The sequence below is a fragment of the Pelodiscus sinensis genome, chromosome 4 (genome assembly GCF_049634645.1).
Source record: "Pelodiscus sinensis isolate JC-2024 chromosome 4, ASM4963464v1, whole genome shotgun sequence".
NCBI classification, from domain to species: Eukaryota; Metazoa; Chordata; order Testudines; family Trionychidae; genus Pelodiscus; species Pelodiscus sinensis.
Window position 1 is genome coordinate 108,813,641 of NC_134714.1, and position 144,179 is coordinate 108,957,819.

At 45.4% G+C, this 144,179-nt stretch overlaps 1 protein-coding gene across 1 annotated transcript; it reads right to left on the reverse strand.

Moving 5' to 3' along the window:
• Positions 1–12,204: 12,204 nt before the first annotated feature.
• On the reverse strand, positions 12,205–111,694 carry RRAS2 (RAS related 2). Its single transcript, XM_075928015.1, has 6 exons — positions 111,356–111,694; positions 35,675–35,762; positions 32,771–32,873; positions 30,834–30,942; positions 15,853–15,971; positions 12,205–13,952 (listed from the first exon to the last, which is right to left on the reverse strand). The coding sequence occupies exons 1-6, from the start codon at positions 111,458–111,460 to the stop codon at positions 13,865–13,867; spliced, it is 612 nt and encodes a 203-aa protein (XP_075784130.1). The 5' UTR covers positions 111,461–111,694; the 3' UTR covers positions 12,205–13,864.
• Between the last annotated feature and the right edge of the window lie 32,485 nt (positions 111,695–144,179).

Consider the following 144,179-nt stretch of genomic DNA (forward strand, 5'->3'; position numbering starts at 1 on the left):
GAGAAAGACTCTGCCTTGAAGGATTTTACCTGAAATAATGACAAGTTTGAGGAGCCTCTTAGAATATCTTTAGAAACAATTTATCTTAGCATATTACAGTTAAACAAGACACACCAATTAGTCTGGCTTTAGTGACTGCTTTTCATCTGTTCATTTTCACTTGCAACTTCTTAAATCCTACTTTTAATACTTAACGCACTTGTTTACCATGGATTTGTAAACAACAACAATTGTTACCTGAGGGGGAGGGGAGAGCAAGCACTATTCATCTCTCCTCCATTGATATAGGCAGCTAAACTTATGAGCTCTCTGTGTGTAAAAGTTTCAGAGTAAGACTGATTTATTTGGGCTTTTGGTCTCTGACGGGTTGTGTTCCTGGATGCCAACAACATCCCTGTAGCTCAGTGGTTCTCTAACTGTGGTTTAGCAGCCACCTTCCAGGTGGTTTGTGGCTTGAGTTCCTCCCCCATCCTTCCCTCTGCAGTGGGGAGCCTGCACTGGTGCTTCAGCCTCCTCCTCCTCCCTCCCCCCTACGAGGGAAGGGAGGAGAAGCCCCGAGCCTCGCTACTCAATCTGTCTCGTGGGAGAAAAGCACTCCCACTCCCCCAGCTGAGGGAACAGCAGTGCACAGAACCACTGCCTGGAGACTTTTCCCGCTGCTCCCATTGGCCAGAATACAGCCAACAAGAGCAGCGAGTGGCCGTGCCTGGGAGCAGTGTGGGGTGCAAAGGCAAGCAAATGCCCCTCCCATGCCCAGACCCCTCCCCCCTACCCAGATACACTTTCCTCAACCTACTCCTGCATACTCCCTCTGGCCAGACACCCTGCCCCCAGCCCACTCCTGTATCCACCCTTGCTCCTATACCCTCCCCCTGGCCAGACACCCTACCCACAGGCTGCTCCTGCACCCTACCTCCCATCTAGACCTTACCCCCTGCACCTCCATTCCTCTCACTGGCAGCCCTGTCCCACCCACTGAACCTCTCATTTTTGTCCCAACCTCAGAGCCTGGGGGGTCCACAAAATCCACTAACCCTGGAACCCCAGAAGAGTAAATCTGGCCTATGGGAAGCTCTGAACCTCAATCCTACCATGTCCCTCCCCCTCCCCCAGTGGGGCTGGAGTGCCAGCGGAGTGAGGCATCTCTGTTGGGGGCCACATCAGTGAGGGTTAGGAGTTTTTGGCAGTTCTCACTTGTGTGGTCCGCAACTGATTTTTCTGTGTGTCAGTGATCCCTGACCCAAAAAAGTTTTCCCGCTCCTGCCATAAATACAGTGTTGAAACTTTGTGTTGGACATAAATTAATATTTTACTGTATTTAAAATGAAGTTTGATAAACTATCATGAGAAAGTTAAAGCCCTTAGTTTACTTAATTTAAATTCTTCCTAGCTGCAGCGCTAGCAAAATGGTTCAGGCATAATTATGTAATTAATGCGAATTTCCATTAGCGACTGGTGGGCCACAGAAAGGTTTGCGTTGAATCGGGTATGCCATGGGCCAAAAAGTTTGAGAACCACGGGTCTAGCTGAGCCTTCCCAGAGCTGAGCTAGTTCAGTGTCCATGTTGCTCTGCTATTACCCCAACTCTGTGCCTTGGCTGGGGGAGACCAGAGGGCAGGTAGGCAGGCAGAGCGGCAGCGGGGGACGCGGGAGAGGGATCTTGGGTTGATTGGGCAGAAGCGGGACAAGCAGCTGTTGCTGCTGCTAGGTCCAGTGGTAAAAGCAGAGTGGCAGCGGGGGACATGGGAAATGTCTGAAAGGGGAGCCTGGAAGGAGCCAGAGTCTTTGCACGCCGGGCTCCTCTGTCTCTTTATGGGTGGGGGGAGGGGAGCGTTCGGGTTCTCGCGGAACCCTTACGTTCACTTCGCAGAACCCCAGGGTTCCACAGAGCACCATTTGGGAAACACTGCCTTAGACTAACTGCCAGTAACTGGCGCCCTAGGCGATCCATGCAATTGGCGCCTCCATCTCCCAAACCCCTCAATGATATTGCACCACCATTTGGTGCCCCATTTAACTTGGCGCTCTAGGCTGCTGCCTAGTTCACCTATATGGATGGGCCGCTCCTCATTAAACCAGTACTCTGGGACTCACATTGGCAGGCAGGAAATGCAGAACACAAGGTGCTGGGTTTAACGCATGAAGTTCCAAAATATGGTTTGAGACCAACTACCTGAGGCAACACTGGAGTAGACGAGGTTTTCAGAAGTGCTCACAATGGAGCTGACCTTTGTCTAAAAAGGCAAGAAAACTTCTGTAATGGCCTTCGCATGGAATCCCCAGCTTCGGTGGTCCCCTGACTTGGTCCTTCAGATTCTGTGTGCTGCCAAATTCATTTATCCTCACAGCTACTTTACCCCAAATCCAGGGCAGCGGGTAGCTTGTGATGGGAAAGATTTGATTGTGTTATTTTCCACTTGTACGTCATTCTGAGTTTTTAAATTTTAAAATCATAAGGCAAATACTAGCAGCACATTCCATTTATTTTTGCTTTAAATATAGCAGCAACTGGGATTCATTAAGGAACAGATTTAGAACTGAACTTTTATTTCTTGTTCAAAGACAGACCTTTTCACCAACAGCAGTAAGTACAAGTTGGAGATTCCCCGACCCTCCCTCTCCCCCCACACACATACCACACCCCACACACAAGAACATTATCATCTGTAGCAAAATGCAGGACAATGTAGCACTTTAAAGACTAACAAGATGGTTTATTAGATGATGAGCTTTCGTGGGCCAGACCCACTTCCTCAGATCAAATAGTGGAAGAAAATAGTCACAACCATATATACCAAAGGATACAATTAAAAAAATGAACACATATGAAAAGGACAAATCACATTTCAGAACAGGAGGGGGATGCAGCGGGGGGGAAGGAAGGAAGGTAAGTGTCTGTGAATTGATATTAGAGGTGGGGAGAGTGGGATGTCTGTGAGCTAATGGTATTAGAGGTGATAATTGGGGAAGCTATCTTGGTAATGGGTAAGATAGTTTGAGTGTTTGTTCATTCCTTCTCAGAGAGTGTTGAATTTTAACATGAATGACAGTTCAGAGGATTCCCTTTCAAGTGCAGATGTAAAAGGTCTTTGTAGCAGAATGTAGGTGGTTAAGTCATTGAGAGAGTGTCCTTTCTGGTTAAAATGGCAAGAAACTATTTTTTCTTTGTGATCTTGTCTGATATCTGTTTTGTGGGCATTAATCCTTTGGCGAAGTGTCTGAGATGTTTGTCCAATGTACATAGCAGATGGACACTTTCGGCACATGATAGCATAGATTATATTTCTGGATGCGCAGGAATACGTGTTCTTGATCTTATAACTCACTTGGTTAGGTCCAATAATGGTATCAGCAGAATGAATATGTGGACAAAGCTGGCAATGGGGTTTGTTGCAAGGGAAGGTACCAGGGTTGGTATTAGTGTGGTATGTCCTGTGGTTGTTGGTAAGAATCATCTTGAGGTTAGGTGGTTGTCTATAGGAGACTATAGACATTATCATTATCATCTGTGGCACTGAGACCAGCACCTAGGCATATGTGGTAAGTGAAAAAATCCAAACACCCTCAATAAAACTTATTTAATCTACCAATGCTAATTCACATGGGTATCTAGTGTACCTGCATTTCTATGCACCTGAGCTATTTTATACATTTATTGAGATAGAAATTTTCATCTTTGGTGTTTATAAAACATTAGTTAATTGACCATCACAGAAGTAGCTTCATTTTGGGTACCACAAACCTCCCGGCTAATTGCAGGAGGACCTCCCAGATATTTAGCAACTTGAAAAGAAAATGGACAAGTATTGCACTTACAAAAATATTAAAGAAAAGCACTTACCTTTTTGGAACATAGCTGAATTTGCAGTTTGATTGTAACCTTCCATCTAGTCTCCTGGAGTGCACAGATTACTGCTGTTCACATTATTTTGTTTAAAATAGACCTATTAGTCTATCAGATAAGTCATTTGACAGAAGTCATTGTGTTAGAAACTATATTTTTTCAGGCAAAATGGAACCATGCGAGAACAAAAGGATGCCATGTTTGCCATCTCAATGATTTTTCCAATAATACAGATGCATAAGACTAATCTCAATTTGCTGGGCAATCAGCCTTTAATGTTCAAGGAAGAAACACCTAAGCTTGAGAAGGCACTATTTAACAGAAAACTAGATTAACTGCATCAATCTCTGGCTTATATTTGCCTTGAAATAGAAAGACAGAGGCATTTGTGACTTGTTGGAATTTTAGATGAGTTTTACAAACTCTTGTCAGTTGATTACCTCGTTTTTTGCCCATCTTGAAACATCAAGATGTTGATTTTCATAAGAGCTGAATTCCCAGGACTAACTGGTGCAAGGCTTCTGTATATTCTCAAAAAGTTAGGCTTTGGAATCTCAAGCTGAGCACCCAGAAATTGAGACATTTATTACTAGCAACCTTTGAAAGGTACCGCTAAAAAGCCTCAACTTTTCAGTACAATACTGTCACTACTTGACTTGCTAATCATTTAGGGAAGTGTAGACATAACGCTATTTCGGTATACCAGAGGATCCCAAAATAGCCACGCCACATCTTCACAGCAAGCCTGTTATTTCAGGCTCGCTATTCTGATGTCCCTGTAAACCTCATTCTATGAAGAGTAAGGGACATTTCGGAATAGCACTTTATTTCAAAATTAAATGATGAAATAAGCTATTTCAAAATAGCATAGAAGTAAGGTACGCAATTCACGTAGCTCAAATTGTGTATCTTATTTTGAGTTACAGTGCTGTGTAGAGGCACCCTTCGATGCTCAGTGTTACTCAGATTTGCTAGTGACAGACCTATTCAAATCTGAGAGAACCTTTCCCAGTGCACGTATTTCAAACATCTCATCTCCACAAGGTGCTAATTGGAATTATGATCTTTACTTGGAACTGCAAGATCAGATCTGCATTCAGAAAAGGTCAACAGGAGAGTTCATTTGTTTTCTCTTCATGACTTACTAGTTTAAGGAACACCATTTTTAATCCTTGGGCAATTTTCCCTGTAATATTTTCCATCCATATGCAGAATAATTTTATGTGCATCTAGGCATGTGCAAATGTGCACCACTTATAGAAACAAAAAAAACCAACTAACTACAGGTGTTCTGCTAATCAGTTGAGTAGTATTTGAAGCTCTCCTGAGCAGCTACACAAATGCACAGCTTACAGGGAACACTGGCTCAGGGATACACCTTTCTGCTTCTGGTATCCAACATTTAGTACTTTCCAGTTCCCACATAACTGTTCTGGTTTATATAAAAGGTTGTTCTGCTTCTGCAGCATTTAATTTCTCAAACTATTTCCAGCTGTTCTTATGTAAGTGATAACATTTACATTCCTGGAATAATTCACAAACAGTAACCTATTTTGAAAAAGCAGGTTGTGATGAGATGTTCATACATGTCTGGTGCTCTGTGTGTGTAGGTGTTTCCTCTGTGTGGCATCCCAGCCTTGTGTGGTGCCCCAGCTCTGTGTACACTGCTGGCATGACAGACATTGAGTGAACTGTCCAATGACCACAAGTTCCATTAAGAGACAAAGGCACCAGGCCAGGTTTATTATTGGCAAAGCATGGTAATAGCACCTGGCAGACAAAATACCAGAACATGCATGCAGCCCAGTGAATGGTGGGAATTTGCATTTCCCCCTTGGCTGGACAAACTTACTCCCTTTGAGATACATCTTTATACACTTATGCAAACATGTTAGTACTGCCCTTCTGACATACTTGTTGCCCTTGACATTACTTTGTACAGGTTGCACCTCTATAAACCACAGCTCTCTGGTCTCGCAATAGCCGATATTACAGGCTCTGAGTCCTGGCACGCTGCAGGGAGTGGGATGTGCTGGGGGAGCCCAACGCGCGCGCGTGTGTGTGTGTGTGTGTGTACACACACACACACACACACACACACACACCAGGAGCCTAGTGCACAGCCCAGCTGGGTTGTGGCTCAGCTGGGTGGGAGGAGCTGGGAACACTGTGCAGCCCAGCTAGGCTGAGGGGGAAACCAGGGAGCCTGGTGAGCAGCTCAGCTGGGCTGCCAGGGAGACAGGAAGCCCAGTGGGGAGGCAGGGCAGGGGGTGGGACTAGAAAGGATCTCCCCTGGTTTGGCAAAAATCCCTCATCCGGGACCAGTCAGGTCCTGAGGGTACCAGACCAGGGAGGTCCAACCTGTACGTGGTCCAACACCTCTTACATATTGTCACCCTGACCTTAGCCAGGGTGTTCCTGTTATCCTTAGGGACTGGTTCTGTACCAACCTTCATACTGTGATGCTTTGATACCACTCGGTATCCTTTATGACCAGTACTTCTTAAGAATGTAATTTTGCAGTATCAACCCTCTTCTTGACGGATTCTGTGAGCAGGCCCTACCTCACCGCAGGCTTCTGCTGCAAGGGTTTTAGATCTCAGACTCTCTTCCTACTACACAGGGGTGTAAATGTATTTGAATAGTTCTGTTCAAGTCAAATGAGACAAGTGGCTAGAGTTACACCTGTATCTAAATGTTCGCAGGACTAGGGCCTTAGTGTCCAAATGCGAAACCTGAACTCATATGTAGCCCCCAGACCTATTCACTGACAAGAGGCCATTCAATCAGACCAGAAATCACTTCACACACCAGCAGCATAGCATCTCAGCAGTAGTTTAACTGCACATACATCCCAATGTACATGCTTCACACCAGCCCTCAATGTATGAAATCTGATAACAGCCCAAGATGGTAATGAAAACTACTGATACAGGTGCCTTGACAAAGACTGTAATTAGCAGCAAGATTGATTGTGTATTTCTCCACTTAAAGGGGAAGAAAACAAAGGAAAATTATTTAATTTGGTAAAAGGTTCTCAAAAATAAAGGGTAACAACAGCAAATACAAATAGAGACCTTTTAAACATTTTTGTATGTCTAGCAACAGTGACATCCAGTGGTTGTCAATGTAAGAGTTACAAGCATGTGCAGCATTTCTGGATATTTTAATGCAATACCTACTAACTACAGGAAGAGAATTACATCAGTTCTCGTGCATCATCTGAAAGAAAGTTACAAGAGTACGTTGGTCTGATAAAGAAATAGTCCTGCTAAAAGTACTACAAGAAAATTTAACCTACCATTAAAATAAGTAAATCTATTTGAATACACAGTACTGTATGTATTCAGTTATTTTTGTGCCAGATCTTTTTTTTCCTATTTATAGATGCTAACTGCAGGCTGGTCTACACTACTGTGGGAGATCATTGAGTTAATCAACTTCAGCTACATGAAAATCATAACAGGAGTTGATGTACTCAGAGCTACTTACTGTACCGTGGTGCCTTCATTGCAGCATCAACTACAAATGCTCTTCTGCTTACTCCTCCAACTCAAGAAGAAGTGCAAGAGTACAGGAGTCAACAAGAGAGCCATCAGCAGGCCATTATCACGCATATACTGGATGCAATAATTGTCCCCTGCTGTATCAATTGCTACCCCATCATTCCAGCCTGTAGCGAAGACATGCCCTGCATTTTAGCAACATAAAAGCTTCCTCTCCAATTGCCCTAGAGAGCTGTGCAAAAAGAATAGGAAACAACTTCTCTTGTATTTTGGCTCTGCCATTGATTTACTTTGTAGTGTTAGGTAAATTAAGTTCTTTGCCGTAAAAGTTCTTCATCTGAAACATGGGCATAATATCTATTTCTTAGGTGGTGTTTTGAGAATTAGGTAGTTGAAGTGCTTTGAGGGAAAGTACTTACTCCAATTACCAATGGTTATACAATTACTAGATACCTACCTTTTGGAAGATCCAATTTAAGGCTTAGAATCGGCCCGTCACTTCTGTGGCATCTTGCTAGTAACCTGCTCTCTTTGTTCTGCAGTGAGCTCTGACAGGGTCAGGAATATTGTTGATGGCAAGAATATTCAACCTCTCTCTACGCCAAGACTTTGATTGCTGCACTCCTGACAGGCTTTTCCAAACAGAACTGCACCCATGAGATCTGAAGCAAACACTGAAGTGATTGTCACACTGTGGCACCAGGCTTTCTATACATAAGCAATGTTGTGTTTACTGTTCCTCATGAACTTTATGTTCTTCCTCTTGCCTTGGTTTACACCACTGCTCCCATTTCATATCTGCCTGTTCAGTTTTAGTCTCTCCTTTTCTCCATCTAAGAGTCACTTCCTCCTCCATTTCCCTCACCTGACAGGGCCTCACTGTCACTCATCTGGGTAGTCTGAATGGATCCCAATCCCCCCACCCAGACTGCTGTTCCTTCCTCATTTTAATTCCCTTCATGATTTCTTCCAGTTTCCTTCCCAACTTACTGCTTAAGTCTTCCCTCCACTGAATTCACTTTACTTACCCCCCTCCCAAACATGCTCCTGCTTGGAGGCAATTGTTTCAAATCTGAAAATAATCAGGGGAATTGACTGGATAATTAATCTCACTGCAAGAGCTCTAATCAAAAAGTTACAAGCAGGCTCAGTATAACACTAGAAGAGACAATTATAATCTGACCTGATGAGTAGCACAGATCATAGAACTTTAACCAGAAAACCCCAAATTAAGCATGAACCTTCTAGTTAAGGTAGAAACATCAAGAAATCCACCCACTCTTGATTTAAAGAAACATCAAATGGTGGTGAATCCATGCACCTACCGAGGCTGTTCACCGGATTTAATACTCGCTTAAAAAAGTGTGCGCGCGCACGCACTAGTTTCTAGTCTGAATGTGTCTGACTTCAGCTCCCAGCTATTGGATCCAGCTTTTGTTCATGCTCAAGTAAAAAGCCTTTTTGCTGTGGGAAATTCTCCATCTAGGTGCTTACAGACTGATCAACTCACCTCTTAACCTTCTCCCCATTAAAGTAAATGCTAGATGGAATTTAGGGCAACATTCCTGCTAAAGAACAGTAAGAAATGAAGACCACTGCTGTAGTAGAGCTCGTGGACAGGAGTTAATCTAATGTGCTAATTTCAACATGGGGGGGGGGGGAACAATTTCTAAAAAGCTTTTAGTCTCCCTTTATGTGGAGCAACTATCTTGTAACAGTCCCTTGTGGTTGTCTAATGCTTAGAATGCCGTCACGTTGGAAAATGGTAGAAGATTTATTGTGAAAGTGGGCAACTTTTGGACTTTTAACCCCAGGAAGCAATTCAGCAATTCATGGATCCTTATTCCCTCCTGCAGCATATCAGCCATGTAATAGTGCTTGCATGCATTTTATGGCAACTAATCGAGGGGATACTGGGGGAGAAGGGGGTGAGTTTTAACTTACTGAAAATGCTTAGGGTGCTCCTCTCCTGAGACTGGCAATGCAATCAAGGAAAACTTAAGCAAATGCCAAGCTGCAAAGACAGTGGATTTACTTAGGCAGCAGCATGCTGAAGCCCTGGGGCCTGAAGCAAGGACTCCTATTAGCCTAACAGGGATCATCCCAGTTAAAAAGGTGATACAGGAAAAGGAATAGCCTGCCAAAGTTCTTTAGTCAGATTTATTTTGCCCTATCCTTAAAATTGACAGTCATCTGGGCTACAGGCAGTCCACCAATGCTCCAGGCAGGATAGTCAAATACCTCAGTGATGGAAATGAGTAGATTGAACAGGTAGAAGAAGATCACCCACCCACCCATTCCTTTGCACAGCTCTGCAACACTGTACAACGTGTTTGTTATTTGTAGTCTGGAACAGAAAGGTTAGCTTGCCGTAGTGCTGGGAACCAAAGCAGCACCAGCTGTCCTGTGGGAGGACATAGTACTTAAGAGCTGAAATACGAACTGCCACAGCAACTCCCACTGAAGTGAGCAAGTTGGCAGAAATCCCTAACCCAGTTGGTTCATTCACATTTTCATACAATGGCCCACTTTCTAACATGAGCACCTTGCAGAACAAGAGCTAAAGTTGGCGGCCGGTATTTCTCAGACAGGGTTTCTTCACTACATGCCCCCCCACGCTGAGGGGGTGGGGGAAACATGTATATTAGCAGCACAAACTTGTGTTTTTGTGTCGCTCTGAAAGACAGCAAGGTAATGAGTGCACTTCACATCTCTTCACAGTATACAGAGCTTTGGGGCATGTACAAGTTCCTGGAGCAGTTTTAGGCACACTTCAGAAAGCACCACCCCCTTGTGCTGCCATTATGGTAAAAATTCCTCCATGCGCCCCCTTGCACCAGCATTTCACTGTTCTGGAAATGTCATGAATTCCCACGGGTTGAGCTTCCACAAAGAGAGGCAGTGTCCTAAGAACAGGCCATTCACAGCTTTGAAAACAAGGAGCCAGGCCAAGTTTAACAAGGATGAAGAGTAGCAGCGAGTATGAAGTTGTTCAGGTGCCCAGCAACACACACATCATGGACTGTCTTGAGGATCTGTCAATGTGTCTCCTGGAATCCATGGACCCAACTAGAAGAGCAAACCTTTGGAAGTGTTTCCCTCTGTCCACTTCTAGCCTGCTGGAGTTGAATTTCAGCTCTTCCTAATTATGTGATGATCTCAGCAAAATGTTAGATTAAGTAGTTATCAGCTATGAACAGACAATGGTCTGTGTCTATATATTGACATCTGAATTCTTAGAGTCAATCAACCACAAGGAATGACAAGCATTTTTAGAAGGTCTTTCCTCAACCCCACAATCCCTAGGCTGGCAAGTGCAGCATTATTCCATTATGAACTACTACAAGATGTACTGGGTGTTACTCGGTTCCTTAACTCAAAAAATGTTCTTCTTTTCAACCATTGCTGTGGGGCAGGGCTGGGGGTTCAGGGTTCAGTATGCAGGCTACTCCAGCTCACTCATCACAGCCAATTGGAGCCAGGTGAGAAGTGCCTCTCCATGGCCACTGCAACTCCAACAGGCACAGCCAGGGAAGGAGGGTGCTTGCCCCTGGCTAAGCCTGGTCCAGGTTTGTCTGTCCCTGGGCTCCCCAGCCAGAGTGAGGAATGCAGAAAACTGCACTTCCCCTCACTCTGATTAAGGGGAACAGCCAACAATGTCCCTCTACAAATGGGGGGGGAGGAATTCGGCCCCCTCCATCCCCAAAGGGCTGGGGAAGTCCCAAAGGGGAATCTCAAAAAAGTGATTAAGACAACTTGGGGGCTATGCCCCCTGCTCACTACACTCACCAACCCCCCTCTCTCTGCAGAGGTCGGCAACCTTTTCAAACCAAAGAGCCAAACTACATCAAAATTCAGAACAAGGTCAAACCGAGCCATATAACAGTGCCCATTTGCATGACTGAAGATCTACAACTTATGATTGATAATTGACATGATTAATCTCTCTACATAAAAAAGTGTCTTCTGGACAGAACACGACACCATGCCCTGCCCACACTCCACCCGTACAACGCCTGATGCAGGTGTCTGGGGGTGGAATATTGCTATCCTCAGGGCCCACTCACCCTGTGCTCTGGGAGCCAGGGGGTGAGAGCTGAGTGGCCTCCTCTTTCTGCCAGTGAATGGAATAGAGATGGGGGTGCCAGGCCTGGGTGGGAGGTAAGGAACAGGAGGAGGTAAGGGTGTCTGGCCAGGAGGTAGGGGGCAGGAGCAGGCTGGAGGTGCAGCATCTGGGCATGGAGGGGGTGGGGGGGCACACAACTGTTCTCACACTGCACCCCCACTGCCAGGCAACGAATGGAGCAGTGGTAGGGTTGCCAGATGATCGAAACAAAAATACCAACCCCCCCCCCAAAAAAACCCACCAGGAAAAAATTCTGTTACGGGCGGGGGGGAAGGGGAGGAGAGGGGGACACGACACAAAGTTGTTGAGGGAAAAAAGAAAGGACTCTAAGACTTAAGCCCAAAAAAAAAAAAAAAAAAAAAAAAAAAGGCTATCAATTTTCGACTGAGAATGGAAAAACTGCCAATCATTCCATAGGACCTTTATTTCAAAAATTCTAGATGTTACTGAAATAATGACCCATTGCCAGCTGATAGCATTTTAGATGTCTGTAAAACATGAAGTTGTTTCTCAGAAAAATAGCCATGGGATGTATGCAATGTCAATGAGAAAACCCAAGTTTCCTAAAGCAACTTATTTCTTCTACTATGAGTCTCCCAGGGTCACTCCTAGTATCAACTTGGCTTGTTAGACAGAATCTAGTTGTCTTCAAGATAACTAGTTTTTTTTCCCTTTATTTGCAGAGCAATCAACAATTACCATATCAAAACATAGCCAAGAACAAGACATTGATTTTGAATGGTTTATTTTGGGAACTACCATTCCATATTTCTCTAATGTCAGCCACTGGTCACAGCATAAGTTGAATCAGGAAGCCATTTCTACTTAGTTGCTTTTAAGTCAATTCATAGAATATCACTGTGGATCAAATGTCAAGCTCCTGTCAGGCTGAACATATGTAAGGACAATACAGGCAAACTTATTATCTCCCCTTCCAGTTATTGTTAACCCTTCTTCCCAACAAGAGCGTCAGTTGTTAAAAGAAACAAAGGTGCAATGTGCTCACCTCTTGGTAATGGTTAGATCATCTTTAATTCTAGCACCTGAAGTTGTACAAAGGTATGCTTAATAACCACACTTCATAGAACTGTTGGACACATTCAATTAAGGTGACAACTGTGCAATACCACTGCGTATTTCAGAATTAGGGAACATACTCTTGAATTGTTTAAACACAATCCACAGAACTCAAAATTTTCAAAAGCCACCCACAGTTAAACTAAACAGTCATTTAAAAGCCTTACAGTTTAATATAGTTCACATAATAGTCAGTCTTTCATAAGGGACACTGAACATTACTTGAAAGCATGCCAAACGTTACTCTCTAGAGGTAAGTTGGGCAGGCACATGATTGGCCATTGCTGGGTATAACCAGGACAATAAGGAGAAGTTCCACTACAGTTCAGCATATCCTGTATTATTTTGTCAGTTAAATGTGAACCGTGAGAATTAAATATTCATCTTTACATATACACAAGTTATGCTGTGAAAGCATATTTGCTTACAAACATATAAAAATACTTGTTAACTAGTTTGATAAGAAAATAATGTATAAAAGTATATAGCAAAAACATTTAATCATCTCTGACATTGGAAAGATCAAATCCATCTTTTTATATTACATGAAACAAAAACAGCTACATTTTAGTTTTCTTGAATCCCTTACCCAGAAATACGTCAAAGGAAGACACATTAATTTTTTTCCCTAACAATGATGTGAAATTTTGTAAAAGTGAAATGGCTAGTCCAGAATGAGCCCAGGTATTTGGCCACATTATAATAGCAGTAATAATAATCATCCTGTAGCTCTTCTGGATACATAAAATAAATACAAGAAGTAGACTTTTGGCCACTGGAAAAGAAGCTGCAGCATAAACAAAAGCTGAAACATTTTTTGCTGACAATGAAATTCAGTGTTGGTTTCTTAAGGCTAGCTGAACTCTGAAATCTAATTTAGCTGAAGGGCAGAAAGCCAATACTATTATTAAATACACTTTGATTAAAGGTCTCCCTCGTAATAGTAGCTAATGAAATGTCAGAAGTGAAAATAAATTAAAGTAAGACAACTTTTATGCTTCATTTGAACACCTTGTCCTCTAAGGTTTTGTTTCATCTCCTTTATGAATAAAATTCCACAAGGTTCGAGCTCTTAAAGGGAGAAAAATAGGAACTGTGATTTTAAAGAAGCAGCCTTAGTGTTTTGCTTTGAAGTTTGCCCTGAGATGACTGAGTGGTCTTCTAGGACTATATTCAGCCAGCTTCTTAGACTAAGGCTATTTTGGTGACCATTTATAGGACATGGCACAAAAGGCTAGACATACCCAAAGTGATGCAAAATGGTGGAAAGAAAAATTAATCTGGCAGTTGATAGCTTGATTCATGGGATTCTTAGACAATGACACAATGACAGCCTTTCTTGTCTTTTTCTTTCCGTGTTGGTTCTGGTGAAGGAGGGCACTCTTGTTCTTGAAATTTTCTTTAAAAAAAAATGTAAAAAAGAAAGTTCAGGTCATCTATAAGTTTAACTCAAATCCTCCATTTTAGAAACTGTATTTATGATACTCTTGCTCTAGCAAAACTGGTCTCAACTACCATTACCTGGGTCAACTAGACACGTTCCATGATTTTTATTTGTATTGAAGCAGCACCTAGAGACTGTGAGCTAGCTACCTTACAAACATAAAGAGTCCCTGTCCAGACATACCACAAACACTACTGGTGAATACTTAATAGGCATACATCAGTTCATGTCAGACCTAGCAAGTTTTCCAGGTAACAGACTGCTACCCTCATGGGCTTGCACAAAGGTAAAAAAGGTATTGTGCCTGTAACCAAATACTGGACAATGGGCCTGTATCTGTACCTCAATGATAATAGCTTACATAACCTTAAGTAGCCATTTTTTAGAATAAATCTAAGATGTTGTGTGTCTCAATATTATTGCTTATAACCCCTGGGAAGAATAGGATTTAGGGAATCTCAGTATCAATGGTTAATTAACCATCATCATTCCTGCCTGGTTCTAGAAACTACATCAAGTATTTGAATCAAAACACCTGGGCTTCCCCTTAACTAAAAAGGAAATTCCATGAGACAGTAGTTGTTCTGATGCAATTTAAATGAATGAATACAGGCAACAAGTAGAGTTCCAAGATACTACTCTGAAGTTACTCAGCATCCAAGTGAGAGCATAACTCATCCTCTTTGGAGAATGAAAGACATGTTTGTTTTCGAGTACCATTTAAATTAAAAATCAAGTCTGAATTATAGTTCTGAATAAAAGTCAAATCCATGAGGTAGAGGATGAAAGAAAGCTCTGTCTTACTCCTCTGCCTCTAGCCAAAAAAAGCATAATCTTTGCCAACTCTTGAAAATATAGTTGTCATCTCTGGCCCTATGACCACACTATAGACCAGATTACAAACACAAAAAACAGTGTTTATGCTACCTGGATAACCAATGATCAATAAACCAGGAAGAGTATGTCTGCAGGAAAAGAAGATTTGAAAATCTACAAAGTGGAAGCAAAAGTGTGCTCAAAGCACCTCATTTTGGTCTAACAGACTCTGTTCAAGGCTTATCTAATTTGACTATCCTTTCAGCCTTCTGACTGGGAGAAAAAGGAAAATATTTTACATGCATTTACTTCCAGGAGGCATTGAGTTTTGTCATTGATTAAACAGTATTTTTGGTACACGAGATTGGAACTTGGATAAATGTACACCCAATTTCTGGGAAGTATCTTTTTGGCTTTCTTGTGGGTTAAAGAGGGCCTAACATTATGGGATTCACCTGCCAGACAGGAGCAGCAAATGGGAGTTTTACACAATGCAGTTTTCATTGTGACAGAGGACCAATTCTTGGTCCGTCTAGTTTGTTTTCTGCTTGCCTGCTGTGCCTGTAGTGTTTTGGGGGCTGTGCGCTAAACCAAGCAGCCTGCTAGCCTAGGCTGAGAGCTTAGTAACAAGGTTCTAGCCTGCTTTCTTTTGATTGATCTACATAAGGTCCCTTAAGGGGGATAATAAAAGGAGTATCATGCCTTTTACACCAAGCCAGTATTCAACTGCTGAATGCCAGCTATATTCACTGAAGCTTCAGCAGATTTCATGGACTATGTTCAATACCTAGGCACCAGAAATCTTGAAGGTTTAAGGGAAAAGATTCTATCAAATCCCCATGGCTGAAACAGATGCAAATATTCACATCTAACACACACATTTGCCACATGGTCAGCAGACAGTCAGTTAACATTTGAGGTAGAGATGTGCAAACAGAATTTGCCCTGGTTATCCCGCATTGCATTCTCTCTCCAAGACAACACTTTGTTATTAAAGTTCACGCATTCTTTATGTTCCCTCAGAGCACAAGTGACGTACCTTATAACTCTGACAAGTTCATGAAAGGCTTGGTCTACATTCAATCGCATTTTTGCTGAGGCTTCCATATATTTTACTTTAAGCTGTCGTGCTAGCTGCTGGCCTTCCTCTTGTGTTACCTGAAACACAAAGCAGTTATTAAAAATAAGCTCCAAGTAGTCCATTGACATATCCTGATTTGTGTACACATTACATGGTGAACACTGTTTCATATGAAAACAGTAAGTAGCTGTTTCCCTAAATTTGCATTTGAATTACCTTAATTGGTAGGTAACCAACTACTGAATCCTTCAGGAATAAAATTCAAAAAGTGTTGAGTACAAGTTCAAGCATGGTATTTAAAAAGTAAAGCTATCCACCAAAATCACAATTGTAAATTTAAAATATAAAAGTTAAAATTTTTAGTGTGAAGAGCATAAAAACCAAAGCTCTGTCCATAGATAGTCTTTAAACAATTTCCACGCTTTCCATTTTATTAAATACTTTTCAAATTCTGTGCAACAGCATGTATGACCAGGTATTCCTCCTTAAATAGGAAAGCCTGAGTACACAAACCCTACTCAAATACTAATTACAATCATCTAGATAACCCAGCAGTATCTACTGTGCTGTCAATCCTGTTAAAACCTATTTTTAACCAGCCCAACCACACATGAACAGTACACAGCATCACTTAGGTTTTGCAATAATAAAGCAAAGTAATGACGTTTTCTATGAATCAAAACTATCAAGACTCAAACGTCAAATAGCTGCTGCTAGATAAGAACTAAGTGTGCACGATATTAATGCACAGCTGTTTCAAAACATACCTCTCATTTCTTCGAATTTCAGTTAAGTACACAGGTTACAGAAATGTCCATAAGAAAATTGAGCAGCTTTGCCTTGATAGGATACGTTTCAGTGAAAAAAAATATTCTAATGGCAATACACTATGCAGCCCAAAATGTTCATCTGTGACAAGCAGATCCCGAATAGTAAGCTGGGTGACATGTCTTCTATGTTGGAAACATCCAATGCTAAACAAGCTGCCACCCACCACAGAATCACAATTAATACACAAGATCGTTTTCAAAGGCACACATAAGAACAGAGGAGATGACAAAGTCAGTGGGAGCTATGATGGAGCATTGCTTCATATCACTATGATGCTGCTTCATTTCAATTCTTTCCCTCACAGAACTGCTTAAATAGGGAAAGCATCTTTTGTGGACAGCCAATTTTTAATAGATCTTAGAGATACCATTCCTGCTAGCAGCATCAGAGGGTCTGGACAACATGGATTGCGTCTGCTATCTTAGCTCAATTTTACTAGCTCACTTAATCTTGATAGGGAACTTGATGCAAGAATCAACAATGCTGTTGTTGCCTCTGGCCAAATTACCTTACACATTTTCTAACCCTGAACACAAACATGTCTGTTAAATCAGCCTTGCTCCCACGTACCCTCCCCTGCAGTTATGAAAACTGGGTCAGACATTCCAAGCATGAGTGGAGACTGAACAGTTTCCATCATGGATACCTTCGAAAAATCCTTGTCATTACTTGGGACCAATGGATCACCTGTAATAGATCCTTGAGAAAACTGATCTACAGACCATCCTGTCTACGCTGCACATTTGCAGGCTTTGCTGGTTGGGTTATGTGGCACGACTGTGTTTAAGGCTGTGTTCTATGCACATGACTCAAAGAAAGGCCAAAGGTCTGATATAGCAACAAGTTGAAGCAAAGACTCAAGATGTCAGTGGAAATGCTGAATAACTGGGAAAATCCTGCTCCAAAATCATTCAGTCTCGAGAAGTCGTGTTCAGACTACAGTCCCCAAAAAGAGCCATCAGACAGCTCAGCAGGCAAGCTGGAAAGCAGTGTGCGCTTTAAATTCTGGACCTATATCCACTGTGGAAAGATATGCCTCTTGTATTAGTCTCTTTTCCTAGAGCATTGCTAAGTACTATTGACGGCCCAACTTTGTTGCATCTCCTTTTACCTGTCAAGATATTAGACAGCCACAAAGGGAGGAAGAGCAGATTTTTAGTGGTAAAGAAGAAACAGATCTTGGCAAAACACTGGCTACAAAGGAAGGCCACCAAAGATTACATTTTGGCCTGATAAAGAATAGATATCAATGGCAAGAGGGTGCAGAAACACAGAAGTCAAGGAGAAAAAAAATAAAATGTTATTTAGGAGAGATTTAACTAGATGTCTAGCTTCAGTCTCAAAGAAATATCAGAAGCTGGACAAAGGAGAAGGGCAGGGATAAAGAGGAAAACTTATGAGTGATCAGCAGATAGTATGAGAAATTAAAAATAATAATGCTTCTTAGATAAATTACATCAGTTAACATGAAGAGTACAGAAGCTGAAAGAGTGAACATGCTTTTCACAGATATTTTTAAGGCCTGACCTGCTGTATACGAGGCCTTCAGTTTCCATCAGTAATTCTTGCATTGAACCTATACTTCTGATTGGGCTACAATACATCTTTGAGAAAGATTTAAAGTGATGATGTCACGTTCCCTGGTTAATTATCAGGGTTAAAATGTGTGCCTTATTTCTAGCATGAATGTGCCTAGCTTCAGCCATCAGATCTTGTTATGCCTTTGTCTGCTGAAGTAAAACAGACCCTTCTCAACCGATCCTTTCCCTACGCAGGCATTTATAGACAATCAAGCCAACCTTCAACCTTTCATTGGATATGTGCAAGTTTGAGAGTCAAGTCTTTGAGGCAGTTTTTCTGGATCAATTATTCCTGTAGATAATTTCCAGTTTTTCCACATCCTTTTTGAAGTGCTGACAATAGGACGGAACACTATCTCAGCCAGTCTTGCTATTAACACAGCACGTGGCACAACCTCTCTACTTCTACTCAGTAGGCCCATTTACATAGCCAAAGCTCACGAGCTCTGTCACATCATCACAGTGGGAGCTCATGTTTAGTGGGCTATTCACCATGACCGCCAAGTCCTTTTCAGAGCCACTGCTTTCCAGGAAATAGTCCCTCCCTGCACAACCTGTAAATGGGCCCACATTCTTTTTTCATGAATATAAATACAGCCAAACACATGGGTCCTTTCAAATGTTCAAGAACAGTTTATCCAGCAATTTAGACTATTCTAACTGACCCTCTTTTACCACTTTATCAATTTAGGTCCTCTTCATTATTTTTTTTCTTTTTAATATCAGCAGTGATTTTATACTTTGTTCCAAACATTCTAACCGATGCCTCAGTGGACACTGAAAAGTTCACTGGTTTCCTGGTTAGCTGCTGTAATCAAGTTGCTAACAATACAATATTGGCCCAAACCATGTGTAGCAGCTTCACAACAGAGCTTAGCTGGTACGCTCTTGTGTGCAATTCCCTGACCTGTACGTCTAAAAGGTAGGGCACACTAGAGTAAGAAGACAGGGTGTCCACCATTTGGCAATTTCCCCCCTTTGATCCTGCAAGGGCCCTCACTCTCAAGCTTCCAGCTCCCCACCTGATGCCTTTTGGGTAGAGACCTGCATCTCACGGCCTTCAGACCAGAATACATGTCCAGGCTGCACAGTTCCCTGCCTTGGCTATGTATTTCCCAACAAAGATGGTCTGCCACACTAAATGGATCTGCTTGCTTTCTTTTCATAGGCTGATAATGGAGAGATTGCTGCAGATGCAAGTTACCACACGGTTCTTTCTAGGCACACCTCTTTATTCCGAAATGGAAACATGTCTCAGAAAAAACATTTATTGAAAATAAAAGCACCTTACAAGCATGCTAATACACCTACTATGCATCACCTCACCAGGGATGTAAGCAAGAGAGTCGTCTACTCATTCCCCCCCACCCACCCCGCGGCCTCTGCGTCAGAGGCAGCAAAGGGGAGGGTGAAGCAGGAGCTGGTACTGGGGGAGTCAGCTTAAAAGCTAGTCTCCTCCCCTCCCCCCAGCCACATCTCCATGGGGCAGGTCAGAGCTGCAGCATCCTAGAGCCAGGCACTTAAGAGCCACAGTGGGGTTTAGCTGCGGGGGGCAGTGTGAACTGGGACTCCTAACCCCACTGCAGCTCTGCAGTTTAAATGTAGTAAGAGCCGGGCTACTGTGCACCAGGCTCCTACTATGTTTAAACGGCATAGTAGCAGCAGGGGGGAGGTGTAGCAAGGGCCCTCCTTATCAACTAATCGAGTAGTATCTTGAAATTCCATCCACTAATCATCTAATTGAATAACTGCAATTTAACATCCCTACACCCACCCTAAGAGGGGGTTGGCTTTTTTAGCATGGTTACAAGATCAAAGTTCCAGCACAGGATAAACACACAGGTGTATGAGACTTCAGTAGGTTCAGTCCTTCCGTAAGGACTGGGTCCCACCATGGACCGTCTTGGCCATCGGCTGAATCAGAAAGATGACCTCTAGTCGGAGTGAAGGGATAGCTCAGTGGTTTGAGCATTGGCCTGCTAAACCCAGGGTTGTGAATTCAATCCTTGAGGGGGCCATTTAGTGGCCATCTGGGGCAAATCTGTCAGGGATGGTACTTGGTCCTGCCATGAGGGCAGGGGACTGGACTCGACCTCTCAAGGTCCCTTCCAGTTCTTGGAGATAAGTATAACACCATATATTAAACTCCAGGCTTTCATCTGAAGCTATGTCTACACTACACACCTTACAACACTGCAGCTACACCAGTGTAAGGGAAGTGCTAGAGCCTTCTTTGCTTCCAGGAGAAGGTTTTATTTTGTCACAGAAAAAGCTCTCCCCCCAACAAGGGTCTATGTTGGCTCTTTTTGTGGTTAAACTTTTGTTGTTTGGGGTGTTTTCACACCCGAGTGACAAAAGATTAATGACAAATATGCAACAGACAAAACCCAAGTCTATTATAGTTGTTCGTAGAGCATTCAGTTTGAACTAGTGTATGCACATACAACACTACAGCACAAACAATTTCATTTTTATTGTAATGTACTGTAAACCGAAAGGTATTAAGTTTAAATCAATTCAATCAAAAAATATCAATTAAGCCTCAATTCAATAGTTTTTTCATTCCATAAAGTTTGTTCAGAGTACTATAGGATGTTGTAAATCTGTCAACATCCTTAAAGGCACAAGGCTTAGTTAGCTATTTATTCAGATTTTTACCTGAAGGGAGTATTATGAAGATACCTGTTGTGATTGGAGTACACAATGCATATCTGATGCTGAGCATCTCAATGGCAGATATAACAAGTTGAAGGAATAAAGGGATAATGCTTCAGTTACCATACAAAAGTGCTCTGAACATGAACACGGCTAACTTGTTCAAACATTTCATATGAGATTCTGTGCATGATGCAGAGCACAGGACTAAGCACAGGAGAAAGAATGGGCTAAAGTGTATTAAAGCCCTAATCTAAACTTACAAAGCCCTAGGAGCTTGCCTACATTATGGCAGTTTGTTTTTTTACTAAAATCTTCACAGCACTGCATGTTGCCACCCCACCCTAGCATTCATTTAGCCCCAACCAACATGACCTCCACGCTAGGGCCTGTGAAGCTGCTTTACGGAATCTTCTACAATGCTTTTACCAGAGGAATCCTTCCATAGTGCAAATCTGAGCTTTGAAGTACCTTTTATAACACTTCTCAGTCTTTTTACTAGATATAAAGAGAATGACACAGTGAGAGTTTCCCATCCTGAGCTTTTACAGCTATACCAACAATACTCTATTTTCCTCCAGTGTGATTCAAATTGCTGATAATCTTGGTAATTAAGATGTTAATACTTCTTTAAGTCTACAATAAATGAGTGACCTGATGGGGTGAATGTATGCAAAAAACTATGTCAAAAAGCAGAAAAGCTTATAAAACATTAAGAAGTGAAGTCTAAAGGAAAAAAAGGATAGTACACCAAAGAGGTGACTAATTTACTCTGAGGGATTTAATGAACTGACATGTTTTTAGAAATATTCTGCATTGTGTTAAATTTAGTTAAAAGACTATAATTTACAAAAAACACTGAAAACATCTTGTACCTCAGTAAGACTATACGAAAATGAGAAATTAGTAGCATGGACTACGGCATACCAAAAAGCATATGTCTAAAATTATGCTAATACAATAACGTGCTTTTACTTCTTAAATTTAAAAATTGCATGTTTAAGTCAAATAAAGCAATAATGGAGTATTTATTATTATATTTGTTTATTATTTATTATTTTTCTGTAGCAAATGAATGTACAGCAATTGCTTAATATGCAAATAACTTGTAGAGCTTCTCTTCTAGACTAATGTAGAAAAGCACTGTCAAGTGGCTTAATATTTCTTAAATTGTGAGATTTTTAATAAAGTAGAACCTGTTTGGCAGTTTATAAATGCTGCAAAAAGTGTGCCAATGTAGGACCACCTGAAAATGAAGCTAACCAATAGATTTTCCTTCCCTAAAATAAATAAAATGCAAGAAGCACACTGACAGCAGAATGTTAGTAGTGAGGTAAATTAGGATTGTGGTTTTTTTTTTTTAATTAACATTATTTCTGTACAGGTGGAATCCCTCTGTCACTTTCTGGACCTGACCTGTGTTGAACCAGAGCATTTGCTAAAGAATAGAAAGTGAATATTGCAGCATTGCCACCATTTCCACTTCTTACTGGGCTCTTAGAAGACATTTGGGGGTAAATTAGAGCTAAACAACAGCACTGAACACAGAGCCAGGACCACTGGTTGTAAACAAACGTTATAGGACAGTAGGAAACTTGACCAAATCCATGATGAGTGGACTTCCAGCTAACTAATATCTTGCTGGATCACAGATGTTGCCAGACCAGAAAGTGCTGGACTAGAGCAGTTCAACCTGTACTAGCAACATGGAAAAGCAGATTTTGCTCTCAAAACATATTTCAGCAGACTATGGATAATTTAAGACCACTGTTTTCAGGAAAAGCTGCTCTTAACCACAAACCCATAACACTGACAAGCTTGCCAGAAGTAAACTGCAAGTGTTAATATTTCTTCTAACAGAAAATGCAGCTATATTCAGAAGGAGGCCAGGAGAAGGAGGAGAGATCTGTTTCTCCTCTTTTTACTACAATTTTGAAAGACACAAAAGTTAATAGTATCTGGGGCTCTGTTTCCTTTATTCTAAAAAAAATAAAAAATCCTTGTTTGATATTAGATGCCATTGGTACATAATACTGAATAGTTAGCGAGGTAATTTTTCAGATAAAATTCAAAATAACTTCCCAAAAAGGAAAATACTAATGGGAAGGAAAAAAGGTAAAAATCTGAAGCATGGAAATAAAATCTGTTAAACCGTTAAAAGCTGGATTGGTGTGAGCTACTGTCCTTTGCATGCAGACACCATTTTTCTCCAAGTGTGAGGGAACATTAATAGTACAGGTTGGACCTCCCTGGTCTGGCACCCTCAGAACCTAAACAAGGGTGTTTGCCAGACCAGGTGAAGTCAGGGGTCTCCTGCGAGTGCTGGCCCCCCAGCTGGCTCTTCTAGCTGCCTGCCCCACTCCCGACTAGGGATGTGAAGGACTAGTCAACTATCTGATAAGCATTTGGTTATTGGATAGTCGACAAGCTTGTCAACTAGTCACTCTCTCCTGCCTCTCTTCCCCATCACCTCCCCCCTGCCCTTTGCTGCGGCTATCAGAAAGAGGCAGCAAAGATAGGGGAAGGAAGAGGGTACTTCAAAGCAGTAGCACTGATGTGACGCTGCCTCTTTGAAACAGCGCCATGGGAGCCCAGCTTGACTCCCGGCATTTCAAAGCAGCAGTGCCATGTGGAGCCCAGGGTCAGCTAGGGACTCCCTAGGGCTGTTTCTACACTTCAAATGCAGAGACGCCCTATCAACTAGTCAAATAGCCATTCGATTAGTCAATTACCTGCAATTTAACATCCCTAGTCCCAACCACCAGGGGCTGCTAGCTGGGCTCTGCTGTTGGCTCCCAGGAGCTGCCAAACTCTCAGCAGACAGCCACTGGAACTCTCTGGTCCAGCAACATCTGGGGTCCGTCTGGACCACAGCATCCTGAACCAGAGGGGTTCAATCAGTAGCCTTAGCTCTCTTAATACAAACATAACTGGGCTGCTATGTGCATTCTCTGAATGTATAGTCTTGTTATAAAGGACTCTTGATAGAATGACACTCCACCATCATCACAATATTTGATCCAAGTTCAGGCAGTGAAGTGCCAGTAGTGCCAGAAGGGGTCATTGTGATCACCTAGTCTTGGGGGGGGGGGGGGGGGGGGGGGGGGGTCTTGGGAGAGGGGCCACTACAAGAATTTGTAAAGTGGTGAGTGACCACACTTTAGAATATTAATGGAGGGGGTGCAGGTTCTGGGATGGAAGTTGGGTATAGGAGGAAGCTCAGGGTAGGAGACTGGAGTACAGGAGGGACTGTAGGGTCTATCAGGATGTTTGGGTGAAGGAGGGGATGGAGAGCTGGGGTAGGTGACTGGGGTGCAGAATCTGGGAAAAGAGAATTCTGACCTTGGGTGTAGGAGGGTGGTGCAGAGGGTCTGGGTTGTGATCTGGAGCAGGGGATTAAGGTGCCAAGTGTAGTTTCTAGTTGAGAGGTGCTTTCCTTAGGCAGCTCCTGGCCAGCAGCACCCTTGGGCAAGCTCCCTGACTGCCATGGCTCCACAAGCCACTCAGAGTGGGTGGCAGCTGGAGCCAGCATGTTTGTCTGCTCTGTGTGGTGCGCCCCTTGGGGGAGGGGGGAAGAGGAGAAGCATCGAAGCAGGTCTCCATATGCTGCACACGCCTGTAAGCTTGATCAATGGGAGCTGCCTGGGCCAGTTTCCTACCCACGAGAACTGCAAGCATTGTACTGGGGGTAGGGACAGAATGTAGACATCTCTCCCCTCCACGGAGCATGCACCATGCAGAGATGCACACACTGGCCCCAGCAGGCAGCCGCTTTGAGCATCTTGTGGGGCCACAATAGCCAGGAAGCCTCCCCTAGGATCCCAATGAGCTGTAGGTCATTGGTAGCCCAGGATATTCTGGCAGGCTGGACCAGGATGTTCAGCAGGCCTGATTTTGCCCACCCTGATCAAGACTGTCATGTGCAGATCTTTTTCTTTCTTCCCATCCTCACAGTAAGTTGTGCTGGGCTCTTTTTCCAATAGCGTAATAAACTCTGCATGCATGATACTAAGTATTTTTTAGCAAAAGCAAGGCCAGAGTAGTTCCTCTTATTTGGGGCAGCAGGACATGAGGTTTGGGGAACTGAATTCCTGTGGAAACAAGACTAGTAACAAGAAACACTCTCCATAGAAAATGGAATTTTACCTTTGCTGTGAAGAGCGCCACCATGCCGGGGAACACAGCTGCTATCTGCATACCAAGCCCTGGATCTTTAGCCAATCTTTCACATCAAGATCCCTGGGGACTTCATGTCTACCATTAGCTCTGGATTAGGTCATTATAGGGAGAAGATTTCTTTTGCAGTAATTTATTCATGTATTGTGTCTGGTGTTCGTTCTCTATCAGAGCTCTATATCCAAACAGAAGGTGACAAATGCTTGGCATGCTGCATTGAGATAAGCACTCAAACCAAGTTTGGTCCTACAACAGTCAAACATTACAGAATGGCCTCACAAGAACATCTGCTCCTCTGCTTTGTATATAACCCAAATCATAGTCTTGCATGATTTGAAGAGCACACAGTCAACAGAACATCTAACTCCCTGCCCCCACAAACTAGGGATAATCTTCCCTTCTTTACGAGACACTCTGGACTAGAGTGCATTCATAACTCCCAGTACCTCTAATGCTACATAAACTCTTTTAAAATACACATGAAAAGAATGGAGCTCTGCTATAGTGTGGAGGTCTATTTTGCTCTATCAACTGAAAAACAAATCTGAAAGGACTGTATTGCCAAGCTATTCTGGATTCCCTAATTAATCCATAGAAGTCAAAATTCACACAGTGTAACTACAGTCACTTTGTCCCCTAATAAGCTACAGCTACATTTGTTGGTGGAATGTGGCAGCTGTTTAACACACTAATACACAAAAGTTCATAAACAGCGACCAGTAATGTTCAAATGGAGTGTGAATTTAGACAGGAAAAATTTGGTTCCCTAAAAAGAGGTCAATTTTGTGCAGTTTAAGTCTCACCTCAAAAAACAGCACCTCTGGCAGCACAGTGCTGTGCTAATGAATTACTTAAGTACTGACTCAGAGGAAAACTATCACCCTACTAAACCACAAACCACTTCCCCGCAGCACCCTGGATTTTCCTTGAAAGCGTTCCATCCAGAGGCTCATGAAGGCCTGACCCCATTTTGTTTGTGATTAGCAGCCCATAAGGCTGCCCCTAACATGTTACTGGGAAAAGCTGCTAAGTTAGGTACCTGATGTTTTCTTTCAACTCCTTTGAAAGGGAATCAATGTTCTTAAAGTGACATTAATACAGTACTTTGAGAAATTACTGTACAGCATACATTTATGATAAACAAGCAGCTGAGAATAGAATGTTCACCAAGTCATGTGCCAAACTGGAGGTATTTTTACCAAGCTGTGACTGGCTGTACTAGCAATCTGAAGACTTGTTTTGCAGCCTATATTAACTCCAACCTCTTAAATCCATATTCCTAGAAATATGGACCAGAGGACCAGGAATCTAATTAAGTGCATATATATGGCTCTCTTGGAACTCCCAAAACTACAGAAGGATCCAGTAACACTGCTGAAACCTCATTACTTACCTCACATGGGTGTTTTGTAGTTTTGTATTTATGTATTCTTTTGCAACTCAAAAGTATTTTTTCTTCCTTCATCAGGCAGCCATAGTGGACATATTTGTGTACCCTACCCACAGGTCTAACTCCATTAGTGCTGCCCAAAAAGTCCTTCAAACAGCTCAGTGTTATAGGGTTGGTCTTTCCTCATACCCACTCCATCAATGCCCTATAGCAGGCATGTCCAAAGTCCGGCCCGCGGGCCAATTGCGGCCCGTGTTCCGGTTTAATACGGCCCCACAGGTAATTTGGCAATATCTATCTTTTATGGCCCCCAACGAATCCATATGTATTGAGATGAATACATTGTAAAATCTCAGTTAATGTCAGTTGGTCTAAATCAGTTATAAATATATTTGGACACAACATGTATACTTGGTGTTATGTTCCTGTTCATATTTTTTGAACTTAAAAGTTGACAGACAACCTTTTTACCAATAATATGTAATGTACTTTACAATGTTCCTGACATATATTTCAGCTTCCTCGATTTTTTTTTTCATCTGGCCTTCAGATGAAAGGCAGAGTGATTTAACACCTGTTTAGATTTGTCATCCATGTGACGAAATGAAAAGTATGCCGTTTGCAATAAACTTTGCATAAAATAGTTAATTTGCATTTAATTTTAATGGTTCAAAGAATGTCAGGCAAAATGGTCGGCCCTCACGCATGTTCACTTCATCAAATCTGGCCCTCTTTGAAAAAAGTTTGGGCACCCCTGCCCTATAGCAACAACCCACTGAGCTAGTGGTGTTTTATCAAGGTTACATTAGACCTCCTTGAATCTCATAGCCATTTACCTGTGCAATAGTCTGAAAAACACTTGCTGAAAGCCAGATGCCACAAAACTCAGATTATTAATTGCTTGTATTTTATGGCACTGAAACACTTTCCTGTGTACATCCCAAAGTACAAAATGGGTTTTTATTAATGTAAAAACACAGAGGTGCACCTATGTTTACATACACAAAACAATTGCATGATACAGCTAGATCAACTGAACATTAGCTAGGAAGCTACAGAAAATTAAGGATACAGTCTTATAAGTACCACATGTTAATAAACAGCTGCCACTGATCAAAAGTAAGTTACTTTCTTACTTTTACAGTTTACTTTCTCTGATATGGATATCAACTGTTCTATGATCCATTATAAAAAGGCTCTTCCTCACATTACAACGAAAGCTCCCCCAATGCTTCTCTGTAAGGAATATGGTCTGTCCAAAGCATTAATTACATGCAAGATACCACAGAAACTACTGCAAGCTATAAATTCTGACATAACCAAAGGTTCTTGCCTGGAGAGCATGTTTCATAAAAATACAAGCAAACTACTGTAGAGTTTAGGTGGCATAGGAAAGTCAGGACATGCTTCTTTGTAGGACAATGAAAATCCTGAGGATCATTCTTTTGATCAGATGATCATGAAACATCCACAGAAGCGTCTCAGTACTTTGGCTGAATAAGCCTGGGCAGATGCAGTATTAATCTAAACTTAACTTGTTGCCTCTCTTCCAATGAAGTCCCTATGCTCAAGGGGGAAAGGGGCATGCTCTTAACCTGAGACAGCTAATTTAAGATGATAAATCCCAGTGAAAACAAGGCAGTTCATAATTTTGATAAAATTAGCAAGTAGCATTAAAGATTCTCTTTAAGAACACTGCTCAAAATTCTTGGGCTATGATCCAAGAATCTGCCATAGTCTAGAACCAGAGTAATTTCTTCTAGTAAAACAAGGACTGACATACTGTTTTCCAACACCTGGTGAAGAGAAAGTTAATCTTCCTCACTAATTCTCTCTCTCTCATATCTGTTAACCATTTTATGGCCTCTCAGAATGATGTTGATATTTAACAACAACAAACAACAACAACAACGGAAGCATCTACTGATAAGGGCATTTCACACACTGTAGAAGTACTATCCCATCCTCTGTACATTCAGGCAGATATCTGTATCTTTACATATCCAAAGTAGTCTTTGCCATCTTATCTGCTAAATATGTCTAAAGATATCAAAAAAACATAACTGGTGAACTTGGGAGAGGTGCCAAGATATTCTACCAGATATCAGAGCTTGAATTGGGTAGTTAAGACCCTCTCAGTCTACTTCAGGAGCCAATCTGTTTGAAGTGTGTAATGTATTTTATTGGGGATTGAGCTCAATTTTGGAGTTATTTCTTTTTGGAAAATTAAGTGAAAATGTACGTGCTTCATTTACTGCTCTTGGGTGGGGCTGCAGATGAAAGGTTCAGTAGCAGGCTGCTCCTGGGAAAGAACTACCCCAGCTCTCTCACTACAGCAGTTCAGGACCAGGTGAGAATCACTTGTCCATGGCCACTGCAGCTCCAGAAGGCACAGCACATCCCACAGCTGAGGCAGATACAAGTTTGCCTTCCACCTGTACTCCCCAACCAGAGTGAGGAATGCAGCAAACTGTGCACTCTCCACCCACTCACTCCCTGATGGAGGTGAACAGTCAGCAATGTTCTTGAATTAATCAGGGACTGGGGGGAAGCAGCAATCCTGCTTCCTAAACTCCACAAAGCAAGGCTACTCCCCATGGGCTGCATGCGGCCTGTTCATTGGGGCCCACAGTGTGGTTTGGGTTTATGCTGGGCTCAACATGTGGCCCGCAGATGGGAGCAGCCCGCAGATGGGAGCCAAAACAAAAAAGTAGTCAATATCATGGTCTTCTATTAATATGCGTTTTAGTACAGGCAGTCCCCGGGTTACGTACAAGATAGGGACTGTAGGTTTGTACTTAAGTACAAATTCAACTTAAGTCAGAACTGGCGTCCAGATTCGGCCGCTGCTGAAACTGACCAGTGGCTGACTACAGGAAGCCCGAGGCAGAGTTTCTCTGCCCCAGGCTTCCTGGAATCAGCCGCTGGTCAGTTTCAGCAGCGGCTGACTTGGACGCCTGGGGCAGAGCAGCTGGGGTGCTGCCGGGTTGGTCCAGTAGCGCCGAGGAGCAGCCCTGCGGGACCAACCGGCAGCACCCCAGCTGCTCTACCACAGGCGTCTGCGAGAAAAGCCTGGTCTGCCGGGGGGAGGGGGGGGCGCGCACTAGCTGCATCCCCGTCCCCCCAGCAGACCATGGAGATGCAGGCGATGGGACCGAGACACGCCGCGGTGCCGCCGCCCGGGTCTTCCGCAGCTTTGCTCTGCATCTCTCTGGTCTGCTGGGGGGAGGGGAACCCAGCAGACCAGGGAGACGCGGAGCAGCTTCTCTCATCCCGGGGGACATGGGCGGCGGGACCGCGGCGCATCTGGGCGGTCCCGCCGCCCGTGTCCTCCGGGGCGAGAAAAGCCCCGTTCGTAAGTACGGAGCTGACATAAGTTGGATCCGCGTAACTCGGGGACTGCCTGTAGTTAAATTCCTAGACTGTCATTGCTCATTAAAGGTGCTGTCACATGGTTGGAAATCAGGTAAATATTGCATTTTATTAATATCCGCAGAACTAACTTAAATGAGGCCTGCGTGTTGTGTGGTCTTGCCTTAATCTTTGTATTCATACCCATCAGTGTGAAAGAAGCTATTTGCATGTATATGCAACCACGCTTAAGTTGTGACCCTTGACATGAACTGTGAGTATCATTGCAGCCCCCAGGCTTCCAAAGTTGAGTAGCCCTGCCCTAATGGGTACCTGGGGAGTGCGAGGCTTGGCGTTGCGGTTGTGCTGGACAGAGGGTGGGGTGGCTCCAGCCATCCCCTATTACCTGCTTAGTGTCTCTTTCCTGGATAGTTTTCTGAGAACCACTCCAGGCACATCCCATTGTCCTGGCACAATCAAACCCTGACCTTGCTTTACGTTATGACGAGGAAGCTGTATACTGAATTTGGTGATCCTAGATCTTTAATGTTTATGGGGCGTTCTTGGACGGAAACACAAACTCTCTCAAATCTACAGCAGATGGAAAATTTAATGAAGATCAGACAAGCTCACACCTGAAATTGTTCAACCCAATATATGAATAAATTTAGCCTGCACCTGAGTTCCAGAAGCCGATAAGAGAAGTAGCTGTAGCAAGAACTTAATATTTTGATCCAGAAAGTTGTCCCCAAAAATTAAGAACATCAACTATAGCAGCTGTTGAATTGCCTTTATTTCTCTTCCATTGTGATTAATTATAAATATCGCATGAAGAAAGTCATTTGTTCCAACTACTCGTTTTAAAAATTTGAAATCAATCATCTTGACAACTCCTATAAAAGCCATGTACAAAGAAATTAAGATTCTCAATATACAATATTGCCAACCATTTTTACCTGTCTTTGATGATCCAGGTCTGCTTTGTTACCAACTAGAATCATAGGAAATTCATCACGGTCTTTAACTCTAAGAATCTGCCTTTGAAACTTGTAAATTTCTTCAAAACTGAAAAAGAAAAGTAAGGAAGATTTATATGTACAAGTTCATAACCTATGGTGTCACAAAAAATTGAAGTGGAATTACACCCATCCTACGTGGGCAGGGTGCTCCGCGCATGTGCAGATTGCTCCGTGCTAGCTCTTCCGGGGTGTAATCAACTCGCCACAGGCAAGTAGATTACACTATTTGTCGAGCCCTGTACATGGGTATGATTAAATGAAGAGATGGGGTTGCAAGTGTCCTAAAATAAGATACTGTATCATGTATGGGACAATTAGGTAACCGCTAAGCTAGCTCACCCAATTAAAATGAAGCTTAACACATCTCAGTACCGTGTAATTTATAGGACCTATTTTGATCCTTTAGAGCAGTGTTTCTGAAAGTGTTCCACAAAGTAACTTCCAGAAACATTAACTGGCCACCCCAGTTTATTTCCTGGCACCGCGGCCACGGAGCATCATGACTCCCATTGGCTCCGTTCATCCTTTGCAGCCAAGGGGAACCGGGAGAAACGGCATGGGCTGGTCCACCACTTGCCACAACTGCCCTTGGCTGCAAAGGATGAAACAGAGCCAATGGGAGCCACAAGGCTCCATAGCTGCAGCGCCAGTAAATAAACTGGGGTGGCCAGTTAATGTGTTTCTAAAAGTGATTTCGCTGATTTAACAGAGCACTTTCAGAAACACTGCTTTAGAGAACGGAAATGTAACGTGTCCCAATTAACCTAAGACTAGGGTTGATACAACTTTACAGATATCTGTTTTTCCTTGAATGGCAGGAACAGTAAAACTCCAGTGGTCCGGTATCCAATGGTCTGGCACCATCTGGAACCCGGAAGTGCTCCAAGCAGCCGGATAATTGGAGCTGCTCTGCCCCAGGCTTCCCCGAGTCAGCTGCTGGTCAGTTTCAGCAGTGGCTAACTTGGGGAAGTCTGGGGCAGAGCAGCTGGGGTGCTGCCGGGTTGGTCCCGCAGCACCGAGGGGCACACCCTCCCCCCCCCACTCCACCCCTGGCCCCTCATAGCCTCCCGCCTCCCGATAGTCCAGCATATCTGATAATCCAGCACCCCCTGGGTCCTAAAGGTGCTGGATTATCGAAAGTTTACTGTATTAGTATCAGCTATGTGTATACATGTGTTTGAAAAGGTATTCCTACTTAACACAACAGAAGATTGTGTTATGGCAGTACGAGCCTTTTGCTAGTTTTCAAATATTTATGAAGGATACAAATTTTATTCTTACGCTCAAAGCACATAGGACAATTTAAATTTTTTTTTTTCAAATACCATTTAGGATTTTAATTCTAGGAACCCAGGTTTTAAATTGCTAGCCAAAACACTCACTGTGTGCAAACAGGACTACAGAGTCCAAAATTTCAGCTAGCATTCACAAAGCCAAATTGGTCTTCCCAACAAAGTCTACATGGGCACTCCCGATGTTTTAAACCTTTGCTTTTAATTATAAAACACCATCAATTTGAAGAAAATCCTCTTGCCTGGAAACACAAGTAATGTGAAAGGGCTATCCAAGTACAACAAAAGCTTTATCTGACATTTTGGTGAAATGAGGAATGCCAGTAAGTGAAAAAACTTAACTAAAAGGGAGGGAATATGGATACAGGAGAGGGCACGGGTAGGAAGTTAAGACATGGGAAGGGTTCAAGGTGCTGGATTCAGGAAGTGCTCACTTCAGGCACCTTCCCCACTAGTAGCAACCTGCCCCTGGCTGGTTCCAGCAGAGATGTACCTAGGCAGCTCAATTTCTACTAAAAACCTCACAGAAGAGTTATCAGATGGAGTATTGGCTCAGGCTTTCATGGTTGCTTTCGGACTTACCTCCCTCTGTCAGTGACCGAGAAGACAAGGAGAAAGCCCTCTCCAGTTCTCATATACTGTTCTCGCATAGCTCCAAATTCTTCTTGTCCTGCTGTATCCAGAACTGCACAAAAGTAGAAAGACTAATTACTAAATTTATGCTCCTAGTTTGTAAAACTTTACCTCCTTAACCAGTTGAAACATGATCACTTCTTTAAGAAAAATCTCTAAATGTCCCCAGCATATGAAAAATTACTTCTGTAGTTTTAGAATCAGAATCCTGGGGCTGGAAAAGACTTCAGGAGGTCATCAAGTCCATTCCCCTGCCCAAAGCAGGACCAACCCCAAGTCAATCGTCCCAGCCATAGCTTTGTCAAACCAAGACTTAAAAACCTCAAAGGTTGGAGATTCCACCACTTCCCCAGGAAACCCATTCCAGTGCTTCACCTCCCTCCTAATGAAATAGTTTTTCCTCATATCCAACCTAGACCTCCCCCACTGTAATTTGACATCATTGCACTTTGTTCTGCCATCTGTCACCACAGACAGCACCCTCTCTCCATCCTCTTTGGAACCCCCCCCCCCCCCCATCAGGAAGTTGAAGGCTGCTATCAAATCCCCCCTCAGTCTTCTCTTCTGAAGACTAAATAAGCCCAAAACCCTCAGCCTCTCCTCATAGGTCATATGCTCCAGCCCCCTAATCATTCTGACTGCCCTCTGCTGGACCCTCTCCAATGCATCCACATCCTTTCTATTATGAGAGCCCTAGAGCTGGACTCAATACCCCAGATGTGGCCTGACTAGAGCCAAATAAAGGGGAATAACGACATCTCTGGATCTGCTGGCAATGCTCCTCCTGATGCAACCTAATATGTCATTAGCCTTCTTAGCTACAAGGACACACTGTTGACTTTCATCCAGCTTCTCATCAACTGTCATCCCCAGGTCCTTTTCTGCTGAATGGCTACTTAGCCCGTTGGGCCCCAGCCTGTAATAATGCTTGGGATTCTTTCATCCCAAGTGTAGGATTCTGCACTTTTCCTTGTTGAACCTCATCAGATTTCTTTTAGCACAATTTCTCCAATTTGTCTAGATCACTCTGGACCCTATCCTTACCCTCCAGCGTATCTACCTCTCCTCTAGCTTAGTGCCATCCACAAACTTAAGAGTGCAATCCACCCCCTCATCCAGGTCATTAATAAAAATGTTGAAGTTTTATTTCCAATGAAGCTATAGATAGCTGTCTATATTCACTGGAATCTTGCTAAGTAAAGGACTCTTTATGGCAGTGGCTCAAATCACAAGCATTAAGTCTGCATAAGCCAGACCTGAAAACACATTTGTCGCCCTTTTTGACCAGTTCATGCCAGGCTAAAATAGCTGTTGAAGAGTGCCTGGATGGGTGTCCTAAAATAGTAGGTTAACAAGAGTCTCAATGGACTAGTTTACATACCGCCTGGGTAGCACTCACAACAGTACATCGTACCAGAGCCACTGCTCAGAAAGGTCAAGAGCTGAGGAAGTTCTGTCTATACAGGTTAGACCTCCCTGGTCCAGCACCCTTTAAACCCAACTGGTCCCAGATAAGGACCTTTTTCAGACTGGGGAGGTCATTTAAAGCCCCCTGCCCCCGCTGCCCTCCCCCCAAAATCATTCCCCATGGGATTTCTGGCTCCCAACACAGCCCAGATGAGCCACTTGCCAGTTCCCTGCCCCACCTCCCGCAGCCCAGCTGAGGTGCACACCAGCTCAAATACCTTCCGCCCCATTCCCTGCCAGATCCTGATTCCCCCTCGCAGCCTGACAGCTGTGCACTGGCTCCCAGGCCCCCCACACCCTGCAGCATGCCAGGACCTTTCTGATCCTGGAACATCCATGGTCTCTACTGGACCAGAAAATCCCAGATTTTAGAGATGCAACATGTTCTAAGAAATCAAGGCCCAAAAATAAGATTTTGATTCCTTTAGGGAACAGAAACTGCAAGTGCTGAGTATCTCTAAAGAAAGAAGCTCTTGATTTACTTGCAGAGCCATAACTTCTGTTAGGCATTTAAATTGGCACTAAACCTATATAAAGTTTTAAGTTTGATCAGGTCTTTGCTAGTCAGTGAATGCCATTAAGACTGGAGCATAAGTTTTTAAATGGATAATCATGAAAGCATAAATCAAAATACATAGCACAATACAGGCAGTCCCCAAGTTACGCGGATCCGACTTACGTCGGATCCGCAGTTACAAACGGGGCCCTTCCTCTCCCTAGTCTCCAGCAGACCAGGGAGAGGAAGCAAAGCAGCGGAACACGCGGCCAGCTGACAGCCCAGACCAGGGGGAGGGGGAGCAGAGCGGAGCAAAGCCGCGGAGCCCGAGGGCAGCAGGATAGCCACGGCGCGTCTGGGCTGTCCCGCTGCCCGCATGCTCCGCGGCTTTGCTCCGGACGCCTGTGGTACAGCAGCTGGGGCGCTGCCGGTTGGTCCCGTAGCGCCGCTCTGGGCGCCACTGGACCAACCCAGCAGCACCCCAGCTGCTCTGCCCCAGGTGTCCCCAAGTCAGCAGCTGCTGAAAATGACCAGTGGCTGACTACAGGAAGCCCCTGCCCCGGGCTTCCTGGAATCAGCCGCTGATCAGTTTCAGCAGCAGCTGACTTGGGGATGCCTGGGGTTCTTAAGTTGAATCTGTATGTAAGTCAGAACTGGCGTCCAGATTCAGCCACTGTTGAAACTGATCAGTTTCAGCAGCGGCTGAATCTGGACGCCAGTTCCGACTTCCATACAGATTCAACTTAAGAACAAACCTACAGTCCCTATCTTGTACGTAACCCGGGGACTGCCTGTACTGTTTGATCTAGTACAAGCCTTTTATAATTCAAGTTCAAATAATCATTAGACTGTTTAAATACCAATATTTGATGATGCTTTAAAACACTTACTGTCCAACCGGGCAGCTCTCTCATCTATCACACACTGTTTGGTGTAGGAATCTTCAATTGTTGGATCATAATCTGTGACGAAGTAGGACTGCGGAAAAAAACAGAATGTATGTATGCGCACAGGACACACACACACACACACACACACACACACACACACACACACACAAAACGCACTGTTTAATGAAGTTATTAATTACTTGTGGTCTATCAAACTTAAAACTAGGGAAAGTTCGTGGCCTATTGAAGGTCAGTTATTTTCTGCACTGAACCAAAAAAAAACAAAAAAAACAAAAATCATCCAAATCAGACTAAACAATAAATCTAAAAAGGATTAGTCATATGGCAACCTCTGGCAATGGCATGACATGGGCAAACATCTGAGGGGGCAAGTGTTATTAATCCTGGATACATTTTGTCATTTACATGGTAACGTTCTTTAAGGACATAAAATCCTGCGTTCTCAGTGAACCATTAAGTTAACCTAACGTTTAACCGGCTAAACCAAGTTTAGGCAGGGCCACTGCAGGCCTAGAGCAGGTAGCTGGGAAATTGCTCCAACCTTACCCATTAGCGGAATTGATAAGCATCCCCACTTAAGGGTAACAATCACTGGCTAAATCTTCCACGTCCCGAATATTAACTCCCTTTGAGGTTAATAACTAATCTAAACATTCACTGGAATAACTACCATTTGCACTAATAGTCTTATCTCAAAGCACATGAGTTTTAGCTGGTTTTCTTGCATAATTTTGGAATATTTCTCAAGTGTTTGAGACAGTTTAATTGATCAACTCTCCTTCCAATGACACTTGTTTTTATAATTTTGCTATGCCAGTCCTACTTCCTTCACCCTATTCCACTAACATTTATTTTTAAACTCTGCATCACTTTCACCCCTTTCCATTTGAGAAACACTAAACCAAGTTCACCCCGATGTTGTTAACGCCAACAATAGTTTGGCTCTTTATTTGGCCTTCCGCCTCACTAGTCCCATTAACCATTACAACAGTGATAAAAGTATCAAATTCATTATTATAGTGATAAAAACCTCAGGGTGAAACAGAGCAGCTCGGACAAAACTGTATGTTGAACAACAATACTATACAAGACACGGTATTGTGAACCCCAAAATCTAGTCTCAATGGAGCAGCCATCACAATTTGCACACGTTCTTAGAATATTTAGAAATATCAAGTATGATATTTAAATGGTTTGGCAGAAGTCTTTCAAATGGACTAGGGAATTTAAAGAGACAGATGGCTTTTGGGCCCATTGGCCTATTTGAACATGCATATCAATTTTATTAAGTGAAAAGTAAAATCTTTAAGCGTTCCACAGCCCACATATTAGCTTTTACTTAATTAAAATCCTCTTGCTGCCAATAAGCTGAATGAACCTGTAGATCACTTAAAAACAGTAATTTAGAATAATGGTGGGGAATATGCATGTAATAGGATAGTTGATTAACTGATAAGCAAAAGCTTATAGGTTAATGCTATAGACTACATGCATTTCCACTTCCCCACCAATAAATTTTTTAACAACAGGCTGGCCATCAGCCCAGCTCAGTCATGGCTTGTGATAGGTCCAACACCTACCGCTGCTGCAGCTCTGCATTTAAAGTGCATTAAGAGCTATGTGTCAGGCAGCACAGATCAACTCCGGCTTGCAACCCCCCGGACAGGAGCACGGGGCAACAGTCAGCCCATCTGTGCGACGAGCTGGTTTTTAAACTGGCTCCCCCCGCATACCAGCTCCTGCCTGGCACCCTGCACTGCTGCCTCTGATACAGAGACAGAGGCAGCAATGCGGATTGGCCAGGGGCTCCCCGGGAGAGGTGCCGGAGTGCACGGCTGGCCCTATCCCTGGGTACTATAGAAGAGTTGACTAACTGATAAGAATGTATGAGGTTACGCGACTATTCAATTAACTGATATTTAACATCCCTAGTGGGGAATAGTCCCTTGTTTACTTCCAGATTCACAGTCACCACACACTGTATCCTTTTAAGCCCATATTTAAAACAAAAATCAACCTAAAAAGTGTATTCAATCAGCCCTCGAATCAGCCTTGTCAGCATGAACGCTTCAATACCTCAACGTAATATTTTAAATAGAATGTGAGCCATCTAAAAGCTGAAGAGTCAGCAATTTAGAAAACCCACTAACTTTCTCTACAACATGTCTTCCCCACAAATCTTGCACACACATTGCTTGTCTAATTTCACTATGGGTTTGTGTGTCTACTTTGCAAAAACCCTGCAGCAGCAGGGCACAGGGCCTCAAACAATTGGGTTGTGCTCTGCCCTCCCCCCCCACAAAACAGGCAGCTGGTGAGAGTCCCCCCACATTCCTAGAGGGGGTGGGGCTCAGACTTCCAGCTTTAGCCATGGAGTAGGAGATGGCAAGCTCTAGCTCTGCAGCCAGGGGAAGTAACCCAGCTGCATGGCTTCAAGCTCCTGCTCCAGGCTCACCAACCCCTATCACCTATGCCCCTCCAGATCCAGGGCTTACTTGAACTCCCAGCTTTCCAGGGCTGGGTAAGGCATTATCTATAGTGGTAATTGAGCGACAACGCTCGTATTGTTCATGGGCATGCGTACACACACACACACTCACCTTGCTGCAGCAAGTACTAGTGTAAACGCCACTCAAGAGTAGGGGGTGGAAGTTTTCTGTTGCCAAATGTACTAACAAATAGTGTTTACACTGCCTGGTACAGCTGTGTTGACACAACCCTGTGGCTAGCAGCTTTGTAATGTAGGCATACCCTATGTCTGCTGTGAAAAGCAGTATTTGTTTGTTACTGTCCCTTCTCATTGCCTCCTTGCAGCAGCAGATTGCTAGCTAGGGGGAAGCAATATGGAACAAAGTATTACTTTTCACAGGAGACTTAGCTAGCAAGTGTAAAAACGGGAGCAGGTAAAAAAACCTGAGACAACGTGCAAAGCATTGTGTGTGTTTCTATTCTGTGTAGGTCCAAAGAATAGACAACAGAACTGAAGTGCTAATTCAGTGGGTACTTAGCACCCACCCACAGGCAGCTGCCCTCCACTCTCCCAGAGCCTCCTGCCCATCAACAGCCCTCACAAACTTCTCTCACTCCCTCCCAGCCACTCACAGATGCTGCCATAAGCTGTTCCAACATATACAGGAGGGGCTCAGGGGGCAGAAAGAGGCAGAGTGGGGGCAGCCTGGGGATCAAGCACTAGGGATGTAAAATCCCAGAATATTTAACCAGTTAACCCATATCCCACAGCAGGGTGGGCCCAGCCAGGTAGGAGCAGAGGAGGATAAGGGGCACTCCGGCCTGCCCCCCATTTAATCGGTTAAACGTAACATTTAATTGGTTCACTAACTGACCAGAATTTTCATAGCATCATAGAACATTAGAACAGGAAGGGACTGGACTGTGAGGTCATCAAGTCCAGTCCCCTGCCCTCATGGTAGGACCAACCACCTTCCACTCTTAAATATCTCCAGAGGTGGGGATTCCACAACCTCCCTGGGCAATTTATTCCAGTGTTTAACCATCCTGACAGGAAGTTTTTCCTAATGTCCAACCTAACCCTCCTTTGCTGCAATTCTTTCTGATCATGATTCTTTCTGATCATGAGGGGGCAAGAACAATTTTTCCTCCCTCCTCTATGTGACACCCTTTTAGATACCTGAAAACTGCTATCATGTCCCCTCTCAGTCTTCTCCTTTCCAAACTAAAACAAGCCCAATTCGTTCAGTCTTCCCTCATAGCTCATGTTCTCCAGACCTTTAATCATGCTTGTTGCTCTTCTCTGAACCTTCTCCAAGTTCTCCACATCTTTCTTGAAATGTGGTGCCCAGAACTGGACACAATACTCCAACTCAGGCCTAATCAGTGCAAAGTGGAGCAGAATAATGACATCTCATGTCTTGCTCACAACACTCCTGTTCATGCATTCCAGAATCATGTACGTTTGGTTTTTTTGCAACACTGTCACACTCCTGATTCACATTTAGATTTTGGTCCACTATGACCTCTAGATCACTTTCTGCTGTACTCCTTCCTAGACAGTCGCTTCTCATTCTGTGTGTGAGAAACAGATTGTTCCTTCTAAAATGGAGTACTTTGCATTTGTCCTATTTAACTTCATCCTATTACCTCAGACCATTACCTATTACCTATTACCTCAGACCTATCACCTCTGGTTTGTCCAGATCATTTTGAATTATGACCCTATCCTCCAAAGCACTTACCACCATGCTGGGAGGGGTTGCATCTACAAACTAAATAAGTGTACTCTCTAGGCCATCATCTAAATTGATTAAGATATTGAACAGAACTGGTCCCAAAACAGACTCCTGCAGAACCCTACTTCTTATGCCCTTCCAGCAGGATTGTGAACCATTAGTAGCTACACTCTGAGAAAGGTTATCCAGCCAGTTATGCACATGCCTTACAGTAGCCCTGTCTAGGTTGTATTTCCCCAGTTTATTACTAAGGTGGTTGTGCAAGACTGTATCAAATGCCTTATTAATATCTAAGTATACAAAATGCACCGCTTCTCCCTTATCCACAAGGCTTGATATCCTATCAAAGGAAGCTATCAGATTGGTTTGACATGATTTGTTCTTTACAAATCCATGCTGGCTGTTCCCTATCACCTTCTAGATCAGCAGTTCCCAACCTTTTCCAGATGGGGACCTGATTTTGACAATCAGAAAGACTTGGTGACCCAAGGCAATTCAAAAACAGAGGGAGAAGGGAGGACAGAGCCACCTGGGGAGACACTTGGCGACCCTTTTGAAATGTAATGGTGATCCATATTTGGGTCCCGACCCATAGATTGGGAAACCCTGTTCTAGATAATTGCAGATGAATTCCTCAATTGCCTGCTCCATTATCTTCCCTGGCACAGAAGTTAAAACTGACTGGTCTGTAGTTTCCTGAGTTGTTCTTATTTCCCTTTTTATAGATAGGCACTATATTTGCCCTTTTCCAGTATCTCACCTGACTTCAATGACTTTCCAAAGATGTAGCTAAAGACACAGATACCTCCTCTATCAGCTTCTTGAGTATTCTAGGATGCATTTTATCAGGCCCTGGAGACTTGCAGATATCTAATTTTTCTAAGTAAGTTTTAACAAGTAAACCTACCCCATTTCCACTAGCATTCACTATGTTAGGTATCTAGTCACCATCTAACTTCTTGGTGAAAACGAAAACAAAGTAGTCATTAAGCACCTCTGCCATTTCCAAGTTTCCTGTTGTTTCTTCCTCTTCATTGAGCAATAGGCCTACCCTGTCTTTGGTCTTCCACTTGCTTCTACAGGCAGTCCCCGACTTACGAATGGGGCTTTTCTCACCCCGGAGCTCGCGGGCGGCAAGACTGCCCAGAGCGCAGTGGTCCCGCCACCGCGTCCTCCGGGGCGAGAAAAGCTGCTCCGGGTCTCCCTGGTGTGCTGGGGTGGGAATCCCCAGCACAGCAGGGAGACCCGAGCAAAGCCGCCACAGGCGGCAGGGTCCCCTGCCTCTGTGGCTTTGCTCCTGTCTCCATGCTGTGCTGGGGGGGGGGGGGCGGGACTCCCCCAGCACAGTAGGGAGACAGGAGCAAAGCCCCAGAGGCGGCGGGACCTCTGCATCTCCGTGGCTTTGTTCAGGTCTCCCTGGTCTGCTGGGGGGGGGGGAGGGGCACAGCTAGTGCTCTCCCCGCCCCCCCCCCCCCCCCCCAGCAGACCAGGCTTTTGTTGCAGGACGCTTGGGGTAGAGCAGCTGGGGTGCTGCCGGGTGGGTTCTGCGGGGACCTACCTGGCAGCACCCCAGGTGTTCTGTCCCAGGAGTCCAGATTCAGCCGCTGTTGAAACTGATCAGCGGCTGATTCCAGGAAGCCAGGGGCAGAGCAACTCTGCCTCGGGCTTCCTGTAGTCAGCCGCTGATCAGTTTCAGCAGCGGCTGAATCTGGAGCCAGTTCCGACTTACATACAAATTCAACTTAAGAACAAACCTATAGTCCCTATCTTGTACGTAACCCGGGGACTGCCTGTAATATATTTGTAGAATGTCTTATTACCCTTTATGTCTCTAGCTAGATTGAGCTAATTTTGTGTCTTTGCCTTTTTAATCTTGTCCCTGCATACTTGTGTTATTTGCTTATATTTGTCCTTTGCAATTTGACCTAGTTTCCACTTTTTATAGGATTCCTTTTTTATTTTTAGATCATGCAAGATCTCCGGTTGAGCCAAGGTGGTCTCTTACCATACTTGGTCTTTGCTTTTGGGCCCTTATTAAAGTCCCTTTGAAAAAAAATGCCAACTCTCTTCAGTTATTTTTCCCCTTAATCTTGCTTCCCATGGGTTCTTACCTACCAGCTCTGAGTTTTCTAAAATCTGCCTTCCTGAAATCCAGTGTCTGTATTTTGGCGTTCTCCCTTCCACTATTTCTTAAAATCTTGACTATGATTTCATGATTACTTTCATCCAAGCTGCCTTCCACTTTGAAATTTTCAACCAGTTCCTCCATATGTTTGATCTGGAGTAGACCCCTGCACGACATCACTTTTTTTTTTTTTAAACCCCTTTTAACCCAACCCAGAGACTCTCAACAAGTCTGTCTCCTATGTACCGCTCCACCTCAGTCCTTAATATACAAGGCAACACCACCTCCTTTTTTTCCTTCCTTAGCAAGCTGTATTCTTTTATACCAATATGCCAATCATGCGTATTATCCCACCAAGTCTCTATGAAACCAATCATAGTTGTGTATTTTACATCCCTAGTAACCTGTTAACCTATACACCCTATTGAGCATCCCTGGAGTGTAAAAGAAGCCAATGACTCTACGTCTGTAAAACACCCACATATATTACATATCCAAATCGTAATGTATATGAAAATTTACTTTTGAAAAACATGAAATATTTAAGGAAAAATTATGAGCTGACACACATTGAGGCTACCAAAAAAATTGTGAGAACCTCCGCTTCCATTGATACGACTATTCAAGCAAGCAATGGGCCAGTTTGAGATGCATCTGACAGATGTAAGTCCAGTCATCCCTTGTTATCATTGCGAATACTAAAAAGAATAAAAAAAGAATAAAAAAGCCCAAGCACTAGAATTACAAGTATCAGTAAGTAACAAAGATCACAGAATCTGCAAAAAAACAAAGAGGATTATACCATGGAAGGACAGCTATTGTAAGAACTCCACTATAATTATGCCTTGGCATCTGCCCAACCAATTATAACATTTAAACTGCAGTTAGAAACCAGAATTGCACTTCTGGAGTGCTGTATACTCTAGTCCAATTATCCCATATTCACATAAATCCCTAAAGAATATATTTTTTTCTTTGCAGTAGTGGAAAGCCATTCTTTCTATGTTTCTGAAGCTCTACATAGAAGGCAGTTGGTGTTGCTATGCAATCACTGCCACTTCCTCAGTTTACAGTACTCCCCACTGTTGTATAAAAGCAAAATTATCATGATCTCTAGAGAAAAATCAGATATTTCATTTGCAACTACAGCTACAACCGGCTGCTACTTCGTCATAGGAGTAAAGAAAAATCAGAAATCTACAAGAAAATAGTTTTAACTGCCTAAAGAATAGAATAGGCTTACAATTTCATCATTTTTCACTGTGGATAATGAACTATCCATCGAAATGTATCTCAGTACTGTCCCCTCCACATTGTGAAAAGGGCAATAAAGTAATTCCAAGTGAAATTGCATCTTAATGAGCATGGTAAGACTATTGAAATCCCATCCAGGTGGATATATCCTTTTTTTTTTTTTTAATCTTAAATTTCAGAGCATCATCAAATTTATTCTGCTCTACATTATGGTCCTCTTCCCCCCCTCCCTCCCCTTCCCCATCTACCTCTGAGACAGTGGTGGGAGGGGAGAATGAGAGCTGGCACTTGCAGGGAGCCAGCTTTCAAGCTGACTCCCCACAAGCACTGGTTCCTGCCTCTTCCCCCTGCCCTCCAGAGTGTAAACTTGTATCTGCTGAAATTTTCAGCAGATACATGTTTACACAAATAAACACATTTTAACATCCCTAGTCTATGGAACTTACAGCACTTGGAGTCTGGAATAAAGCTTTCCCTTTATCCAGCAACAAATCCTCCTCTCCCTTCTTCCTCCAACACCAAATTTCAAGACCTTTCCTTTCCTGAACTATTGGGCTGTTTGGATTTCATAACCTAAAAATAATGTGGTCTCTTCAGGGCAGGAAACATATCTTACTAAACGTGGAATTACAAGTTATGTTTAAGGTGTTCATGGAGTGATGAACATAAACTTCCAAAACATGACAATGCACACTAACACTGCAGCCCCATATTTTATGGAAACATTTTAATATGAATAAGTCTAATTCAAATACGCTTTAGGCAAAATGTGGCATGTAACTGGTCACTGGAGAGCTTGCAATCCCCAAATGTGTGCATTTTACTTGTGTGTACATATTAGAAATATGAACCAACCTGTTTATATATCTAGATGCACTAGTGAAACCTATTAGTAGCACTCAAGGTACTTAATAGCCCGATGCTCAAGATAATGATATATGAATAGCCTTGTTTCTCCTGTAAGGTGACATTCTGTGTGCCAGCTTTGGGAGCGAAAGGGAGAGTGTGAACAGACAATGAATCATGCAATTTGTGTGCTCCAAAAGTGCTAGGAGAGCTGAAAGGCATAAGACATCTATACCAGAACCCTACTCTTCCGATTTCATCACTCAAGCTCTGGGGTGGGGTCAAAATGAAGGGTTCAGTGTGTGGGGTGGGATGCAGGGTCTGGGCATGAGGAGACAGTGGGCACTTACCTGCCTTCATGCTCCTTGCCACTGCCAGGCATTGTGTAATGCTGCCTCCTGCTGCTCCCATTGGCCACTGCAGAGGAAGCCTCCAGACAGCACATCTGTGCCCTGCTGTTCCCCCAGTCGGGGGAGGGTTAGGGGAGCAGCAGCATGCAGAGCTGCTTCTTCCCTTCGAGCCAGACTGCTCAGGGCTCTCCCCCTTCCCCATCCTACTCCGGAAAATGGCACTGGCACTCCAAGCTTGTTGGGGTGGGCAAGGGTAGAGCACCAACACGGGCTCCCCACTGGACCCCACTCTGAAGACCACTGTGCTAGAGCTTGTCAACAAAATGGCAACAGAAGCCAACTGATATTAATTTTCTCCTAACCTCAATTTTAACCAGAACGTTTAAAGCCAGTCAAATCTCAGGCAGACCTCCAGCAAATGGAATTTCAGACATATTTGTTAAAAATTTGATGCAGCTACAAGCCAATTGAAAACTATTAGGCAACCTTAACTGTAGATACCATCTTGGGCTCCACCTATAATTATAATGTTGTAACATGTAATCAACTGTTTTCAGGGTGATATAATCTTTCGTATATCTGGAGTTATTTCTATCCCTAAAGTCAACTGACTCAGTTACAATCAATGTTTAGCATATGATCCATCATTTAAGTACCAGTTTCCTTAGAAACCAGAAGCCTGGAAAAAGTATCTTGTGCAATATTTTTAGTAAGTATTACTCTCCTATCAAGCCATTTGTGAACTATTATTTTCCATAGTGATAGAGATGTAGCCGTGTTAGTCTGGGGTAGCTGAAGCAAAATGCAGGACAATGTAGCACTTTAAAGACTAACAAGATGGTTTATTAGATGATGAGCTTTCGTGGGCCAGACCCACTTCCTCAGATATTTGATCACTATTTGATCCGAGGAAGTGGGTCTGGCCCACGAAAGCTCATCATCTAATAAACCATCTTGTTAGTCTTTAAAGTGCTACATTGTCCTGCATTTTGCTATTATTTTCCACGTATCTGATTATATGAATTTTGAGGTCCTTTGAAACTAACTGATCAATATACAGCTAAGCCCATTCTGCATGTAAAGTCATGAATATTAGTTCTCATTAACACTAAAAAACTCTGGAGCTCTTGTAAAAAAAAAACCCTCACCACTTATGCAATCTTGAGTCTAAACTGTTCATTAAATGAAGCATAAAGCAGCGTTTCTCAAACTGTGGGTTGCGATGCCTGGGGGGGGGGTCACGAGCAACTTATGGGGGGTCGCAGCTGGATCAGGTTTTTTTTAAATGCAAAAATTTGTCTCCCCTGGCATCTCAGTTGCCAGATATCCAGTTTTCACCCGGAACCCTGCTGCGTCTGATAGGGGCGGGGGAGCGAGGAGTGCCACAGAGTCTAGCGAGGGGGGGCCAGTTGCCAGGCACCACGCTAGGGGGGGCGCTGGGCTGGGTGGGAGCGAAGCACGCGCTGCTCTGGCCCACGTGACCAGCAGAGACTGGCAGCTGGCCATGTGATTCCTCCCCTATAAGCTGCGAGCTGAGGCAGCCGGTCTGGGCGGCAGGAGCAACCACTTTAAAAGTAAGATAGTTCCTCCATGCTTGGCTCTGCGGGGGGAGGGGAGAGATGATTGGAGCAGGGCTCCCAACACAGAGGATGCCTGCCTCATGGGGAGGCAAAGTGCACTGAGATGTGGGGGCGCTAGGGGGGCCTGCCTCTGAGGCAGGGGTGAGTGCATTGGGATGGGGAGACTGGAGGGGCATGACTCAGGGGAGGGATGAGTGCAGTCAGTCCCAAAGTGGACAAAGTGGTTCAACTTTGGCTCCCCCCCCTTTTTTTGGCTTAACTTTGGAGCAGTGGGGGGGGGGGGCGGGGGAGATCACAAATTCATTTAGCATTTTAGGGGGTCATGGTATCACAAAGTTTGAGAATGCCTGGCATAAAGTATGTTATATCTTAGCGGCACAAATTAAATAAATGCATTTCTAACAACAGATGTACGGGTACTTTCAAAATGAAGTCACAAGATCATTTCATCAAAAGTCTGCAAGAACAGAAGGATTCGACATTTTTCACATTGTGTACATCAACATTTTCCTGGTTTTTAGCACAGTCATGAATATCAACATTTAGAGCATTTTACAGAAATGCCACCTATATAATCAAGTCTGCCACATCTATAGTTTCCAGACCACAAATTCATGCAAGCCTATAAAAATAAGATGGTACTAAAATGGTCTCAGCTTTGTACTTTGCAACACTCAGGAAAGTTTTAAGAAGTGGATATACAATTTTAGAACTATGAGTGAGAAAAGCCTAGCTACACTATATACTGGAGAATAAGTTTTAAGAGAAAAGAGAAAGGGAGATTATTTTTAATGCATATTTTTAGATGCAACTTTACTGTGTGAAAACCAAATTACCAGGTTGTCATTTAGTCATATATGAGAATAAAGAAAGCAAATGTGTCCAACATACTTTTTATATCCATAAATTATGCTGTAATATCTGCCTTAAAGAGGGCAAAAGAAAATATTGGACTCATTTTCTTTTCTGTTTAACTCAGAGTAAGAGTCAAGTCTGAAAAGAGCTTTCAAGAGCGTTTCTAAGACAGAAAAGATTAATATTTAGAAGATTTGGTATTACATATATACTTCCCTCTTTCAGCAGATAGCTTATTTCTCGCCATATACTGCTCAAAAAAGATGAGAGCTTGTAATTAACGTTACACCCTCAGATGCCTGTCATTTTGAAATATGAGGTTTCACACAAGTGTCAGCCTTTAAGAGTTTGTAATTCAAGTCAGCGTTATAATACCATATCATTCAGTACTGAGCTCAAATTGGCAAGATGGAGCACATGCAAATACTAAGTTAGCTTACCTGTAACCTGGATGTCTCCAAACTATGTTTTGTCTAGACCCGTGATCACCAACCCGTCGATAGCCATCGACTGGTCGATAGCGAGGCCTCAACCAGTCAATCGCGAGGCGTTCGGGCACCCTCACCCCTTATTTTCCCCCCACCCCCGAGAAGCCCCACTACCTACCTCTAGTGTAGTGCCAGCTTCCCGCAGGGTGGACGGAAGTCCTGGGTGAAGCCCGCATCACTTCCAGGGGCTCTGGAAGTGCGCAGGCTGCTCCCCTCCCGCAGCTCTGTCACGTGCTGGGGGAGGGGGCGTCGGCTCCAGAAGAGGAGTCCCGTGGCTTTCCTGGGAGGGCTGAGTTGAGCGCAGGGATTTCCCTGCGCCGCGGAAGCAGGGGTCAGCCCGCAATTTGGCCTGGGGAGGCTCCCGTGGGGGTTTGTCTGCATGGCAGGAGAGGCGTTTGGCCCCGGGGAAGGCGCCCACGGCAGTTAGCCATGCCGCAGGAAGGGGGGTTGGCCCCTGCGCCACGGGGAGGTGGGAGTGGGGGGAGTCAGGCCCAGAGGAGGCACACGCTGGCTTCCCTCTTGGGGGGGGGGAATCCTGGGAGAAGGCAGATGGAGGGTACTCAGGGTGCCAGTGGCAACAAAGTCTCCTGTCCGCACTCCCCAGACCCTACTCCCGTCCCCAGCTACAGAACACTGTCCCCACTGGCATCCCATCCCCAGCTGCAGAAACCTGTCCCCTGCCCTCCCATCACCCTGTTCCCTCTCCCCTACCCCCACCCACAGAACTGTCCCCACAAAATGTATAATTATAAATGCTTCATTTTAGATTTAAATAGCATGAATTAAAAAAAAGAGAGACCATTTATTTCATAACTATAAACATGTGATTTTAATTTTATCTATCGCATAATTTAAAAATAAATTGTTTATCAGAGTATGTAAGTAAGGGCTGGGGATAGCAAGTGAAGGACAGGAGGAGAATAGAGAGGGTGGGGCTTCTAGGAAGGGGCGGGGCAGTAGCTCTTTGCCTGTTCTGAGATTTAAAAAGTGATTTTGGGTGTAAAAAGGTTGGAGACCACTGGTCTAGACTATGGAAATTCCCACCTATATAACAATATAGATGTACATTTCACAATCTAGGCACGTCCTTCCTTCCTGCTACTTAAGGGTCACTCTTCAGCAGTAAAATTTAAAATAGGAGCTGCTCGTTATCTGAAAAAAGTATTAAAGCACTAATGTTCAGCAAGTCTGGTTCACAAGTTACTGAACTGAATTATTTTGGGAACTTGAAAGCAAACAGTAGATAACTGGTTGGGCAAAATGGATCTCCTCAGACTGGTTACTTAAGTAGCTAAAAATCTCTCCCTCTTATCACATTCAAGTTTACAGAATACCTATTGGAATTTAAAACATGGTGTGATATCAAGATTAACATTTATAAAAGAGATTGTGATCCATCATTAAAGCAGAAATACTGAGGCATACAAGAGCGTGAGGCAAAAACATCTTTGAAGTAGAGAACATAAGATGCCAATGCTTAGGAGGCACATAAGTCCTGAAATCAAATTGCCACTGTTTAAAGAGTAGGGAAAGCATTTTGAAGGTGAAGGAAAAAATTTAAAGCATCATGTTTGAAGGAAAGCAGTGAGGACCTGGGGGAGGAAATACCTAATTCAGAACTGTACCTGAAAGAGATTGAAGTCTCAGGTCTTGTCTACATCTAAAACTTAGGTTAGCTAAGACACAAGGAAAAACTATGTAGCACTTTAAAGACTAACAAGATGGTTTAATAGGTGATGAGCTTTCATGGGCCAGACCCACTTCCTCAGATCATATTCTGGAAGCAATGTGAAAAATTCCACATTGTGCCATATCGTGAGGTTGATTTAACCTACTCTGCTAGGTCCATGGAAGAACTCTTATCAACATAGTGTGTGTCTCTTGAAGAGGTGGATTATCTACACAGATGGGGTGGCGGGGACCTTAGACAACATCCAAAGCATTTACACAATAGCAACATAGTTGCAGCCTGTAGTGTTACAATACAGACCATTATATTGCAGATATGCCCTAAGATTTTTTATTTGCCTTCACTAAAAAAATATATATTTTGTTAGCTTTGTGTTGAATAGCCCATGTTCTATGCTCCAAGAGATAAATCAATGCAAAGAGGTTTTAATCCCCGACGGAGAAAAAGTAGCTTGAAGAGACTTTCCAATTAAAAGAAAAGTAACTTAACCCATTGCTTGTATTCATTCTTCACATTTGTACTTGTACTACTGGTTGTTCAAGGGTTTCTTTCACTATAGCCCCTCATCTCTTTCTTCATCTCACACTTAAGCCACAGGGAGGTATTTATAATAACTTGTTACCTTGGAACGTGTTTATCAGATAACTTAAGTGTAAAAATCAAAACAGAATGAGAAAGCCAGGTAGAGAAGACAATAGGCCTCATTAAACAATTACTATATTAGACAAAGCTAAGGATAGGAGCACATGGCTGTGAAAACAGGCTCTTTTCTGGCCAGGCCTCGTGCGCATAGCCTTCCTAGCCCAAGTTTACCTTCCCCTCAAACCAAAAATCCTGCACTATGTGACTTAAAAATCAGTAAAAACCAGGAGTAAGACTCCAGGCAGGTAAAGGTCATACAAAGTTTGCGCCACTCAAGGGCCATCTCACCCCCTCCCCTTCCCCCTCAGCCTGTCACTAGGCAGACTGAATCTGTTAAGCCTATCACAACTAGGCGCGGGAAAGCTCTTGCTCTCTCTATAAAGCAGTTACCCCTCCTGCATGCAGTTGAGGGTTCCCGAAAACTTGGAAGGCAGAACACGAGCCAGGTTCTGAGGGCTGATCACCCGAGGACCCCCTCCCGCTCACCGAATCTACTGAATCTTTTGCAGAGCGTGACGAATAACGAATATGCTATTGTCTCTTGTATGTCTGATAAATGTGAGTATTGCTGTGTAAAGTTAGTTAAAGGTTTGATAAATAATAGTGTTAAGAGTAAGTTAGTTAGAAGTTTGTTAAATAGTATAGTTAGGAGTTTAAATAGATGTTAAACCTCATGAGTGAATTTAATGTAAATATAACTGATAAAAATCCCTGGGTTGTTATTGACAATTACTTAGACTTAGAGAAACCCCAGGGCATTTTCCTCTATTGTATTGCAGTTTGTTTGTTGTTACTGTTAATAGTTATCTGGCGCCCACGCATGTACAAAGTTGATAAATAAAAAGTTATAGTTAAAAGCATTTTAATAAAAGTTAAAAATATTCAATACAAGGCTGCCTGTTTCTGCACCTCTCTGGGGCTGGCCACATTCTCGAACCTTCCATTTTACTTTCCACAATGGCTAAGGACAGGAGCACAGCATTTCAAGTCTCAGTGGGAGATTCCCTAAGTCAATTTTTCTTTAAGAATCTTCAGTACAGATGCCTGTAATCAGTATTACAAAGCAGATGAATCTGAATGTTCAGGAAATAACCATGACAGCCAACACTGAAGTTCAGTTGCTAAAATGCATACCAACTTCAGAAAGGCAATTTTAGATTTTAATCAGGAAAAAGAATGGTTTTAAATCGTTAATTAGAAAAACGATATCTATTAAATTAAAAGTAAGTTCAAAACATAATTAAAGGTCAAGAGTATGGTTTTAAAACCCCCACAAAACTAGGACCAGTAATTATTTAATCAAGCTTCTGTTTCTAACTATTTCCACAACTAATTAATTCAGGACTACCAGTTTGCACTTCACACTTATTGTGCAACAAACAATTCTGCAACTACTTTACACTGTTTATCCTTCAAGTCTTCCATTGTTCACTTGGAGTTTGTAAAGAAATAGAAAGGAATACAAGCTACAGAAGAAACCATAAGTTGCTCTGCCATAAACTCAATTAACTTTATTAAAATCCCTCCCAACATGTTGGAAGAACAAAAATGTATGGGAAATTCAGAGTTTGTGCAACAGATGCAGGGATACTAGACAAGAGGGTTTTCTTCTGCACCCCAGGCCCACCAATACATAATCTCACAAGCCATAAATGCCACCTTTTTATTTAAGTGGAATTCAGGGACTACTGAATTCTAATTCAAATAGGAATTATTTCAAGGACATTCCACGGTTTATGTTATGTACAAGGCTGGATTATCACAGTGGTCCTTTGGGGGTTAGATAGAAGGATGAAGCATCTGGCAATTGCAGCTCCAGGGCCCCACGTTTCTATCTTTACATTTTGAAAGGTGACAACTTTCTCAGCTCTTTACTCAAGACCTATCAGCAGTAAGCCAAACTGGAGCACATACTAGAGAATGTGACTTCTTTGAATTTATACATTTCAGGAATACAATGTAGAAACAAGTCAACAACAAAAATCAAACGTGGCTGGTTTCTATTTTTTCTGCATTCTCTAACGCACACGTGCACTAACACAAGAAGTCTTTCCCTCCTTTTTACAGAAACCTTGAGTATCTTCTCAGCATCTAGGTCAGGGCTACTCAACTTTCGAAGCCCGGGGGCCACAATGATACTCAAAGTACATGCCAAAAGCCGCAACTTAAGTGTGGTTGCATATACATGCAAATATATGCCAACAGCTTCTTTCACAGTGATGAGCACAAATACAAAGATTACAACTCAAGTTTAAGCGCCAGACCCCAAATGTGGCCAGTGAGAGCCAGTCAGCACCTTTCAGGCTCTGCCCACAAGGCTAAGCAGCCAGCACTTACCAAAATGCCTTGGCACTCCCGGCATCTCCTCTCTGGGGGCTAGAAATGCCGACACCCTGTATCCATCTGTTCCAGCCAGCCAACCCGCCCACTTGCATCTTTCAGTGCTCACCCCACCTGGGAAACACCTCACCATTGTGGAGCGTGTTCCCAGTAGAGGCCACATTCAAAGGATCCCACCCACGGGCCATGTGTTGAGCCCCATATAAACCCAAACCACACTGCAGCAGGCTACAAACAAACAGGCCGCAAGCCACATGTTGAGTAGCCCTAATCTAGGAACTACCACAAACTCATTCTCACAAGATGTTGAAATCCTTTCCCCAGAACAAGATCCTCTGGCTTAATGGTATCAAGATGACCCCTAAAACAAAAACTTTATAAAGTGCTTTTAACTTTTGCAAAAGACTGATGGAGAAAGGCACAAGTGCCTGTAACCCACAGAGACCTCATATCAACTGGAAGACAGAAGAAGGGGGTTTACAGGGATCCTGCAAAATGCATGTTCAGCTATTAAGCAGTTGTGTCCATATTCAAAATTACTGTATATTCTTTAGGCAGATAACCAGATGCCAATGTTTCTTGGACAGATTTGTTTTAGGCAGAAGACGCTGGTCTCTCTTTCTGGTCATTGTGTCTGTCACAATGCATGTCTATTTGTAGAGTGAGTCAAATGCTGATTAAGACATTGTGAAGCTTACAAAAAGGAATATACAGGAAACTAGGGGGCTTGCTATGTGTACCAACCCCCCCCCCCCTCAGCTGGAGGGATCCCAGCTCCTTTCCTCCTTTCTCACCACCTATGAGGAGGGTCTGAGGCCACCCCAATCCCAGCTCTTCCTCCCTTCCCCCAGGGCGGATTCAGGCTTGAGGCCACCCAGCCCCAAGGCTGCCCTGGCCAGCCCCAACTCTTGGGAAACCCTCCACATGGCCCTGGCTCTTTGACCCCCCCACCCCCAAGCTGCCAGAAGAGACCAGATCCAAGTTGCACCAAGCCAGGCTTTGCCCCATCCATGAATGCCAGGAGGGGCAGGGCCCAAGCTGGGCTAGCTTTCCCCCCCAAGCACAGGGGAGGGATGAGGCTATATAGCTCACAGCTCCCCTGGAGCACCAGGGAGGTGGGAAGCCACATGGCTGAGGGCAAGGCAAGGGGCTGTGGGATGCATAATGTCACTGTCATCCCACAGGAAAAGTTTTGAGCACAAGAGTGAACAGCTAGCAAGGGACAAAGACAAAGAATTGTTCTGATACAACTGGGGATGCAGACACTCAAGAAGATTTACTAAGAAGGCAAGTGGACAGTGTGACTTCCATGAACAAAAAATCACAATCAAGTTAGGCTGTATAACAATGTATGCACCTTAGGTAAGCACTGCTCTAGAGACAGGAAATATCTAGGTACAGATATTCCCACTTGTAAGAGATTAGTATACCACAGGAAAATGGTCTTCTAGTGAATAAGGATTCATTTTGGTGGTGTTGCAACATCTATAGATTGCAGGCCAAGAACATATTGGAAGCAACCATAATATCCTCCCACATCTGACTCCCAATATACACAAAGCTGGAAGCAACAACTTTGCAAGTTACATGAAAAACAAATAGCCACCAATGGATGTAGTCTTCAAATTAGTTGAATATTTGTAATATCCAGGTGAACCAGCATCTGGTAAATCTTAAGGGTGTACAAGATACTGGAGAAAACACAAGCAGGTTAAGAGGCCTCTTTGAAATGGTAACAGATGAGCTGAAAGTGACCCAGCCAGATTTCCCATGTGAAATGTAGTTGAGAGAGGACTACACATTTGATCTGTAGCTCACCACTCCATGGCTCTAGCTATTGCTATGAGAAATATCCTCCTCTCAGGTATCTGGTAGAGATGACAATAAGATGTCAAGAGCCTTGGCAAACAAGGTTCCAAATTTGAAAGTAATGATTCTGTATCTGCTAAGTAACCCAAATCTTCCAGTTTGATGCATACCGTAGTTTGTTCCAGAGAATAAACGTCCTTAAAGTTTGTAATTATGCAACTGCACCTTACTGCAATACATCAGTATGCATATATAACCCACAAGCTCGCTGGTGGCAAGGGTAAGAAGTTCACAGATTCTGGCCAACTTCTAGTGCTCTTGCATCTGAACTGAAGTTAAGAGGTTGTAAACATGACAGTCTTGATGACAATAAACCCATATACCTTTGTTATTAAAAGTTACAGGCAAAACTAACCGGAATAAAGAATTTGAACAAGGCATAGTATAGTCTAAATTTGTAGCACAAATAAATTGACTTGGAGTGTGCATGGTCATGGGAAACCCATCTAGGATAGTGATATAAAAATCCTGTTTAATCAGGCAACTGCTTAAACGAGGCAGGGTCAGAGCAGCCCCCGACCGTTAATCATAACCAGTAAGCATCACCCTTACTGGTTAACCACAAAAACGCTATTTTTTTTTTTTTATTAAGATACAGACTAACACGGCTACCTCAGGAATTCAAATTCCTGTCTAGCACTATGGGAGTTCTGTAACAGAGGCAGTCTTAAAGCCTGGAAACGAACAGAAGTACCAATAGGTTAAGCAACATTTTTGCCCACTACCATTCTAGGTAACGTTAGCCAATTTAACTTCAGTACAATGTGACACTTTCTATTTGCTTTGAAGGGAAAGGAGGATACAATTGTTTTACTTACCTGAAGTAGCAGAGGTCATTACAAGGACAGACTGCCATAAAAAAACTGAGTTAGTGAACCGCATTATGATTACATCAAAACACTAACAAATCTATTTTATACAATGAGAAACATAAAAGGGCTATGTAACTATAGCTAAGACAAAAGCAAATTCAGAAAGTGCTGTAATTCAGATTTTATGTGCAGCATTAATAAGACACCACTGCACATCTTGTAATGCCAAAAGTGGCTAAGGCAAGTAAAATATTTCATTGTAATGACAGAAGAAAAAACAAGCAGCCGCAAAAGATGAGCTGTATGGCACCTGTCCAAATTACAAGCAAAAGTTAAGATTCCCTACTGCAGCAATGTAACTCTGCCATTTTAAAGTTTTGTCAGTACAATACTGTTTTAAATTCCCAACATTTCCCTCACTTCCACAGGGAGAAGTCTGATGCATGCTCTGATGCTGCTTCATGTGCTGTAAGTTTCGTGAACCAGCTTGTCTGCATTAAATTTATTGTACATCTGTGATTAAGTGTGTATGTGACCTCTTGGTACACTTTCTCTGGACAATGCTTGAATTGCTAAACCAGTCATTCCATATCTTTTCCAAGCACTGAGTTCATTTTGTATATTTATTCTAAAATAGACTGAGGGGCAGTAACCATTCCCCAGAGGAGCCCAAAACTTGCTTTGTATATTAAACTTGTGTGTCTCTCTAAACCCCTAATCCAAAGTAAGTCAGTTCCACAAACATGCCAGAGGTTTGGAGTGAATTCTCTCTCAAATCTCAGGATTTATAACATCTGTTTTGGAAAGATGGATTTCAAAATTACTACCTATTTTGAAAGTTCTGAATGACTTGCTACACCTGGTTTCAAAAAAGGGCTTTAGGTAACATCAGGTGATAATTAACTGAAAGATTTTACAAATCTAATCCACAAGACCAATTATGAGAATTGAGAAGGCTTACTTGGGACCTCAGTCACTGTTATTCAGTTATTCATCAAAATGGTCCGCAAACTTCAGAAAAGTACTTAAATATTGGAGATAAACTTCTCAAAAAAATCCTGCCCCTTTTTCCCTTGCAAAAGGCTTCTATGGAACAGTGACGCTAGAGAGATTCCATGTGTCATTTATCTGGATATCCTCATCATGCATTCTGTTGCCTGATACCAGCTATATCAACTATATGACCAGGGAAAATGGTCAATATTCTTCCCACCTCTTTGTGGAAGTTGAGTTGTCTCCTTAGTGCTAAGGAGAGTTATCATAAAAATGGAGGGTGTTGAAAACGATAACAGGATGTTTCCTGATTGCTAGGGCTAAAACAACTTTGGGAAATGACTCACCACCACATGTGAGAGAAAGCAGCAGGAATGAAAACTATTTCCCACCTCGATCCATGCCCAATCAGGTCTTGCAGTACCAGATCTGGTTATCTTAGGCCAGGTATACACTGGTGGAGAAAAATCAACCTAACACATGCAATTCCAGCTACAACAATTGCATAACTGAACTCTATGTACCTCACACCTTGATTTTCTGGGGCAGCCCCACAGGGAGAGGTCAACAATAGAAACTCTCCTGTTGACTTTCTTTACTCCTCGTGACTGCAAATACTACCCCAGTCAATGGGGGTGCTCTCAGTTGTCAATTTAGTGAGTGTTTACTAGACCCCACCAAGTTTAACCCCAGACGATCGATTGCCAGTCAATCTTCTGGTAAGTGGAAACATCATGTTGGCAACAGTTTTATCTTAGTCAAAGTCCTTATACAGGCATCAGGGTATAGATATTACTATTTCAGTGAATCATTGAAACACCAAATAAAAAGGCGTGTAGTGACTTCAATACCCTGCATGGTAGAGGCTATCAGACTGGAATCTTCATATGTTCCCACATGTTCAGGGGAACGATGGTGGCAGAATTGGCATACAGAACAGACATTTGATTGCATATGCCCCATGGCAATAGCATCTCTCTAATGTGACCAAGCAAAAGTAAAAAACAATTCTGTCAGGTTTAAAAAGGCACACTGAAGAGGGAAAGGTCACTATTTGGGCATCCTGAAAATGAGAGAACACACTCCACTGGGGTGTTGGTTAGGATGATAATCCTTTAGGTAATACACATATGCAGCTGGCTTCACCCTTTTACCTCAAACTTTATTCCCACTGGTAAAACAAACAATACTCTGATTTTAAGAGCACCCTTTGATCATTGTTTGCCACTGCCCACAGTGCAAACTGGCACAGGTGTCTGAATTCAAATAGACCAAAGGGCAAGATCAGCTGACAATGGGACCTGAGAAAACAATGGGACCTTGGAAGAACTGAGAAACGCCACTCAGGATAAGCAAGCAGTAAGCACGTAAGATCTAAGGGGGGCATACACAGAGGCCAGAAGGGGATGGGAAATACAGCTAGCCCTGTAACTGACAAGATGTATGGAATTGGCAGATTAGCAGAACAGATTTTCAGAGTGCCTACTGAGGGAGAGTGCATATGGATGCCCTATGTCAATGAGCATTTCAAGCTGAAGCCCCAGTCATATACAATTTTATATGAGAGTTTGGGTAATACAGTCGTCTTCATCAAAACACAAACAGTAAAAATACAAGAAACTCAGAATTAAAGTAACCCAGATATTCAAATGGCATAGAAATGCACAATGAAGGTGCCCAAATCTTAACTGAACTCCGGCAGTTCCCTATAGAACCATCAAATCTTAGCTCAGTTGCTATAAAAAAAGGAATGTCTTGTTCTTTAGCATACAATGGCTGTAATGACATGAAACCCCTCCCTCTTTCCCAATGCCTTCGTACGCTTAATGTATTCTATAGCAACAGATACACAGATCAAGATAGGACTTCTTCATAATTGACAGTATGTTTAGCATAATTATTCAATTGGGTTTCCTGAACTAAGATCAAATACATGTGAATGATAAAATTACAGGAGTGGATCCTATACTCTGTTAACAACAAGAGATAGTTGAATACTTGAGATGCTATTTTCCTTTCACAACTAAAGTGGCAGCTATTTGAATCTTATCAGTTACATAGAGCTATTAAAGCTTCAATCAGCAAAATATATCAGGTTTCATCTAAGAAATGACAACTGAATACAATAGAAATGGCATTAAGAAAACCCTAGAAAATTCACTCTGAACAGGAAAAAAGTAATATGAGTGTCTAGAGACAGACAGAAAATGAGCACCACACACACTGAACTTTGAAAGCAATTAATCTGTTCTACTTTCACTGTGACATGAGAATCCGGGTGTTTTCATGAATGTTAAAATACAAGGGTACTGATTCTGTGTTAAATTCAGTGATGAATACCTAGCTGTTGAACTAAATGAATAACAGGACAAAGTCTTATCCTAGCTCTTCAACTGCGGCCTGATTTAAATTGATAGCCATCAGGCAGGGATAGCTTTTGGACGCTATTTTGCATGAAGTAACTTGGCAGTCACTGTCCAGTTCCTAGTGTGCAAGCGTCCACTTACAAAGCCACTTCATTCAGCACTCACTGGTGGCCTCAGCTGAGATGCCATGGAACCAACAGGAAAACTTACTACAGGTGGAACCTCTGAAACACAGGATTCTCTGAATCAGCACCCTGACCACAAATGTTGCAGGATCCGAGAGCCCCAGTGCCTGGGAAGCCCCAGTCAAGTGGGGCACTAGCGGGAGAGGCGAGCCCCATCCCTGGCAGGGATCCCCGGTCAGGCAGGGGAGAAGTGGGGCTGTGGAGCCCCAGCAGACTGGAGCCCAAGTACAATCCCTGGGGCCGGAAAGGAGCCAACTGCAGGAGGGGGAGCGTCCTGGGATGCCACTGACACAGGACTTCTCCATATCCAGCAAATTCCCTCATTTGGGACGGGTCAGGTGCCGAGGGTGCCAGACAAGGGAGGTCCAACTTGTACTAAAGAAACTGCAGGACTGGCCTGATGTGCTTTGAAAGACAACATGCAATCGTAATTATCTCATCTGGAGATGGACACAGGGCTTCAGTACTTTTCACAAGTAAGAATATTATACAAATAATAAACCAGCTTTTAGATCAGCTTGTCAGAGCCATCTAACCTGAAGAAAGTCAGTTATGAGAAGCACTACTAATAATCAAAATTTGAGTCAGTTTCCCTGTATAGTGCATAAAATTATGATTCTTACTATCCTTGAGCACTGGATTTTTTAAAAGCAATATTTTGAATATATGGTGTGTTGGCACGAGCAGTGGAAAATCCCAACCTAGCTGTTACAGTAACATCTCAAGTGGAACCACACGTTAGACAGATGCAGGGTTTTGCTGGGTGTTAAGAAAAGCTAAGGTTATTGATCCTACAAGCATGGTGAATAAAAATGATTTTTAAATCAGATTTTTTTGATTAAATGTTTTGAAGAAAAAGCCTATGGAAAAAGTTTTTAATTAAGATACCTCATCTCAAAGATACATCATGGAATAGGAATTATAAATTCTAATTCATGTAAAGTTTAAAAAAAAATTGTAAATGAGTTCCGATGGTCCATGGATTAGGGACCCAATATTAGGGAGCTCCAGAACCTTCTGTATAGATCAAGGTTAAGCTTTCTATCTACCCAATGGGACTCGGTGCTCAGTTTAGAAGGTACCATCAGACATGCAGTTCTCAAACTGTGGATTTGCTTCCCCAGAAGTAACATTTTTATTATTTATTTTTAAACGTTTTTGCTGTTGAGGTGAGAAAAAGCAGACCTCAATCCTCTTGTACCTCTGCAAATTTGTATACCCAGAGTCAATCCCTTTCCTCTAAAGGTGCAAAGTTTCAAAAAGTTCAGTGAACAGAAGGCTAATATTTTAAGTTTCTCATGTTGACCCGGCTTACAGTCAATTTAATTTTTGTTTTAATAAAAATTCAATTAACTATTTTAGAAAAAACAATTTTTAAAAAATCTTGAATGTTTAACTAAATTTGAAAAACGTGCCTTTGGTTAAAATATTGTTTGTTGAAGAAAAAATCCAGAATACATAATGTTAGTTTAGTAAAATAAAACAGTTTAAATATCTGTCTGGTGATGTTCTTCTCCTAATACAGCATGGCAAGAAAATCTTTCAAATATTAATGATTCACCTGTTAAACTGGAGATCATTCACTTCCCAATGATTTCATAAATATCTGCCTTGCTAAATGAAATAATCCTTCGTTTCTGATTAGCTGTAAAACTAACCTGAAAAGTTTTCAAACTAAATCAGTTTAAAAATGTATAGCGTGTACCTTCTAAAAATGAAACCTATATCTGAATTGTGAAGAATATGTAGTAAGGCTTTTACCACCAACAGGAATGCACTTATGTAGAAAACCATGATTAAATCAAGTTTTCTTGACTAGGGATTTAAATAAACCTGATTTAAATCAATTCCCCTCTTGCCCACAAGACCGCTATAAAAAACATCCAATTTAGCAGCACTAAGAGTGACAATTCAGCTACTGGACAATGAAATTCCTCCCCATTTACCAAATCTATTTCTTTTATGCCTCTGTATTAAAAGCAACTTTTAGTCTCCAGTAAAGCATAGGGGATGATCATGAACGTTTGGGGGTCATCTTCCCTCTCCCCAATAGATGTATGCCTCCCAACTTAATTTGGGTTTTGACAAGTGTGCAAGTGTTATCTTCTAGACAATGTCTTTAGGAGAGGAATTAAGTCTGCTTGTGAAATCTAGGATTCTCAGCTAAAACCAGAAAGCTACCAATTTCAATAATGAATGCCTTCCATATCTTAGTAGTCTGTTGAGCAAATAACCCCTAAACCTAAAAAAGGTAATAGATCTTTGCACATAGCTTTCTTATAAAAAGTGGGGACAATAGGACCAATGGACAATCTGGATAATTTTTTATTTTTAAAATAAAAATTGTTTGAAAAACCTGAACTGACCCCACTAACACTGTAGCCATACAAATATGTTCTTTGGATATATTTTGTAAAAGCCAATATAAGAGGCTTTAAAAAAAACACAACACTACATATGCTTCTGAAACTAATTCAAACTCTTCAGTCACATTTGCCAATCAAGCTGGAGAAGAACATTTCAAAGATATGGGGAAGCCTTGACTAAAAATATCCTGCACTAGTCCTGGAGACTTCAGCTGCCAAAAGTCACCAACCTTGCACTAGGGCTCTCTCCATTGCAGCCATCAGCAGCAACATCAATAGGAGATTTTAGGAAAACCCTAGGGTTGTTTAAAATCTCTCTCTCACACACACACACACACCCACCCACCCCAGAGGGCCTGTACAAGGCTTTATGCCATACTTACATCCTAGTGTTTAAGCAGCATTTGTGGGACCCTCTGCTGGGAATGAATTTTAACCACCTAGTATTTTTATGACTTTCTAGATAACTTAGTATTGCATAAAAGTTTGCATTTGAGGTTGAAATTAGTATTTTAAACTATTATGAACAGGTCCCTATCAAATTCAGACATTAAAAAAAATCTCAGAAATCTGGTCTCTGCTCATTAAGTATGGTCTTATGTGCTTTTACACCTTATACTACACAGATTTCACAGGGGAGACCAGCATTTCTCAAATCGGGGGTTCCAACTAAAAAGGCATTTGCAGGGGGGGAAACTGCAAAGTTTTGAGGTGGGGTGGCAGGTTCAGAATAGCCAACCTTCTTCCTGAACTGCCTTCAGACCTGAGCAGCCATAGAGCAGCTGCTGTTGGTCGGGCAACCAGCTCTGAAGACAGTGCCCCAGTAACAGACAGAAGAAAGAGTGGCAATACAATACACTGCTACCCTTACTTCTACTTTGCTGCCTTTGGAGTTGGGCGGCATGAAACTGGTGGCTGCTGACAGAGGCCAGCACTGCAGCCAGCAGCACAAACGTAAGGGTGACAATATCCTTACTTCTGCACTACTGGCGGTGGCAGGGCTGCCTTCAGAGTTCGGATCCCACCCAGAAGCCACTGCTCTCCAGCTGCCCAGCTCTGAAGACAGGACCACTGCCAGTGGCAGCAAAGAAGCATAGCAATACCACAATTCCACCCCCTCCCTCCCAACAATAAACTTATAGCACTCTTTTTGGGTCAAGGACCCTACACAATTACAGCCCCATGAAATTTCAGATTTAAATAGCTAAAGCGGTGACATTTATCTTTTTAAATCCTATAGCCGTGAAATTGACCAAAGTCGATTGTGAATTTGGCAGTGCCCGATTTATGAAGTACCTACATATCCTTATCAATGCATTCTTTTCACATGCTTACATTTAACTGAGCAACTGTCAAACTGAACATTGCCCATTATCGAACTTTAAAAAGTAGGTGAAACCCAACGCTAGTGCCTGAAATGTCCCTGGCCAGAACTACCTACCTCAGGTTTCTAACAAGGGCAGAACAACACTCCCTGCTCAAAAGTGGTTCCATAAGCCACTTTCATGTGCACCTTCTAGCAATGACTGTCACTGGTCAATACCAGTACTACTCTCAGCAGAGTCTGGCACAGCTCATAAAAAGGAGATGGTCTCTTCTTGCAACATTAAGAAAAGGAGCTAGATTAGCTTCTAGATTGAAGGTGGGGACCAAGAAGGGGCTATCACACCTATCAAAACACTCTTGCCCCACCCTAAGCCCTGCCCTTATTTGTTCTCTCCCACCCTCACTCACTTTCCCTCCCACATCCCAAACCCAGTCCCAGTCCCAGCGCAGTGAGGGGGAGGATTTGGCTATGGGTGCAGGACTGTGTTGGGTCCAGAAATGAAGGGATCATAGTGTAGAAGGGTGCTATGGGAAGGAGTTAGGTGCGGGATGGGATGCCAACCCAGGACAGAGGGTTGGGATGATGGGGATTAGGCTCCAGCCAGGTGGTGCTTATCACAGATGTCTCCCTGTCAGTGATGCAGTAGAGCTAGGTGCAGCTTCTGGAAGCAACCAGCATGTCTGACTCAGGCACAGAGGTGGCCAGGCAGCTCTATGCAGTGCACCAATGGGCCATGATTCCTGGCCAATGGGAGCTGCAGGGGTAGTGCTCTGAGTGGGGCAACATGCAGTGCTTTTCTGATCATCCCTAAACCGCAGGGACTTGCTGGCCACTTCTGGGAGCCACACAGAGCCAGGAATGACAGGGAATCTGTTTTATCCCACTGCACCACCATCCAGACTAATGCAGTGCTGACCAAAGATACCAGAGTCCCAGGTGTCTGGCAACACTATACAAACTCAACTGGGATGGCAACTAACATCCCAATCTTTGTGCACTAACAGGATTTCCTAGCATAGGAGCTTGGGCCTACTTTGGCAACTCAAAAACTGTTCTATAAATAATAGGAATGAGAAAGGAAGAAGGCTACCGTGGTTACTACTGTTACCTCATCTCCCTAGCAGCTACCACCTGTAACCATTAGCCACAGAAGTTATGTCTAGTTTAATTAAATAAAACTGAACCTTATGTTCACTTTCTAAATGGTGTCTCACTGGGTAATTAATTATGGTCTTGGGTTTCAACTGGTCTACACACTTAAATAAGCTCCACTTTCCACTTGAAAAAAAAAAGCTTACCAGCAAAACATTTGTTTATACTAAAGTCAACCGACAATGTTTCTTCCCCTTCATTTTTGCACCTGCAGGTAGTTTAGTACTGCTCTTAGTCACCATCACTCCAGATTACAAGGACCCACCAACCATGGGGAATTGGGTGAAGGAAGAGGGAGTATGCATGGGTACAGGAAGCACAAAAGCCACATTTTCTGCTGTTATTAAAGCAAGGGTTGAGTGTGTTTTCGGGAGGAGGGGTTGTCTGTGGTTACTGGGGAGTGCCTAGATATTAGTGATAGAAATGTAGCCGTGTTAGTCTGGGGTAGCTGAAGCAAAATGCAGGACAATGTAGCACTTTAAAGACTAACAAGATGGTTTATTAGATGATGAGCTTTCGTGGGCCAGACCCACTTCCTCAGATCAAATAGTGATCAAATATCTGAGGAAGTGGGTCTGGCCCACGAAAGATCATCTAATAAACCATCTTGTTAGATATTAGTGTCATTCAATCAGCTAATGAAGCAACAGTTTTAATTAAAACTTGGACATTTTAAATCAGTGTTGTCTCTAATTCTCTTCCATTAGTGGACGTAACCAGTTAATAACTAGCAATGCTGTCTTGTCACCTTTAGCTGTCCAACTCCATTCACCTAACCAACAATCTAATTCTGACCTCCTGTATTAGTTTCCCGTAATTATCCTGACTTCCAGATACTGTTACAGTTGAGACAGAAAAATAACTTAGTGGGTATGAATTTGAGACAGTTCACAAGCGACACTGTCACTTTACGTGCAAATGCCTACTTTCCTACTACAGAAAGCCACATCTATAGTGAACCACATGAAAAAACTGCAAGTAAACATCCAACTACAGCTCTATATAGTCACACACCAGAAGTGCTTAACCAATGTTTTTACAGTATTGCCATTTATGGTAGAAGAAAAGATATCAGAAGGAAAATTGAAGTTTTAGTTTTATCAAATTTAGTTTCATTTACAGTGGCACATCAGTCCACAGTACAACAGGACTTTTAATCAACAGCAGCTCATTGCAAATAGGAACTGAAAAGAAACAAATTGCCTTAAAATGCTATATTCATCATAGGCAATTTTCTCTCATTACAATCTAGAATTCCCACATTTTCTGATCAGTCCTAGGTTTTATTTTCATCAGGAACCATCATGTAGGTTACACAATTTTTTATAAAAGAGCAAAGTGAATTGAGTTTACTTTCTCTCAGCGTATTGATGTAAAACAATTCCATAAATGAAAAATCAGTTACAATAACTTAAATTACAAACTAAGGGGGACAGTAAGAGTCAAGATAGGATAAAATAATTTATGTACTGTATTGTTCAAAAGCTACATATTTCACATGCAAATTTAATATTTTGCTAAATAAATAATTATAAGCTCAAGTGCAATCAATTCTCTCCGCCTAAGAAAGCAAAGTTTGGCTAATGAACGATGTTTGAGTTCATAACTAATTATGCGTTCCAGAAGATAAAAAGTGCCCCCTAACATGGCACAGTAAATAAAACTTTGTGATGAGAGTTGTACTGTGGACTGATGTGCCACTAAATGCATCTCTTGCCATTCCCCACAGTCAACAGGTGAAGTTTAACTAGAGGAGATTTGCAGTTGAGCTGTAAGACCAAACAAACACGAGACGTATAGTTAGGGTCCATTTCAAGAATGCCCTTGCGCCAAGCATCATGCCTTAGACTCAAAGGAATTCAGAAAAAAGTCTCCAACTAGCTTCAAGATCATGACTCCACCTAAGTAAGGTAGTATGATCATCTCAAGTTCTAAACTACACCTGAAGGAAACATTAGTGATGGCAAAAAGCCATCTCCTTAAATAATCTAAGCAATTCAAGTGTTATAACTGGTTCTACAGAGCCCACTTTATAGAGGCCCTTGTGATACATAAATAAAACTAACAGTTTTATCCTCGACTTTTGCATTCCTTCCAACTTTTTACATAAGCTTGATGATAAAATGTTTAACTGGTACTTTAAAGATAAGGGGCATTTTAAAAAGGCATCCTAGGCAGTGTCAGTCTATATGCCAATGACCTTTGGAGATGTTTCAAAGAGGTTTCTCCTAGGGATATAAGATAGCATGTAACTGAATAGTTATGTAACCACATCAAACTTTAGCTGGCAGCCAGCGCATTCCCAGCCATACTCCCAGGGAGCCCCATCAACCTGAGGCAGCAGGTGCGGGGAGGGGGGAAGCAAGTCTGTGGAGCCAGCTCCTCACATGTATCTGCTTCCGCCTGCCTAGTCATTCTCTGCATTGATGCCCAAGGATGCTGGCTCCTGCCTTCCCCTCCCACTTGCTGCCTCTGATACAGAGGCAGAAGGGGGGGGGGAAGAAGGAAATGCACGTAGTTGACAGGATTAACAGATAAACCTAGGTTAATTGTATAGTCTATACATTGGCATCCCAAGTTTTGCCATCATTAATTTTTGTGTGTGTGTCTCACCCATCCCCCTGCCAATGGAGAAGTGTTCCCTCCAGTGTATTTTCTAGGGCATCATTCAGTCTAATTTTAAATCTCAGAGATGCCCCCATTAAGAACTATTCTATAATCAAATGGATCTCAGAAGCAAGATTTATCTTAATTAGGAAAGATTTATTCTCCACAGTTCTTCCTTTACACCCCGCAATATTTCCTTAACCTACCCCCTAATTTGCACACCTTCAAGTTGGTAATTCTCTGTCTCACTCCTAGTGAAATTAAATCTCCACGAGACAGTACAGATATCAGAATAATATCTCAATCTTTCACCATTAGTACTTTCCAAGTTTCTCCTCTTCCCAACCCGGACACTTGGAATTACTGTTTTTCCCCCCTCCCTCCCTATCCAACCCTTTGATGAAGGCACACTAATATATCAGCTGATTACTACTTTGTGAAGTTCTGCTCATAAAGATTAACCTCCCTGGGCTGCTATGTATTTCTGCTCTGTCAAACCTCTCATTCCAAATTCAGTAGCTTTGTTTACCTGCCTTCAATGTGGATAAACACTAATAAAACAAGGAACTAAGCACATGCCTAAACACAGTATAGCAACTCCTATCTGGACCTGATGCTTTGAAGCATTGACAGATCCACAAGACAGTCTCATCTTCTATTAGTGCAGATAAGTTTACTATGACAACTTCTCCTAACTGCAGTAAAAACATTTTCAGACTTCAGTAAAAATTCCAGGTGTGCATCACCCACATGACAAACTAACTACTTTCAAAACTTCAAGAGATAAAAACATACATCTAGAAGTTAAGCAAAAAACCCACCAAGCCATTAAAAAGCCAGGAAACATTGTGCTACTAGAATGGAAGTTGGCTGAACAGTTCCATCTCCTTCCAAAGATTTGTTCAAAACCCATACCAGGCTCTGTACAAACTTAAGATTCTGAACTCTAGCTAAAAACTCCAAATTCAAATCCCTGAGTACAGTGCTGTAAGTATCTTTCAAACAACTAAAGCTGGGGGTTTCCAGTAAGGTGCTTTCCCCCTTGTTCATTTCTGTTCCTAATCTGTTCTCATTTCTTATCATAATTTACATAAAGTAAATTCTGAAATAAACCTGTTTTCTAAACTTGCAAGCAGTGATCAGTCTGCATAAAACTCGCTTACAACAGGAACTCTTATTGAATGTGTGTTTAAGCCACATGATTATGACCTCTTCGTGTAAAATTATTTTTAGCAGGAAGACAATTGGAGAAAGCCATAAATATCTGAAAACCCCACTGGGTCAAGAGTATCATGAGCAGTTTTAAGATGCATAATCTTTGCTTAAACAACCCACCCACCTGCAAATACTCACCATACAAATTAGCTGTGCCATAAAAGCGTACCAAGCATTTGAAGCATTGACAGAGCCACAAGTTAAGCTTACTACTGACAACTCAACAGTGAAGGATCAGAGCTTAAGTGATCAAAAAGCCATGCAGGGCTTTTTTTTTTATTTTAAATTTTAAAAGTGAAAAGCATATGGCTAACACAACGAAAACCTTGCAGGGATCAGATCTGGTGTTTTAAGTCTTTTATTGGTCCTGTGATGGGAGAGATAACCTTCTCACATTGCCAGCATTCTCTAAGGAGAAAGCCTGTTGACAGCTTATTCTCCTCCTCTATATCTGGCTGTGTCTAGACTACACCTCTGTCGACAGATATAGATTAGGCACGTTGAAATTGCTAATGAAGCAGGTATTTAAATATCCTGTGCTTCATTAGCATAAACACGGATGCCGCTTTTTTCCCCCAAAACAGAGCTTTCGAAAAAAGGCAGTCTAGATGGGGATCTGTCAAAAAAATAAACTCTTCTTCAAAAGATCTTTGTATTCCTCAAAAAATGAGGTTTATAGGATCTTCCAAAAAAGGATTTATTTTGACAGATCCCCGTCTCGACTGCCTTTTTTTCCCCGAAAAAGCGCCGTTTCGAAAAAAGTGGCAGCAATGTTTATGGTAATGAAGTGTGGGATATTTAAATCCCTGCTTCATTAGCAATTTCTAAGTGCCTAATCTACATCACTATCAACATAGAGGTGTAGACTAGACGTCGCCCCAGTGTCTAATGGCAGATGTGGAGAGGGGAGTTAAAGGAGCAGATCTAGCCAATCTTCAAAGTGATTCAGAAAAGAGCAGAACTTCTACTTCCTTCAAAAAGGACAGTGTGGTTCCAGCCAATAGTCTAAGGCAACTCACCACCTGCCATTTGGTGAATGGGATAACTAAGCCCACAAAGATAATGGACTAACCACATGGCAAGAAGCCCAGGACAGAGGCATCGTCCTGCCAACAAATCCTCAAAACATCCCTGATTTTTGAGCTCTCTCTCTCTCTCTCTCTCTCTTTTGGACATTAATACCCTAGAAAGGGTAGGATTCCAGAGGGTTTTAGCCAAAGAGCTAAGCCACCAGGCAACACCTGACCATGAGGAACCAGAGATGGGGATGGCTAACCAGTAAGCATCACCCTTAACGGATGATGCTTATCGGTTACAATTAAATGGCAGTCTGTGCCCTGAGCAGCCCCCTACCTGTGGTGGGGATGGGGAAGCCAGGCCCACTATTTCACAGCGAGAGCCAGCCTGGAGCAGCCTCACCCTGCTCCCTTTCTCCCCACTCCCCCGCTGTTTGAACAGCTAACTAGCTCAATATAACGTTTAACCCTTTAACTGATTAAACAGGATTTTACATCCCTATCAGGAACAGCCATAAGTCATGCCCTTTCTAGTCATGTTAAAAAACCTGTAATTATTGTAACCATGTAGCCGCTAAACATTTTAGCGGTTACATGCTGGCTCCTCGCGCTGCAGACTCGCATCCACAAGGATCAGTGTGGGGCAGCAGTTGGCTCCCCAGTAGCTGGCATGTAACTGATAAGCTCATAACCTGATTACTGACTCCATTTCTTGAAGCTTCACATTAACTTTAACAATACAGTACTTTAAAAATCGCATTTATAAAAGTAGATTTTGTAGACAGCTACTGTATGAAGGAGGAATTTAGTCTTTTTTGCTCAAAGACATTAATGAAAAAAGTTACATTTCAAGATATGTCAGTTACTTGTCAAGCTTGTACTGACTAGTCTCTAACACAAACCAGATGATCAGGAAGAGGACAGGGAAATTAGCATATGTCCAACATAAATACAATACCAAGCCTTCTGCATTTCACAGATATTTCTTTCTACATGAAATAACCCAGCTAGCCTTTAAAAGGCAAGGAGACTAGGATTTTTTTATTTCTACATGAGAAAGCACTAATCTCTTTTACCCAGGACTACCTACCACCCAAATAGTACCCAACTGAAGCAGAGTGACACAGCAAGAACCGGAGAGCCTAATAAGTAATGCTCTCACCTAACAGTGCCATTGGGTTTCAAAATGCAAGAAAGATTACAAGTATGACCAGATGCTGTTGCACAGGGTAATGAGACAGAAATGGGAGCAGAATATAGAGTAAACAGTTGTCACCCAGTAAAGAAAAGGAACCTTCAAAGAACTGGTAGTAGAGACATTTATTGCCTCCAGTGTTCAGCATGAGATCTTACTCATCACAAGGATGGATTTTCATATATGTAACAGAGGCAAGAAAAAAAAACATGCAAAAGATATTGAAAGATGGAAGGGATAAATGCAGGAACAAGGGAGGGGAACAAATGTACTGAAACGAGGTGTGCACGGTGAGGGGATTAAAGTGAAATAGAAAACAACAGCTTAATGAGGGCCAAGGAGGAAACTGCATTTCAGGTCCCCGTTCCCCTCATTAATGTAAACAAAGAATGGAAAGGAGCTACCCAAAACACCATTTTTAAGGGACAGGAAAACTGACAAAAGTATCTTGTATAACATCTCCCTTAAATGTAATTAATCCATTAAAGCAACCAACTACTACTTTGTTTAAATATAGTATTATTTGACCAATTCCTCTAGAAGATAAACCCCATACGTATTCTATTTGAAGGCATAACCAAGCAGCAAATATTCGGTATGTGAACTCGTCCCCTAAATGTGTGAAATTTAGAAGTGTGCAAAGTATGAAACTTCTTGGTTTGTTTACTTCTGTAGTACGAGCTGTTTAAAATATACAGCTGAGGGTTTTTTTGCCTATTGCTATTTCCGCTCACATATGCCTGTGAAGTTCTGTGGTAAAGGCATTTAGTGAACAGAAGACAGAGCATGGAATATACCAGCAACCAACTTGAGGTGCTTAAAACCACAGCAGAGCAAGTTAAATTCTCATATTTTTAGAGATTAGCAACATGTTCCAGAATAGTCATCTATTCAGTATTATGCTCATTACCTTCAAGCAGAGGTCAAGTACTTTCAGCATGGATCTGGAAGACAGTGATGTAAGTGTCTGACCCCTGAGGCAACCCCCCAATATTGCTACCATTGTAGAACTGGAATGTCTGGTCTGTCATTGTGCAAAATTTCTCAAAAAGATGACCACACTGACTGTTGACTTAGCTGAGTGTTAGGTACAGAAGCTTATTTATGCTAAAGTGATAAATTTTCAATGTCTTAGGTACCCAACCGCCATTTGTACTTTCGAAAAATCCATCCCATGGACTCCAAATAAAATGTGTTTTATTCACTCAAATTATGTGATCACTCTTAAAAGTGCATTGCACCAAGCAACTAACTGAAAACAGGAGTTGTGAAATGCTGAATACTTTTGAAAGTCTGGATTTTGTCATGTTGAATACAATTACAGAGGGCTTGAAAAAAGGTATTGTCTAGGACAAGTAACATTCTTCAGTTATAACTTTTGCAGAATATAAATTTTCATTTAAAGTAAAAATAAATTTCTAGCACTTACAGTTGAATAAAACATTTAAAAAATGCAAGCATGTAGTACTCTCTTACCTCTTCCAACAGATGGCTCTAACTTAGGAGGCCCCAAACTATGGCCCACAAGGCACATCCAGATCCATGGATTCTTCTGTCTGGCCCCTGAGCTCCTGCTTGGAGAAGCAGAGTCAGGGAGCAGCATGATCCAGGCAGGGCAAGAAGCAGAAGGGATTATGGGGTCCTCAAGGGAAGAGGAGTAGGGGAATTAGATAGGAGGCAGGAGTCCTGCAAGACGTAGAATCTGGCAGGGTGGAAGCCCTACCCAGCCCTCCACACAATTTCTGACTCCTAATGTGGCCCTCAGACTAAAGTTTGGTCACTCCTGCTCTAAATCCTCTGCTCTCACAGCTTTGTCCAACTGTAAAAGCAAAAAAATTGACCAAAGTCTTGTCAATTTTTACTGCTGCTATTCTGTGAAACTGACAATTAAGAATGTTAAGTATTGATTAGCTGACTAATTGAATAGTCAAAGCACTTTTGCATTGACTATTCAATTAGTTATTAAGGCAGCTCTGCCTTTGAAGTGTAGCAACAGCCCTAGAAGGGGGCAAAGTGACCAGTCGACTGTCCAATAAGCATTTGCTTATCAGAGAGATGACTAGTCCTTCACATCCTTAGCAAGAAGAGGCAAGGACCACATTGGCTAAAGCAGTGGTAGGTCTAGGTCCCTGCTGTAGAGTGTAATGCTGTGTAAAGGGGAGATGGGAAGACCATGTCACTGCTCTACTTACATCTGTGAGGGGTACAGGATAGCAGTTCATGTGGCCAGCACGTGGGTGAAGTGAGCTAGGATTATCTATGGTGGTTCCCTCCTACGAAGCTGGCAGAAAGCATATAGGCAATGAGCGATCCACTTGGAGACATACTGCATGAGACGGCTGTTCCTTTGTAGGGACTGGACAACGAAAAGAAGAGTCTGACCTCCTGACTTCCTTGGTCCTGTCTATGTAAAATGCAAGGGCTCATCTACTGTCTAGAGTATGTAACATCGACTCCCTTGGGGAGCTAGGAGGTTTTGGAAAATAGGCAGGCAGGTAGATGGGCTCATTAAGGAGGAAGTCTGATAACTTTAGGAGGAAACTTGGTGAGGTCTGAGGATAATTTTATCATCAGTGAAGGTAGTATACTGTGGATGAGCCATGAGATCTGCAATCTCCCCCACCCTTCTTACAGAAGTTATTGTCACTATGAAGGCCACTTTCATATTTCGATCTTGTGGGGAGGCAGTAGCTAGGGGCTCAAAGAGTGTTCTCATGAGTTTCAAGGACAAGGTTTAAGTCCCAAAACAGTACCAGTGGGCGTACACTTGCACACTTCTTTTGCAAACCCACTAAGAAACGTCTTGCTATAGGATGTGTGAAGCGCGAAAGGTTGTCAACTGGTTGTGGAAGGCTGTGATAGACAGGTGAACACAAATAGAGCTGATGGATCTCAGTGACACTGACCTTTTTAATCAGGTATTCCAGCATGGTAGATATCTGAACTGTGTTTGGTTGTCATTGACGATGGTGGCACCACTCTTGAAAACTTTTCCATTTGTTTTGGTATGTATACCTCGTGGAGGAGCAACAACTATTTGGGAGACTCTGCTTCACTGTCTCTGAATAGTTACGTTTTTCATTTTGGAACCATGAAGAAGCCATGCTGTGAGTTTGAGGGCTGAGGTTCAGAGGGAGAGTTTTGCCCTGGTGCTGGGTCAGTAGATGGTGACAGACGGGGAGGGGAATTGGGTGAGCAACTGAGAGTCAGTGTAGTTAGAGGAACCACGGTTATCTTGGCCAGTAGGGAGCTATTAGAATTCCTGTGGCTCAGTCAGCGCAAATATTGATCACCCTGGAGAGCAAGGGAATCATCGGAAAGACATACAGTAGGGGAGAGGTCAAGGGCATGGTGAAGGCTTCTCCCTCTGATCTCTTGCCCCGACCCGCTCGGGAGCGGAAGCAGTGGCATTTGCAGTTGGCTACTGTCTCAAATCTATAACAGGGAACCCCGACTGTCGGAATATTGTGAGGATATTGAGGCGGAGCTCCCACGTGGGGTGTTCCGAGAAGTGCCTGCTCGGTCTGTCTGCCTGGTATGTACAGGTACATGCAGTTGAAGTTGTCATTCTTCAGGCACCAGATCCAGAACCTGATTGCTTTTGCACATAGTGAGTGTGATTGGGCACCCCCTGCCCGTTTACTGACATAAGACAGAGGTGGTGTTGTCTGTGAGGACACGTGTGGTTCTGCCCCATATAAGAGAAAGGAAGTGTGCACATGCTTTGAGGATGGCCCTGAGTTCCAGGATATTTATATGAAGCCACATCTTGGATTGGGACTATCCACCCTGGACTGTCTATCGCAATAGGCACCCCAACCTAGTAGTGGTTGTCATCACAACTGATGGATCTGGGTGATGGAAAGGTACGCCCGCAAGGAGACTGTGTGGGGAGGTACACCATTGGAAAGATTGGAGGCTTAGTGATGGAAGTGTAAGACGTCTTGCAAGGCTGTGTCATTTGGGAACAAACAGTTGCAAACTAAGTCTATAGGCATTGCATATGTAGTCTGGAGAGGGAGACCATGAAGACAATAGCCGTCACGTGTCCCAAAATCTGAAGATATATGCATGCGGTCATGAAAGGGGTATGTATGATCCCCCTGAAAAGGTCACAACATCTGGAACCACTATATTGGAAGGTAGGCTCTGGCAGTCATGCCATCCAGGAATGCCCCAATAAACTACCTTCTGGGTTGGCTCTAAGGTAGATTTCTGGATGTTTATAAGTAGACCCAAGCAAGAGAAGCAGTTTTTGGTGGTATGTGTCATGGTTAGTGTTTGCTGATGTGAGGGGCAAGGACAATCAAGGTAGGAGAATATGATACCCTGCATCCTGAGGAATGCCATGACCACAGCCAGAGTCTTGGAAAATTTTACTACCCACGGAAAGTCTGAAGGGGAGGACTCGATATTGGTAGTGGTCTTCGCCCACCACAAATCTGAGAAGCCTCCTGCATGCAGGGTGTATTGTTATATGGAAATATGCATCCTGAAGATCAAGGGCTGAGAGTTAGTTGTCCTTGTCCAATGCAGGTATAAATTGCATGAGTCATTGTTCTGAACTGATTGTTGTGTACAAACTTCTTGAGCTTCCTGTGATCTAAAATGGGTCTCCAGCAGCCTGTTTTCTTGGTGGTTAAGAAATAGTTGGAATAAAACCTTCCTTGAAATGCTGGAAAGACCGGCTCTACTGCCCCTAAGTGGAGTAGGTTTTGTACCTCTGCACGTAGAAGGGGCTCATGAGAGTGGTCCCTGAAGAGAGATGGGGAAGGGGGCATAGACATAAAGGAGATGGTATTGCCCAGTGTGTCTTAAACTATGTTCCGTGGAATACTGGTGTTCCGTGAACAACTCACAGGTGTGCCTTCTTTGTCTTAATTTTTTTTTGAAGAAAGTTCATAGGTGTTCCACATAAAATATTGTTTCGTGTTCCATCGTCTCAAAAAGTTTAAGAAACACTGGTGTAAGCCAGCATTGATGATCACGAAAACCCACTTGCCTGTAGTGATGAAGGCCCAGTAGTGACCAAAGGGCCCCAAACATCAATGGAAAATATGAGTGGTATGTACTGGATCAGTAGGGTGGTCGCTCAGACCCTCAACCACATTCAAATTTGTAGTAGATTGGTTGTTGGAGGACTGATTGCGTTGTGCCCCGCTTTTGTTGGAGTGCTATTTGGGTCTGTTGTCATATGGCCTCTGTATCGATGGTAGTTAAGAATGCCTCAGTCTCTGTTATGGAGTATATCTGCTCCTTCTATTAGGTGGAGCGTACATAGGTTCTCAGTGTGATGCGGAAGTCCTTCATAAATTGTGGCCAAGATGGACGAAGTCCTACATAAGATGGTTCCTATCAAAGGGGAGGTCTTCTAACTTGTTTTGTAACTCGAGACTCTGAAAGATAGTCATATGTAGGGCATTGTGGTGGCAATCACAGTTGCTGTAGCCCTGGCTGCTGTGTCAGCCGTGTCCAGAGATGCCTGAAGGGCTATTCATGCTATTGATTGGCCCTCATTACGGATTGGAGCTGGGGCCTTTTTTGCTCAGGGAGGTCCTGGAGCAGCTCCTGTCATCTAGTGCAGTTGGTGTGGTCATAGTTAGCCAGGAAAGTGGTGTAAAATTTGATACTGGGAACTGGAGAGTGGCAGAAGAATAGACTTTCCTGCCAAAGATATCCAACTGTTTGTGCCCCTTCTCCCGAGGTATGGCCTTGTACTGAGACACTCTGGATCTATGATGGATGGAATCCACAAGCAGTGAATTTGGATGCTGATGTGAGAAGAGAAAATCCATCCTCTTGACTGGGATGAAATGTTTTCTATCTGCTCTTTGGTTAGTAGGAGGGGTAGAGGCTGGTGTTGACAGAGCGTCTTTTGATGGCTCCATTATAGCCTCTTTCATCAGCAATGCTATCTTAGAGTATGTCACTGGTTAAAGTAGCTTGTGTTGTTTTTCCTGCACTTCTTGCAGTGAATGGTCTGCGATTGATCCACTCCCTTGAATAAATCCTGAAATTGTTTCAGGTTGTCAGCAAGTAGAGAGGAAGAAGATTAGAAAACTTCTTCATCCAGAGAAGTTGACAACTGGGGAACCAGTGAGGAGCTGTCCAACTCAGTGATGTAAGTCATCATCCTCATCAGCTGGCTCAGCTTGGGTCATTACAGAAAGCAAGTGTTGAAGACAGGATGGTGAGGAATGAGTAGTTATACACAGAGAATATGTTGCTGTATGTGCTGTTGTGGAAACCAGTGTGTTGCATGGACGATGTCAGTGGGAAGAATGGGGTGGCATTGTTTCCATGGTTCCCAAGAAACAAAAGGCACATCCCAAATGACTCCAAAGCAGAGGCACTAGATTTTTTTCCATAGAAAAAGATGCCAGAGTTTCTGGTTTTGCTTTGTTTTTTAATTAAATGCCAAGATCAATTCCCCCCCCCCTTTTGACCCAGAAAATGATGGGACTAAAGCTTCCTCTGTTTGCCTCCGCACCCCCTCCCCAAAAAATCAGCTGGAGAGAGAGTGAGAGAGACATTAAAAATGTCAGGCCAAATGGTTAAAGCTTTTCAAAGTTATTCAACTGAAAACTTAAGGAGCACTTAAGGAGCCCTGCTTATTCTACACACTCAGAGCTCAGAAGATTATCACTTAGTCCCTACAGGAGTAGAAAAAGATTTAATCCTTTTATGTGGATGAGCCCAATATATGCTTTTAGTAACTAACTATTTTACCATTGCCAAATGTTTTTCCTACAGTTGTTTTCTTTCCTTTGCAGATTAATTAATGTGCTCAACATGTGTCTCCAAAGACACAAGCACAACTGCAAGGAGAACAATGAATACACTTGTATCTTCCATTAGCTAAGTCTACTCATTACACAGGCTGACAACAGGTGTTAGATACTCATTTGAGTTACAAGATCACACATGGAAAGCACACTCAAGACCAAAGTAAACACATTCTGTTAGTCCTTTATCTCTTATTTGTCCAGACTGCAGAGACATTTTTATTGGACTACAGTGGTCATGTGCCAAATGATCCTCAAAGCTGCAATCTCTCTTCTTTCCCTTTGAAATATCTGGATAGTTAGTGCTAGCAAGACTAATATTCATCCACACACGTAATTAAGGCGAGAGCCCATGTATTAAGAGTGCTACAGACTTAGTAACTCAGGGAATGTGAACAAATGACCTGTAACTGCAGACATTTTTTTAACACTGGCTTAATGAGACTGTCACATCTTCTGAGCAAGAGTCCCCATTTACTTGGGATGTCCTAGGCTTTCTGTTGTGCAAGTTCTAGACCTGGACTACTCAATATGCCTGATGTGGACAATCTGGAGGGGGGGGAGAGGGGAGGGACACACCAATATTTGTAGCATCCCTATCTGGCTCTAGGGACCACTGTCCCTTCTCCTTCCCTCCCCCTCCCACGTGACAGCATCTCAGCTCGAGACAAGGAAGCAGTCTCATTGGACCCACCACCACCTTTCAGTGCTTGGAGCAGCTACAGCCATCTTCCTCCAGACAGGCAAGGAGACAAACCCAAAGAGCATAGGGGCTAGAGAGGTGTGGGGAAGCAAGTCATTGCATTTCCCTTTCCATTGACTAGCGGAAACAGATCCATCAGCTGCCTCTTCCATACTCAAAATACATCAAATGACGAGACAGGAAAATAGGTTATAGGATCATTTTTTTCCCCCTGCAGTCCCTACTAGGGATGTTAAATTGCAGATAATCAGCTAATCAAGTAGCCCATGGAATTTCCATCTACTACTCAATGAGTTGATAAGGGGGCACTCGCTATCCCTGCTGCAGCACTGCAGTTTAAACATGGAGGAGACGGGCTAACCATTCTGTGGCACTGCCTTTTAAATATTGTAAGAGCTACCTGGCTCTTACTACATTTAAGAAGGCAGAGCCACATTGCCGCTGCATCTCTGCTCCCGAGGCTGCTCCCGCCTCTCCCCCCCCCCCCCCCCCATCACCAAGCCGGTACTGGGGAGAATCAGCTTTTAAGCTGGCTCCCCTCAGCACTGGCTCCTGCTTCCCAACACACATGTTCTGAGAGGCAGCAAGGGATGAGAAAGAATGCAAGTAGTCAACTCAACTACCCAATAAGCCTAGGCTTGTTGGGTAGTCAACTCTTACATCCCTAGTCCCTTCCCTTCTGAAAAGGTATAGGGAGCTAGTACTCAATTGGCAGGAGACCACAGTTTCTTCTCAACAACTGGAGGCTTGTCCATCTCAACATTATACATGGCAGAGAAATTTAGTTAAAACTGTGTCCCATTCAATTCTAGCCAAAGAACCTAAGGACCCTGTTATGGGCCATATAAAAAAACCTAACATCCATCATAATACATACAATCCTATCTACTATGAATCAAGCAGAGGGGCACTGACTCAGCGCGGCAGACTCCATATTAACCTGTATCCCCTCTCCAGGCTGGAAAAAACATGAACTGCAAAACTCGTTCTTCATATACAAATGCTCTTTAAACAACTTTTTTAAAAAGGCTTTAAGTCCAGAAATGCTATGCAGATTAATTGCTTTCATTACTGGTGTTTTTTTTCAGACCACTCTTAAATTACATTCAGAGCTAGCCTTACTTTTGCAGGTTTAGATTGCTCATATTCACCTCCCTACCATATTTACCTCCTCAGCTATAACCTGCACACAAAAAACGTATTGTATAGTATAGCAAATAAGAGTTCATTTGTCTTTGTATCACATTTATCAGGAAGGGAAACTGGTAACTAATTCCATGTCAAAATGTCAGTCTTCAAACACTCCCCCCACCCACTACTCAAAGCAGCAGAGAAGGGGCAGCTGCTAGTAAATCTAAGGCATGCAACCTGTTGAGGAGGTGGCAGATCAGACAGCCCACTCTAGTATCCTGTATTATGTCAGCTGTCAGGATGGAAAGTCAGAGCTCTCCACAGACACTGAAAAGCTGAAGCTATCATTAGCATTTCTTTACTAATATTAGCTAGAAGCTTGAATGTCAAATATTTGTGAAAAAGTAAGACCCTTTCAACCTCTATGAAAAAGACTTCGCCCAACAAAAAATTTGCTAGGTCAGGTACATTTAAATTGAATTTATTTGTAGATCAAACACTAAATTTCTGCCATTTAAAAAATAAGTTACAATTAAAACTCATTGCAAACATGTGAAACCTACACTTACTGTCTCAAAAATCAATTAATAGCTCTAGTCTAGCCTAACTGCCAGCTCTCACTTCTTGAAAGTTGAGCTTTCAGTTTCTGTTTCTCAGCCAACTAAAGTCACGTGCACCAAGACAGACACAGCCAGGATAGGATTACTGTTATGGGCTTATGTCATGGTGTAACTGGGCCAAGCAAGGCAGAAGTATTTGTTAAGACAGACATATAATATACAGAAAAGGACAGAGGCATAATAGAAAGTAACAGTGGAGTGAACTGGAAAGAACAAAGGCAGACATTCAACACATACACAGCTTCCTATATTCCCCACACTTATGCCATGGAAAAACTGTCCTGGCTTCTGAGCATAAGACACCCATTCTGGGTATATTTTGAAAAAATTCCTTCCCTGGGTAAAAAAGGAAAACTTGCTAAGTGTAAGCTGGGCCTACTTGCAAGAACAAAACATAAGGAAACTGCTTATTAGAAGGAAATGATATGAATGAACATGTGGATGTGTCACAAGAACATTGTGGATCAATCGATTAGCAACTTAAATAATTCACTTTTGCAATGCATCATTCTTCAAGACGTTCTTTCCCTTTTAGTATAAGTGTGATTTAACAAGTAAATTCCCAAGCTGTTTGGATGTTGCTGGAAAACATAGGACTACTTAACTGGACTCAGATTCCATTACCCAAGTAGTACAATATAGATTTCTCTTATTGTAGCTTTCTGAAGTTGCCTATTTCCACAGTCATTTTCTTCTTTTATGTTACATAATACATGCCCCTTATTTTGCAACATGGCCACAGACCAATGCTCTAAGTCTATTCCCTATTTTCCTTCAGCATAACCCGGCTTTCCCAAGGGAACCATATCCTATACTCGCTTTCTCAAAAAAAACAAGTGCCAGTGAGTTCAACAGGGCTTATCCCAAAATTAAGCACACTCAGTGTTAGCTTTTTTGGTAATTCAGAATCAGATCTGCATCTTTGCTGGAAAAAAATGTGAATGATTCACTGAACTACAGTCAGAAGACTAGCCATTCAAAATTATTTTTTAATTTGGTTTCAAGATACCATTTAGGTGTGAGATTTTGATGGTCATTTTCTACAACAATTTCAGAGTTATCAGTTGGTACTTCGTGCTGCAACCACATTTATTTCAGAAAAAGTATCATTAGCAAGTAAAACCCAGTTAAAGCCATCACCATGGATGGGTTTTTGTTCTATGGATGTTCAAATCTGTTTAACAACATGAACATGTAACTGCATAATTTTTCAGTGGTTACCCATTTACATGGGGGTGATGGGAGGCTCCCCAGGAGCTGATGTGCACCATGGGCCTGCTTTTAAGCTGGCTGACCACAAAGTGGCTCCTGGGGAGCTGCCTGCCCCCCAACCCATGCTGCTGCCTCTGTTCCATACCAACTCCCACCTATCTCACTCCCCGCCATGTTGCTGCCTCTGATACAGACGCAGCACCACAGGGGGTAACCGTGAAGGTTAACAGATGAGCCCAGGCCATTAAACTGGTTACATAAGGCCTACAGGTGGGCACTGTAAAGGCCATGTCATGGAAAAAATTAATACTTTCTTTCCTGAAGCGAGAGAAGGGTGGAGGGGTGTCATTTATCCGACATTTAATCGCTAGAGTCCAATACAAAAAGATGGAACTCCTTCCCCTGTGCAATTTCCAGAGTCCACACTCTTGGAGAAATTCCAGCTTCTCACATATGCATTTCCTCCACTTTCTGCAACAATCCTCAGCTAGTTATATTTAGTGTCTAGCTATATTTCTAAGACCAGTATCTGAGGAGAGATTGATATTCAGAAAAATCTGAGGAAGTCAAGGGAGGACAAAAGATATTGGGGAAGAGCTTGACAGAAGTGTAAGCAAAGAGACAAAAATGATGAATGACAAAAGATCCTGAAGCCAGTAACAGAACAATTATAACAAAGGCAAGAGACATGGTAAGGCACATTTGGGGGGGGAGGGTGGGAAGGAGAGAAATCTCTCAGCCAATTTAGATGTAGCAAACAGCAGTTCTATGTATTTAGAATTAAAAAGGAGTCTTTGGGGCACAACAGCACAATTCTTTTGTACACTGACTCCCAAGATTAGTCCATAGGCTTTGATAAGTTGGGTAAGTTTTATAGACTGTCATTAAGATCATACAAATTCTCTCAGACAGGCCTGTTATTCGTAACCAACAGGCAAAGCTCTGATTATCCTGTCAGAACCAAAAATGGTAGGTAGATGAGTAAATAGAAAGAGAGGCATTTGTGTATTCAATGCTAAGGAAAACTAAAGGAGGGTTGTGTAATAGCAAATCCCTGAGCATTTGAACCAGACTGTTTACAAACTCAGCAGCAGTTGTACTAAAGGTGCCATACACTTCAAATAGGTCAGATAATGGTAAAGCTGCTTTTAAACAACTGTCTACTGATGCAATCTTCTGCTTCAGAGGGCTCTTCAGTGAGATACTACTCTCTCCTTCAATAATTTCAAATAAGTAATAAAGTTTAAAGGTTTACATTTAGAAGAGATGTGATATTGCACTGATCTGGAAAGGTCAGCGGTGAAATACATCAAACAGCAGGACAAAAAACTTGATAGCTTTGTAAGTGTGACATTTTTTAGCCCCTTCCAGTTATGTTTGATTACAATTCAATTGTCAGCTGCACAGATACTCCCCCAGAACAGCTTTATTTAAAGCTCACCATTGATACAAAACACAGGAAGACACACTGGTAACTTCACTGTGACCAAAGCTTTTGACAGTTTAATAGTGTAGCTCACAGAACCTGAAATACTGTAATGATATGGATAGTTAGTATACAAGATGAGAACTAAAAGAAAACAAACCTTAGGCTATGTCTACACTGGCAGGTTCTTGCACAAGAACTCTTTTGCGGAAGAGTTCTTCTGCAAAAACTCTTCCAGAAGAGACCATCTACACTGGCATGTTCTTTTGCACACGAGCACCCGTGCCAGTGTAAACGCTCTCTTGGGCAAGAAAGCTCTGATGGCCATTTTAACCATTGGGCTTTCTTGCACAAGAAATTCATGTTGCCTGTCTACACTGGCCTCTTGCGCAAGAACAGTTGCGCAAGAGGGCTTATTCCTGAGTGGGAGCATCAGAGCTCTTGCGCAAGAAGCTCTGATTTCATACATTAGAATGTCAGTGTACTTGCGCAAGAACTCATGACCAGTGTAGACAGGCAGCAAGTTTTTGCGCAAAAGCGCCTGCTTGTGCACAAGATCGCGCCAATGTAGACACAGCCTTAGAGTATTTGCTACTGTTAGCCTGTACTAAGCCTTGTCAGTGTATTACTAAATTTGTGATTTAAAAAAATTCACCCGGGGAGGGGAGAAATAAAATAGTTCCTGAAAGAGAGAGAAAGTTCAAGGTGACAACCATCTGAAGAATGCTATGGAATCTCAGGCAGTCAGACCACGGTGGGATAATATATATATTACTGTTACATTGCCCCAATTTATCTTGCAGGTCAATCTGTCAAGAAGAAAACTAAGTCAGAACACCTAAAAAAGCACATCCACTCTCTCTGCCAGGGTAACCAAGAAAAGAAAGGTTCTCTTCAATACCCAACATACCAACAGAGGAGAGGTCTACCCTGAAAGGAGAAGAGAGAGAAACCAACAGTATTAAAGAGCATTTGATTTCATTCACTCCCTTGCCTCCAAAAAGGACTGAAAATTGTCAGTCAGCAAGTTGGTTCTTTTTGTCATGGATATATGCAGCCTTGATTGACAGAGCCCCGTGTTCCAAGACTAGAAAAGGATCTTATCTCATTCAGGTCTCTAGTTGTGTTTTCTACCTGGACAATCTAGACCAGTGGTTTTCAGGCTATGGATCATCACCAAGTACTGAGTCATGGAATGTCAGGCACTGTGTCTTGTTGCTGCAGGCAGCAGCGGATATAGGGCAGAGCGAGCGGGGCAGCGGCCCCGTCCCTGCGCTTTAATAGGTCCCACACCAGCGGGGTCACTTTCTAGCTTTTGCCACTAGAGGGTGCCGCTGCCCACACCTCACAGGGAAGCCAAGAGATCCTAGGAGCGGGTAGGACCCAGGCAGAGAGATGCCGGAGCATGTGGGCAGCGCTCTCAGGGCCCTGTCCCAACAAGTGTCCCCCCAGCGTCTGCAGTTCTGTCTCTAAAGCAGTCCGGCCAGCCCACAGGCGCCCTGGGGAGGTCTCTGCTGGCAGGTGGGTACCATGACGCGCCTTTCCCCAGCTTCACAGACCCAGACACAAGACCAACTACTTGAAAGAGTAAAAAATAATAAAGCGGCAGCTTCTGTAGCCTGGCCCTGGGAGCGACTCTCCTAAGAGGCGCAGGAGCCTGCAATGCAGCGCTGTGCCTGGCCCCCACTCCACCCCACATCTCCTGCCCCCCCCCCCCACCAGCTGCCAGAGTCCTCTGCCCCAGCATGGGAAGGAGTGGTCTCGGTGTGGGGGAACCCCGTGAGCCCCACACTAGCTGGTCTGTGGCTGGGCGGGGGCTGGGCATCAGGGGCTGTTCCATTCCTGCCCCTGGCACCCAGTCATAGAGCAATGCACCGGAGCAGCCGGGCACCGGGGGCCCACACAGCTGCCTTGATGCAGATACAGGGTGACTGAGCCACGCGGTTGCCCCCAACCAGAAGGGAGCCAGTCCACAAGCTGAGCAGCATCAGGCTGGCAGAGCAGTCTGCTCTGGCCACTCCTGGGGGTGGGGGCTACAGTGGCAGGTTCGTTTGCTGTGTCCAAGTTCCCTTTCTTGGCAGGGGGCAGTCGGGGCAGCCTCTATGGCCCCTCCTCTGACCCTGCATGGAGCCTGAGGTGCCGTTTTCTTTCCCTCCAGCTGCTCTGCAGGCTCCTGAGAGGCTGCTGGCTCAGACACAGCAGCCAGCCCCTTCTAAACCATGTCAGGATTTCCCTGCTCCCCGGGCGCCTCGCTGCTCCAGTGCCTGGGGCTGGAGAAGGTGGGCAGAAGCCTTTTCCCACCGGCTGTTAGAGACCCAGCTGCCAAAAGAGCTAGACAGCTATAACAGACTTAAATACGAATGAAAATGTTTAATTATTAATGCAGAATTTTGTTAATGAATTACAATATAATTTAAAAAATCCGACTGAATTACGTTCCTATCAAATTTACCCAATTCACATGTAATATGAAAATAGCCTTCAATCTGCGCATTTGATGCCTTTTTTTATTTTTTCTCCAAAGGGGGGCCCTGCGAAATTGTGCTACCCTGGGCCCCGCAAAACTCTTATCCACCCCTGGCTGCAGGGTGATCAGGTGACCAGTGGGGGTGCTAAGGCAGCTGCCTGTCTTGACACTGCAGACTGCACTGTGTCCTAGAAGCAGCGGCAGCAGGCCTGGCTCCTAGGTAGGGGTGAGGGAGAGCGCACAGGGCACCACGCACTGTCCCTGACCTGAGCACTAGCTCCACACTCCCATTGGCTGGAAACCTGCTGCTGGCTGCTTCTAAGGTGCAGTATGGTCTGCAGTGTCAGGAGAGGCAGGAAGCTTGCCTTAACTCCCCTGCTGCACCACTGACCTGGAGCAGCTCAAAGTCAGTCCCTTCTGCCACAGTCCTGACCTTCCCACCCCAAAAGCTGGAACCCCATCCTACATTCCAAAGTTCTCATCCTCAGTCCCACCCCAGAGCCCCCACACTAGTGAAATTATGCTGGGTCATGGGCATCAACAATTTTCTTCAACTGAGTCATGAGAAAAAAAAGTTTGAAAACCAGACACCTAGATATTGCTTTGTGTGTGTGAAACTGAGCAATCCATAGCTCAGACTGCTAAGCTTCAGGGCAGGCCAGAAAAGTGTGATGTACACTTATTTTGTATTGTGTACTACATATTTTAGCTTATTCAGATTTATAAAAGTCATTAGGCACCTATTCTATAAATACAAAAATTAACAAAATATGCAGTGAACTACAATTGTAGTATCTACTTTGGAAAAGCCTAGGGTTTTGTGGCTAACTGACAGCTGCTATCATCACTGACAAATAATTGTATGAGCCTGGACATTGCCCTCAAGTGATAATCCTACTAAACAATAGTCAGGACTGTATGGTAACAACAAATACTGGAATAAATCTTTTGCTCACACATAGGCCTCATCAGTCAGTGTCTTGGGAAACAAAACTGAATTCACTCAACACTTCAGTAATTTGGACATTGTGTTTACTTGACAAATGACAGAACTGACATTTCAAGGATCCTATTCTCACGTTAAGGCTTCCACAGGATGGCTGTATCCATAGTACACAATACCCAGTGTTAATCCATTGGTTAAAATGCTCTATAATAGCATGCCTTGAAAAAAAGCATATACCAAACAGGGTTTACCACTAGTCATTTCTAATACTTGGAAAGTTCATGATCAAATTAAAAATGAATGAGGATTTCCATGAATGGAACCATGGGAAGACTTTTCCACTCAAAGCTACTCTTTATGCAAGAAACTAGTCTAGACTAGGCGTTCTCAGCTTTTTCCCTTTTTGAGTCTCCCCCTCAACATCCTAAAAAACTTCAGGATGCAGTGAGGTCACAAGGCTGTCTCTCTGGGCCAGGGGTAGCCCCTTGTGCATAGCTGTAATTTCTATTAAGGGTATAGGAAGGGGCAAAGTCCAGTAAGGGTCAGGCCAGCTCTACACAATTTTGTTCAGGGAGGGAGTGCCACCTTCACACTGACTCACCTCAGCAGGTGGGTAACCCATCTATCTGAGGCTGTGCAACAGTGACTGCTTCCCACAGACTCAACTGATCCCAGAGTTGCCCAGGCAGCAGCTCTGACAAGCGGCATGAGTAGTCAAAGGGAGCTGGCAGCTGAGGAACAGCTGCAGCCCCAGGCACCAGCAGCAGGTAGGTGGATACCACAGTGGCCCTGTAATGGTTTCCCTCCTCTCTCATGCTTTATTAAATTGACTTAAGGACACAAATAAGCACAACTCTAAGATGCTTTGGACAGAATACCTCATGTAAGCTATCAATTTTAATATCAGTCTGCTGGGTGTGTAAGTCTTATTTTGGAGTATGTATCACTCTTGCATGTAAAGTTAGAGATATGGAGTATGAAATGGTTTACGGTTTGAAATGTGCAAATGGAAGCCATCAAGGGTGCTTCCTTCAATGTCTGGTTGATCACTTATAAACAGCCTCCTTTGACCTTTAAGTCTAAGCCAGGTGTGGACAATAATATTTTATCAGGGCACACTTCAGAAATTTTGGAAGTGGTCCAGGGCTGCTCTGTAAGGGGCAGGGCCTCAGACAGAAGAGGCAGGACCAGGACACTTCCTTGCTTCCCCACCCACAGACCATGATTTTCTCTCCCCACTCGCCCCCAGAGATTCCCCCTAGGCCAGTGGTCTCCAACCTTTTTACACCCAAGATCACTTTTGAAAATCTCAGAACAGGAGAGGATCTACCACCCCGCCCCTTAATTGAAGCCCCACCCCTTAATTGAAGCCCCACCCTGTCTATTCTCCTCCTGTCCATCACTTGCTATCACCAGCCCTTATTTACACACACTGATAAACAGTTTATTTTTAAATTATGCAATATATAAAATTAAAATCACATGTTTATAGTTATGAAATAAATGGTCTGTTTTTTATTCATGCTATTTAAATCTAAAATTAAGCATTTATAATTATACATTTTGTGAGGACAGTTCTGCGGCTGGGGGCAGGGGAGAGGGAACAGGGTGCTGGGAGGGCAGAGGACAGGTATCTGCAGCTAGGGACAGGGTGCCAGTGGGGACAGAGTTCGGGGAATGGGGACAGAGTTCTGTAGCTGGGGACAGGGGAGTAGGGTCTGGGGAGCAGGGAGTGCGGACAGGGGTGGGGTGCCAGTGGAGTCGGAGAGTCCTCTGCATCTGCCTCCTCCCAGGATTCTCCCTCCGCCCCCTAGAGGGAAGCCAGCACGTGCCTCCTCTGGGCCCGAATCCCCCTCTCTTCCCCCCCTCCCGCGGTGCAGGAAAACCCCCATGCGTGCCTGCCCCGGGGCCAACCCCTCCTCCCGCAGCAAGGCCAACCCCGACAGGCGCCTGCCCCAGGTCCAAACTCCCCTCCTGCGCCGTGGCGCAGCCAAATGCTCCCCTGCCCCCCCCCCCCCCCCGCCCATCTCCTCCCACAACGCGGCCAACCCCCACAGGTGCCTGGACCCAGGGCCAAGCCCCGCTCCTGCGGCGCGGCCCAGCCAACCCCCTCCCCTCCTGCAGTATGGCCAAACCCCGGGGCCAAATCCTGCTCCCACGGCGCAGGGAAACCCCTGTGCTCGACTCACCCCTCCAGCACCAGCAAGCCACCGCACTCCTCTAAGGTCAATGCCCCCTCCCCCAGCACACAACAGAGCTGTGGGAGAGGAGCAGTGCACACACTTCCAGAACCCCCGGAAGTGACACAGGCTTCAGACAGAACTTCCGTCCACCCCGCAGGAAGCCAGCACTACACTAGAGGTAGCTTCTCGGGGTGGGGGGGAATGGGATATGGGGTTGTCCGAACGCCTCGCGATCGACCAGTCGATTGTGATTGATGGGTTGGTGACCACAGCCCTAGGCACTCATGCCACTGGTGTTGGAGGAGACTGCATGCTCCCCATTCTGCCCCCAAGCCTTGATTGGCCTGTGGGCAGGGGAGCGGCAGGGCCTCCATAGGCCAGATCAACCCGCTTGGCAGGCTGGATCCGGTCCATGAAGGCTCTTTTGCTCACCCCTGGTCTAAGCAGTGGTTGGTCTTAGAAAGTCATGTGACACTTCCCCACCCCCCACCCCAGACTGGTAGGGTCTGGGCAGGTAATTTTCCATGGAAGTGAAGAATGTGAGAAAGAATTCCCTGGCCAAAAATAAGGTTATTTCAAATGCAGTTTTTCAGTTCTTTGTCTTTGGCTGGCATATCTCTCCCAAGGGAATGAAGTAGAGACCTCAGGGGGAAAAAGCTTCCCTGGCTTGGAGGTTTAGCTGGAATAAGAACAGTATTAGGGTAAGTTTGTGATGAGTGTTAGAACTAGCTATGCATTTTGTTATTTTAAATTTATCTACTCCCCTCTACCTGATTTTTGCAACCAATGTTCCCCTCTAAACTGTGCCCAGTCAGCTCCTTGGACAAAGGCCTAAGCCTTTGACTGGGCAGGACTGATGAATCACCTGTGATGCTAGGCTGCCCTGAAGCTTAGAGGGGACACTGCTTGCAATCACAGAAGTCCTACAGTTGGTACTTAATACAACCACTTAATTACTTACACTGGGCTTGATAGTAAGTGTTACCTAGAGGAGCAATCAGGGTGTACATCTTCCTTTCATTATTAAAGGGGGCTTACACCTATATAATTTGGCGTTTTGATCCCGAGGGGGAGAGGGTTCCCTGGAAACCGGGCCCAAAACTGCATTTTCCTTGGATCTGAAGAGTCTCTGTCTATTGTTCCTGGGGAGAGGGGGGCTCTGTGCCTTCCCTGAGGGAGACAGGAGGGATCTGGCCCAGCAGAACAGGGTGGTGAGAAGCCCCAGAGAGCAAAGAGGCGAGTGTCAATGGCTCTCAGCATTCTGGGAAGCACCCCAAGGGGTTTTCTGTGACCAAGGATCAGAGAGAGGCAGCAAGGGGTGAGGGTGAGAGCAGGAGCCGGTGTTGGGGCAGTCTGCTTAAAAGCCAGTTCCCCCCCAACACTGTCTTCGCGAATGGGTGGGCGGAGGAGGGGAAGCAGAAGTGCAGAAGGGGGACCAGGCACAAGCTGGGAATCAGTTGTCCCAGCTTGCACCCAAGTCCCAGATGCTGCACCTCTGCAGTTTCCCTCCTCAACTAATTTAGTCAATGGCAATTCAATTGACTCCTCCGTTAGCTGATAAATGCAATTTAACATACCTATCTGACTGCACCCTGTCACAGGCCCACCAACCAGAGAAGCAACAGCCCCACACTGCCTGTCTGTCAACCCACCTAGGACCTGCCCAGACAGCAGGGCCTAAGCAGAAATAGGGAAGAGTCTTTGAAGTGCCCCACTCTGTGTAAGTAACTGCTGTTTAGGAGGGCAACACCCTCATGCCCCCTCAACTCTGCCCAAAGTTCAAAGTTTCTGCCCCATTCTGCACCCAGTTTCAACTCTGTGGGGAGGGTGCCAGGACCCCATGGACCACCCCCCCCCCAAAGGGTGGCAGACCCCTGTTTGAGACCCTGGTCTATACCGCTGTACTAAAAGAGTTTAAGTGCAAATGTACATCCCATTGTCAGTGTTTCACTAAACAACTGTTCAGTCAGTATTCTCCAGCATGCACTAGTTCACTAAATCATACATCACTTTCTGTAAAAAAGTATCAATTCCTGCCATCTCCTTATGGCACCCAAAGAAAATAGCTGCAAGTGCGAACTACTGAATGAAAGCCCTCCTACATAGACTTAATTAATTCTGACAAAAACTCTATCTGCAGCTTACCATAAAGAATATTTCAGGTTTACAAGATCAATAAAGGGAGTCTTCTAAAAAAGTAACAGAAATGACTGCTCATGGCATTAAACCATATTATCACCTCCAACCACATATCTTGTTGCAATCTATTTATTTTCCCTATATTGTGACAACAATTATTTTAGCAGAAGATATTTAATAATCACTGCCGCCTCCATCTGCATATGGAGGGTTTCATATACCAGCAGTTATCGCTGCTCTACTTTTTCACCTTTTTATTCTGACAGATTAAATTAAGACCACAGTAGCCAGATTTAACAGCAGTCTAACTAGGGTTGCCAGATACTTTCACAAAAAATCCCACACATGGAGGAGAAAAAAGTTGTTGTGCCTTTAAATTCCACCGCGCCAATCACTACCACCACCAGACACGGCAAGGGGAAAATATCCCCACTGGCCTACCATCCAAGAAAAACAGAAAAAATTTATTTTATTTTTCACCTGACAGAAGACGCAATTACCGGACTGTCCAGGCAAAAACCACAGAGAGTTAAGTTTACTAGAAAGAACTGAAGTTAACCTTAGATCTTAGTATTCTGAGAAATTGCAAGATAACAGAAGTTTTCCACACTATACCATGCAGCATTGCAAGGATTTCTTTACATCTAAAAGAAGCTCCTGAATGAACTATCATTTTACCAGCTATGATTACAGTGTTTTCAGTAATAAATGTGAACTCAAGAGAGCTTCATGGGACAATTAGAACCATTAATACCAGAGCTTTGATTCTCAACTGAAACTGCCTCAACTGTCTCCCGTGTAGGGCTTGTCACAAGAACTACAGCGTTTATATATTTGGCTCACAGAAGAGTCCTTCCCAGTTGCTATGGTCAAAGGAGATGCCACCATTGGTATGCCTCTGGCATCCAGGTAGCTTTTACTAATTATCGACTACTGAAATTTTATTAAAAGGAGATCATAAAATCTTCCTAACAATAGTAAGGCATAGTTTTTCCTGTCCATCTAACTCTTGTCCAGACTCATGTCTCAGTTACTGAGAGGTTATTTTTGGCTCTTAAGAAATGAAAACTTGTTCTGCTCATGCCAAGTCAGAATGCTGCTGCAAAGATTATTGTCCCATCCCATGGCTTTAAGCATATCACCACCCTCTTTACAATCCGCATCTCCCTCTTCTCTATCACAGAAAATATAAGTTACCAATCCAAGGTTTTTCATGGCCTAGCCCCACCTATCATCTCTCATCCATTACTGAAATGTCAACTCTTGCCTCTGATTGGTCCATAACACCAACCTTCATCAAACAAGTTCCTCTCATGCTTTTCCAAAACATATCCTTCATGCCTAGAAAGAGCTCTCTAGAAACATCTGCAAAGCTATGCCAGAAGGATTTCTTGAGTAACTCTCCTTTGTTAGGATGCCTACAAAAAAATTGACAACTATGTTTAGGCAACCATATTGCCACTGAAACAAGAGCAGGAGATGACCCCAGGGGGGCTACTACGCTAACCAAGTTTGCCTCACTGTTTTAAGATTGTAGGCTCTTGGGAGAAAGGATTGTATTTCTCTCCATACGGTACACAGTGAGGTCCTGGCCCAGAACTAGCACTGTGGAGCACTACCGTGACAAGAATTGAACCACATACACAAGCTCTTGTGTGTATATATATATATACACATATTCTTTTTATCAGTGCTGAGATCTACAGCTTGCTCGCCTTGCACATTGTTAGGGAAGATTAAAGGCATTAAAATCTGTTTCCTCTTCACCTCTTAACTCATCTCCACACAAGGATGTTAGCGTATAGCAGAGTAAACAATTAACCGATAAGGCTAGGCTCCAGCTCCCCGTGCCTATCAGGTCCCACATACCTGCCTGCCCCCATACTGCCTCCTATAAAGGGCAGTCAGGAGCCAGGTTCCCACAGCACCAGCTCTGCTGTATCGCGCCTCCCCCATCACCCCACTGCAAAGGGGCGAGGGGAAGGAAAAAGGAAGGCTGCCAAAAAGCAGCCTCTCTCCATGGGGAGCTTGGACCCCCCCAGGGACAGGGGATGCTGCCATACCACGCTGCTGCCTCTATTGGAGGCAGCAGTGCAGGGCGTTCCCAGGAATGGGGTCAGAGCACACTGGCTGCCATCCCCATCTCCAGGGACTAGCAAATAGTTGTGTAACTGATAATAGTTCATGAGGTTACACAACTACTCAATTACATGATAGCTAACATCCCTACTGCACCCTGCTCCCATGCCATCTGAGGCTTTAGAAGCTTCACTGAGCTGTCCTGAGAGGTGCAAGGGCTTTTCCACTGAAGTTCTTCCACTGGATATAACCCAGCCTGAGCACGCCACAGGCCAAAGGTTCATCATAGCTGCTTCATGAGAGGGGACAGCACAACGTGCTGCGACATCAGCACTTAGCTCCTCCTTTTAAGATATATCTTACGTTAGAAAGGTTTAAACATGTTCACAGTCTAAACAGAGTTTTTTCAGGCAGTCTGTGTAGCCCGCAGCACAAAACATGAGCTATATTAGTCACTCAAGAAGTGAACTAGTAGAGGAAACACTAAAGTATTTTTTCATGAAAGTATTTTCAAGTTAGCTAAAGACTAATGCAGAGACCTTGCTTGTTCACAAGTTTAAAGACTTTCTGAAATGCATAAAGGCATTTTATTTCTGCACGTGATTACATGATTAATACAAAGTATGACATTCAAGCGTAGAGAATAGATAAAGTCAAGGGAACCAGCGCAGCTTAAGTAAACCTATTTTTGTTTTCTATTGCAAGTTTTTAAATGATAGAAAGATCAAATCAATGCTTTCACAGTTACGCTATCTGCCATCTCAGAACATTTTACAACTAGCCCAGCACTAAACTGAAACCACAGAGATGGCAGGAAGAACATGAGAAGAATACTGAGAGTGCACAACAGTGGTTGGGGAAAGGAGATTTTGTTAGACAATTGAAATAAAAAGCAGCCCGCAAGCAGAACAGGTAGGACTTCAGCTTTCAAGGTCAAATAATTTCACAGCCTCAGACTTTTAAACGGCTGACAAATAAAAACAAGCAGCCTCTGCATCTTATTTTCAATATTCTAAACAAAAAGAACCAAAAACACCTTTAAGCAGCATACCTACCTAGACAAAAACCACAGGTTCTTACTGTATAATGTTTGTCCTCTCCTCCTGTGCCATACCCTTTTTAATACTTGGCTCTCCTGGTGTTAGATGTGAAATCATTTTGGACTGTCATCTGTAAAGCAGTAGGATAGTGTCTCAAGTTATGCAACTGTTGGATAAGAGAATTAGGAATGTAACTTTAAAAGGTAGTTACTTTTACTTTACATGCTCCATTAATCAAGGCAAAATATGTAAAATCCAGCAAAACAAATGCTGCCCTTCTATACCTAAATTGCTCTTAAACCTAAAGCTGTTGAAGTATGACAGCAGGCAGCGTGACTATTATAGCCAAAAAAAATCAAGCTGAATTGTAGAGATAGAAGAAATGCTACCATTTGACTTTTCTGAGCAAGTTTAGTCCGTAAGCAAAGAAAATGGTTTGTCTTATCTGAATGCAAAGCTGCTTTAACAAGCAGGCATCACCATTAAAATTAATTTAATGACAGAGATATTGTTTATTCAAACAGTACGAGTGCTTCAGTAAATAAAATTGTCTTTTTGAGTAAGTATCACTAAGAAAGCTCAGGGAAAAGTGACATTAGATTCATTCAGACTTGAACTGCCTTTCTTTCTACACGAAAGCCAGGCCGGATACAGCTATCCTCAGATATTGTAAGCTAAACAATGTACTTAAAGTTCTGTACTTGATTTTTTTAACCACAAATACAGTGTCAAAAGAACTTTCTAGCACAGCTAGCTCGTTAGTTCTCAGAGTATTGTTTGTTGAGGCATAGGATCGTGGAAGCTCTTTACACAGGGCCAAATTCCACTTGAGGGCCTTAATAGATGTGTTTGTTCAACATCAATTGTAACAATCTCTCTGTAGTAATCTGATAAACTCCACACTTGCACTAAAGAGCCTAATTTATACAGGCCAGTGCAACTGCACAGAGCAGAACATCCACAGTCACTGCTTACGCTCTGCACCCTTCCCCCAATATTCCCAGCTGGTGAGCAGGGTCACAGTGCCAGCATTTAACTTGCTCAGCCCTGCCCTCCCCTATGGTGTTCCCAACTACATAGTGTCAGGGACTTGCCCCACTACTCCGCCCAGCCAACACTCCAGCCAGGGAGCAGGGTCAGGGCACAGAGGCTTCCAAGTCTCTGTACCCTAACTCCACTGCCTGTCAATGGCACTGGAGCAGAGCAACCCCCCGAGACCACTCCTCTGCCTGCCTCAGCTAGAGCACGGGGCAAAGATGGGCAAGCCCTTGCCCCCTAATGGGAGCAGAAAAGAGGAAGGGCTGGGGCAGGTGGACCTGGGTGCTGAGTGGGCTGCGCTGTAGCCCACCCATGGTTACATCCCTGGTTTGAAGTCCCAGTGTCCCTCCCTGCATGCAGTTACTCTGGAGAGTCCTGAGGGTAAAGAACTGTGTCCTCAAATGCAAGTATACAAGCTGTGGACCTACATACAGCTAGTTTGAACAAACCATCACTACTTTCAGCTGGCAATGCTCCAAGTTGCTAAAGGCTACACAAAAGTTGAAGTTTACACCCTGTATTCCAGATGACTGTAATAACACTCAGTACTGAAGCTATGAATGGGACACATCCAGCCCACTTAATTAGCTTCATTAACAGGTCCTACAATTGACAGGTACTTCTTTTGCGGTTACATCTTGGATTCTGTTATTTCCATTCTAACTCATCTGTTGAAGTGGGTGTTACCCATGAAAGCTAAGGATCCTATACATTTGTGTCAGTCTACAAGGTGTCACAGGACTACTCTCCGTTTTTGTTCAGTATTAATGATTATTGTGGGGTCTTTATTATAAAGGCACAACATGATCAGCCTACAATGCCAGTTTCTTAAGAATTGCAATTTCTGGTTGCCTGGGTTGTAACTCTGCTATTGTACAAAAGAAAAAAAAATGTTCATTCTGTGAATTCAAGTGTCAGGAATATGCCAGAACTGGCATGCCGCGCACATAGTCATAGCCTGAGAATCTGTGGCATCTCAGCCATCTGGATTTTGATGACTTATTTGAAGGACATGTTCCTAGTGGTTAGTGAAGCTGACTCAGAGGCTAGAAATTGCATGAAAGCCTCTGTAAAACTACTGAGTATACCATACTGAAGTTGCACAAAGCATTAGCCATCCAGAACCACCAAAACATTTAGTAAGTTACTCTAGTCAACTTGACTTTAAACTGAAAAATAACTGCCTCCCCTTCTCAATTTCAGCATAGGACCTCACCACAGATTCTATATTTTTTGTGTGCACACGTCCAACAGTCAACTCAGATCCAATCAGTTCTTGAATAACTTATTAAAGTAAGTGTTAGTTTGGTTGCAGTCACTAAGAATTGTACATTCTTCAAGTACACTTATCCTCAGAAAAGTGGTAACATAAGTAGTGACACCTTAACACCTGTTCACCATGTGTATGCAAGTCATATTCTTGTTTCACTGACAAATGTTTTAGTACCTCAGAACCAACAAAGCTATGGATGACAATACCCAATTCATTCTACTCACATAATGCATCAACAAAATGGTAAATTCAGTTCTAATTTCAAATCTGTATTTTTGGTGGTTATGGAAGCAAAAGAAAGAACACAGCTTGATTTGTATCTCTAGTGATTAGAATAATCTCACGTGTAAACAAGAAAATTAGAAGACAAGAAAATTATGTAGGACCCAAAGTCATTTTTGCTTTTACTTCTCTATACTCATTTTACTAAATTAAATTCATTTTGAAGTATTTTTACACATTCAGCATCCTTAATAATAGTTGCATTAACATGTTTTAAAATGTTAGTAGTATTGAATCAACCTGACCTGCATTAAGTTATCCAAACAATGCCATCTCAAAGTTTAAGTGACATTTACAAATGAGTGAATTCTTGTAAATCACCACAGTACACTCGATGCCAGATTACGTTCTTTTTGTGACAGAAAAGATTGTGAGAAAAACTGTGCCACTAACATTGTTACAATTGCTAGTATCGTAGAGGTGTTTTCTAAACTTGTAATATTTCAGACTAAATACTTTGTTTTGTAGAGTAGTTTGAAGTGTGCCTAGTAAAGCTTTAGTAGCACCGACAGAACATCAATACATTGGTTTATAATTAATGACTACAAATTGCTCAGTTTAAGCCAACTATAAAACTACAGAATTAAAACAAGTGGAAAGAATGGTTAAGTATTCACTAGGATCTATTTCTTTGAGCAAGGAAACATGGAATGTTACAGTGGGTTGAGTAAGAAGGGAATGTGGGGTATTTTGTGGAATTTGTGACAGGCCAGTGCATGACAGCTGGAGAAAAGCTATTGTGGCAACAGCTGTGTATGCTGAACAGCACCTCCTTCCCCCCGCCCCCCCCAAAAAAATCAAGTCACTAATTTCCAGCTATTTTAGTCAACCAAACTGCAACCTGTTAAGCTGCCCTCTTTGTTTCAATGAATCTGCCTGCTTACTTTTGGATCTCAGTGTCATCAGCTATGTACTGTATTTCTGAGGGGGAAAAAAGTCAGAAGAGCCATACAACTTCACTTGAGCACACTACCATTGAATGCTAGGGCACAAGTTCTCAACCAGGGTCTGCAAGCCCCTGAAGGTCTGTTTCTCAGAAGTTCCATGAGCCCCAGCACCCTCAGGATAGAAGGCCTGAGTCCATGGGCAGAGTTGGAGGGGCACACCAGGGACACTGCTCCAATAGAGCAGGGCAGTCCAAGGGCAGATCCACACCACCACACTCACTGAAGTCCTGCCCTCTGGTCAGATCAGAGATGAGGGGTCAAATCTGGGCAGTGTGGGGTATCTGCTGCTCCGACTGGTGCTACCAAGTGGGCAGCTACCCCTTAACTGCACCATGAATTACACCCATCACTATATACAATCTCGATCTACCTCGTTGCCATACCATAAGGGGCTTTCTTTTTTTTTTTTTTTTTTTTTTTTTTGAAGTGAGCTCTCCCCTTCATTTACAATTTTGGGCTGCAGGCCCTCCTCCCCAACCCAGACAGGCTGAGGCTACATCTACACTGCACCGTAGGTCAAAATAAGATATGCAATTTGTGCTATGCAAATTGCGTATCTTATTGTGATTGTATTTCAAAATAGCTTATTTTGTATCTTGGCAGTCTACACAGCTCCGAATTCCGAAATAACCCGCTATTCCAATGTCCTTTACTCCTCAGGGGTGTATGGGGTGTTCAGGGAGGGGTAGCACCTCTGATGTACGGGCATGTCGTGTCCTTTTAGGGCAGCTCGTCCACCTTTGGTCCCCACTTGTCACTCAACTCTCACCTGTGGCTCCTAGTAGCTGTAGCATGTGCAGCGGCCACACCCCGGGCAACAGCTTCGACAGGCTGGCTAAACCAGGTTGAGAGTAGCCGTCGGGTCATCGACCTTCGGTGAGATAGGGACTTGTCTATCCCGAGCATGTGAAGACAGACTCCGGCGGATCGAGCGGATGAGACCTACTAGAATAGGACCAACGGTCATGAAGGTGGTTTCTGCAAGCGATGTGGTACGCTAAGAGCACGGCAAGACATGAAAGATGCCCTGGTCAACCACTGCGCCCAGCCCATCTCCAACCGTCTCGACTTTAGTCCTGCCATTGGAGTAAGATGGAATCTGGGAAGAGAGAGTGAGGCTGACTATGCGCACCTCTCCCTCACTTTAATCCAATTCACGCGCAAGTCTTGACATCTCGACATCTCCTAAGTCCTGTGGCGACGGGCGAGCGACGAAGCAGCAGGTGTGGATACACTGGGAGCTGTAGCCGCGGACCTGCACACAGGCGGCTCAGGTCTAATGGTCGTCTTCTTGCTGGTGGAAGCAACAGCTGGATTCGGCGTCTACCTGAGTGACTGAGCAGCCCTCTTTAGGATTGCACTGCTCACCTCCGTAGTAAGAGGAAGGGGCTAGAAAAGGTGCCCTAAACATTGTTTGCTTCACAGAACCCTGGCCAGCTTACCGCGGCTGGAGGGGATCCCATCTCATGCGGTCGAACAATAAAATTTCGAACAAAATGCAAGGTGACACCACTCACTATTGGCACATGGAACGTACGCACGCTTCAGGACAACCCTTTAGCAGACCGCCCAGAAAGAAGAACAGCCCTGGTCGCCAGAGAGCTCACAAGATTTAACATCGATATTGCGGCACTGTGTGAAACTCGTCTAGCAAATGAAGGTCAGCTCATGGAAACAGGAGGTGGTTACACATTCTTCTGGCGTGGATGCAGCAGTGACGAACGTCGTGAATCTGGAGTTGGCTTTGCGGTTAAGAATCATCTTGTCCGCAAACTTGCCAGTCTTCCCAAGGGCGTGAATGACCGACTCATGACACTGCATCTTCCACTACCGAGAGGAAAGCAAGCCACACTGATCAGCGCTTACGCGCCCACAATGACGAATCCGGATGAAGTAAAGGACAAGTTTTATGAAGATCTCGATGCCCTACTCTCATCCGTGAAGCGCACTGACAGGCTGATTCTACTTGGCGATTTCAACGCGAGAGTAGGATCTGATCACACTGCCTGGGATGGCGTCATTGGAAAAAATGGAATCGGTAAATGTAACAGCAATGGCCTACTATTACTGAAGACATGTGCGGCTCATGATTTGATCATCACCAATACCATCTTCCGCCTGCCCACTCGCAAAAAGACGTCCTGGATGCACCCACGCTCTAAGCACTGGCATCTCATTGATTATGTCATTGTGCGGAGGAAAGACAGACAGGATGTAAGGGTGACCAAGGCCATGCCGAGTGCTGACTGTTGGACTGACCACAGACTTATCTCCAAATTAAGCTTTCGCATCAAGCCAAAGAGACGTCCGCAGGGAAACAAAGCTGTGATGAAAAAGATCAATGTCAGTAGACTGAGGAACCCCAACACAGCAACTTTACTAGCAGAAGATCTTGGCAACCAACTTTTAGAGCTGCAATTAGAGGAAAATGCTGAGAAGGACTGGGAACGTTTCCGGGATATTGTGCACTCTTCTGCACTAAAGGTTCTTGGACCCTCACACAGGAAACAGCAGGACTGGTTTGATGAAAACGATGAAGAGATCAAGGCCATACTTGCTGAAAAGCATCGCCTTCACCGTGCTCACCAGAATGACCCATCGTCAACAGCTAAGAAAAATGCCTTCAACAACATTCGCAGGATCGTACAGAACAAGCTTCGTAAGATGCAGGACTCCTGGTTGAGTGCCAAAGCAGATGAAATCCAGAAGTTTTCTGATAGAAACGATGCCAAACGGTTCTACGAAGCCCTTAGATCCTTGTATGGACCTCAGCCCTCAGGGAGTTCCCCTCTACTGGACTCAGATGGTGCAACTCTCATTACTGAGAAGGCTCTGATTTTACAGCGTTGGGCTGAGCACTTCCAATCCGTACTGAACCGCCCATCTTCCATCAATAACGAGGCGATTGATAGAATGCCCCAGGCGGATATCAACCACAGCCTGGATGTCTCACCATCAGAGACTGAAACCTTACAGGCCATCAGCCAGCTGTCCAGTGGCAAGGCCCCAGGATCTGATGCGATTCCAGCGGAAGTCTATAAGGGTGGTGGTGCAGTGCTTGTCAACAAACTCACTCAGCTGTTCCAGTCCTTCTGGAATCAAGGATCTATTCCTCAGGAACTGAAAGACGCGTCTATCGTACACCTCTACAAGAGGAAAGGAAATCGACAAGTTTGCGATAATCATAGAGGAATATCACTGCTTTCCATCGCAGGTAAGATCCTTGCACGAGTGTTGCTGAATCGTCTGATTAACCACCTGGAACAGGGTTTATTACCCGAGACACAGTGCGGCTTCCGCAAAGAGCGTGGCACGGTGGATATGATCTTCGCAGCCCGACAGCTTCAAGAGAAGTGTCAAGAGCAGAATCGTGAACTGTACACCACCTTCGTGGATCTCACCAAGGCTTTTGACACTGTCAGTCGCGAAGGTCTGTGGCGCATCATGTCGAAGTTTGGGTGCCCTGACAGATTCATCTTGATGGTACGTCAGTTCCACGACGGCATGACGGCTCGTGTTTTGGATGATGGAGAAGCTTCAGAGGCCTTTCCCGTCACAAACGGCGTCAAGCAAGGGTGTGTGCTGGCACCGACCCTGTTCAGCATAATGTTTTCAGCCATGCTGTCAGACGCCTTTCAGAACAGTTCCTTGGGAATCAGACTGAGATACAGGACCGATGGGAAATTGTTTAACCTGCGAAGACTCCAGGCTGTCACCAAGATAAAAGAGACTGTGTTACGAGATCTCCTTTTTGCTGATGACTGCACCCTGAATGCTGGATCAGAGCAGGAAATGCAAGCCAGCATGGACAAATTTGCAGCAGCATACGACAACTTCGGCCTTCTCATCAACACAAAGAAAACCGAAGTGATGCACCAGCCAGCTCCAAAAGCTCAGCATCAAGTGCCCACCATCACAGTGAAGGGACAAAAGCTGCAAGCAGTGGACCAATTTACATATCTTGGCAGCACCCTCTCCCGCTCAGTGACAATTGACATCGAGGTCAACTGCAGAGTCGCCAAGGCAAGCTCTGCGTTCGGCAGACTGTTGACCAAAGTGTGGGACCGCCGTGGAATAAGTCTTGCTACAAAGCTTAAAGTCTATCGAGCAGTAGTGTTAACTACCCTGATGTACGCCAGTGAGACTTGGACTGTATACAGGAGGCACGCTAGGCAACTGAACCACTTCCACACGATTTGCCTCCGCAGACTTCTGAGGATCCGGTGGCAGGATAAGGTGCCAGACACAGAAGTCCTTTCTAGAGCAGGTCTGCCGTCAGTTTACACCCTGCTGATGAAAGCTCAGACACGCTGGGCAGGCCATGTTGCAAGGATGCCAGATCATCGCATCCCTAAACAGCTCTTCTATGGTGAGCTGTTTCAAGGGAAGCGATCGCACGGGGGACAAAAGAAGCGATACAAAGATACGCTTAAAGCCTCTCTCAAGTCCCTGGATATTGACACCACCTGCTGGGAGACCCTGGCACAAGACCGATCAACATGGCACACGCTGATCTACCAAGGCTGTCAAACATCTGAAGCCAGAAGGACAACCATAGCACAAGAGAAGCGAGCACTCCGTAAAGCCAGAGTTGCAAAAGCTGCAACAGTGGTGCCCACACATGTCTGCCCGACCTGTGGTAGAACATTCCGTGCCCGTATCGGCCTTATCAGCCATTTGCGGACACACCATGAACAGTCCATAACCTGTTAGATGTCAAGGTCCTCTTCGAATACGATGGACGAACAACAACAACTCCTCAGGAATGAGGTTTACAGGGACATCGGAATAGTGAGCCTATTATATTTTGAAATAACGGGCTTGCTGTGAAGACATGGGATATCCCCGGTATCCAGAAATAGAACTGCAGTCTAGATGTAGCCTGAGCGGGCTGCTGCAGAGGTGAGCAAAGGTGGCATTCCATCTCCAGAACCCCACTATGCAGAGCTGGAGCCTGAGCACTGCCTCACCCACAAAACAGAGAAGTCAGACTTCATCTATGCCCGAGGGCCCCCACAATCCACAGAGCTATAGCCCTGGGCCGTCTCACCGCCTGGCAGCTGAAACCCAGAACCCCAGGGTCCCTTGGTTGACCTGGAATTTGTACAGACTCAAAGGAAAAGCCTGAGGAAATGTATAATTTTATTAAAAGTATGAGATCTGAGAGGGAGAAGTAATGGGGCTTTAACATGAACTGTAAGTTACTAGCTGTGATGTAGTGGGGGTGCTGTCTGCTCTGTGGCCTGCTGCACTGTGAGATTCCCACTGACTCACCCACATGTTTATTTGTCCAGGACACCTAGGCCTGACCTGACCAGATAACAAGGCGCTTCCCAGGGGAAGAGACAAAGGGAGGGAGATGCAGACAAACACCTGGTTTCGGGGAAGGGTCATTTTCTGGCTGGAATCATGAAGGAGACGGACTAAGGAGTAGGGCTGGTAATCTAAGGGTCTGAGGCATCCTGGTCCAGACTCCTATAGCCACATCATGTCTAGGCTGTGCTGTATCCTGGAAAAGCAATAAACCCTCTCTATTCTACTGGTTGGCGGAGTCTGTTTTTGCTGCTATGGGGCTGCATGATCGGAGGAACCCCAAGCTTGCCATCACACTAGCTTAGCTCCCAATGACTTCCATGGAGCCAGGATTTCATCTCAAGAATTCCTAGGGATGGCATATTAGTTATCTCCTGCTTAAAAGATTCCTATCAGATCTATAAAACTCAGATTCTGCACAGATTGTGTAATTTTATGTCAATCTACTTTTTTAAAAAGTTAAATAGAGAAACTGTTCTAGCTTAGACTGAATTTTGATGCTTTTCCTTAATTTTGTACTATTGTGAAAATACAATAAATTTTTAAGCTTGCTATAGACTTGAGATCCTTATGCCTGTACTCCAACTAGCTGAATAAATGTCATTTCTTTAGGGGAGAATGACCTATCATATCTTTGGTATAGATCTGATTGTAAGGTCTTTGGGGCACAAACAGTATTTTGGCAGGGACAGTCTTTTTGTTCTGTATGTGGTGCCTAGGACAATGGTTGACCCAAACCCTGATGGGGACATTTTGGCACTAACAAAAAAATTAAGAACGGGTGGGCCAAAAGAAAACCAGCCACCGAGATCCATAGGCAGACATCAAAGCAGCTTTAGAATGCTCAAGTTAACTAATACCAACCCTGGTACCTTCCCTTGCAACAAACCCCGTTGCCAGCTTTGTCCACATATTCATTCTGCTGATACCATTATTGGACCTAACCAAGTGAGTTATAAGATCAAGAACACATATTCCTGCGCATCCTGAAATATAATCTATGCTATCATGTGCCGAAAGTGTCCGTCTGCTATGTACATTGGACAAACATCTCAGACACTTTGCCAAAGGATTAATGCCCACAAAACAGATATCAGACAAGATCACAAAGAGAAAACAGTTTCTTGCCACTTTAACCAGAAAGGACACTCTCTAAATGACTTAGCCACCTGCATTCTGCTACAAAGACCTTTTACATCTGCACTTGAAAGGGAATCCTCTGAACTGTCATTCATGTTAAAATTCGACACTTGCCAACAAGGACTTAACAAGAATTTGAACTCTCACCCATTACCAAGACAGTTTCCCCAATTATCACCTGTAATACCATTAACTCACAAACATCCCACTCTCCCTACCTTTAATATCATCAATTCACAGACACTTACCTTCCTTCCTCCCCCTCCCCCCCCCCCCGCATCCCCCTTCTGTTCTGCAATGTGATTTGTCCTTTTCATATTTGTTCACTCTTTTTTAATTGTATCCTTTGGTATATATGGTTGTGACTACTTTCTTCCACTATTTGATCTGAGGAAGTGGGTCTGGCCCACGAAAGCTCATCATCTAATAAACCATCTTGTTAGTCTTTAAAGTGCTACATTGTCCTGCATTTTGCTTCAACTACCCCAGACTAACACGGCTACATTTCTATCACTATTCAAGTTAACTAGGCCGTCTGACACTGAGCTAATTAACAGTACATTTATATTTCAGTTAACTGCAATTAATTAGTGAGTGGGACCAACTATTGGCCAACAGAATATTGTTCTGAACACTAATGAAGCTTCACAATAAAAACATATTGTGTTCTTTCTGCTAGAGATAAGCCAGTAGCTTAACTTTTTTCCTCCACTACCAATCCCCATACTTGTTGCTGCATCAGAAAGACTGGAATTAATGTATTTAGCAATTCTAATATAATAAATAGCACATCCAGATCTTCATGGAGGAACAGTGATTTAGTTCTCAAGTAAAAGATGTATTGTGTGTGCATTTTAGAATCACTTGCAAAAGCCTTTTTATTGAAGAATAAGTCTCCAGTGAGCTTAGAGGCTATAGTAGTTAAGTGACAACATTTATGCTTTCTCCATACTACAACTTTCAACCAAGATTTTGTAATCAATAAAAAAGCCCACATTGTTTTAGGGATCTTAAAAATCATGTAACTGGGTAACCATGTAACTGCTGACAGTCTCAGCAGTTACACGGTTACCCACACTGTGGTCTCTGCAGTATAAAGCTTAACTTAGCAGGCTGCACAGTATAGAGCAGGGAAGATTCCACAGGAGTGGGGCCACCAGCCCCTGCTGGCTGGCTTCTTGGAGAGGAGGCTTCACTGTGGCAGCAAAGTGTCCCCTAGGGAGGAGAAAGGCCAGCCCTTGACTACCCGGGTCCCAGAGAGGTGGCTTCGCTGTCCTGCCACAGTGAAGCTGCCTCCCCAGGAGCTGACCTAGTGTAACCAAGACCATTAGCTGACAAGCATCAGCTTATTGGTTAAAACCGTTATACTCTAATAGCCCTACTTTGTTTACAGCAGTTTGTCTGCTCATAATAGCCTTTGTGGCCACTGGTGACAGAGAAGGAGGGGAGAACACTGGCCACAATTCACCAGCCCTTGCTCTGCCACTGTCCCACCCTTACTCCACCCCTACCCAGAGTTGCACAGCCAGGGAGGAGCTCTATACAGGCAGGAGCCTGCCAGCTGCTGGCTTGCCCCTCCCGTTTTGGGGGTGTGTGCATGCAGCCCTGCATGCATCCCCTATGCATCACCCCCCCAAGATATTCATACACTCTGGGAAATTTGGGCAGATTCTGTCCTAACAATGTACACAAAGAATCACATTAAGTAACATGCTTTGAACATTCTACCACACAGTGCTGGGAAGAAGCTCAACCAGCCAGACTAGTTACACAACATGGTTAACAGTCCCGACTGGACTGCAAGTACAACACACAAACCCGGGTATGAGAGCAGTGCCAAATAGCCTGGTGATAGAGGTGAAATACTATTGGCTGCCAGGGTTACTAAGAGATTAACCCCATGCCATACAAACAAAAGCCATGTTTAGATCCAGCCACATTAATTGCTGGTTATAACCCAAGTAACAAATGTAGAGAGGACAGAACCTCTGTATTTGGTACTAGGTAGTGCAATCCTCAACTGAGTTTACTCCTTAATCCGATGAAGTTCTGAAGTGAGCTGTGCAAGTTGTCTGAAGCAACTGATTCTAAAAAAAGACATATGATTATTGTTAATACAGTAAAGAGATTTATTTCGTAACCATTTCTCTCTCTCACACTTGGTTTGCCACAGGAAGGCAGCAAAATGCAGCAAAATAATGAAGCCTTCTGCTACAAAACAACAGCCTTCCTGGTTTCTAGTGCCTGGTCCTGTGACTAAGGATGTTAAAGAGCAGTTATTTGGCTAATTGTGTAGTCGAGACAATTTCTATCATCTACACGATTAGTCAATAAGGACAGCTCTGCAAAGCCACAGTGGGGGTAGCGCCCAGAGCCAGCACAAGCTGGGACTGCTCAATCCTGGCTTACGCTAGGTCTGTTTCAGCAGCCCGGGATGGCCACCGACAGGAGTCCTGTCCTTGGGGGAGGGGCCCCCCCCCATCTTCCCCACTGGGACCCCTTTGGACAGGGGCTGCTGCCAGAGCAGCATCAGCCCACCATGGGCAGAGGCTGTGCCTCACCCTGCCCCTACTGCCTCTGATAAAGGCAGTGGGAGGGGAGAGTGAGCAGCATCATGGAGATAGCCGGTTCCCCCAGCACTTTTAAGCCAGCCAGTCCCCTGTGTCCTCCCCCGCTCCCCGCTTGCTGCCTCATGCCGAGGTGGCGGCAGCAGGGGGGTGGTGAGAGTACGCCACTTGACTACCTGATAAGTTTAAGTTTATCGGGTAGTCGGGTAGTTGACTACTTGCTTACAGCCCTACCTGTGACATAAGAGATCCATTAAACTGCATCTTTTGCTGTTCCTAGAACCATACAGCAAGTATGAAGAACCAACTTTAAAAAATGTTTTAATTCTAAGGATATGTACACTTGGAGCAGCAAGCATAATTCCCAGCTTGAGGGGAGAGACTCTTGCTGGCTCTCATGGAGTTACCGTACTAAAACTAGAACACAGCTGCTCCATCCCAGGTCCTGCCTCCACCCCAGGCCTTGCCCATACTCCACCCCACCCCTTAATTTGGCCCAGGGGCCAGGATGTAGCAGGGGGCCTGACCCCCTACTCATCAGCTGCAGCAGGAAGAGGAGCAACACAGCCTCAGCCCACTCCTCTCCCTGTAGCAACTGCTGTGAAAAGCAATGCTTGTATGTTAACATCACTTGTCACAGTCTCCCAACTAGCTACTAAGTCTGCTAAGAAAAGAGATATTAACATACTTTTCAGAGCAGACTTACTCAGCCTTGGCAAGCCAGGGTACAAATGAAACCCTGGACATGGATAGGGAGGCAGCAGGGCCAGGGAACAGAGGGTGAGCCTTGGCTGGAACCCACTGCACCCTACAACTCATGGACCAGAGCTGGAGCCTGCTGCCGCATGGCTGAGGGACAGAGCCCAAAAATCCAGAGCCTAGAGATGGAGCCTGAAGCCAAGCGGCTGGAGACTCATCACCCAAAAGTGGGGAACTCACTTCACTGGCTTCCTGTTCCTCAAACATGTCTCTTTCTAGAAGGCAAGGCACAATCCCTGCTAGCAGTCCTGTGGGAAGAGCTGCTGCTTTGTATCCCCTGTTCCACCCACTCGACCCAAATTCCTCACCCAGGAAGCTGCAGCTGCAAGAAAAACACCTGGTGGCCCCATCTGAGAAACATAGGGCTACCTGCTCCAGGTACTCACTGCTTACCAGAGATCAGGCCACCTTCCTTGGAGGCTATATTTTTAGCACAGTAGAAAGAAAGCTAGGCCAAGTACATAGCTTTGTGCTCAGAATCACACCCCCAAATCCAATAACAGATACACCTTAAGAGTCAAAATGCTCCTCTAAGGAATCCTACAAAGATGATAATCCTCCTCCTCATCCTCTCCAGGCCACAAGTGCACCTGCTATACCTTTAGTATTAATGCCCCCACACTGTAGTCAGGTCCAAGAAACCAAACAAAGAAAAAAGAAAAAAAAACAATAGATCGATATCATCACATGCTGATATCCCAAGAGCCACACTTGCAATTAAGCCTGGTTCAACAGTAGTACCACTATGCCCATGGCTGACATGCACTGCCTCTATGTAATTTGTGTGTGCAGGCAATGCGGAACAGGCAATACTATCTACGGCAACTGTATCAAATTTGAATCTGAACAGTAATCCAAATTTTAGCTTCACTCACCCAGGGATAAGTTAATTATCTGCATTTACAAGCAAGGAAGAATGGAGCAAAAGGTTTACAATTAATTTTCATCTTCCCACCTCTGATTGGATTACTCTCCTGCAAAATTTGCATAGAAACTTGCAGCATTCCATACTAACAGCCAAAAATAAAATTTGACAGCTAGCCAAAAATAATATGTTCATAAAATGAAGTAGCTACATCATAACACAGATACTTACAGCTCATTTAATGGCTGCATTTCACTTTCTATTGCTGAGTTTATCCATTCTGGCTTAAAAGGCCTCACCCCAATAGTCCCAAATACACAACTACCTAACAAGGATATCAATTACTATTATAAGTAGCTTTTAATATACTAATTTTAATGTAGATCACAGGCAACACCCCTTTCCAGCTTTAGAAAACAATTGTACAGAAAACTCCATTTGGCCTGCACTGCATAGTCTACTATCCCACCAGAACATTACTTAACATGGCTAAATAAGCCTGTGAAAGGAAGATATATATGCACATTAGTATAGAAAGTACTTGGAATCCTAATGTCAGACTCCCACCTAAAGGAGGAAACTAATGCACTGAAAAATCCACCCCATACTCCTTTCCCTCCTACAACATGTTACTTCGCTGTCATCCATACCAGTAGAACAGATAATTAAAAGAATCCAGGCATGATGTGAACAGATTCAGAGAGCTTTTTGTAAAAAAAAAAAAAAAAAAGCACCTTCAAATCAGTATTACAAACATCAAAAACCATAAAACAGAGAAGAGGAATAGGAGAAAAATGACATGATATGGGTGGGGAAAAAAAAGGCAAAAAACAGGAAAGGGAACATTTCTAATAAAACTGAGATACATAACCCAATTACCTGTTGTTGCCTTTCCTGAAGCACAACAGTGACAGAATAGTGGTTCTAATGACGCAGAGTTTAAGCACTCAGCAATAGCAATGCAAAACCAAACAATTTAAATGTGCTTCAAGCTAAGTATACTCTAAAAGCTAGTTCAACACCAGCTATATCCCTCAGCAGTGTGAAAAATGCACACCCATGAGCAGTATAGTTAGGACAACCTATGCCAGGGGTTCTCACAACAACACTGACTTTTTCTAAATGCTTTCATTTTTTCTAAAGTTAAGTAATATGTACTTAGAGACAGCTCAATCAGAATTTACATAACTTTTTGGGAGTGGGAAGGTTCAGACACTAATAAAAATACACATCCACTCTGTGCAAATCCTTTGCGTTTCTATTTTGCTAGATCCACTGAAGAACACTTTTGCCTATGTATTGGGTTTTTTGCTTTTTTGGTAAAAATGGTTGTACAACAGTTCTGAAATAAATTAAAAAATGCTTTGACTGGACTCCAGTAGGGATGTGAAAGGTCAACCAGCAAGCAAGCTGCAGCAAGCTTACCAGGTCTGGTTAACCATAGGGGCTGGAGCAGCTCCCCACCAGCCCCAGGCAGAGAGCTGTTCCAGCCCCACAGGGCCCACCACAGGCAGGGACTGCTCCAGCCAGCTGACTAGAACATCCTCTGTCCATGGTGGGCGTGGCCCAGCCCCCTGCACGTTACACACTGGCTCGGTGGTTGTAGGGTCCACAGCAAAGTCTCCTCTCCAAGACAGAAGCCAGCTGGGGCAGGCGGCCCTGCTCCTCGGGAGGTTTTGCTGAAGACTGTGGTATGAAGCTTATTTAAGCTTCATACTGAAGAGTCCGCAGCATGTGTAACCACTAAGATCTTCAGCAGTTACACGATTATCTAGTTAACTGACAGAGGAAGTCAAGTAGCAGATATTTCTGCTTCAGCAGCTCCACAATCTGCCTAGGGCATAGCAAAAGTATCTTGCAAGAAGCTTTTCCCTGGGGGCAGCTTTCCTCTGGGAAGGGAGGAGGAGGCATGGCTGCAGCTAACCAGGGATTCCTCCAGGCAAGTAGGACAGAGCTCTTGTGGCTGGCGGGGAGAGAAGGGGGGCATGGTGCAGGGGTAGAGAATTGCTCCAGGCTTCGGCCACCAGAGACTCCTCCAGGCAGATGCACATGGAGGTCTCAGGGCTCTGACCAGCCTGGGACTCCTCCAGCCGAGGGGGGCGGGGGGGGGGAAAAGGTTGGTGTTTCTTCAGGTTTCTTCTTCACCTTTTTCTTTAAGCTCTCAGAGAGGCAGCGGGAGGGGGGGGGGAGAGAAAATGAGAGGGTATTTAAAAGCAGCAGCGCTGCACAGAGCCCAGGATCAGCTAGGGACTCCCTAGTTGACCTGCACACTGGCATGCCAGCTTTGAAGTGTACAGGAGTCCCCAGCAGGGGCTCCTGTGCTTTCAAAGAGGAAGCACAGCATTTAGCCTAGGGCCAGTGCAAGACTCTGAGTTCCCACAATCCCTAGGGGGACTCCACTTCCATGCAATCCATGTGGGAGCTTTCGCTTTGAAATGTATAAGAGCCCTCCCTGGGGGCTCTTGTACATTTCAAAGAGATAGTGCCAATGTGGAACCCTGAGTCAGCTGCCCTGGCAGCAAGGAAAACCCCTGGTGGATGCTTTTGAGAAATGGTGACCTATGCTCTGGTGTAGACAGCTTTAGACTGACTGAAGCATCTGTTTATCACCTCTGAGAGATGGACTATTAACTTTAGGCATGGGAGAATTCTCCCCATCACCACAGTGAATGTCTACAGCAAAAGGCTACTGCAGCCCAGGTGCAGCATTTCTCGTGAAGACATAACCTCAATTGGGCTTGGGCTAGAAAACAGTACTGCATGCCAGTATTTCTCCATCAAGTTGATCAGTTTTTACAGAATCCTCTTTTAAAAGGCTTCTAACTTTTGTTGGTACAGAAAACGTCTTCCTAATTTGATCCTGATATTATGCTTAGTGTTTTTAAATATAGACGATAAGAAGCAACAACTGAAGGGCAGAAACCACCCCTATTTGAGCTGAATAATTTATTATGTCAACACCATTAGCTAAATCGCTAATTACTTTAATACAAACATTTGGCTGGATAGAGACCAGAATACCAACATTCTCCTTTACTTTGCTATGCATATCCCCCAGCCACCCCCCCCACACACACACACACTTTTTCTTTAAGCTTTCATTGTCCTCATAAAACCAGCCTTCTTATTTTCTTGTTGCTCATTTCCAAGTATATAAATTTCCTGTTAACAAGTTTTAAACAGGTTTCTTCATTTTCCACAACCAGTTATATTTCGTGATTATGGCCTACCAGGTAGCAGCTTCTGACATACAACTGACATCCTTCAATATCTCCTCCCCACCCCTCAGTAAAGCATTAATTCACTGTTGTAACCTTTTTAGCTGGGGAAAACCATTAGATGAGATGGCCAATGAAATGTTGACAATGCTACAAGAAGCAAATTCTAATGAGAAAGCATTTTAAAATATTGCAATTGTTAGGAAAGGGAGAACCCCCCTCTGGTTCTAGGCAAACATGAATGGGGACACCTCTGCCCCCCAAAAACCAGCTGGACATGTGTAGTATTCTATCCTATCTAGAATGCAATATTCTAGATACAACAGAATAGGACACATGTCCAACCAGTGGTCTTGGAAAAGAAACCAAGCTTTCAAATGAAGCTCTATGAAAACATCAACTAGGGCAGTGGTCTCCAATCTTTTTACACCCAAGATCACTTTCTAAATCTCAGAACAGACAAAGATCTACCGCCACGTCCCTTCCTTGAAGCCCAGCCCCTTCCTTGAAGCCCCGCCCTCTCTATTCTCCTCCTGTCCATCACTTGCTATCCCCAGCCCTTACTTACACACTCTGATAAACAGTTTATTTTTAAATTATGCGATTCATAAAATTAAAATCAGGTGTTTAGAGTTATGAAATAAATGGTCCATTTTTTAATCATGCTATTTAAATCTAAAATGAAGCATTTATAATTATACATTTTGTGGGGACAGATCTGCAGCTAGGGGCAGGGGAGAGGGAACAGGGTGCTGGGAGGGCAGAGGACAGGGTTCTACAGCAGGGGACAGGGTGCCAGTGGGGACAGGGTTCTGCAGCTGGGGACAGGGTGCCAGTGGGGACAGGAATGGGGACAGAGCTCGGGGAGTGGGGACGGGAATAGGAACAGAGTTCTGTAGCTGGGGCCAGGGGAGTGGGGACAGAGTTCTGTGGCTGGGGAGTGGGGTGCCAGTGGAGGCGGCAAGTCCCCTGCATCTCCCTCCTCCCAGGATTCTCCCCTCCCTCCAGGGAAACCAGCCCTTGCCTGCCCCAGGGCCGACCCCACACAGCGCAGGGAAGCCCTGAACGAACGCGCCTGCCCCGGGGTCGACCATTCCTCCTCCCGCATAGGGAAACCCCACGCACGTGCGCCTGCCCAGGGGGCCAACCATCCCCCGGCGCAGGGAAGCCCCGCGCGCACACCTGCCCCGGGCGGCCAACCCCCCCCCTCCCACGCACGTGCATGTCGGGAAACCCCCTGCAAGCCTCCCGCTGGGCTGACCCAGCCCTCCTTTAGGTAAGTAGCGGGGCTTCTCAGGGGTGGGTGGGAAATGGGGGCAGGACAGACAGGACGCCTCGCGAGCAACTGGTTGAGGCCTCGCGATCGACCAATAGCTCACGATCGACCTGTTGGTGACCACAGAACTAGAGTGACACACATGGGGTAGCCCTCACTCCCAAAGCTTTCTACAAGGTTTGCTTCTCACCTAGATCTAAACTTGGCAATGCATCTTCAAAGGACCTTGGAAAAGCAGCTTTCACATTGTGTCACTAAGGTCAACTAAGGCAAGAAGCAGACAAGGTACTTGCTAAAGGTCACACTGAAAGTCATTGGTCTAACACCTGGTTCTTACAACACTGCACACTTCAAAGCACAAGCTTAAACTGCCTCACCAGCATTCCCACCCTTGAACTCTGCTAAGAGGGGAGTGTCCAGCCCCTCGCCCTCAGAGCACGGGAACGGGGCAGGCACAACTCTCCCAGAGAAAGCCACCCCACCGCCCAGAAAACAGGCCATCTCACTCCCACTCACCAGCACCCAGGGACCAGCGCTAGGGGAGAGACCTGCCCCCCACACCAGGAAAAGCCGTCACCAGTGCCCGGGGAGCAGAGCCCCACTCCCAGTAGAGCCACCGCCCCACGCCAGCGCCCGGGCAGCTAGACGGAGCCTCTGAGGCGAAGCCAGGCAGCGCCCGGGGAACCGGGGACGGCAGCGCGGCCTCCCCTCGGCGCGGCTCCCGGAGGCAGACAGGCAGACAGACAGGCGGGCGGGCGGGCGCCGCTCACCTGGATGAACTGGATGGTGAGCGCGGACTTGCCCACGCCGCCGCCGCCCACCACCACCAGCCGGTACTTCTCCTGCCCCGGCCCGTCCCTGCAGCCCGCGGCCATCGGGGAGACGCGCCGGCAGCGCCGCCGGGCCGGGTCCGGGAGCCTCCCTGCGCCGCCGCCTCCGGCCGGGCCGGGCTGGGAGCCGCAGGCCCCGCTGCTGCTGCTCCTCGGGGCGGGGGCCGCGCCAGCGGCAGCGCCTGAAGCTCCGCGGGGCGGGGGAGCAGATCCCGCGCCCTGCCGGCTCCTCTCCGCGGCGGCTCCGGGCCAAGTGAGCGCGGCGGCCCCAGCGCGGCTACAAATGGCCGTCAGCGGGGCGGGGCCGCCTTCTCATTATGCTAATGACGAGGAATATTCATGAGGGGCTGCCGAAGGGGGGAGCCGGGGCAGGACGATGCAAGGGCGGTGCCGGCGGCCAGGGAGCCGCTCCAGGTGGCGGGCGAGCTGGGGGCGGTGTCTGCCCTGGGGTGCGGGCCGGGAGGCCAGAACCGTCCCCTCCCAGCAAGCAAAGGCCGGCCGGCCCCCCCGCGGCGGGCTGGCTCTGATGCGCCACAAGCCAGCCGGGCTCCCCGCAGCCACAGCGTGGAAACGGACCGCGTGTGCCCCCGAGAGCAGCCCTCGCGCCTCCCCTTTATGCTGCCCGCTTGCGTGGGCTCTCCCCGCGCGGCTCCTGCCACGGGCCCGGGCCCCCGCTATGCAGCGGCCGCGCAATAGTCCCCGTGTAAATGGAAACCCCTCCCAGCCTGGGGCATGGAGCGCAGCCCCGCGGCTGTGGAGCCTGCTGCTTTCACTAGCCAGCATGCTGGGTGCGCGGGGGTTAGTTTTATACACCTGGCCTGGGTGGCCGCGGGTGCCATGTGTACCGGACGGCATTCAGCCGGTGCTTAACAGCGGATGCATTCCCGCCTGGGCCTTTCGGTAGTACTCCGCACCTGCCAGCGGAACGCCTCACTGTCTTGAATTCATTCATCTTCACCAGACCTTCTTATGCGCAGCGCCGCTCCTTATGTCTGTACTACAGACGGGGAATAGAGGAACAAAGAGAGTGAAGCCACAGTTATCATTGCTGATTTGCTGTCCACTAATTTCATGAATCCAAATGGAGGCACCTAAAATCCAATTTCTAGAATACTTAGCACTTTTACCAGACTGTATGTTCAAAATGGGGGCATCAGTAGACATGGAGCCTTTGCATTAATAGCAAAACCCTATCACTGAGGCTAATGGAGTGATGGCTAACAGTAGTAGGCTGTTACCCGCTGGACAAATCCTAGATTCTATTCCTGTGTTTAGTAATCATTTCAGACTCTTCTTTCACTATCCCTCCACAGATCCCCTCTGCTGCCAGACCTATCTTGTACCCTGCCAGCCTGATTCTACTCTCCCTTTGCCCTTGTATGCCCCCCCCCTCCCGCTCTCTCTGCACCATGTCCTCTCCCCCCATCCCATTGCCACAGCTTGCCTCTGCCCACTTCTATCACCTCTTGGCATTCCAGTCATTTACCTTTGACATACTCCCAGAGCACTGCAGTTGGAGCAGTAGCAACACAGGAGTTTCCCTGCTCTCAGTTTCTAGCAGCATAAAGCCCCAGGCTGTTTGGCTGCTAGGAGGAGCAATTGCAGAAAAACGTTCTATTAAGCCCCTTGAATCATCTACTGCAGCATCCCCAGTATAAAGGCAATTTTCAGAAAATTTAGTACAACATGCTTGTTGATTTTATTCAGAAGCTTAAAACCAGGAGAATGCCAAAAAGCACAACACTAACATCCCTATATCCAAGTTTGACAAACTTAGCAATAACTGAAAACAGTGTCTTACAATGGAAACACTATAGGAATTGCTAGGAGCTCTCTAAAATGGGACAGGATCTCACCAGTGGCTCACCTTTCTCAAATTACTTCATTTGAACTCTAGCATGAGTCCTTTTCACTGAAAAAGAAAACATTGTTTACATTTTCTTTTTCATACTAAAAAGATTATATCACGTGACAGATCAAGCATTGTCTGAAATGTGTCACTATATAGATAAGGCTATTCCCCAGCAGCATAAAAGCCACAATAAAGAGCTATTAAATATAGAAACATCCCAACATTTGTAATACCAGAGTTGCGTATTGTGACCAGTCAAAATATGTCTACTATCTGAAAGATACCCCTAAAAGAACAGTCAGATCAGAGTTCTACATTTAGGTGTTTCTTCATCCAGCTGATGGAACATTGCTAGTAATTTCATTATGTGTGCCATGTCCCTCTCATAATCATTGACCTAGAACTATAGAGAACATAGTAAAACAATGTATTTCAAATGTCTGGACTCTGGAGCATGAATCACTGAGAAAAGAACACACAGCAATGACTGTTCAGCTGAAGTATTCTTCAGGTATTCATTCCAATGTTTTGAAACCGTGCTTGAATTTTAGGAGATCTGTGATAATCATACTAAAACATTTATTTTCATATGGGGAATGGATGAAATTTTAGTTCCCTCAAAATCAGAGAGTTTTGCCCTGGGAGTTGTCCACTACAAAAATCGCCACTACAAAGGCAATTTTCAGAACATTTAGCACATGCATGCTGATTTTATTCAGAAGCTTACAACTGGGGGAATGTGAAAAAGCACAACACTAACACCCTATCCTCTGTAGGGGCAGGATTTCACCCAACACAGCCCATAGAGCTCTGCTAAGCTCCTTGGCCAAAGTTCTAGGGAAAGAGGGGGCAAATGGCAATACTCCCCCAAGCCCACTCACAGCTAATGCCAAAGTAAGTGTCATGCTGCATAATTTACCTCATTAGTTTAAAGTTATTCAGAAAGCAAACATCTCTATATTTCCCTTACTTTTTTAGCTTTCCTATTTAACTTTCCATCCTTTCATTTGTTTTTCTTGCTGTTATACTAGTGAAACCTTATCATCATTCCACAAAAAGAGTCTTGATTTTTTTCAAGACTGATCATCAGAGTTAAAAGGTGATAACATTTAAAGTAAGTTGTACTCCATATTTTTTTAAATTTTCAAAAAAAGAAACTCCAAGCAGAGACTGAAACACATCCCGGTAGAAGTTGAACCGCCAAAATCCGGGATTCTCTGGTCCGGCAACATCCGTGGTCCAGATGTTGCTGGATCAGAGAGCTCTGGTGTACGGAAGTGTGAACCCCATACCAGGGGAGCCCCGGGCAGGCAAGGGAGAAGCAGGGCCATGGAGGCCGGGGCGCTCCAGTTATGTCTACACTGCAGAGTTTTTGCACAAAAACTTGTGGCACATCCACAACTCAAGCGCAATTTTGCGCAAGAAAATGTACAGTGAATCGACAGAACAGAGGGGTTTTTGCGGTATAGGTATTACTCTTTCTACGAGGAATAACTCCTTTTTGCAGAAGAGTTATTGTGCAAAAAGGTGTATGTGGACAGGAAATGGGGGTTTTTTGCACAAAAACAGCCTATCAAAGGAAGCACAGGTGTCCTGGTGGCCATTCTGTGACTGGCAATCAGAGCTTTCTTGCGAGACAGCATCCTGGACGCTCTCTTGCACAAAAGCGCATTGCTCTTCCGATGCGCTTTTGCATTGTGGATGCGCTTTTGTGCAAGAACTTTTTGTGGAAGTTCTCTTCATTGCACAAGAAGCCTGCAGTGTAGACGTAGCATCCGCCCCCCAGGGGTCCCTGGCCAGGCAGAGCAGCAGCGGGACCAGTGAGCAGCAGAAGCCAGCAAGCCCCGTCCCTGGGGGCAGTGGCAGCTGGGGAGTTCCATCCTGGGGAGCCACAGCAGACCTGAGCCCAAGTCTAATCCCTGCAGGCTGGAGCCCAGTGGCAGTGGGGCTGGAGTGAAGCCAACTGCAGGGAGGGGGGAGCATCCTGGGAGGCCAATGGCAGGGGACCTCCCCATATCTGACAAATTCCCTCATTTGGGAGGGGTCAGTTCCCAAGGATACCGGACAAGGGAGGTTCAACCTGTACTTATGATCTGTCTGTTCTGGCAGTCAAATCAAACTTCAGAAACAAAGCAGTATTTTGCCAAACATAAGATACCAAAAATTAATATATAAACAAATATGGAAAATGCCAGATAGCTTGTTTTAAATAATGTTTACAGTCAGACACAAAGCCCCCCTCCCCCCCCCCCCCCAGTAACAAATGAGGGTGTGTTGTGCCATAGAAGCTCTGGAGGGTTTACAGTTTATTATTCTGATCGGTAACTTCACACATGGAAGTAACCGAATGAAATCAACACTCCACCCCCCTACATAAAATTGTTCCTGGGCATTACTGTTTGCAAAATCAGAGCCCAAGACACATGGATGAAAAGCTGAGAACAGGAATATAAACACACAAGTATATGCACATGTTGATGACTAGCAGCTATGTTAATCAATCATAAAATTACCTTCTTTCTTTGTATTGGGTGGAGAGGCAGGTAGGATGATGATGGAATAGCAGATTTTTGGGGGAAACTGATGTGGGAAGCAGTGTTGTCTTCAAGTCATCATTGTCAAGTCCAAGTCGAGTCTCAAGTCACTACAGTTCAAGTCTCAAGTCGAGTCTTGAGTTCCTAAAGTCACTTTCGAGACAAGTCCCAAGTCGAGTCTCAAGTCTTAATTTTAAAAATGTCAAGTCACTTTTGTACAAGCCATCAATATTGGCATTTTTGAACAATTTTTTCACCAAGTCGATTTAACAAAATTAGCAAGTCTCAAGTCGAGTCTCAAGTCACAAACAATGAACCTGAGTTGAGTCTCAAGTCGAGTCACCTAGGCGACTTAAGTCGGACTCGAGTTCAAGTCGTGGGACTCGAGTCAACAACTCTGGTAGGAAGTGAGGGAAAGAAGGGTAGGAGGAGTCAGAGTTTATCACCCACTGTGGAACAGACAGACATTGGGCCAGAGAGAATGATAGAGAGGATTACTTTATAAACGAAGGCTAGGGCACCCATGGGAGATCCCAAGTCTAGCTCCCCTATACCAGTGAGTCAGTCACCATTTATCCACAGAGAGACAACCTAAAAAGGAGAAACTAAGGGAGGCCCACAGCAAAATATCCTAAAGTTCGGGTTAGCAGAGTCTAAGAGGTGGGGTATCCCTGTTCAAATCCTTTCTACCCCTCTGGCAGAGAAGGAGCAACTACACCTGTGTCTCCTACATCCCAGCAAGTACTCTAAACACCGAGTAAAGGTTCCAAGACGAGCACCCCCACCTCCAGACATTTTGTGTAAATTGAGGCAGGCACCTGACTCAAGACAGTTTAAGGCACCTAAGCCCCCCGACTCCAGGCAGCTTGTTCTGGTTTGTGGAGCACTCAGCAGAGACAGACACTTCCTTGCAGCCTAGACTTAGGTGCCTGTCTCTGAGAATGGGACAGGGCTTAGAATATGTCCCTTTGATCAACATCTACCATAAACTAGCTTAAGCTACTTGCTAGTATACTGGCTTTTGTCAATCAAATTCTTAGGTGCCTGTCTGTCCCAAGGCATTTTTTAGTAAGCTTAGGCACCAAACCCAGATTTGGGGAATGCCAAGTTCTGCTTGTGATTTTCTAGGCACTTACATTTTAAGTGCTGTGATGCTCAGCATATCAACACTTACGTCCCTTCATAGATCACTGATTTTGGACTACTTATGTGCTTATAGCTAGGCACATGCTTCCTTATCTTGATGAATCAGGGCCTTATGGAACACCCCCAGAATTGACTGTTGTGACCTTATAAAGAATTCTGTTGAGCTTCCTATCCAGGATTCTGCTGATCATAAGATGATGGAATGCAGCCAGGCTAAACTCAGAGTTATAAAACAAGCCCTTTAAAAGTTGTATAATACAGAGAAAGATTTTTTTACATGTTGAGTTGCCTTAGAAATCGCAAAGTAAATTCTAAAATAAAATGAAAAGGACAGTTGGTTTTGCTATGCATCAGAACTCTGAATTATTTGCTACATTCATAGTATCCACAAGGTTCAAAAAGGAAAGGCAGGCCGTTATTCCCCAGATGCACTTGTCAGTTTGTATCCAAGTTAAGAGTGTAGCCTAGTTACATTTGCTTTTGGATAGAAGCAGCAATGCTATTTTGATGCTCCCAGCTAGCACTGTTTATAAACATTGTTACTGATCACTTTTCTGTACTCTAGTGTCCATCTACCTGTTCTAGTAACTAAAGAAAAATCAACATTGCTCTTATCAACGCTGTTCCCCACTCTGGCACTCCAAGTGCAGAAGGTGGAAGCCCACAAGAGACCTTAAAATACCTTGCCTCTATAGGCTTCTGCTTAAAAGCTTCCCAAAATTACAGATTCCCTGGCCTTGAGAGGTATCACCAAGTAAAAAAAAACAAAAACCCTTCTTCTTGAACCCAGAAAGAAGTACTTGGAACATCTTCCAGAAAGGTACCCCAAGTTCTTTTACCATAAAACAGTTTAAAAAAAAGAGAGAGAGAGATAAAATAAACTGCAATCTCTGGTAGCTGACCTCTCAGTCTTAGGTGTGCATTCACAGACCTCCTATTACTGCTCTAAATCACACAAAAAATCTTTTTTTCTTAAAGATGACATGCTAAGGTAAAAATGAACTTGCCCCTTTTTTGCTTTCCTTATAAAATATAAATGGAGCTTGAGGGTTATTTTTTGGTTTTAAATTTCTGAAATGGCAACTAAAAAACTAGTGAAATGATATCATAAGAGAAAAAGAGTGAGCACTTAGCTGAGCAGTTGAACAAGGAAGGGTTTTTAGACAAGACTGTTAAAACTCTATAACACGGCTACATTTCTATCACTATTCTATGGCTGTGGGGTTGGTTTGTTTACACCTATGTAACATTAATAACAAATGAAAATCTGGAGAAAAAGACTTCTTTGTTTAGAATTTAAAATCTGACCCATTCAGCTACTACGGTGAGAGATCCTGCATGTGCTCCTAGACATTCAAGCAATCCTCCAGCAAGCCACACTTGAATTCCTAATATTTCTCAAGTTAAAAAAATACTGCTCTATTGTGGTCCATTTTCAGCAAGCACTGGTTAAAGTAGCCCTGAGACTGGTCTGAATAGATTGTGAAGGACCATGTTGGGGTGGGAATGGAGACCCAAAGGACCAAGGTCATTCTGCCCATATTTATCTCCATATCACTCATGGTCAAAAAGGCCCTCCTTTAAAAAAAAGATGGTAAATTAAACCTAAGGCCATTAAAGATCATTACATTATATAGACAGGGCTAATCAGGTGTTGTGCAGAGAAGGAGGCTTGTATGTTTGACCCCTGCTTTGTTTGATGCCAAAATGGGAAGGTGCATTGTGAAAAGCAGGATTGTCTTGTGATTACAGCAGTTGAAATAAGGATGTTAAAATGCAATAATTTGGCTAATTGTACAGGCAATACAATTTGTATTAACTATATGATTAGTTGATCAGCACCTCTGCAGAGCCACAGCCAGGGTAGCTCCTGAGGAGCTGACTCAAGCCAGGACTGAGCAGTCCTGTCTCGTGCCGACTCCAGAGCTACCCACGCTCTTGCTCTGCATTTTAAATGTAGGAAGAACCCCTGGGCTCTTCGTACATTTAAAATGCAGACACACAGCAATCAGTGTGAGCCAGGATTGCTCAGTCCTGGCTTCCGCTGAGTCCAGCAGCACCTGTTTGCAGCAGACAGCCCTATCTGCTGCGAACTGGGGCTGGTGCCAGAGCAGCCTCTGCCCATATTTCTTGACAATGGCAGCCCCTCTCCATGGGGGGCTCAGCTCCCCGCTGCGACCCCTACAAACAGGGGCTGCTTCACAGCAGCATCCCCTATCCCCTCTGCTGCCTCTGATAGGCAGCACCCCAGAGTTAAGCCAACCCTCCTCCCAGCATTGGCTCCTATCCCTCCCCCCCACTTGCTGCCTCTATGACAGGCAGCAAGGGGGGGGGGCACTGCAGAGAACACGGGGTGAGCGGGGACTGCTTGAGTCCCTGCTTGCCCTGTACTCCCTGCGGCACTTCTGCTTCTGAAATGTACAGGGCTCTTGTACATTTCAAAAGCAGAAGTGCCTGCAGTGGGAACTGGCACCAGCTGGGACTGAAGCAGTCCCCGCTCACACCATTTCCTGCTGTCCCTCTGCCTTACCTGCCCCCTGCAGAGATGGTGCCAGTTCCCCCCAGCACCGGCTCCTAATCCCCTGACCCTTGCTGCCTCTCTCTGATAGAGGCAGCAAGTGGGGGGAAGCGATTAGTCAAGTCAACTATCTGATAAGCATTTGCTTATTGAATAGTTGACTAGTCCCTTACATCCCTAAGTTGAATGCAACCCTAAAGCAGTAGTTCCCAACCTGTGGTCCCCTGGGGGTCCATGAGGGCACAGCAGGGAGTCTGCAGAAAGTTTTTAAAAGTAAGGATTGGGTTCTCTGAAGTGGACTCAATCCTTATTTTCTTTTCCTTTTCTTCTCCCTTACTCCCCAGATCATGGTAGGGGGGCAGCAGCCATGTGCACTGAGATGCGGCTGGCCTTTGATCCCATTCTCTGGACGCTAAAAAACAATAAATAGTCTGGTAGCACTTTATAGACTAACGAAATATAGATAGTATCATGAGCTTTCGTGGGCACAGCCCACTTCTTCAGATGACCGGAGTTATGAGTTGGGGATATGAAAACTTAAAATAAATAGGAGATGGGGAGGGGAAGGAGGAGAGAAAGAAAAAAGGAGGGGGGTGGGAGACAGAGCATCATCAAGTATCTGGAGAATGGGTACTTAAACCTAAGTAGATAAAAATCAAAGTCAATAGATAGATTCCTAAAACAGGAAGGATACCACTCAGGGAGCTGTCAGCACCTTCAGTGGTTATTAAGTGGGTAGAGTCCCTACCAGCCCATATCACGATTGAGTCCATTAGCATGTGAATTGAATTTGTGGATGAACTGGGATTCCAGGGCTTCTCTGTGTATTAGAGCTGGTTTGTGACAAGACTGCTATTGGCAGGTCTGTCAGACTTTTCTATCTGATTAGGTTTAAATACCCATTCCCCAGATACTTAATGATGCTCTGTTTCTCTCCTCCCTCCTCTTCCCCTCTTCTATTTATTTCAAGTTTTCATATCCCCAACTCATTACTCCGGTCATCTGAAGAAGTGGGCTGTGCCCACAAAAGCTCATGATACTATCTACATGATTCGTTAGTCTATAAAGTGCTACCAGACCATTTGTTGTTTTTTTCTGTAACAGACTAACTCAGCTACCCCCTGAAGCTCTGGAAGCTAAGGGAGAGTAGGGAAAGTGATTGCACGCAATGCATGTCTTTCATGCCTGGCTTGTGTGTTGGAGGCATGCATGGGATGCAAGCACTTTACTTTCCCCTTGCTCCCTTAGCATCCAAGGAAAGGGGTCAAAGCCAGCCGTGACCCAGAGCGCACAGCTGCTGCCCCCTGTTCACCCTGTGCTCCCGAAGTTCTGCCCTTGCCCCCTACCCTCCTGAAATTCCACCCTGGAGAAGCTGCCAGCTCCAGAGCTCCCTTTGGCCATGAGAATCCCCTTGCTCCATGGCTGGGCAGGGGACAGAGGGGAAAGGAACTGAGGAAGCAACATGGGTGAACAGCAGCCAATGGGGCCTGAGAAGCTCTGTGCCCTGCAGTCAGCACATCCCTCAGCCCACGCTGCAGCTGACAAGCTGCGACTGTCCTCTGGAGTCAGCTTATTAACGGGTCAGTCGCTTTTTACCATTTTTTTCTCTTTCTTGAATACATCACCCTGCTCTAGCCATTCCAAAACTAGTAGAGCAGTGGGAAGGGTTTAGCTGGGCTGCTAGCAAAAATGGATGGGTGGATCCAATAACATTTTATTCAATAGAAATATATGGCACCTCAAAGTTGTTACATTTCAATGTGGACACACTGGTTATCTGATATATTTGTTCAGATAACATGAGCTATTATACATTTCAAATGGTGATCAAGTAATAGAATGTTTGAAAACCACTATATTGTTTGGGAGTCTGTAAATATTAATAGCTTGAAAAGGGGTCTCTGTGTTCGAAAAGGCCGGGAACCACTGCCCTAAAGAATTGGTTTCTATCTCTGCCTCTGCTTCCGACATCCTGAGTACAGGCAGTCCTCAACTTACGCGGATCCGACTTATGTCGGATCCGCACTTACGAACGGGGCTTTTCTTGCCCCGGAGCTCGCGGGCGGCGGGACCGCCCAGAGCGCAGCGGTCCCGCCACCGCATCCTCCGGGGTGAGAAAAGCTGCTCCGGGTCTCCCTGGTGTGCTGGGGGGGACCCTGCTGCCCGTGCGGCTTTGCTCCTTTGCCCCGGAGCAAAGCCGCACAGGCGGTGGGGTCCCCCGTCTCTGCGGCTTTGCTCCGGGTCTCCCTGGTCTGCTGGGGGGGGCACAGCTAGTGCGCCCCCCCCCCCCAGCAGACTAGGCTTTTGTTGTGGACGCCTGGGGTAGAGCAGCTGGGGTGCTGCCGGGATGGTCCTGGGGGGACCTACTCGGCAGCGCCCCAGGTGTTCTGTCCCAGGCTCCATATTCAGCCACTGTTGAAACTGATCAGTGGCTGATTCCAGGAAGCTGGGGGCAGAGCAACTCTGCCTCGGGCTTCCTGTAGTCAGCCCCTGGTCAGTTTCAGCAGCAGCGGCTGAATCTGGAGCCAGTTCCGAGTTACGTACAAATTCAACTTAAGAACAAACCTATAGTCCCTATCTTGTACGTAACCCGGGGACTGCCTGTAATGCTAGTCAAGTCACTTATACTCAATGCAAGTGGTCACTAATTGTGCATTCCTCATTTTCTCATGTCCTGACTTGAGACCCTGGGGTCTGATCTATAGAAGTGTTGAAATTAATGGTCTCATAGAAGTGCAGGACTGGAAGGGGTCTGAAAAGGCCATGTAGGGACTCATGGCAGGACTAAGCAAATCTGCCCCATCACACACAGGAGTTTCTCCAACCTTCTCTGAAAAACCTCCCATGATGGAGACTGGAGAACTTCCTTAGGTAGGGCCATCCACCCAGCACTGGCACCCCACCTCCCATGGGGAGAGCAACCACTCCACAAGGTTGGAGGTGCGGGTGCAAAAGCTGGGGGGGGGGGGCAGGAACTCAGTTGGCCTGGATGCCATTTGCTGCAATGGTGTCTGGTCTAGCAGTGTTGGGACCCATGGACCAGAGGCAGGGAGGCAGGCTCAATTTGAATAGCTTATTTCAAGGTAAGCCCTGCAATGTAGACTCACCCCCTGAGTCCTCCAGCCTGTGCTCATGCCATTCACTGCCACCTCATGAGCACAGGCTGCACCAGCCTCTGGAGAGCAGGGGGCAGCCAGGGATGGGGGCTGATGAGCCAGTGCAGAGTCCTCGGGTGGAGGGACTGCAGGGGGTTGAGGATGGGGTCTGCTGCATAGAACACCATGACATTTAATTTCATGGCACCCTACATAGCTGTGTGTTTTACGTATGGGAAGGGACAGCATGTTCCTAGGCAATTTGTTCCAGTGCTTAACCACCCTGATAGGAAGTTTTTCCTAATGTCTAATATAAACCTCCCTTGCTGCATTTTAAGTCCATTGATTTTTGTCCTAGCCTCAGAGGTTAACAAGAACAATTTTTCTCCCTCCTTCTAACAGCTATCAAGTACATAAAAGGGTCTTATGTCCCCTCTCCATCTTCTCTTCTCCAGACTAAAACCCATTTTTTTCAATTTGCCCTCACAGGTCATGTTTTCTAAACCTTTAACCATTTTTGTTACTTTTCTCTGAACTGTCTCCAGTTTTTCCACCTCAGTTCTAGGTGCCATGTTTCAGGAAAGGAAATAAATACTCAAGCTGAGGCCTTATCAACACAAAGAATAGTGGAAAAATTACTTCTTGGCTGTGTCTACACTGGGCCACTTATTCTGGAAAAGCAGCCGCTTTTCCAGAATAAGCTGCAAGCTGTCTACACTAGCTGCTTGCTTTTCCGGAAAAGCAATGATGATCTAATGTAAAATCGTCATTGTTTTTCCGGAAAAACTATGCTGCTCCCGTTCGGGCAAAAGTCTTTTTCCGGAAAAACTGTTCTGGAAAAGGACCAGTGTAGACAGCACAGTAGTCTTTTCCGCAAAAAAGCCCCGATCGCGAAAATGACGATCAGGGCTTTTTTGCGGAAAAGCGCGTCTACATTGGCATCCTGAAAAGCATCCTGCCAATGTAGATGCGCTTTTCCGGAAATACTTATAATGGAAAAACTGTTCCGTTTTAAGCATTTCTGGAAATGGGTGCCAGTTTAGACATAGCACTTGTATGTCTACACTACAAAGTTAATTCGAACTAACGGATGTTAGTTCGAATTAACTTTGATAGGCGCTATACTAGCGCTCCGCTAGTTCGAACTTAATTCGAACTAGCGGAGCGCTTAGTTTGAACTAGGTAAACCTCATTTCATGAGGACTAACACCTAGTTTGAACTTACTAGTTCGAACTAAAGGGCTGTGTAGCCCTTTAGTTCGAACTAGTGGGAGGCTAGCCCTTCCCAGCTTGCCCTGGTGGCCACTCTGGCCAACACCAGGCAAACTCTACTGCCCCCCTCCCGGTCCCGGAGCCCTTAAAGGGCCACGGGCTGGCTACAGTGTTTGTGCCAGTTGCAAGGCTGCCAGCATCGTGCCAGCAGACCCTGCACCTGACACCCCATGAACCAGCCACCCGATGCCCCCCAGCCCTCCCCCTCTTCCCGGGACCAGCCTGGCGGCTTCCAGGAGCCTGCCCGGGGCCGCAAGAGGAGGGCGCCCGCATGGTCTAGTGCAGAGATCGTGGACCTCATCCAGGTTTGGGGGGAAGCCTCCAATGTCCACGATCTCTGCACTAGCCACAGGAACGCGGCCGTCTACAGCCGCATGGCGGCCAGCCTGGCCGCCAGAGGCCACCACCTTAGCAGGGAGCAGGTCCGCTGCAAGATAAAGGACCTGCGGCAGTCCTACTCCCGGGCCTGCCTGCCAGGGGCCGACCTGGAGGCCTGCCCCAACTTTCTGGCTCTGGACCGCATCCTGGGGGCTCATGCTGTCCCTGCCCCCCGGGTGGTGATTGACCCCGGGGCAGAGGGACCACTCCCTGACACCAAGGAGGAGGACACCGAGAGCCAGGAGCAGCAGCCTCCCCAGGCCAAGGACCCCCGAGGCACCCCACTGAGCCGCTCACCTGTGTTGTCCGAGGCTGGGGAGGCCTCCACATGTGAGTACGTACCATCATGCTCCCCTTATGTGTACGGGGGGCTGGGGGGAGAGGGAGCCCAGGGACTGTGCGCCTGGGCCTTGCCCACCACAGAGCAGCAGCTGTGTGTCATGCAGGGGCCCTGGCCTTGCAGAGGGGGGCTGGGTTTCACCCACCTGGACCCCAGGGAGAATTGACCGCTGCTCTTGTTTCACCACAGCCGCACCACAGGCGCACCACCCCGCCTGCAACAGCCACCCACGCCCGGGCCAGCAGGAGAGCCAGGAACCAGGAGGAGTACCAGCGGCGGCACCTCCGCTTCCTGGATCACCAGCTCCGCACCCAGGACCACTGGGTCCAGGAGGACCTTCAGCTGCGCCAGCGGAGTTTGGAGGCGCTGGAGGAGCAGGGCCGTGCCCTCAGAGGCCACCTCCAGAGCCTCCTCGACCGGTTCCCGCTTCCTCCTGCTCCTGCTCCTGCTCCCTCTGCTCCCGCTTCCTCCGCAGCCCCGACCCTCCTGCCCCAACCTCCACACCCATTCCCCCCCGACACCTCCTCACCCGCAGTGTTGCAAGACGGGAGAGGCAGCCGGACCCCCCACCCCTGAGCTTTCCTTTCCCAAACTCCCTTCCACCACCTTCCAGCTCCCTCATCCCAGGTTTCCCCCTCCCCTCTCCCACCCTCACTCCTCCGTCCCCCCACCCCACTTATGTTAAATAAAAAGAGATGTTGTTTGCCAAAACAGGTGTCTTTATTTGACATTAGGAAGGGTGGTTAGGAAGGGGAAAGGGGAAGGGGGGGAGGGTGGAAGAAGGCCCCAGTGGGGCATGCAGGGAGAGTTCAGTCCTCCTCCTCCTCCACCAGGAAGCTCTCCCGCAGGGCTTTCCGGATCCAGACAGCCCCCCGGTGGGCTTTCCGGACAGCGGCGATATGGGGCTGAGCGTAGTGGCCAGCCATGTGGTCAGCCTCAGCCATCCAGGCTGGCAGGAAAGCCTCCACCTTTCTCTCACACAAATTGTGCAGCACAGAACATGCTGCCACTACAGGAGGTATATTGTGCTCGGCGAGGTCCAGGCGGGTGAGGAGGCATCGAAAGCGGGCTTTCAGTCGCCTGAAGGCCCCCTCCACCACGATGCGGGCCCTGGTGAGCCTGGCATTGAAGGCCTGGTGGGAGGGATTGAGGTGCCCCGTGTAGGGCTTCATCAGCCACGGCTGTAGGGGGTAGGCGGCATCCCCCACCAGGCATACGGGCATGTACACGTCCCGACCCTGATGTGGCGGTCGAGGAAGAAGGTCCCGGCCTGCAGCCTCTAGCACACGGAGGTGTTGCGGTACACCCATGCGTCATGTGCCTTGCCGGACCAGCCCACATTAATGTCCGTGAACTGTCCCTGGTGGTCACACACGGCCTGCAGGATCACGGAGAAGTACCCCTTGCGGTTGACATACCGGGAGACCTGGTGTTCCGGGGCACGGATGGGGATGTGCATCCAGTCGATGGCCCCACCGCAGTTGGGGAAGCCCTGGGCGCCGAAGCTCCGGATGACGGCGTCCGAGTCGGCGAGGCAGACCACCCTGCGGAGCAGCACCCGGTTGATGGCCCTGACCACCTGCGGAGAGACACAGCAAAGCGCGAATCAGTGGGGCGCCCAGGTGGCTGGGAGTGTTCGTGCCCTAGCAGTACCCCGTGCCCCACTCCCGGAAGCAACCCCCACGGGCGGCGTGTAGTATGGCCGGGAGAGACCGGTGCGGGGCACTTTCGCCTCCTCTCTCCCCCCCCCTTTTTCCCTGGGGCGGCCCATCCCCTCCTTGTAACTCCCCTCCCCCTCCGATCCAGTGACCAATGAGTGCCGTACCTGCATGAGCACTGCTCCGACGGTGGATCTCCCCACGCCGAACTGGTTCTCGACAGATCGGTAGCTGTCCGGCGTGGAGAGCTTCCAGAGGGGGATGGCCACCCGCTTCTGGAGGGGGATGGTGGGCCTCATGCGCGTGTCCCTTCTGCGCAGGGCAGGGGCACCCCACTCGCAGAGCTCCAGGGTGTCCCTCCTCATCCTGAAATTCTGGGTCCACTGTCGGTCTTCCCAGCGCTCCAGGACGATGCGGTCCCACCAGTCACTGCTGGTGTCCAGACGCCAGATGCGGCGGGGCACGTCGGTGTCCGGGTGCCGCCGCGGCTCCTCCATGGCCCCCAGGGCGGCCAGGCAGAGAGGCAGGGGGCTGACGTGCACCAGGTGGTGCCAGGCAGCCTCCAGCCATTGCTGGCAGGCTTGCAGCAGCAAGTCCAGAAAGTGCAGGTGCAGGGCGAGCTCTGGCTCCATGTTGCCACCTGCGGCGGCCCCCCCCCCCCGAAGGGAAGCACCGACACAGACGGGCACAGAGACCAACGCTTTGATGTCCCTTGGCGAGGTTGGCAAGCAAGTGGAAAAGCTGAGAACCGACTGTCCAGGGGGGTCCCTTTAAGCACGAGCCTCAGATAGCCTCAGACAGCAGCCACACAACGCAACTACTGACCTGATGCCCTGCCTATGCGACAGGTATTCAATGCCAACAGCTTCACAAGTTTCCTCTAATTTTGGGTGCCCACTTTGAGTCACCTATGATCTGATTTTCAAATATGCTATGCACCCACACCTCTCCATACCTTCAGTTATGGGTGCTGAGAACTTCTGATAATCACACTGGAGGAGTTTCAAGTTTAATCCCCCCACCGAAAGAAGAAACCTCCAACGTATCCAAAATCATAGCATCATAGAACACTGGAATGGGAAGGAACCTCGAGAGGTCAAGTCCTGTCCCCTGTTGCCACAGCAGGACCAAGCACCATCTATATCATCCCTGACAGGTGTCTACCTAACCTGCTCTTACATATCTCCAGTGATGGAGAATCCACAACCTCCCTAGGCAACTTATTCCAGTGTTTAACCATCCTGACAGTTAAAAAGTTTCTCCAAATGTCCAACCTAAACCTCCCTTGCTGCAGTTTAAGCCCATTGATTCTTGACCTATCCTCAGAGGCTAAGAAGAACAATTTGTTTCCCTCCTCCTAGTGACACTCTTTTAGGTACCTGAAAACCACTATCATGTCCCCTCTCAGTCTTCTCCTTTTCCAAACTAAACAATTCCTTCAGTCTTCCTTCATAGGTCATGTTCTCTAGACCTTTAATCATTCTTGTTGCTCTTCTCTGGACCTTTTCCAGTTTCTCCACATCTTTCTTGAAATATGGTGCTCAGAACTGGACCGAATACTTCAACTGAGGCCTAATCAGCTCAGAGTAGAGCAGAAGAATGACTTCTTGGCTACGTCTACATTGGCCCCTTTTCCGAAAGGGGCATGCTAATTTGACAGGTCATAATAGGGAAATCCGCAGGGGATTTAAATATCCCCCGCGGCATTTAAATAAAAATGTCCGCCGCTTTTTTCTGGCTTTTAGAAAAGCCGGAAAAGAGCGTCTACACTGGCCCCGCTCCTCCAGAAAAAAGCCCTTTTCCGGAGATCTCTTATTCCTACTTCAAAGTCCACTGCTTTTCCCTTGTGTACAAGATTTGTTATCCTATCAAAGAAAGCTCTCAGATTGGTTTGATATGATTTGTTCTTTACAAATCCATGCTGGCTGTTACCCATCACCTTCAAAGTAGGAATAAGAGATCTCCGGAAAAGGGATCGGAGGATCGGGGCCAGTGTAGACGCTCTATTCCGGCTTTTCTAAAAGCCGGAAAAAAGCGGCGGACATTTTTATTTAAATGCCGCGGAGGATATTTAAATCCCCTGCGGATTTCCCTATTACGACCTGTCAAATTAGCATGCCCCTTTCGGAAAAGGAGCCAATATAGACGTAGCCCTTGTGTCTTGTTCACAACACACCTGTTAATGCATCCCAGAATCATGTTTGCTTTTTTTGAAGCAGTGTCACACTGATGACACATATTTAGCTTGTCATCCACTATGACCCTTAAATCGCTTTCTGCAGTACAGGCATTCCCTGGGTTACGTACAAGATAGGGACTGTAGGTTTGTTCTTAAGTTGAATTTGTATGTGAGTTGGAACTGGTACATATTGTAGGGGAAACTCTAGCCAAACATTTCTCCAGAGCTCAGTTTTATTCTCCCACACCTCACTTCTCTCAGTCCTTTATTCTCAAGCTGAGGTGTCTGCTGAGAAAAGCCACTCCGAGTCTCCCTAGTCTGCTGGGGGAGGGGGCGGCGCTAGCTTCGCGTCTCCCTGGTCTGCTGGGGGGAAGCAGCTAGTGCGGGGTTGCCTCACCCCATTTGTAAGTAGGGATCCGATGTAAGTCGGATCCATGTAACCCGGGGACTGCCTGTACTCCTTCCTAGACAGTCGCTTCCCATTCTGTATGTGTGAAACTGATTGTTCCTTCCTAAATGGAGTACTTTGCATTTGACCATATTAAACTTCATCCTGTTTACCTCAGAAACATTTCTCCAGTTTGTCTAGATCATTTTGAATTCTGACCCTACCCCCCCAAAGCAGTTGCAACTCCGCCTAGCTTCGTATCATCTGCAGACTTAATAAGCATACTCTCTATGCCAATATCTAAATCGTGATTAAGATATTGAACAGAACCGGTCCCAAAACAGACCCCTGTGGAACCCCACTTGTTATGCCCTTCCAGCAGGATTGTAAACTGTTAACTATATTCTGAGAATGGTTATCCAGCCAGTTAAGTACTCATCTTATAGTAGCCCTATCAAAGTTGTATTTGCCTAGCTTATTGATAAGAAGATCATGCAAGACCGTATACAATGCCTTACTAATATCTAAATATACCGAGTCCACTGCTTTTCCCTTGTGTACAAGATTTGTTATCCTATCAAAGAAAGCTCTCAGATTGGTTTGACATGATTTGTTCTTTACAAATCCATGCTGGCTGTTACCCATCACCTTATTTTTTTCCAGATATATGCAGATGATTTCCTTAACTACTTGCTCCATTATCTTTCCTGGCACAGAAGTTAAACTGACTGGTCTGTAGTTTCCTGGGTTGTTCTTATTTCCCTTTTTATAGATGGGTACTATATTTGCCCTTTTTCGGTCTTCTGGAGTCTCTCCTGTCTTCCATGATTTTTCAAAGATGATAGCTAAAGGCTTAGATACCTGTCTATCAGCTCCTTGTGTATTCTAGAATGCATTTCATCAGGCCCTGGTGACTTGCAGACATCTACCTTTTCTGATTAATTTTTAACTTGTTCTTGTTTTATTTTATCTTCTAAACCTATCCCCTTCCCACTAGCATTCACTATGTTAGGCATTCCTTCATCATCAGACTTCTTGGTGAAGACAGAAGCAAAGAAGTAATTAAGCACCTCTGCCATTTATAAGTTTCCTGTTTTTGTTTCTCCCTCCTCACGGAACAGTGGGCCTACCTTGTCCTTGGTCTTCCTCTTGCTTCTAATATATTTATAGAAAGTCTTCTTGTTACCCTTTATGTCTCTAGCTAATTTGAGCTTCTTTTGTGCCTTTGCCTTTCCAATTCTTGCCCCTACATACTTGTATTGTTTGATTAGATTCATCCTTTGTAATTTGTCCTAGTTTCCACTTTTTATACAACTCCTTTTTGATTTTGAGATCATGCAAGATCTTCTAGTTAAGCCAAAGCAGCTTTTGCCATACTTTCTATCTTTCCTATCCAGCAGAATAGCTTGCTTTTAGCCCCTTAATAATGTCCCTTTGAAAAACTGCCAACTGTCTTCAGTTGTTTTTCCCCTTAGTCTTCCTCTCCATGGGACATGACCTATCAGCTCTCTTTCTGAGTTTACCAAAATCTGCCTTCCTGAAATCCATTCTCTCTGGGTATGTCTACACTACAGCGTTAATTCGAGTTAACTTAATTCAAAATAAGCTCATTTGAATTAACGCATCTACACAGAAAATGCATTTTGAAATAGCATTTTGCTAATTCGAAATAGTGCGTCCACACTGAGTGGACTCTGAATCAGAGTTAAGGCTGGCCGGAACCAGTTCCGGCAGGGCACCAGGTCAGGACCTCCTGTGTGGGGCTGCTGTCTGCGGCTATCTGAGGTCCGTGCTTAAAGGGACCCTACCCCCTACCCCGGACAGACAGTTCTCAGGTGTCTCTGTTAGCTTGTCTACCTCGATGAGGGACAGCAAAGCATTTGTGTCTCGGGGTGTTCTGGTTGCCCTCACTCAGGACACCCTACCACTCTGCAACATGGAGACAGAGCTGCCTCTGGGCACTCTGGTGCATCTTGTGGATGCGTTGCCATCAGCCTGGCTGCACTTGCTGCAGGCTGCCATCCGGGAGGTCCATTGGGGGGGCTGTCAGTATCCAATGGGCCCTGCGAGAGAGCTTCCACCCCACGGAGCACTAACAGTCTCTGTGGTCTGCCCCACTGGGGACTTGTGCCTCATTCCTCCCTCATGTCCTTCCACTTACCCCTCCCTAACCCCCCTTCCTAATGTCAAATAAAATACACTTATTTTCAAAAACAGAAACTCTTTATTTAACACAACTGGAGGGGGGGGGGAGAACCTCTGGGGAGACTGGGGAAAGGAGGCAGGAGAGAGCAGGAGAGAGGGTGGGAGGGGGAAGGGGAAAACTGGGAGGAGGGAGCTGGAAAGGGGAAGCAAGGGGAAGAAGGGGGAGGGGAAGCTCAGGGCTCAGGGGTGGAGGGTCTCGCCAGGCCACATGTCTCCCAGCACTGTGGGTGCGGGGGCCTCGGCATCCCCAGGGGGATGGGGAGGAGGGTGTGGAGGTTGAGGCAGGAGAAGCGGGAGGGGGAGAAAGAGTGAGAGGAGGAACGGGAGCTGGGGGGGCACCAGGCGCAGGAGCAGTATGAGGCAGCATGCTCTGCACCAGGGACTGCAGATGGGCACAGATGGCACGACCCTGGGCAAGCAGCTCCCACCGGAACTCCCGTTCTTCCTGCTCCTGCTGCTCCATGATGTGGGTCCGGTCTCGCTGGGCTGCCAGGTGCCGCTTGTGGTACCCCTGCAGTGTTGTGTTGGTCCTGTGGAGCCCTCAGGTGGGATGGTGCGCCCTGCACGTGCAGCTGGTGCGGCTGTGGAGAAAGAAGAGAAGTGGTCAGTTGTCCCTGGGGACACAGTGGGTGAAGCCCACCTCCCCTCTGCAAAGTGAGGATGACCATGCCCTGCACCATCATAGCTGTTGTTCTTGCCCAGAGGCCATGTTTGGAATATCCATCTATCCCTGGGAGTGGGAGGTGACCCGAGACTGCACCCCTGCCCCTGTGCCATGTATAGTGTGGCTGAGGTAGGGGGAGATGTCCCCTGCCTCTGTGTAGAGGGTGTGTGTGAAGGGAGGGCGTCCTGCTGTGTCCCACCCTGGGGTCAGGAGCGTGTCAGGTCTCTTCACACACGTATGTCCCTATCAGGCCATGGCCCCTGGGTGTCACGCAGCTGGAGCCACCGGCCCAAGGGTGGCATGGTACATGCTCGCATGTGCACAGGTTTCTGCATGATGTGTGATAGGCAAGGGCCACGCACGATGTCCCTGGTCTCCCTCCCCGCTCCCACCCCCCCGGGTAGGGGACGGTAATGGCACTTACCTGGTGTGGCCTCCCTGGATGACCCTGCTGACTCCGGTGCTGGGACAGCTTGGGGGTCTTGCTGGCATGGCACCCTCTGCGATGTCCCCTCTGCCGCGCCCAGGTCAGGGCCCTCCAGTCTCAACTCGCTGCCCCCTGTGGTGTCGCGGGCCGTCCTGCCCCCCAGGATGCGGTCGAGGATGGGGAAGTAGGGGCAGGTGTCAGCCCTTGCTGCTGCACCACCCCTGGTGGCCCTGGCATACGCCTGCTGCAGCTCCTTCACTTTGAGGTGTACCTGCTCCTCGTGCCCCTGTGGCCCTTTCTGGCCATGGTGGCCGCGTTCCTCTGCCTAGTGTGGAGATTATGGACATTGGGGGCCTTCCCCCAAACCTCAAGATGTCCATGATCTCCGCACTAGTCCATCTACGGCCCCTGGCTGGCCTCTGGGTGCTCGGGGACTGGGCAGGGGACGGCTGGCTGCCACTGGCTTCCATTGTGCAGCCACTGGGTGAGGGGCTGCAGCTGCTGGCAGGCCTGGCTCTGGCATGTGCCCAGTGCCAGAGTCTTCCCCTTTAAGGGCCACGGGGCTGAGGGAGAGGAGAGGAGTTTTCCTGGTTTGGCCCAGAGTGGCCACCAGGGGAAACTGGGAAGGGCTGGAGGCCAGCTAATTCGAATTAAGTGTCTACACAGCACTTAATTCAAATAGCTATGTCGAATTTGGCATTACTCCTCATAGAATGAGGTTTACCAAATTTGAATTAAGTGCTCCGCTATTTCGAATTAAATTTGAAATAACAGTTTGCATGTATGGACACTATTAAAGTTAATTCGAAATAACGGCTGTTATTTTGAATTAACTTTGTAGTGTAGACATACTCTCTATTTTGCTGTTCTCCCTTCTACCATTAGAAGCATGAACTCTATGATTTCATGATCACTTTCACCCAAGCTGCCTTCCACTTTCAAATTCTCAACCAATTCTTCCCTATGTGTTAAAATCAAATCTAGAACAGCCCCCCAATAGCTTTTCCAACCTTCTGAAATAAAAAATGCATGGACCCTTTTGAATATTTAGGCATATTATATACAAATAGTACATGTAAAAAACTGCAATTTATGCACTGTTCCCAGGATCTTTGTTTGGTATCATCTGACCATTTCACAAAGTTGGAAGGAGTGCTGTAATTATAAACAAATCCATCAATTTGCCATAAAAAAAATCAGATACAAGCTCTAAAATACATTGATAATGTTGACTCAAATAAAAGACTATCAACATTTTTTAATAAGGATTCTTCTGTTCCAGATTTTATTTGTTCTTGTTAATTTAGCTGTTATTCATGTACTGTAGTTTTGGAACTCCCTCCCTCTCCCCAATGACTCATCAGACAGGAGAATAGGAAGTGGGAGCAACAAAAGAAGTTAGTGTTTGGCTGAGGAGTTTCTGGGTCTCCCACTGTTTCCTGATAATAGGTGGAGTAGTAGCATCCATTGATGAGGGGAAAAGGGTAAGAATTGGTGTTCCAAGTCCTCTCCTCTGCAGAAAGATCTGTCCCTAAAGAAGGGAAAGCTTTACCGCAGGCACACCCCTTCACAGCTGGGCACAGCTGACTGTTTTCATCTAGCCCCTCCTGCCAATATTCACGCCATTCCCTGCAGAGTCCTGTCTCATCTCATGATGCAGTCATCCAGCCAGGTCACATTTAGTCCCTCCCCTCATGAAGTAAGGAAAAAAGAATCCAATAATCTCAAATTTTGCATTGCATTCCTACCCAGAACAACTCATCCACAGACTCTTCACCCTCTCCTGGGTGCTGGAGGGTTGTCCTTTTCTTCTGTGGACAATATCTCCCAACACTTTGTGCCCACGGGCCCAGATCCTATAATCCTTCTCTCCCTTCCAACACGGCATTTCCACATCACCTTTTCCTAATGGCTAGAAGGGAAATCCAGGTTCTTCTTCTGGGTTCCACACCAAAGACCCTTTGGCAAATAGCTAAGATCTACTCCCTCAGGATATGTCTACGCTAACCCCCTAGTTCAAACTAGGGAGGCTAATGTAGGTGTTCGAAATTGCAAATGAAAACCGGGATTTAAATATCCCGGGCTTTATTTGCATCTTCCCGTCCGGGTGCCATTTTTAAGTCCCCTTAGTCCGAACTAACTGCCCGTGGCTACATGCAGCCGTCAAATGTTAACTCAAACTAAGTCCTCACACTCACTACCTCCCTGGACTTCTTCCAGTCTGGGTTTTCCTTTTTCAGAGCCCCTTCCTAGGCTGTGAATCTATTAATTCATTCTAGATTTCTTCTGCACTTTCTAGCAACCAAAGAGACACTGCAAAGTTCCTCTCTTTCATCTGGGCTTCCTCCCTTGATGCTTACCACCCATCTATTCCCCCAGCTGGGCTCTATCTTCATTTGAGCCTGGCTCAGCCTCCAGATGCCACCAGGTGACTTAAGATTTCTAACTTTAGAAGCCCTTTTTGTGCCAGGGTGAGGTATACACCCCACCACAATGTCCCTGCTGGCTCCAAGGAGTAGAGGAAGAAGGAAATATGTGTGTGTGTGTGTGTGTGTGTGTGTGTGTGTGTGTGTGTGTGTGTGTGTGTGTGTGTGTGTGTGTGTGTGTGTGTGTGTGTGTGTGTGTGTGTGTGAGAGAGAGAGAGAGAGAGAGAGAGAGAGAGAAATAATTCCAGTTACCTGTGATTTTATGCAAAGTCTTTCTTCTAAAGTCTCAATGTTTTTTGAAATACAGGCAATTTCATTGAACATTTATTTCCAAATTTTGTGGAGGAAGAATCCCCCTTTATTATTTGATTTTACATCAGCCGAGATTCTCCTCCTTGGGCAAGGCCAAAAAGAACAGGATTTACAGAAATGGGTTGGAGCGCAGAAAGGTTGTGCCCCTGCATTGCTCCACTAACTCATATATTTAGCATCTGGCTTGACTATAGACCCCCCTGGAGGATCATGGAACCTTTCAAATACAATTTTGTCTTGTGTTCATTGTCCACTTGATGCCCTGTATCATTAGAAGAGGATGTAATATCACACATCAAGGTCTATGATGGCAGCCCCTCCAAATTGGAGATGCTCTCCCTCCTATTTTGGTCTGCTTCAACCCCTGACCACGATTACTTGCCAACTATAACAATGAATGTTTGTTCCTACCATAAGTCAAGCTTATGTTCCAAAGGCTATAGCCTACAGAATTAACCTCTGCTGTTGTTCACCAAAACTTTAGTTTTTCTCAGCCTGTAATATTTTGTTTCTGCTCTCATTTCATTGTACAAACATTAGTGAAAGATGCACACGAAAAGCTGAGCCATTCATCTGGTTTGGATAAAGAAGCAAACATTCAGATGCTAATATTTTATGACATTTCCTGTGGCTTTTCTCCTACCAACCAGTTCTTTGCATCTTTCCTTGACCATTGTGTTCCCCAATAATTTCCCTGTCCATTGAACTCAGCCTCAGCTGGTCGTCTAATACTCCCACAGGATTCTCCCAATGGGATCACAAACCTATGTTTCCCCATCTAACCCTATATAGGCCCTTTCCATAAGGACCTCCAAGTTCAGGTCCATCTATCACACTGCAAAAGGCACTCAATGCCTGCCTACGATGCCTCATTGGGCCCTGGAAACCCAATCCTCCTCCCGCATCACCACCAATTTCAACAGGCATGTGAAGTCCTACACTTCCTCCTGACATCCAGCCAGCCTCCCCTCTAGCCCATAAAACTTAGTGGCAGTTCAATAGGGCAGAATATCAAGTGTAGTACCGTCTCTCCTGAGCTCTGACAAACTGGTTTTCTCAAAGCTTGCACTCTTAAGAGACAGATGTCAGAGATGCCTCAGAATATATTCTTTCCCGCCTTGTCCACGGTCATCATTGGATCACACGTGGTTTTAAAGGCAACATTGGGAGAGGCTGTCAAACCTAATAAGACTCTGAGCTGGATTTCAGCCAATGAGGGACGGGAAGGAAATTGCTTGTTCAAATCTATCAAAGGGCTTGGGTTCAGACTGAGATTTTGGCTAAGGTCTAATGCGGTTCTTAGTTTTGTCCAAATTAGTTTGCCTATCACTGAAATCAGCCAACTGAAATGAGGACCCATTCTGCTAGGGCAGTGTTTCTTAAACTTTTTAAGACCAAGGAATACCAAACAATAATTTTTTTTATAAGGAACACCAAGTATTTTTTGTTGAGCAAAAAAAAAAGGGTGGGGGGAAGGGTCAGGGGGGAAAGTTATTGAGCCAAAAAAAAAGAGAGAACGGTCACCTGCCCCTTTAAAAGTGGCCATTTTGAACTCTGTTGTTCTCCACAGCACACCTCTGACTGCTTCACAGCACACCAACGTACCGCGGAACACAGTTTAAGAAACACTGTGCTAGGCACTGCACAAACACACAGTAGAAACAGCCCTTGCTATGGCTGGGTAAATTTTTTCGATAGCAGCTTTTTTTGGTGAAAAGTGAAGATTCATGACATCACAACATTTAACTACTTTCTGCTGAACTATTCACTCAAAAAAATTCACAAATAATTCTGAACATCTAAAAGATTGTTTTTGGGAAATTTTTAAATTAAATGTTTTGATGTTTTTGATTCAAAACCATTTTTTTAGTTTTGAAATTTCCTTTAATTTTTTTTAATTTGAAACAGACATCTACCTTTCCCCACCTCTAATATCATTAACTCACAGACATTTACCTTCCTCCCCCCCCCCCCCCCCGTGCATCCCTCTTCTGTTCTGGAATGTGATTTGTCCTTTTCATATGTGTTCATTTTTTTTAAATTGTATGCTTTGGTATATATGGTTGTGACTATTTTCTTCCACTATTTGATCTGAGGAAGTGGGTCTGGCCCACGAAAGCTCATCATCTAATAAACCATCTTGTTAGTCTTTAAAGTGCTACATAGTCCTGTATTTTGCTAAATTCTTTGAGTTTTTCTTCTACTTCAGATGTGGTAGTTTCCAGTTCTTACCATTCAGTTCCATCAGCTGTCCTGCCTGCTGTTCCATATTAGCATCCTTATTAAAAACTGAGGCTGCGTCTAGACTGCAGACTTCTTGTGCAAGAAGCTTTTTTCGATCTTCCGAAAAAACATCTTGCACAAGAGCGCGTCCACACTGCAAAAGTGCATCAGAAAGTGACCTGCTTTTTCAAAAGAGAGCATCCACACTGACTGGACGCTCTCTCGCATAGAAGACCACCCAGAACCACTTCAGCCAGGGCTTTAGGTCACTAGTTGCTTCCAAGGGCTGGTGCTGGAGCCTTGCAGAGACACGCGCTTAAAGGGGGCCCCCTGGACAGCCGCTTCTCTGCTTCTGCTGCCTGCTTGCTACCTCTCTAAGGCTATGTCTAGACTGCAGGCTTCTTTCAAAAGATGCTCTTTCGAAAGCATCCTTCGAAAGAGCATCTTTCGAAAGATCGCGTCTAGACTGCAGGCGGATCTTTCGAAAGAAAAATCCGCTTTTTCGAAAGAGAGCACCCAGCGAGTCTGGATGCTCTCTTTCGAAGACAGCCTCTTTACATTGAAGAACGCCTTCCTTCGAAAGAGGAGCTTTCGAAGGAAGGCGTTCTTCCTCGTGAAACGAGGGTTACCGCCATCGAAAGAAAAGCCGCGTTCTTTCAAAATAATTTCGAAAGAACGCGGCTTGAGTCTGGACGCAGGGGAAGTTTTTTCGGGAAAAGGCTACTTTTCCCGAAAAAACCCCTGAGTCTGGACACGGCCTAAGGGACAGCAAAGCTCTCGCAGTGCCTGCTGTGGTTGCCCTGTTCTCTTTTGGATGCCAGAGCTTTGTTCTTTGTGTCATGGAGCTGGAGCTGCCCCAGGCATGCGATGGCCCCACACAGCCATGCTGCAGTTTTTGCAGCACTTTCTGCCAGCTGCCATCCTGGTTCACTCTGGCAATCACACCCCACAGTGGAGAGGTGTTTTTGGAGGCTCAACACCAGTTCGGACTGGTGGGACCGGATGGTCCTGGAGCAGTGGGGCAACCAGCAGTGGCTTCAAAACTTCCACATGCAGAAGGCCGCTATTTTGGAGCTGTGTGCCTGGTTCGCCCCCACCCTCCGGAGATGTGACACTCACCTGCGGCCCTCCATTCCCCTGGAGAAGCTCACCACTCCTGACAACTACCGGTCGGTGGGCAACCAGTTTGGCATGGGAAAGTCCACCGTTGGGGCCCTCCTCATGGAGGTAAGGTGCTCTTGGGCTGCAGTCCCTGCAGGAGGGTGGGGGGAGTGTTGCATAAGAGGGACCCTCAGGAAAGGGGGGCTGGATTGGGGTGGGGAGGAAGCCCTTTCCCTGGGGACTTGTGTTGCCCTCACACAGCCCTGCTGCTGGTGGTGGTGGGGGGGAGCAGCCTCATAGGAGGCGGCTCTTAAGGTGTTTGGGGGGCAAAGGAGGGGAGCAGAGCTGGCACCTCCCAAGGGCTCAGGCACCCCCTCTGTCTTTCTCTGTTTTGTGTGATTCTTTTGTGTCCTGCAGGTGGTGAGGGCCATCAACTCCATCCTGCTGCAGAGGGTCATCCGTCTGGGAGACCTGGACATGACCATGGCCATGACCATGTGGTTCCCAAACAGTGATGGAGCCATTGATGGGACCCACATCCCTGGCTGAACACCAAAGCATCAAGTGGCCCAGTACATTAATAGGAAGGGCTACTTCTCCATGGTGCTGCAGGCCCTGGTTAACCACTGGGGACACTTTACAGACATTTTTGTTGGGTGGTCGGGTAGGGCACACTATGCCCGACTCTTCAGGAACCCTACCCTGTTCCGCAAGCTGGAGGTGGGTACATTTTCCCGCTGTGAACTTGCCGTTGGGGACATGCAGATGCCACTGTGCATTGTGGGGGGGACAGCCTACCTCCAATGCCATGGCTTATGAAGATGTACACCGGCCACCTGGATTGCAGCAGGGACCAATTCAATGCCCACCTGAACCAGGCCTGGATTCAGGTGGAGTGCACCTTAGGCCACCTCAAGGCACTGCCAGCAGTGCCTGCTGACCCACCTCAGTGGGAGAGTACAACATTCTTGAGGTAGTGGCAGCATGTTGTCTCCTCCACAACATTATGGAGTGGAAGGGGGAGGCCTTCCTCCCGGGATGGCAGGCAGACGATGGCCACAAGGGGCGAGCCTTCCAGCAGCCGTGGACAGCTGCCATCCGGCAGGCCCATCAGGCCAAGGTGTGCATCCGGGAGGCCCTGAGGGAGAGGTTCTCTCAAGGACCCCAGTAACTCTCCCCAGAGCCTCCTCCCTAGAGGCTTCTGCCTTGCGGCCCTATCCCTTCCCCATCACAACCCCACCCTTCTCCCTTCCCCTGACCTCCCAATAAACACACCTGTTTCATTTTCAATAAATAGCAGTCTGTATTAATGAAAGATTCAGAAAACGTGGGCAGGAGGAGGGGGCTCATAACTAGGAGGAGGGCAGCTTGATGTGCCACCTCAGGTGTGGGGACTTTGTCGGGGTTGGGTGGGTCCAGGGAGCACAGGGGGCTGTATGGGGGGGGGGCTGGAGCAGGTCCAGGGTTGGCAGGGGGGCAGGAGGGCAGGGAAAGGGGCCCTAGGCATCACTTGGGGAGTGGGCATGGGCTTCACCTGGAGAGGAAACAGAGGCATGGCATAGGGTGGGAGCAGAGGCATAGCTGGGGGTGGGGGCAGGCGGATGGGGAATGGTCATAGCATGGGGGGTAGGAGGGTAGAAGCCAGGAGCAGCGGCATCAGGTGGGTTTACTGTCATGCGGACATGATGGTTCACGTTGTCACACTGTTGGAACTGAAAGTCTTATTCTTTTTATATTTCAAATGTAGGAACTGAAAGTTTTATTCTTTTTATATTTCTTGTCTTAGGTTTAGTAATGTAGTAATGTAAGGTAATATATAATCATATTTAAGATTGTAGTAAGTCAAATCCTTTAGTTAAGTATATAGCTCCTATATTTCCTTGTTCTAAAGTTTAGTAAGTGAAGAGACAGGAGCTCATATTGTGTCTATGTTAATGAGATTAGAAGAATGTTGAAGGCTGAGAAGCCTTAATTGCTTGATTTACAAGGCCTCTTTGCTCTGCCTGATGCAGATCTGTGTATCTTCGTAACCTCGAGAGTCCTTGTAGTATTGCTTATGTGTGTGTGAAAGGGAACGAATGTGTCGAGATAAGGTGCAAAAGTTATATTGCTCACAACCAGATGGCCAAAGAAAGAGGGTGAGCAAGCGTGGGTGAAGACTAGATGACCTGGTAGCAAAGAAGCCATCTATAACCATCGATGCGAACCCCAACTCATAAGATGATTGGATATTGGCAGATTGATGAGTCTTGAAGCAAGCAGGCACCCCTGAAAGATGATTGATTACAGGATGAGCCTTAGAAAATGTCTTGGGAACACTGACATAAAAAAGATAATGTTCCAGTCACAAGCTGACAGAGTGGAATCCATGGATTTTAACAGAGAAAAGGATTATACAAGCAGGGTGCTTTGCTATGGAACTTTAGGTTCGTCTTGGCACTCCAGGAGCATCAGATCGATCGACTGACAAAGGCCCAGCTCCCCCTCTATGTTCGATCTAGCTGTCCACTAGATTGATACAGACTCTGGACTGGTAATTATAACATCGCCTGGCAAGACTCTTTGTGTGTGTGTGTTTATGCGTGAGTGATTGAAAAGCATATGCAACTGTTGTATTCTCAATAAATGCAGTGTACTGCCTTTTCCCCTATAAAAGATATTGTGTGCTTCGTTTAAGCATAACAACACCACTGCATTAACTGGTCCCAGGTGTGCTCCTGCCACTCCAAGCCCGCACGGACCTTGTGCTCCAGGGTCTGGTGGATGTCCTTGAGGACACTGATGTGCTGGCGCATCAGGTCTGCGTGGACCCTGGCGCGCCTTTGGGTCCCCCGGGCTCTAGTGGGTGGCTGCAGTGGTGTGGCTCAGCCCTCTGTCCCACCTGGTCCAACTGTGGAGAGCACACAGAGGAAGAGGCAGTCAGTCATCCCTGAAGACACTGTCCCTGGGGCTGGGCCCTCCACTGTGAGCAGCAACCAACAGTCCATGGCCCAGAGGAAGGGGCTGTCCGGGGAAAAGGGGATGTCCATACCTTACAGGGGCCCTGATGTGCCAGAGGATGGTGCTGCCCGCTTCCCAACCCCCCTACCCTGGCCCATGGACGAGCAGCCAAGTGAAGTATCCAGCCACAGCGGGATCCCCTCATGGGCAGCAGAGGATTTAGGAGCAGCCTGGGCCTCACTGGGGTCCACACACACAGGTGTGGCTCACAGTGCTGTCTGTGGGAGCGGCTGCTGCCTTGCACATACAGGCATGCCTGTATGCTAGGTGTGGCACTCCTCGGTCTGTGTGGGGTCATGCCTAGACCCCTGTGGCTAGCCTGCTTCCAGCCGTGGCGGGCCCCCTGCCCCAAGGCAGGACGTGTGTGGCTTCCTGAGCCTGGGAGTAGGATCCAACCCATGCTCTGGGGCTGCCTGCTGCATCCACATGCCACACAGTAATGCAGCACGTTGTTGCACGTGCACAGACCGCAGCACAATGTCCAGCCAGAGCGACACCTGTACATCCTCCTCCCCCACCCTGTGTGTGTGACAAAGTGAGACCACTCACCTGAAGATCCCTCCCAAGCATCTTAGGTGGCTTGTGCGACATCCTGGGTCACAGGCACCAGCTTGAGGGAGAGGGTCACAGTGTCCATCTCCTCCTCCTCCACCACAGCCAGCAGGCCCTGGCCTTCCTGTTCCTCCTCCACAGAGACCCCTCGCTGGGTAATCACGGGGGTCTTGAGGCCGGGGACTCATCCCTCATGAATGTCCATGCTGCAGCGCTTGGCCCAGGGATTCTGTAATGTCTCCTTGTGACGGGGTGAAGGAACTCTGCACACCTGGGAGTGAAACCCAGGAGGACGGGGCACGTGGCCAGCTGGCTTTTCCTGCGACGGTGAGAAAAGCAGTGGCAGACGATCCGTGCCAGGGCAGTAACGGCACCTGTGTGGTAGGTGCAGGCCTGGAGGACACCGGCACATGCGCCGTGGGGGTCGGGACACCCATAAGAGGGGAAGGTCCAGCGCAAGGGGGGAAGGCAACAGGCGTGGAGACAGGTTAGAGACTACCAGACAGGAGGAGCAACACCTGGGCGAGGACCTAAGGAGGGGGTGAGGAAGTGTCCCAGGGCGGGCAGAAGGAGCACTGCCTGTGGGCTGATGAGTTTCGGCAGTTAGACCCATCAGCCAAGTGGGGGAGGTGACCGCCCCCCACCTTAGGGCCCTGGGCTGGGACCTGGAATGAGGGTGGGCCCAGGTCCCTCTCACACTCTTTCCGGGTGTTGTGCACTGTGGGGATCAAAAGTAACCCCACCCTGGGATCATGGCTTAGACCGGGGGCGAGGACAGCGGAGAGAAGGGGACTCCTTTCATGGACTCCTTCATACATGGTGGAGAACGTGGGCACTGATCCAGCCCTGATGTGAGGGCGGGCAAAAATGACAAGACCTTGTATGGTGAGGAAATAGGCTTGGTGTCTTGAAGGTGGTTGAGGAGACAGATGTGGCAAAGCTGTTAGAGTGGTTGATGGAAAACCAATGCCAACAGCAGCAACAGCAGATGCAGATCGTCCAGCAGCTGGCTTCCCAGTTCCAAGAACAACAGCGCCAACTGGTCCAGGAACTGGTGGAGCACCAGCAAGTGACGGAGGGAAGGTGGTTGGGGGAAGACTTCCCGCTATGAGGTGAGAAAAGCAGGACCGTCGCGTCACACTTGCCAATCCAGCTGGCTAAGTTAGAACCCGAAGACTATCCAGAAGCGTTCCTAGAACATTTGAAAGGGTAGTGGCTGTGGCAAAATGGCCAGAGAAACACTGGGTGACGTTATTGGCTCCCTATTTATCTGGGTAAGCCCAGCTGGTGTATCAGGGGCTGTCTGCTAGGGACACTCTACACTATTACAAGGTGAAGGTGGTGATTTTGGACCAACTGGGGGTAACCCCAGAAACATATCGCCAACAGTTCCGGCAAGAGCATTATTACCAGGGAGAGAGACTATGGGTGGTGGCCCAGAGACTAAGAGAGGCTAGCATGAGGTGGCTGGAGCCAGAGAACAAAACAGGGATGCAGGTGGCAGAAACTGTGTTCCTAGAACAGTTTGTTCAGATCTTGCTGACAGAGGGCCAGCGGTGGATCCAGCACCATCACCCCTCCACTGTGACCAAGGCCATAGCCCTGAAGAAGGCCTTTGTGGCCACAGAGGGAATGGAAGAGAAGGGTAAGACACCGGGGGGAGGCATGTCGGCAAAAGCCCCAACCCCGAGCAGAGGGCTGGAAGCCCATAGCGGGGCCAAGAGAAGGCAGCCGACCGAGGCCGGGCAACAGGTATAAGGAAGCTGGCTCCCGTGTGGTGACCCCCCACACCCGAGGTGAAAGGGGAGAAAGGGACCCTGCCCAAACAGAGAGAGAACGGTCGAAAAGGGAGACCTCTTAGTAAACCAGTGTGTTACCAGTGCAGACAGGAAGCACACTTTTGCAGGGAACGTCCCATGATAGACCGCACCTTCAGAAGGGTGGTGTGGCTGGAATCACAAGCCCTGGGGCTGCCGACAACTAAGGTGATGGCACGGATAAAGGTAAAAGATGGGATGACCCATAGAGACAATGGTGGAGTCTGGGTGCGGGTAGATGATGGTACGGGCTGACTTAGTGGACGGGCGTCCGCTGACTAGTGGGCCCATATGAATGCAGTGTGTCCACAGGGACGTTTCCCCTTACCCAACAGCTGGTGTCCAAATGAATGATGGTCAATGTACAGAGACGTGGAGGGTGGCCTTGGCTACAAACCTGGTGTACCCTATCCTGCTCAGGCATGACTGGCCTGGGTTTGGCCAGTTGTTACGTTAGTGAGGGTGGGAAAGGACAGCCACAGATCTGATGCCAGAGGAAGGGGTACCACTGGTGGCTCAAGGGGAAAATGGCGATGGAATTGGACATTGAAGGGATATCAGCTACCCCGGGAGCCCGTCCTGATGAGACAGCCATGCAACCCTTTAACCTGGAGATCGACGAATGCGACTTCGTACAACACCAGCGAGAGGACCCGTCTCTATGGAGAGCGTGGGAG

Excerpts from the sequence above, each read along its gene's own strand:
- RRAS2 (XM_075928015.1), bottom strand. The coding sequence starts at position 111,460 with ATGGCCGCGGGCTGCAGGGACGGGCCGGGGCAGGAGAAGTACCGGCTG. Across the intron at positions 35,763-111,355 it reads TCACCATCCAGTTCATCCAG|TCCTACTTCGTCACAGATTA; the intron begins GTGAGCGGCGCC and ends TTTTTTCCGCAG. Across the intron at positions 13,953-15,852 it reads GAACTTGTCAGAGTTATAAG|AAAATTTCAAGAACAAGAGT; the intron begins GTACGTCACTTG and ends TTTTTTTTAAAG.